Source organism: Copadichromis virginalis, linkage group LG1 (assembly GCF_057382275.1).
Source record: "Copadichromis virginalis isolate Kocher_CV1m ecotype Utaka linkage group LG1, C_Virginalis_male_GT1.1, whole genome shotgun sequence".
Classification (NCBI taxonomy): Eukaryota; Metazoa; Chordata; class Actinopteri; order Cichliformes; family Cichlidae; genus Copadichromis; species Copadichromis virginalis.
The window spans coordinates 17,411,338-17,522,843 of NC_140618.1; the positions used below are offsets into that span (position 1 = coordinate 17,411,338).

At 38.5% G+C, this 111,506-nt stretch overlaps 2 protein-coding genes across 2 annotated transcripts; both read left to right on the forward strand.

Annotated features, from left to right (window-relative positions):
* The first annotated feature begins 6,027 nt into the window (after positions 1 to 6,027).
* Positions 6,028 to 61,313, forward strand: spon1a (spondin 1a). Its single transcript, XM_085452868.1, has 16 exons — positions 6,028 to 6,604; positions 7,559 to 7,665; positions 11,952 to 12,085; positions 19,297 to 19,370; positions 19,756 to 19,878; positions 23,475 to 23,623; positions 42,460 to 42,524; positions 49,766 to 49,967; positions 52,015 to 52,155; positions 53,087 to 53,162; positions 53,268 to 53,450; positions 54,888 to 55,058; positions 55,170 to 55,337; positions 59,275 to 59,439; positions 60,066 to 60,332; positions 60,417 to 61,313. The coding sequence occupies exons 1-16, from the start codon at positions 6,373 to 6,375 to the stop codon at positions 60,578 to 60,580; spliced, it is 2,421 nt and encodes an 806-aa protein (XP_085308994.1). The 5' UTR covers positions 6,028 to 6,372; the 3' UTR covers positions 60,581 to 61,313.
* Positions 61,314 to 88,392: 27,079 nt separating this feature from the next.
* syt9a (synaptotagmin IXa) lies at positions 88,393 to 109,157 on the forward strand. Its single transcript, XM_085452869.1, has 7 exons — positions 88,393 to 89,221; positions 97,083 to 97,578; positions 98,233 to 98,788; positions 103,657 to 103,777; positions 103,875 to 104,046; positions 104,298 to 104,427; positions 108,503 to 109,157. The coding sequence occupies exons 1-7, from the start codon at positions 89,074 to 89,076 to the stop codon at positions 108,569 to 108,571; spliced, it is 1,692 nt and encodes a 563-aa protein (XP_085308995.1). The 5' UTR covers positions 88,393 to 89,073; the 3' UTR covers positions 108,572 to 109,157.
* Positions 109,158 to 111,506: the final 2,349 nt, after the last annotated feature.

Consider the following 111,506-nt stretch of genomic DNA (forward strand, 5'->3'; position numbering starts at 1 on the left):
ACATACAAGGTCTTGAAAAATCACACCACATCTTATTTAAATGACCTTATAGTACCACACCACCCCATTAGAGCACTTTGCTCTCAGACTGCAGGATTACTTGTGGTTCCTATAGTATTTAAAAGTAGAATGGGAGGCAGAGCATCTTCAGCTTTCAGGCCCCTCTTGTGTGGAACCAGTTTTCAGTTTGAATTGATTTGGGAGGCAGAAAGCCTCTCTACTTTAAAGATGAGGATTAAAACTTTCCTTTTTGATAAAGCATATAGTTAGGGTTGGATTAGGTGACCCTGAATCCTCCCTTAGTTAGACTGCATTTTTCCTTTTTAAAAAGTGGGTCCCCTAAAAAAAAATTGGGAAAATATTGGCCTAGGGGAAGCAGTCAGATGTACCATGCCAGCCTCCCAAGAAGGCTGCCAGATGAGGTGATGTGGCACAGAGTGGCAAAAAGTCAAATGGAGGAAGCTGTGGAGTATGAAAACAGACTGTTTCACTGTCAGAGCTATCTATAATGTGTTGGCCTTTACAACAAATTTACATTGCTCGAGTGGTGAGGATCAAGCCTATCACCATTGTGCCACTCCAGCTACATTCAAACACATCCCCCTGTGTTTTAAGAACAGTTTAATGCTTTTTACTGAACATTGCTCTGAACATCTTGGAGTAAATGAAAAAGGTTCTCTGTAGATTCAGGCTGCCTGAGACTGAGTTTACAATATTGAAATCTGTCCTCATATTGGTCATATTCTGTTTAGGAGGGTTTGGGCCAGATTTAGTAATGTATTGTACCAGTGTAAACTTGATTTTGACATTAATAAAGTGCAAAGAGAACAAAGTGACAAGATTGTGTGTAAGAGGTGGAAATTCAGAGATTTTTGTGACTGACAGTCTTGTAGGTATATACTGGTATTTCTGGGAGTTCATTTCTGAAGGTGCAAAATATAAGAAGAATAATATGTAAAGGAAGCATGTGACATAATTTTCTAAGGTTTGCAGTGTGAAGTTTAGTACTAATTGTAGTGATAGTTAATGTAGAAAAAAAAAGTCTTATTTTTTGTGCTTGATTTTGAAATTAACTGACTGTGCCTGTGTTTAGCTTTTTTAGACCCGATTTGGTAAATCACCTGTAAAAATATCGAAACATTTCTTAAACTGAAAACACTATGTCCAGATGAACACAATGAACTTTTGGGGATTGTCCAAAGACATTTATGCTAGGTCCCCAGTCAACAAGTCTTCAACAGCTCCTGTATATAACTTGTGGCAAACTTTGGCCAAGGTATTCGTGTTTCAGAAGCTGACATGTAATAGTTTCTGACATTTTGTGTGATTTCCTCGAAGCCTTTTAGATATGGCCTGAGTCTCCTTAGCGTTAAAGACAGGATTCAATAAGTAATGCTTCAACAAGCCCCAGCACCTGGCGGTCCCCGTCACCCTCTGGCTGAATGTAATCATTTGTGATAGCCCCTGTACGCTTGCTGGTCTCCCAACAGCACATGTTTCACTCAGGCTTTTAGAGGGACATCAAAATGCATTACCTCCAAAGCTGTAGATGGGGGTCTGAATGCATGAAGCCATGGTGGAAATAAAGACATTAACTCTATCTCCAGACCAAGGTTGCTGAACTGAGCTGAGTGACATTACAGTTGCAGTCGTTATGCATACTACTGTACATCAAGGGGTCATTTCTATGTGAATGCCTCTGCCTCTCAACTCAATGTACACAGTAATAATGTCTGAACTGTATATCTATTACTATAATCAACATTTAATGATACAATTTTGTGACTTTCATATTTGTTTTCCTTCTCTTTTCTAGCATTATTCTGTAGCTACCTCTTTTTCTCCTTCAAATTAAGTGGTAACAACATGGTAAATCTTAGGTTTTCTGCACATACTGCTGTTGCATGGTAAATATGGCCTTAATGACTTTGCAGCAGGGGGTTTGGCTGTTTAATGAGCACACTCTCCTGCTCCACCATGTTCAAATGAGAGCCTAATTTCATTTTCCCTCTTGACCTCTATTCCTCTTAGAAAATAACAAAGCACAGGGGATTTTTTTTTTCAAAGGCGGTAGAGAAAATAAGAGGTGTGTTGAGGAAGAGTATAATGATGAGATTTTGCCCGTGATGATAGACGGCACTTATATCACCACACTCTTCCTTAAATCCGTGAGCAGTATCTTGAATTTTTCACCTACACAAGCAGACATGGAATGAAAAAAAAAAAGAAACTCAAGAAGAATATTTGATACTTTTTGGGGAAATGTGAAAAGTAAAGCTATTACAAGCAGCTAGTGGACTTATCTTATTGCAATAACTCGAAACTATTGAATTAAATTGAATTAAAGGGTGTTTAAGACTATAAACCGATGAAAGTGTTTACTGATGCCATAGTGGAAATGAGTGGTAGACTTGTTTTCCTATGGACTTGAAAAATGACAAATGCCTTACATATTGCCCAAGTAAAAAAATTTCTTGTATGTCAAAAAAAAAAAAGGAAAAAAATAGATAAGCCAAAATGGCAGCTTTAAATGACAGCCAGAAAAGATAGGATCTGTTTTTTTCAGACCAGCTGTTAGAAAACTGTCCTAAGATTTGATGCCTTAGATGTGGCAGTTGATGAAACCACTTCACAAGCAACCAGCAGACCATGGCGTCACTTTAGAGGAAACCACGCAGTGGGTGTCTAGACCAACAGCAACACTCTTGTGTGCTGATAACACCACATCCACACGCCACATGTGTTCTGTTCAACAGATCGAATGATTTTAACTTGAAGTCATGAATCCTTAAAAACTATCCCCTTTCTTCTTTGCCCATATTAGGCCTTTCCAATAAATCATGTGCACAACTGTGATCAGTCAAAATTATTTGTTTTTTTACATTTCTCTTCACATAGTTCTGTCCATCCAACATGTAGACTAGACAAATGTTCTGTTATTTCATTTACTTTTGTGCCATCCAACTGAACACAAATTTAGTAATACAAGAAAAAGTAATGACATCTGTTCTTGTCCAAAAATTGTTACCAAGAACAAAGGCCGTTTTCAACATTTCTATATTTTGCATCACTAGTTGCACACCGACATACCTGTTAGTAACTTGCTAGTAGCACATTCACAGTTTCCTGCTGTTGCTTTTGAATGACTGGCTCTCTTGAAGCTTTTTGTGGCTAAGTGTCCCACTCAAGGGCAACTAAAGAATAACTGCTGAAGGTCTGACAGTTCATTACTCATTCAATTTCATCACTCGGCTTCTATTAACTCGTGTGGTTATTTAAGGCATAACATCCCTGGTCTGATTAAAAGCTACATGTACTTTATAAAACAAAAACACAAAGAGATTTGCTTTAGAGACTAGAAAAGCCAGACTGCAAACCAAAATAAAAGTCACCTATATAGAAATCCATATTCAACAAGTCCAGACTCTTTGTTGACTCAGTGGAAGAGTGGCTGTCAATACCCCATTCTTAAGGAAAGCAAGCAGGGAGAAAAGGCAGAGATATTACACAAGAAGTAAATATCTGTGAAAAGGGGTTATACAGAGTAATGAATCCAAAAAATTGTGTTTACAGCCATCTGTAAAACACAGTAGAGGCTTAGTCATGGCTTGGGGTGATTCACCGTGTCTTTGGGGATCTTGTCAAACTTGATAGAATCATAAACATAGTAAAGTATCTCATGTGATATCATGCAATACCATCTATAAAGCATCTGATTGGTAACTGCTTTATTTTTCAGCATGACAGTGATCCCAAACATACTGCAGAAAAAGTACTGAACAGAAAAACACACAATAGAACACTGTCAGTCATGGGCTGGTCTCCCCAAAGCCCGCATCTAAATATTACTGAAGCATCATAGGATCATATAGGATAGGATTATCTTGACAGAGAGCAGAATAAAAGCCAGCCAACATCCAAAGAAGAGCTTTGAATGTCCTTCAAGAATTCCGACAAACTATTTCTGAAGACTACTTAAATATAATAAAAGAACCCTTGCCTAAGAGAGTTCAAGATATGTTGAAGAACAAAGGTGGTCATACAAAATATTGTTTTTCAAGCTCACTGGAATTGTAAAAACAATGTCTTTGCCTTATATACTATATTTTTATGTATGTTTGCAGATGTTTACCTATTTTCAATATTCTTAGCAAAATATAAAGAAATTAGGGGCGACTCAAGACCTTTGCAAACTACTGTACAGTTGTGTGCCAAGTGCAAAGATTTGAATTGCATGAACAGATGGGATGTAATGATTGTGCAAATCGTGTTCTCATCCACATTAAATTTTGTAAAAGGCAGTGAATAACCTTGGCTCTGAAAGTAAGGAAGAGATTCTGCTCAGCAGGGCAACGAGACAAAATGCTTTCATCACACCTGCTGGTTTACTGTTCTGCTATCTAAACTCTGTTCCTTTCCTTCCCCATCATCCATCCATCAACACAGCAGTAAATGCACAGAGCATAGCCACTCTCCATTTGTCAGTGCCTATCAGAAACGGTTGCATGCCCATTACATGCCTGCTGACCCCTCTGAAGTCTAAAATAAACTCTGGGGTGTTGCAAGAAAAATGTCACAAATGATAAAATATAGCCTATACCACCCGAGAAAGATTAAGAAGCAAAGAAACAGAGGGATTACATCAAGTCTTCACTTTTTATCATCCAGTGGTGTCATTGTCATGTTTTTATTTCAAAGCCTGAGAACTGCCTGAAACAGATATGCTTTGGATGAAAAAAAGGCACAGGAGCAAAAAGGGCAGAAAAGAAGGTGAAGAAGATAACAAGAGACGGAGGCAGTAAGTTATCAGAAGAAAATATTTTATTTCTCAGCCTGTTATTGAGACACATGAGGTCAAAATACAACAAACCAGAAGATGGATTAAAAAATTATAAGCTATGTGTCTATGTTTTTCAGACTAGCACTCATTTCAGTGTTTCTTTTTTTCTGTTTTTCTTCAGGAAATGGCAGAGAAAACCCAGAACTAAAGCAGTGAAGCGCTTCTGCGGTTGAGGATTTGTTTTCGGAGGTATTAAATGCTTAACCAATAAATCAATAGAAGAATACCTGTAAATGATTACCATAGCAGTTCTGCACTGACTTTAAGCTTATTCATTTGAACTAAAAGTGTAAAAAGTGAGCAGGAGTATGGATATAGCAAGTAAAAATAAAAGAATACAGACAAAAGAAACAGCTGAGTTTCAATCAGAATTAACAAATCAGTCTGGTATTCAATACAAACCTGTAGTCCAATGTACTTTATCCTAAGAATTGCAAGAAAACTGGATATGTAGAGCACTACAATTTTGTGTAGGAACATTTTGCTGTTGTGTAATTAATTAAAAATATTGTTGTGGTGGGTTTGAGCAAAACACTAAATGACTGTAGTCTGTACCAAATGGTGGCCAAACTAAATGACCAACTGCCATCTCAACAGACAGCTCCATGGGTTTTACATATTTATGTATCTATGTAGTAAGTATAGGGTCACTCTGTCCTGCTATCAAAAATTAATCGTTGTCTATGTGGAGCTAACAGGTTAGGGCACTACAGCTGGGTTGCTTCTGCTTGGTGAATGTTTTTCAGATGTTACTGGGGGATCAATAGAGAGAAGTGCTGAAAAGATCTATATCTATTCTTGTTTTGCTTATAATGACAGTGTGGGGTTTTGTCCCAAGCATTAAAAAAGGCAAACGTACAAACATTATAATTTTTTATCATTTAACTTTTGTGTTGCAAGAAAATCGAGAGCAATGCAATTACAGAGAAGCTATTTGTGACTAAAGTTTTTCTTTCTTTCTTTCCAAATTAGTCACCTTGACAACCGTGAAGCATGCTTTGTTATTTCCTTTGTCTGTGTCACGGTGCACATGTCTTTCTTAAGACACTTAAGTGATGCCACACGCACACACGCAGTCGTCGCACGAGAGTTCAGTCCAACTATGTTAAATGCGTTTCCTCTGCGTAAACGTTCAATGACAAGAATTAGTTTTTTTTTTGGTTTTTTTTTCTCTTGTTTTGCGTTCATCACTCACTCGGTTTGTAAATAGCTGTGCCCCTGGAGACAGCTACACAGCGCTCATTCTGCGCTTGGCTTTCCCCCCGGACCCCTGCTACCCTGTTCACTTTAACCAGCTTCACGCGGTGTGCAGTTCTTGTAGAGCGAGCGCAGAGCACATCCCAGTCAGTCTTCACTTCTCCTCTCTCCCGTTCACTCCGGGATGGAGCTGTCCTCCTAGCGCAGCAGAAGTGTACTTCAGCAGTTGGCAACTTGGTTTGACGTTAAGGAGAAGCTGAAGCAAACGTCAGTTCTTCTTCTGACAAGATTTCTTTCACCTCCGCGCATTAACTTGGCTGTCGCAAATCTGCAAAATGACAGCAACCGGACTACATCCACGCTTTGTGCTCCTGCTTTGCTTCATCTCCACCGCGGCGTGCAATACGTTTGCATTCACCGAGGAGCCTTCTGACAGAGGCGGGAGGGCGGACGGGTATTGTAGTCGGGTATTACGGGCTCAGAGCAATAGGAAAGAGGGCAACAGCGAGTTTCGGCTCCGGGTAGAAGGAGACCCGGAGAGCTATCACCCAGGGAGCACATACAGAGGTTGGTGTTAGCGATATACGCGTAGTACGCTGCTTTCCATTGTGCCTGTGCATTGCCTCTAAGCCACAGTCAGCAGACTATGCAAACTTAAGATAAGTTTCTGCACAATCTACTTTTGATGCGGGGCGAGCGCTAAGATGATTACGCACAATCGCAATAAGCAGACGTGTATTTTAACTACTAAAAGATTAACGAGAGATCATTTTAAATCTGATTTGAACATCTGTGAGCAAATAGAGTGCCTAAAATAGTTTTGTATGATCAAAAATTTAAGAAGGCTTTTTTCTGAGAAAGCTAAATCCCTCTATGAACTCTTGCGTGCTTTTGGTGTTGTGTTCCATACTTAACAAGTTTCTTGAAAGCCAGCCCCGGATTTCTCTCTCTCTCTCTTTTCCTAAAAGGAAAGTTTTTGGGTGCAGTAAATGGGCATGTGCCATCTGTCCTGTGATTTCTAGTCTCCTGCCCTTCTGGTTCCGACAATGTGTTGTGCTGCAGTTGGATCATTGCTGCCTGCTTTAATTCCAACTACTTTTTGTTTAGCAATCAAAATGACAACTGCATTATTTTAAATGTTTGAATGATTTAGCTTCAGTTTAAATCAGTATTTGTTAATATCTAAAGACACCAATTAAGTTGCCGAGTACAGCAACTACAGTTTTCTGCAGTAACTCAACGTTCTTTAATGTTGTGACTGATTGTAAAAATGGGCAGAAATTCCATCCTAAACATAATCTGGCTAATTTGACAATCTGAGAAAGGCAATGTGCAAATTACATTAACTTTAGCTTGTCCTTTATATATTTGAGCTTAAAATATATAGTATTATTTATACATACAACACTACTCAAGCAGGTATTTTAACCCACTTTAATCAGGTATTTGGAAGAAGAACTGTAGTTAAGCTGCTCCCTGTCAGGTGATGTTGTCTTCTAATATTTTTTTGTTTCCATGTAGTGACTGTGACTGCAGCCAGCCCCTCCTACTTCAGAGGGTTCACCCTTATTGCCATGAAGGATGGTGCAGAAGGTGACAAAGACGAGGACTATGCTGGGAATTTTCAGGTATGGTAACAGCCAACACATATGGCTGTGTGTTATGGATTAGAAATTTCTCACTGATTAATAACCCATCCCCTTATTTGTCTAACATGTTTATTTTTTAAATTGGGACACAGCAAATTTTAAATTAATACTAGCCAGCATATTTCGCCACGCCTGCACTCTTCATACCATCCTTCATCTAGCATAACAACTGTGCATGACATGAGTGGAGAGACAGATATTTTCCTTAGACAGCCCTCCTGTCTTCACATGTGTCAAAGTGTGATTATTCTCACCTCACCTCCTCTAAAAGGCTTGATATAGCATGTGAAAGGAGCCTACTCTCAGCACATCTTCCCTTGAGCTATGCTTTGCTTTGACTGCTGGAAGGTGTGTGTAGAGTTTGAGAAGCCATCTATTCAAAAAGTAGGCATGTATGTATGTACTGTACAACAAAGTAGATGAGAGGGTAATTAACCTTTTATACAAGAAGGTCCAGCTGGAGTACTGTAGGGAGGAGGAAGAGAACAGAGAGGGGCCAAGAGTGTGAAAGACAGAAAGAGAAGGCAAGGCAACTGGTGCTGCTATGCACATGTGATAATGGCCAAATAATTGTAATGCAGCGTGATCAGACAAGTGGTAGGGAAAAGACATGATAGTTAATGAAATTTCATGTGTATTTCCAATAATTTGTATGCAGTCTGTGTTACTACTATACAAAGGAACTACACTATAAGGTGATAAAATTTATCCATCCATCCATTCTATTCTGTTTATCCTTATCAGGTTTGTGTGTGTGTGTGTGTGTATGTTTGTGTGTGTGTGTGTACAGTTAGGATGGCAGTTTAAAAAATGTCTAGGATTTAAAGATTGCATAAGATGACACAAAGGATTTGGAAAGAACTCAGCAAGAAAATAACTGATTTTAGCTTCATAAATATTTCATAAAAATCCTAGATTATAGTTAATAAGGCGTATAATAAAGCCATTATATCACATTAATATACTATAATAATAAAGAAAAACCCATTTCAGTCTTAGTCATAGCCAAATCCATATTCCTGTTGAGAACTTTTAACAGCATGTCTGGCTTTCTCCTGTTTAGCCTCCTGCAAATGTGTTCATTTTAACTGTTTCTTACATAAAAATCCACTATTTTACTAAACCTTTACGGTTCAAAGAGAGGTTCACACAGCAGTGCACAGGCTGCTCTGATCACAGTTACTGCAATGCTGTGGCACTCTTTGTGAACCTAAGCCTTGATTATGACAGGACATAAAGACAGGAACACATTGTTTTTGTCCTGTCTGCACCTCACAACTCATTACCCAGCATCAACACCACCAAGGTTCTTTTTTCTCTCGTATTTGTTGTTGCAGTTGATTTCATGACGTTTTTCTTTAATGCCAGCCTCGAGTGCGTCCCTCAGACATATGCCGGAGTGTGGCTTGGAGTGACGGGGCGCTAAACGTCAGGAGTTAATATAGGAGAGACTGCATCATTTAAATGACACTCACATCCCTCAGCACATGAATGGGTGCTGAGTGGACAGAGAATAATAGATAAAATGGATAGATGTTTGATCATTGCCTTTTAGATGTTCGCTTTAGAAGTAAAAAGAGCAGATGTGTCAGTACTGTGACCTGCTGCTTTTGATTGGACTCCTGCCGGGTTTTTTAGAAGTTTAAGGTCTCTTTCACGGCTGCAGATGATCACCTGTCTTTCCAAGCAGTCTGTGACAGAGCAGTAAAAATAAACTGCTGTCTAAAGAGATATGTCTCTATCATCACCTGCTCAGTCAGTCTTTCATACTTTATGTCTCTTATGTCAGAAACCTATATACACATACGCGCGCACAGACACACTATTGCTCCTTTGTGAAAGAGCTCTGGGTGGACCAGCCCCAAGGAATTGAAGGAAAAGAAAGAAAAAAAGGAAGCTGCAACAGAGGCTTTAGGCTTTATTTAACATACAGCTCATTTGAAATCTGCTGGTGTGCCCCATCTCAGCCGTCTTAGGACAGCTCCCGACTTGATGAAAAGCACTTTTATTGAGCTCTCTGGGGAGGTCAGCTGCCACTGTGTGTCTGTGTGTGTTTTTTTGGCAAGAGTGTACACCAGCAGGGAATGCTGGCGATGTCTGATGAGACATTACTTCTCAGCAGGGTGAGATAATAGGACAAGAAAAGGCAAATTGTCATGTGGCTGTGTGGCTATATGTGGGCTGGAATTGTCAGGATGTGTTTTGAAATTTCTGTGGCGGTTGTGCCATTTGCAGCTACTTTTCTGCAGCCCCTATGTTATTTTAGATTGTTGCTGAATGATGTTTGGCTCTGACCAGGGCATAGCATAGAACCAAGCACTTTCTTTGACACAAAACTCTTGCATAAACTCAGAAAACGCAACTCGAGTCTTCCAGTGGAATGTCCCGTTTTGTTAGTTTTCCTAACAGCCATTGTCAAGCTATTGGCAGAAGATCTGAAAACGAGGGAGTAAAAAAACAGGATCATAGGTTGTCTTGCAGCAAATTAGTCGCTTCTTTTTGCAGATGGTGTTCAATGCAGTCCCATGTGACTTCTCTGCTTTTAACATGTGGTGTAGTCCATTCAGGGCAGCCCAGAATGCCTGTTAGAAACCATGGGAACATGGAGGGGAGGGGGTGTGTAATCTTTCAGATCACGATCGGCTGCATACACATGGATGGCATGCACACACACAAAGCTCCCGGACTCCCCTTCTGACTCTCCGTCTAACTCTTAACACACTCTCTCACACACAATTTCAAAGGGAACTCATTCATAACGTGGAATGACAAAGGAAATTCTCCGCTGACAGCTTTATGGAGTGAGAAAGTTCCCTGCCTTTACTGCCCGGATGTCACTTCCTATCAAACAGATCCTTGGTCTCAGCGGTTGTGCTCTCTCATGCAGCCAACTCAACTAATTTTCTGTCCCACAGTTAAAATCATTCAGGTGCTTAATATCTCAGGTGTGGAGCTGAGTAAAGAGGGGAGCACGGATTTGGACTCTTCAGCCTAATTCAAGTCTGGGGACTTTTTTTAAATGACCTGAAGACATCAGAAGCGAAAGCTAAAGTGACTGCATCCCGCCTGTGCCCCACGTCATGCAGTGCCTCTGCTTCGGCCAAGAAACCTCACCTGGTGTGCATAGCTTTTATGAGCTCGGTTGGCTTACCCACAGGGATGTTCACACTGTGCTTTGATGCCAGAAAAAATTCTAGAATCAAGGTTGAGACTTGCAGTGGCCAACATTTGCCTGCTAGTCGTACAGCCAGGCGAGCCAACATGAGCTTGGCTGACATGATAGATAGTGACCCCCCTCTATTCAGGGAGGAGAAGCCCCCCCGGTGGTGGAGCCTTCAATAGCTTATTACTTTAACCAAAACTGCTGATTCGTTTCAACTGTCACAAGCATCTCTCCGCTCAGTAAAATAGATTGTTCTACTGCTTCTGTTTACCAGAAAATATATAAATATGCAGCACAGTCGGTAGGTTTGGCATCCTGATGCCACTTTATTATAAACAGCACCTGCTCACAACATCTTCTATAAATAGCTCTTGCATAGTTTGTAGCCACGATTTGTCCTGTTGTAAGAGAACAAAAATTGTTTAGGCACATCAGACATGTATATCAAGCCATTAAGCTCCCACATTACCACCCTTGGGAGATAGCTTTGAGCATGTCTATGTTTTTTAAGTGTTCCTTTTCTCTTTAATCCAAACACGTCAGCCTTAGAGCATTTTTCCATGATATCTGTAGCTTTTCCTTAAATATCTTTTAATATCTTCTCTGTGGAAGAAGGTTTTGCTCCTTTTTTGTGTTTTGACGCTATCATGGAACCCACAAAGGCTATCTATGTATCTATCTAAAAATGCAGTCCCCAAGATTAAAAACCTATTTTTAAGAGAGTCTTGGGCCAACATCTAGCACAGGTTTAAACCACGGACCCTCAACAACAGTAACCACTCAGCCAACATGCTGTTAAACTCATTACAGTAACTATTAAAGCTGGAAATGTGTTCTCTAATAACTAAAGCATGTTTAAAGACCAGATAACTGATGGTGTAAGACTAACGCGATTCACTGAATTGACTCATGTTTACAAAAAAAGTGTGTTTAATCTCAGTTCAGCTGTTAATTATGTTTGTGAGATCATGATACGACAAAATGTATCTGTGCGATCCAGCATCAAGAGAAGAAAATTACCTGCAAGTGTTTCCAATTCTTGTCTGATGCATTTATACTCATTACTGATCTCTTTGTGTGTTTGTGTGTCGATGCTTTACAGATAATTGATGAAGAGGAAACACAGTTTATGACCAACTGCCCCCCTGCAGTGACAGAGAGCACTCCTCGCAGAAGGACCAGTATCCAGGTGTTTTGGACTGCACCCCCTAGTGGCTCCGGTTGTGTTTTTCTCAAGTATGTATACAGCAACGGCTGGTCAGCCTGCTTAGCAGAGTCAAGCCCTCAGCTCAAACAATGAAAACAATATTCAAATTTAGTCTACATATCCAGCCTTCTGTCAAAAATACGGGTAATTGCAGGTTATCCTCCAGATGTATTACTCATGTGAAACTGATTCATGTAAGCTGAAGCTAGGCTGATCACGTTTAGGCTGCAAAGCAGAATTGGTCCCAACTACAGTTTAAATATGTACCCGGAACAAGAAACTCACCGTTGAGGCAGGCAGACATAATGCTTCGTTATTGTATTGTCACAAGGAACTTTGCAATAATTAAAAAAATGCAGAGCAGCACCTTTATAAACAGCACAGTGTGTGCTTTCTCTCCTGTGTGTACACACTTACACTCACACCCCCACAACACCGCAACCATCGCAAACAGAATCCAAATCTGACACTCTGTAACTGTCTGTACTTACTGTGCTTTGCCTGACTTAATATAGCTTTATAAATATCTTCAGATATTTAAATAAGATATTTTTTACCAACACTCTTGCTCTCTCTTAATTTCAAGTCCACATCTAATGAATTAATATTTATACAAGTATACTAAGTGAAATGTAGCCTCAAGTCTCAAGTAAGCAGCTTTTCGATTTTATATAGATTATTTAGAACTAGGATTTTTAAAAGAGATTGATTTAGTGCAATGACTTTAGTTTAATTTTTTAACTAAATCCTTTCATTTGGCTTGATAAACTAAATATTACCTTCAGTAGTTTTATACCTGATATGCACCACTCATTTCTTGCTGTTGTAAGTGCTCTGGGCTTACTTGAACACAGAAGACTAGTCATGTTAAGCTGAGGACACATCATGACAGAAATCCATTTATTAATCCTGTACTTCACTGCGGGGAAATAATGAGAGTGCATGAAGTGGAAAGGCACTGAGGGTCTGTGCGGTTCACGAAGGCTTCTGATAAATGCATTATTTAACAGTTTGTATGTTCTTTCTCTGGTGTGTGATCTACATCTATCATTGTTTATTTACAAGGGAGATAATGGTTGAATTGTATTTGGTACTTAATAGATAAAGGAAACAGTTTAAAGTGTGACAGAGTGCACAGCCTTGAAAGAGATACTTAAAAGTGCAGAGATGTCGCTGCACTATCAGCACATAGACAATGCGGAAAGGAGAGAGTAAGAAGCTTACTGTTCAGAACACATGTCTGTGAAAATCATAATTACAGGCTGGCAGTGGGTATTTGTCTCTGCTCTTCACCCTGACTGCAGTAATGATGACAAGGTTTTTGCATATGCCACTCTGCTCGAATGCAGCGACTGTCCTAGTACAGTCTTATTGATATAAAAAGTGAAACTCTGTAAAAATTTTATGTGAAAGTCCCTGCACAAAAACCTCTTAGAGGGAGATACATTGCTGTTCACTGGTGGTTATTATATTGCACAACTTCCAGTAAAACGTTTGTGCATAAACAGGCACATACGGCATAATCACTGAACAGCAGAAAACAACATAACAATGTGAGATACCTTCCTATCTTAGATTAGCTTAGAGTAGACAAGTTTCATTGCCAATGCAGGTATAGGGTAAATATTTGTTTTTCATTTTCTCCATATCAGGGAAGGTAGCTGCCTTTCAATAATGCTGTTGGTAAAATGTCATCTTTAAAAAAACAAACAAACAAGCAGACAAATAAAAAACATCTGGTCATGAACCTACAAGTGTGTGCACAAGTCTGTCTCATAGAAACTGACTCACATGTACCAGGAAATCCTGCTCCTCGTGAGTGGTTTGCTACAGTATAATTGATGGTCAGTTGCTGTCTTTTAGATGGAAAGTCTGAGCTTGGTGGTTTGGGTTTCTCAAAGGTTGATCCGTGATGATAGGGTTAGGCAAGGATGCTCATTTACCTCCTGAACTCAGAGCATTCATTTAAAAAATCTTACCATTTATTTTTAGCCTTCTCATAAGCTCAAATCAAAACCAAACTTTCCTTTGCTGGGTTTCTGTTGGTGTCTCACTCTTGTTTAACTAAAAATGATAGTATACAGAAGCGATGCAAAGATATATAGGCCTTGCAGAGTGCTATGAGCCTATTAGCAAATATAATGACCGTTATTAATGAAAGTGGCTGCTTAAAATAAGAAGCTGCTATATACGTGTTACAGTGTTCAAGAGAGAAATAATCATTTAATACGTTTTTTATTTATTTATTCCCTTGAGCTTAAGGGAATAATTGCTACTAGCCATCGTAATTCAAACCTAGTTAGACACCAAAAAGGTTTAAAAAAATGTCAGAATCTGAGAAAGAGTTGATTTTCTTCTCAGTCCTCTATTATTACTTTGGTGTATTATTATTCCTTGATTGGAAATAGAACATAAGAGACTACAAAGGGCTCGATAAATATAAAACTGTAAAAACCCATACCCATAAGTATCTAGTGACACAAAGTACTCTAGTCACAGTGGTATTATCAGACTGTAGTTCCACACAACCTGATTGGGTTCCACGGAAGCTATAACTAAATTCACTCCATATGTTGCTGTCACCACTGAATTTGCTACTATCTTGTCTCTTTCCATTTGTTGGTGCGAGATGTTTTATTTGTAATTTCCCTCTGGCATGCTATATGGATAGTAGTGTGGTATGTTTTGATGAGCTGTCTGAGTATATCAGTGATCTGGTGAATGTCACAACCACATGCAGCTGTCAGAGTGTGTTTAGCTCCATCAGTTAGATGACGCAGCAGATAAAGGATGCTTTGAGAACACTGGAAGCAGTCCTACAGAAATTAAATGTAAATACATTTGTCTTGGAGTGGATTTATGTTTAGGCATCTTGTGAGTTCTTCTTGCAACTGAGAATATGGATCTTCATTAATTTCATCTTTTTGTTGTAGCAGGAGCTGGTTGTAGCCCTAAAACAGTAGTCTCTGCTGCCCCCCCCCCCCTTTTTTTTTTTTTACCTTTGCTTCTCTCTTTCTCACTGTCTTTCCTTTTTCTTTTTGTTAATCTCTCAGACTTACACTACCCGGAGACAGACACTCGTACACACACACACATTCAAATCAGTGCACTTTTGTGGTGATTGGGATCGGCGGTGGTGTGGATCCAGCAAAGTAAGATAGAATTTAAATTGGATGTTAAATAAGCATTACTCTGCCTGATTGTCTAGCCAGTCCAGGAAAGTGGGTGAGCAGTGAGGCAGAGTTTGCTCGTCTGTCTCTTGGAGATATGTGGAATTGGGGTGAGATTGAATTAAAGTGTGAACAATTAGAGAAGTGCTGGTGGTGTCACTTACCTTGAATCAGTTCATCTGTGTTATATGAGAGGCTATTTTGGCAGTAAAATCATACCTTCTTTCAAATACCATTTTAATCTTACATCAAGCAGGGATGTGAGGGAAGTGAGTACTCTCATGTGTAATATGATCTTATTGTCAGAGGTTCCCAAATTTCTAACTTCTCAGTATTTGCCAAATTTTTAAGTTAGCAAACAGAATATTTTGATTAGAAATAAAAAAAGAAAGTACAAACTCAGTGCAACAAGAGTTAAGGGACCTGTGATCGCTGACGCAAGCTAGAAGACCTTTGATCATCGGAACAGAATCACAGACATGATTTCTAATGAACCTAACTACTGGAAACGAGAAAGGACAGGGGGAAAGATCGATGGCTAACTAAATAAAGGTTTTGGAAAACATTTCCAGCAATAATCTGGAGATATAGATTGAACCACTGTAACATTATTTGAAGTTGCAGGATGTCCTCAAAGACGTGCTTCAGAGTTAGTAAAAAGGTAATCAGCGGAAATTTAGGTTTCTGTGACAACCTGGACAATGTGAAGGAGACTGCATCCAGTCAGCCCCTGTGGATTATGTCCAAGAAAAAAAATCCTTTTTCTCTTCTCTTGTTCTCTTCAGCACAGCACTGAAAGATTGGTGGAATTTGGTCAGGATTACTACTGTGAATGCATAGCCCTGATGGCTGGATGAAAGCGCTAAGCCAGTGTGGGTTTGTGGATGCAAGAGTGTTGAGGACACAACATTTATAGAGAGCACAATGCATGTCTGTGGAAATAACAAAACACTGGCTGACAAGATGCCTCCCAGCCCCTAGAAGCCTGGCAAAAGAGGAATATCCCAGCATGATAACAATATGAAGCTTCTTCTTATTCTTTTGGCTGCTTCCTTTAGGGGTTGCCACAGCTGGTTGCCTGCCTCCATCTCCCCCTATCCCTTCTGTCACACAAACACACTTCATGTCCTCTTTCACTACATCCATGGATATTTTCTTTGGTCTTCTTTTTTTTCTTCTGCCTAGAAGCTTCATCTTCAACAACCTTTGCCAGTATATTCACTATCCTTACACATATCTCTACCAAACCATCTCAGCCTTGCCTCTAACCTTTTCTCCAAACATTTCAACCTTAGCTGTTCCTCTGATTTCGATTTCTTATTTCCCTGCCACCTCCAGTTCTGCTTCATGGCTTTCTGTTACTACCACCATCTCCAAACATCATCACATCATCGCAGGTGTCAGTATAATCACGTAAATCTTCACTTTCACTCTTGCTGCTATCCTTTGGTCACAGATTACCCCTGATACTCATTCCCACCTACTCCACCCTGCCTGCAATGCTTTAGTTCACATCTCTTAGCCACTGTCTGTTGCTTAGGATGGTTTGATCCTATCTACCTTCAGTACCTCTACTCCTTGCAGCTTCATGGTTATACCTTTCTCGCTCTCTTTCACACAAATTCTGTCTTGCATCTACTGACTTTCATCCCACTTCTTTCCAGAACATGTACCCAACTCCAGGCGCTCTAGATGCCTCCTGCTCTTTACTCTAACTATAGATCACAGTGTCATCTGAGAATACCATAGTTCATTGCTGCTTGACCTCACCTGTCAGCTTGTCCATTACCACTGCAAACAAGAAGGGGCCTAGAGCAGATCCCTGATGTAATCTATCCCCATCTTTAATTTATCTGACGCGCCAACCACTCCTACCTTGCTGTTTTCATATATGTCTGGCACCACCCTTGTATACTTGCTTGCTGAGTTACTTGACTTCACTGTCGAACACCTTGTCCGGCGCTCAGACTGTTCCTGCAGCTGTGGCTTCCGCTGGGCCACTATCCAGGCTAGCGACTCAACTGGCAGGGCTGGTCGTGGTTCTGCCGTGCCACGGCTCAGGTTTCAGCACCACTGTGACAGAAATAAAGGACCCACACACACAGCCTTACACGTTGTCAGGTGTTTTATGTCTAACTGATCCTGACACACTTTGCTGCAGCTTTTCAGCTGCCTTCTCCGGCTTCACACACCACACAGCTCCATTCAGGTCCTGGCAATCTACTTAGGAAAGGCATAACCAGGTAATGAAGAACAGCTGTGGGGGTCAGCCTACCCTCACACCACACCCTGAACCCACTGCTTCACCCCTCCTGTGCAGCTGAGCCACAAACCACACCCTGCCACAATAGGCTTTATGTCAGCGAGATTAGATGGCATACAGCATGTGGAATCATCTAATTGCGTGATGTCAAAAATGAGAATTTTCTGCCTAATTGACATTTCACGTGGTGGAGAATGGTAGCCTGTTGGAAGCCTTAATTCAAAAGTATTTCAACTACAGTCAGGCTTCTATGGCTCACCAACTCTTGAAATAAAAGACTGGATCTACTCAGTGGCACTGTTCATAATATGTTGAAAAGCTAAATGGGGGGGGGGGGGGGGATCCCAAAATTCACCATGTTTTGTTAACATTAAGGAGCAGATACACTTTTTTTAATCAATAACAGCTGTAAGCCTTCCAGACACTGAAGTGGATTTTTTGTTTGTTTGTTTTTTTTTGGCAGGTAGTTAAAATGGGTGGAATTGGTGGAAAGGTATTTTTTGTTACTTGCAAACGGTCTTATCCTTCAAACTATACAGTATTCTCAGTCACTTACAGAATGTCATTATTGTACACACAGAGATAACTGGATGTGTTAAAGTCCCAGCATTTATCAAATTCTTGATCTTCCACCTAATCTGCAGGATTACCTGCATTGAACATCTTGGTTTTAAATGGATATTCACAGTGATCATCTCTTTGTTTCTCCAGTTTTGTAGAAAACTAATATTTGGCTATTTAACAATATAAATATAGACTTTGGAATTTATTGTATATTGCTGTTATCCACTGATATAGACTTTGCATTTGCCATTGAAGTGGTCATTCATGCTTTTTTTAAATTTATGTGAGAGGTGCATGTGGACATATCAGCAGTGAGATGTGCAGCTCTGTGTAAAAACACAATAAATATATAAGATTTCACACCCTGTAGGCTAATGCACATTTCCTGTTGTTTTTGGGATTAGCTCAGCTCAATAGAGGATGCTGCTGCTCAGCGTAGCATAGCATCCAAACTGTCCAGCTGGAAGGGGCCCACCTGGATCAGATGTTACCCCTGGACTTGCATCCAGTATCTCATTGTTGGGGTTTATCCCCGTGGAAACCTTCCTGCAACCATGGCTGGTGTAAATGGCTGGTGTTTGTGAGGAAGTTAGGTCCCCGTTGGCTTGTTTTCTGTTGTTGCTTCTCAAGTCTGTTGGCATCTGAAAAGGTCTCTTTGTGGCTAATTTACATGTCAAGGCCCCACATAGACATATGCTTCTTCACTACTGAATGAAATAAGCCTCTGAAACAGCTCAATCTAGAAAAACCTCCCCATTGCAGACCTCACATTTGGTGGGTATTACTTTTGGCCTGTCATTCATTCTTTATTGACATAGTGCATAGCCAGCTGTACTGTACCAGGCATTTTGGTGAACTACCTTAGGAACTTTTGTCGAACTTTAACCTTTATTACTGAGGCACACTTTTTGGTTTATTGTAGTTTAATGCATTAAATAACTTGAAAAACATTCTTTTAATTTCCTGAGTTCTAATATCTGCTTTCAGGAAGATACTGAAAAACAGAGAAATAGGTCTATGAATAACTCTACAACTATTTGCTCTGCCATGACAAACAGCTCAGACTAGTATTGTTATTAAAAAAATACATAAATAAATAACATTTCCTCATTTTGTCCTGTCTTGGTATTTTCTTTTTGTAATTTGCACTCTTACTTTTTCCTCACTTTACACTTGCACGTTGTGTTCCCCTCAACAAACTTTGCTTCTCACAGTTCCCCTCTTTTCTTGTTAATCTATTTAGGGCTAGCATTGTGCAGAAAAGGATAATCTATTTCCAGGATGAAGGCTTACTCACCAAGAAACTGTGTGAGAAAGGTAGGTTCCTTATAACGCTTTGGATAAAAAGTATTACTATCAAAATGATGCTTTATTTTTGCTCCCCATTGACAACCTTTTATTTTTTTCTATCGTTTTACTCAATTTTTTCGTTCGCAATTTTTACATTTCATTTTGTCATGCACTGATGCGAATGATTGTGAGTACGACGCCCCGGGGGTTGCATGGCAATGGATGCCACACTGAGTGGCGAATCAAAAGAACAGTGCTGTACACCTTTTCTCCCTGTTCTTCCTTTTGGCTCACCGCTTTCTTAACCATCACTCTCTTATATGACAGGCACCCATCTCTTCTGCTCCTTATTCTAATCAGTAATCTTACTCTGTGTGATCTTTTTTTTTTTTCTCCCATCACTTCTGTACAGAATCCCTGTATGGAGATACTACTGATAAACCATTGCTTGACTGTTGTGCCTGTGGAACGGCAAAGTACAGAGTCACCTTCTATGGGAACTGGTCAGAGAAGATTCACCCCAAAGACTATCCCCGTAAGCACAATTTTTCAGTTCTTCATGTCATCTCATGTCTTATACATACTGCATGAATTAAGGAATTGTCACTAAAGAAACTAAACCTGTAGTAATGTGATTTTGCTAACACGCATTGTGGGCATAGCCATAATTTTAATTTAAATTAGCATTGATTCTTCTGTGGTTATAAATTCTTACTATGAACATTTAATTCTGCTTTGATAACATCAAACGTAAAACCACAGTGCCTTCTTACAAAACAGGTGTTTGTCTTCTGATTTGTTGAAAGACTGTTCTAAAATAATGGATTGGAACTAAGAGTCACATAAAAGGTTGGATATCAGTGGGAAAATAGACTGTATGAAAAAATTATGTACGGACGTAGGACATAGCCAGTTCTGGCTACCTACTACCTTGAGCACCATGAAGGCAACTGTCGTTGTGATTTGATGCCAAATAAATTAAACAGAATTTATCCGAATTGCTAATAAACTACTAGGATTTAATTAAACAAAAGTGAAGTAAGAAAGAAATTGTTATGGAGGATTGAACAACATGCAGAAAGCATTCTGGAAGTTTGAGAATTGTAACACTGGAGTAGGGATTGACTTCTTTTTGGTGCCTGCCTCAGTAGGCAGTTTTTGGTACTTCTGCAAACCACCAAAATATACACAATTTAGTGCTTGTTGTGGTTTACCCAGGGAAAGGATGGCTGCATGATTCACTGTGACAGTGGTTGTTTAACTGTGGAGCAACCAGATGACCAGGGTAAAAAAATATGGAATGAATCTAAGGCTACGTCCACACGTACCCGGGTGTTTTTGAAAACGCAAATTTTTCTATGCGTTTGCACCTTTCGACCACACGTAAACGCCGTTTTTGGTCACTGAAAAGATTTTTAAAAACTCCAGCCAGGGTGGATATTTTTGAAAACTCTGTTTTTGCATTTACGTGTGGACGAGAAAAACAGACAAAACGCAGCGTCAGAGGTGTGCGCATTTTTTGACTCACACTGTGCGCCACGTTATTGTTTCGGTGCAATGAATTTCTACAATACTGTTACTGTTAATTGTACTCTCTGCAGTGTTTAAATGCTTACATATACACACAGTTACTGTCCCTCCACACGTACGACTCGGTTCTGCTTCTATGCCCCAGCTTTGTTTACTTTTTCCCACCGAGGCTTCTAGACTTCTGATTGGCCAACATTTCTGCACAGTTAGGAATATATCGCCACCTGTTGCTTTGGCATGTTCCTAGCAGAGTTTTCCTTCATTTCTGCCTTTACGTGTGGACGGGATTATTTTTTAAAACGAAAACGGAAAATCTTTGTTTTCAAAAATACCCGTGTACGTGTGGACGTAGCCTAAGTTGAATAGGAGTTGTGTATGGGAAAAGGATAAACAAGAATTTGTTGATACTCTTATTGGGAAAAATGTGTTTCCCTGACCAGTTAGTGAGTGGTTGCAAGTGGTTGCTTCCAAAGTTTGCATAGAAGATGCACATTGCCTGTAAACAGTTGCCAACTTCATTTAAATGCTTTCTAGCTTTTAATGTAGGACATGCCAAAAACAATGTGAAAACCACTGCATACCCCTTAATGGCAACACCATTCCCTGGTCATTTGGCTGTATAACAAACACACTAAAAAAATGTTCAGGAATGGTTTGTGTAAGATAATGAAGCATTTAAGATAAAACTTAAATAACTAGCCCAAATAAACACCCTAAACTTATAAAGAATAGCTAACTCACTCTCACATTTGACCAAAACAGCAACTCTACAGATGATTTAGCTCTGTGGTTTAGGCGCTGGTTATAGGCCTGAGTAATGATGTGAGTATTGAGCTATTTTACTGTGGTTGGGTGCACTGCATATAACCTTGAGACTCACAATCAGGATGTGAATGGACTTTAAGATTACACTGGCTCTCTTGTTTAAATCAGGCTCTTGCCATTCAGATCAATATGCCGATTAGAGTGGAATAAGATAAACCCTGAGATCGAAAAGCGAGCTAATTCACTGTTTTATAGAAGGAGTAGCTATATGAGAGTCACTGTCACACAAATTTATGAAGACACACACAAACACACACACATACACGCACACACCTCACAGATAGATCAATTGTTAAAAGGATAGGGCAAGCTGTGTGGCTTCTATTTCTTTCCCTTGCTACAGATTGATTCGTCCTTGCACAAAGTTATTTCCTTGGTAAGTAGTTGAAATATCTCTGCACATATTGTACTACACAATATTATTCACTGACTACACCACAGAAAGGATATAGTATGATTTTGCTCTTCTGTAGTAGAAATACATTTTTTGCTACTCGAGATCTGCTTTTGAGCCACATTTCACTCTCCTATTCTTAACTATGTTTCCTTTAACTGGAGAAGCCATACACTGCTGTTCTGACTGAATTTTAGTGTAAAACAGGCCAACAGGAGATTTTTTTAACTACGTGACATGATAACCTTGACAGTTCTATTTTCTTTTTCCCCCTTTGTCCCCATTATATGTCATACAGACAAGTGCAGCTATTTAGTTCAAGTGATGGCAGTTCCCTTGGACACAGAGCGTAGACACCTGCCCTAGAAAGATTGATAGAATTAATATATAAGATATTAAGATAAAAGAATAAAAAAGAACAGCATTCCTCCATCAAACTTAAACAAAATATATTAAACAATTATGTCTTTCATTTTTTATCTTGTTTGTCTTCTTTTCCCTTGGACTAAATATTAATTTTCTTTGTAAGATTTCACAAGCCTGTGCATTCACAGCGACAAAAATTGTTTCTTTTTACATTAGATAAAGTAAAGTTTTTCAACACCACAACTACACTGTCCTAAATTCATCTTCTATGAATCCAAACATCCAGACTAATTTAACTGCCTTATAGTATGTCCCAGATAAATATACGACTTGCCACTTGACTGCTATTGAACTATTTTCCATCATATGTGGGTGAGAATATCATGTTTAAAATGAACAAAAACTTTACAAAAACCTCTGGCATTAACTCATTTTTTTTGCAGCATTGTATTTTCATTTGCAATTTAACTTTGAAAAAAATAATAATTATATATATATATATATATATATATATATATATATATATATATATATATAGTATGTATAATAAGGGTATAATAAGGCTTTTAGTCACAAGCTCATGGTGCTTTATAGGTTTAACCAGGGGTATACAAACATTATTATACTTTCTGATTGGTAGAGCAGAGTGTCCTTTCAATACTGGTTCATAATAAGATCCTAGTAGGCAAGGTGATAATAAGATAGGATGGGGGATAATATAAGAATGTGAAAACATGAAACACCAAGAGCTTGAGTTAGATTATTGTGATCCCACAGTAAGATAGTAAGGACAAAAAATGACCTGTAGTCACGAGGAGCCTATCGATCCTAGATAAACTACAGTATTCTATATATTGTTATGCTTTACATAATAGTGGAGGTTGAGGTGTGATGTCTACTGCTGCATTCTTGGTTTGATTGCCGGTGTGGGATCAGTAATGGAATGATGCAGAGGGCATTTTAGGAAAAAGGGTGAGATGGCCAATTAAAATAAGTTTTATTGTTTGGCTTTACAGGTCGTGCCAATCATTGGTCAGCAATAATTGGTGCCTCCCACTCTAAGAACTATGTCCTGTGGGAATATGGGGGCTTTGCCAGTGAAGGTGTCAAACAAGTGGCTGAGCTGGGTTCACCAGTTAAAATGGAGGAGGAGATCAGGCAGAAGGTAAGATACTCCAGTTGAGATGACTGTATTATACATGTGGTAAAAAGCATTTAAATTTGTATTAATAAGATATGCAGTCGGGATATTTACCAAGTAAATGGGTCGATTGTGGCTCAAGAGTTGGGAGTTCGTCTTGTAATCGGAAGGTTGCCGGTTCGAGCCCCGGCTCAGACAGTCTCGGTCGTTGTGTCCTTGGGCAAGACACTTCACCTACCGCCTACTGGTGTTGGCCAGAGGGGCCGATGGCGCAATATGGCAGCCTCGCTTCTGTCAGTCTGCCCCAGGGCAGCTGTGGCTACAACTGTAGCTTGCCTTCACCAGTGTATGAATGTGAGAGTGAATGAATAGTGTTATTGTAAAGTGCTTTGATGGGTCCCGAAAAACGCTATATAAATGCAATCCATTATTATTATTATAAGTAAATGAACTTATTTCTAAGAATGTTTTTCCTTGACGAAAACTGGTAAAAAAAAAAAAGGGGGGGGGAGGAAAAATGAATTGTGCAACACCACAGGAACCTTAGTGGATGTTCCAGGGAAGGCACACCTGAGTGCGGTATACGATGAATTGCTTTGACATTGTTGTCCAGATCATTTAGTGCTTTCAGGCATCTTTGCTATTCTTAGCCTGCCTCTACTACCACATTTAACCAGTACACAGCATCAGGAGCAGTACCGCTGCTGGGAACCGGTTTAGACGTTAGAAGCTTAGAAGATATTTTCCCAGGTGTTTCATGAAATTTGGATCAATTATACCTCTAAAAAGTGCAGCCGCATCAGTTAATCTTTGATCACAACATGGGGTTTGAGACAACTCAGGAAGTGCTTTGAAGGCAAAAGGAGGAACCTGTTGTTTTTCATCAAGACAGTTAATTAGTAGCTGATTTCAGTTAGGTTGGACTATGTCTCTCTATGTGTATCCGAAGGATGTTTCTTTTATTTTAACTTTATAACTGTCTTTTACAGCATCTGATTTTCTTTCCAATGAAGTCTGAACTTTTTATACAGTCTTTGTACTTGTCATGTTCTTCCTGCTTCCTTGGACTATAATCTCTGGTACTTCCACAAATAGCATGTTATAACTTTTTTTTTCTACCTCCGCGTTGCTGTCTCTCTGTCTCAAAATTACCCATGCAGGCGTCTCACCAGGCATATGGTCCCGTTGAGCGCTTCCTGCTAGCTAATTTTGAAGACCTGGTGTTGCAGCAGATAATGAGGGCATAGTTTGAGTAAGGGGGTCTCCATGTCATTTCTACCTTCCCACAGCTATTGCAACACACTCTATTATTCTTTTCTCTCTGCCTGGATCATTAGACAAGTTTCTTCCATGGTTAGAGGTGAAAGTGAAATTGGGTTTGGATTTGACTGACAAATAGAAAATGTTTTCTAGAAAATACAAATTTGATTTAATTTAAACTGGCTTTCCTCGTATTATGTCTGGAGAACATGAAACAGAAATTCTTCACAAATGTAATCAAACTGTGAAAGAGAACCCCCTTTTCTTTAGATGATTTACATTGCTGGACTGGACGCTATATTTTTTTCAGCAAACAATAATATGTGGCAGAGCACGCAAAAACCTGGCGAACAACATTTTAATTTTTTTTTTTTGCTTTGTAATGTTTCTTTAGGTTTTGAAACTTAAAGATTAACATTTGCAAATGTAAATGATTAAACTTCTGATTTAAAAAAAACAAAACCAAGCAAAAAATCCCCCCTCCAACAGACTTAGAAGAATCCAGTGATAAATCACAATCCACGCATTATTGCCAATGGCTATACATGGAACAGTTGCCAACATCACTAAAGGGGGAGACTTTCTCTCGTGCCTTGCCTGGTCAACCCTCCCTTAGCAGTTTGGCTGTCTGACCCTGGGTTTCCCACTCGCAGCCGAGAAGTTTTTTTGCATTTTATTCAGCAAGCTACATTTTTGGGACACGGTTTTGAGAGATTTTGCAGACAGTGAAGTTAAGATAACAAACACTGGGAATATTGCAAAGTCTAGTTGTTCTTGATGGTGTCTTGCTTGGTTGTTTTTGTGAGCACCCAGGACTGCAGCGAATGATTGTACTGTAGTAAATGAGGTACTTTTTCTCACCAATAACAATCATATCATCACCGAGTGTGGCTTGGCTTGTGCAGTTTATTTTATCTCAAGAAGGTATTGAGAGCTACCCCTTGTTTACAATTATGTTGCCAAACAGCTGCATAATGACTCAGTAGTAAAGTGGAATTGGCACATGATTGCAGGATGATGGTTACACTGGCAATCAGTATAAACCTGATTGGTCTCATACTAGTGAGATGCATGCTGTTATTCATTGCCCGACATGATGGAAAAGTAGTGAATAATCAACCTTTTTCAGTCATCTGTACATGGCTTAATTAGCATCATTTACAGAATTGTGTAGGTAGACATGATGGTTCTGTAAATAGGTCATTTTCCCTCACGAGGCTCATGCGTTATTCCCGTTTGTTGAAAACGGGTTTAGTCTGATGAACAGAAACTAAAAAACATGTTTTGTGCAATCACCTCACATGTCCACCGTATCCAGTCTTCTACAAATAATAAAACACAGAAAGTCAGTCGATGCCTTTTAAGTACGGAGGCTCGGTGAAGGAGACTCCCTCTTTTGAGCAGTGTAACGCGGCTTGGTAAACGCTGACGCAAACAGAAAGCTGATTCGCTTTTGTGTCAGGTGAGGCGTCAAGGGGGAGCAGCTAGCGATGAATGCAAAATTGATATTCATAGTCAGGCTTCACTCCAGCCAAGGGATGCACTGATCTGAGTGTTCATAGAAAGTTTCATTTGCAGAGCCAAGCAGTTATGCAGACCACGCGAACACACACACACACACACACACACACACACACACACACACACACACACACACACACACACACACACACAGAAAACCCCCCAAAAAACATTTCTACAGACAGTCTTTTTTTATCTTGCCTCTGTCAGTTCAGACTATGATGACTTTATTTTATATTCAACTTTGCCACCCTTTCAGACCTACAACAAGGGTTGGCTCTACAATGTGTCTTGCTGCTCCTGCTCCTCAGATAGGTGGCGAAAAATATTTGACATCTCATATCCTCTGGGATTAGCTACATCTTTAAAATTGGAATTTCAGTATAGTACACCTCTACCGATAACGGCACCAATGTTTAGTATTGGATTTTCTTTTTAGAAGAAGAATGATAAAATATATTGATGTGACATGCACAGGTGGCTATATTTACCTTATCCATCTCCACTAGCTTTCTGCTTGTCTTGCATAATTAACAAGCAGTTCCATATAAAACTGTCTTTAAAAAGTCTGCCAGAGACTTTTTAAATGAACCCTTCAGCCTCATATCATCTATGTAGCTTGTGCCATACAACTAAACGAATTAAACTAAAATGACAAAGGTTACTGTAATTACTCATTTAAGGATTTATATATTGAAATAATTGCCATAAACTTACATTTTTCAGTGGTTTAAAAGGTCTTTTGGTCCAATGTCAAATAAAAGGACACATGTCTTAAGACATATGTAAAGTAGCTTTAGTAGGTGAGATGCAGATTGTAAAGCAGGACCGAACACTTTTTTTCTTTTATAAAAAAAGGCTTTCGGACAGTAAACAGATGTGCATACTGTTCCATATGTCATATACAAATGCGATTATCAGAGGACTTGGCAGCACCGGGATGCAGCCAGAGTTCATTGTTGTTGTCCCTCCTTTCATGTTTGAGGTGATTTGTATATGCATTCAATCATTATAGACGCGCAGTGTGTCACTAATGAGAAGTTTAATGAGACTCTCTCCAGGACAAGCGGCCAGGGCCAAGGCCTTAGACGGATTATGAAATCTTCTATTTCCTTTCACAGCATGGGGTGTTTTTCATTATTGCACAGTACAGACGCTTACGGAATTCTCTATTATCGTGAGCTCTGCAGCTGTGTCATAGAGTGGCGATAACACCACTCGGGCTAGAGCCAGAAAGAGACATTACAGATTAATGACAGGAAATGCAGATCTGTATAAACAGATGCACCTGTTGCCCTTAAAATATTGCCTTTTTTTTTTTTTGCACTTTTATTTTTTTTAATTTTGTTTGTAAAAGTGACTGAGATCCCCTCTAAATTCCATTTTGAATGTCAGAGCTTAATGTATGAAATTTCTCAGCTGGATTCATTCAGTTGGTAAAGCTGTTATCCTGATTGCTGCTTGCATTTTATTACTGTCAAATTGTCTTGCTGATGGAAGCTAAAGGTAGGATTAGAGCTGACTAGGAGAACAACAGGTATTATGGGAAAAAAAATGTTAGCTTGTTTTTAATTTTAATGTTTTCCTCCTTCTGATCCCCCTTTGTGTGCTCCTAACAAGAATTCAAATGATAATTCTTCAGTTAAGTTGTTGTCAGAACAGTAAGGTCTGCCATCTGTAAGCGGGAGGCCTGTAGTTAGGAGCGTGGGAAGAGAATAATAGATATGCAGGTTCCTTTGGGTCCTTGACTCAGTCTGAATGAGCAGGTGTGTATGTGTGTTTCTGCTTGTATACAGAGAATTACCTCAAAACCACTCTTCAGTGCATTGAAATCTTTATTCCCTGTGGTTTTTGCTATACTTTAATTACCTGTCTTGGTAGTATTGACCAAACACAAACCCCACTGGTTAAAAAAACAAAAAAAAAACAAAGCAAAAAAAAAGAAAAAAAAAGAAGAACGACCGAAAAGAAAAACAAAAAAACAAAAACAAAATCAAGCACTGATTTGAAGTACCATTTTTAGAATTTATTAATGAAAGGTATCATAAGAATTGGTTCTGGTGACATTCCTACTTTTCATCTAGTCTTTGATGAGAAGAATAAAGTAATGTTCTGTTATCTTCGATTTCTATTAGTGTTTTTTCTTTATGAGGAATCGATGCAGTTTTGTTGTTTTCATTTTTCGTTTTATATAGCTGGATTTTGTTTTCTTTAACCAACAACTCCACTAATGCAATAATTTGCACAGGAACAGCTACAGAAACCTGAAAAGTATCTGGACAAATGTGTGCACGGCTGAGCGTGAAATACACATCAGGAGCACATCATGAAACCAGAATTACAAAAGCATACAAATTTGTATTCACATTTTCATCATGAGTGGATGCATTTATTTTTTTTACTTATTTTCTTATACTGAAGGTTTTCTGATGTAATTAAAGAGTCATGTAATTGAGTATTAGTGTTTTACTGGGTGTAAAAGGAAAACCTGCAAACACTTACATTACTTAAAAAATATTTGACCACCTGTATAGATGCATCAATGAAATTTTATTTATTTTTATTGTGTGTTCCATGACATCGTGTACTTCACAATTGCTGAAAACACACACTCTTTGTTTTAATGACTGTTGACATGATTGCATGTGTGGAAATGTGTTTATGAGATTCATACAGTAGGCACTCTCCTTGTATATTTTATGAAGTCAATGACACAGAAAGACAAGTGGCTTACTAAAAGGGGTCAAGTTGTGCAGGTGCTGGGGGTTTTAAATTCTGTTTGAATTCACGGTGGTTCAGATTTTTACACTCGAGTGCTTCTGAGCTAAATCTTTCTCAACCATGTTATAATATAATGAAGCACTGAAAGGGGAAACTCACTGTCTTAAAGGAGGCCATGTCCTAGACTGTTGCCAGATGAGGATCTTCCAATTTTTTGGTTGGATAAACAATTTCATACATGTCTAAATAGCTATGTATTATCTTAAGTACTGTTGTATTAATATATTAGTACACTACAATTGCCACAAGTTGCATGCTTGTTTTTCCCCCTCCCGTTTTGTGGCTTTAATGATTGTACTAAACTCCAGTATACCGTTTTTGTACTTCTTGTGTGTCTGTGCTTGCATGCTGGTGCACGAGTTCAGGTTTGCCACAACGGGATAGCAATTAGCTCTAAAGGGGCCTCCAACAGAGTGAAGTCTTGACCCTAACTCTGTATCCAGCCTTGCCAAGCCGTGTTGGACGGTGCCAAACCTCAGTGGGTGAAAGAGCATGCAGAAATTCCTAACACTTCACTACCCACTACCACAGTACCAACCCCCTTGGCTTTTTCTTCACATTTTGTCTTCTGGGTAGTATATATATATATATATATATATATATATATATATATATATATATATATATATATATATATATATATATATATGAACAAAAACAAACAAACGAATAAAAAAACCCTCGACTTTAGGAATGAATTATTCTTTAATTTCAGCTGGCATTTTTTTCTTGGCCTGTCAAGCCCAGCAGAGATATTCCTGTTTGAGAAAACAAAGCTCTCAAAAATCTTAATGCGGGCTTTGGCTCCCAGAACTGTTATTATGATTCCCACAATCGAACAGTACAGCCAGAGGCAGGCACATTTTAAAATTTGGTGGGGTAAAAGTAAGCCAGTGTGCTTTGTGTATGTGTCTCTCTGTGTGCATTTGACTGCACACAGAAATGCATTTTTATATTAACAGGTTATAACAGCGAGACGTATTCATACAGATATGTTTTTATATGTCCTCCATGTGTGTGTGTGTGTGTGTGTGTGTGTGTGTGTGTGTGTGTGTGTGTGTGTGTGTGTGTGTGTGTGTGTGTGTGTGTGTGTGTGTGTGTGTGTGGCCCTAATGTTGAGTTAACTGGCATTGGGTGTAACTGGCTGACTCACATTTCAGGGCTGCCTACAGAAGGATAAGAGGTGGATTATTCTGGAATCTCACACATCTTGGCCAGAGGCAGCTTTGATAAAGCCATCCCAATACCAAGTCCCATAGAGAGGACTAGGCAGAGCTGTAGTCCCTCATGTGAATGTTTCAAGGCATTCAAAGACTGCTTATTTTCCCTGTGTGTCTTGTTTGGATGTGCCAGAACTTTCCTGTGAATGTTTGTCAGTTCCTCGGAGTGCGAGATGACACAGTTTAGGGAAGTTAAAATTAAAATTTATGCTAAACATTGAGATGCTTTGACTTAGTGCTCAGTTTGTTGTCTCTAAGGGTTAGCTTTCTCCCTTTTATCAGGGAGAAACATAATCAAAGCTATTAATACCTCCCTTGTGTTTCATGTGTTTATCTGTTTATATGCATGTGTGCTTTTGAGCTTGTTTGTTTGTGAAGTCAACTTCAGATTTCCTAGTTGACGTGGCACTGCCTGTGTGTGAGTAGTCTGCTGTTAAGTGTCCAGACTGCTACATCTTGCAGATCTAGAACAAAGTATAAGGAATTGGCAAAGCGGCATAGAGGGATTGGGAAATGGTTTGAGAAAGTATGTTTAAATTAAGCATGCACTCAGTAACAGAATAGTGTACATGGTTAATGAGACATATGCATGGGACTATATGCCTTTCACATGCTCACACACATGCTTACTCAACTGCAAAAGGCTGTATTACTCAGTGTAGTTTTCCTTCCCATCTGTTGGGAACTGAAGCTATTCTAATTTACTGTACATGGTAACATTTGATGTAACAAATTAAACAAAAAATACTGGTAAAAATAGTTTTTTTTGCTGGTTAATCATGGTAACATATTGTGAAGTTACAGTACAACCTGCATGCAGTATTTTCCATTACAAAGTCTGAACTTACCTTTGAATTATAGAATGGAAGCGTCATGAGATGAAGGCCAACTAAATAAATAAATCATCTTTAGAAATTTGTGTAATCGTTTATTCATGAGGTGCCGCGATAAATCTGTTTTCAGTAATAGCTCTTACCTGTTATGTTGTCCCCGTGAAAATGAGACCATGGGTCTGAGGCCCACTATTCACCTCAATCTCCATATCATTTGGCAGATTGGGGACTACGGGTATGTCTTCACAGGCATGGGTTAAACAGATCAAACAGAGAAATACTGACTGACAGCTAAGGACCTAGCAAACCATTAAGACACTACCATGAAGCCTCTGTTGCAGAGTACGTTGTGATTGTACGCCACTAAATTCATCCATAGAAAGATTTAGCTGGCGAGGTTATTGCATTATTACATTGCTGGTAAAACAAACAGCTGCTGTGGGCATTGGTGAAATATAATGAAAGGAAAAACTGTGTCTAAACATGAAGAGGCACAGAGAGTCACAGTTACATTCTAGCTGATGTGTGGCAGCAGCCATTCAGCTGCTATCAGCTAATTTCAGAACACATGAGATAAATCCACGCATTTTTAGGCAACAAATGAACCTGTAAGCTGCATTATTTGTTTTCAAATCTTAAAAAAAAACCCACTAAAAATGTGGGACGTTTACAAATTACACCTCCAACGGATGCTTCTGTCCTGCAACATTCAGTGATAGAAGCTGCGTTCGGTAATAATAGAGCACACTGCGTGAGTATATTTATAATGGTTTAGTACCAGGTTTCGAGATAAAAACCGTGTGAGAGGGAAAAGAGGAATAGATAGCTTTATCTTTCATCATCACTATCATTAGTCTACAGTTGCTTCGTATGAAAGTCAGGGAGACAGCCATGATTTATTGTCTAGAAACACTGTTTTTGTACCACTAGAGCTTTTTTTTTAAAAAAATCCTGGGTTTATTGTTTATTCATTTACTTTTAATGCAGTGTCTTTCATTTATAATGTATTATTTCCTCAAATGCATTAAAAAGCTCATTACTCTCTGTGTGTGTGCGTGGGTGTGTGTGTGTGTGTGTCTGTGTGTGTGTTTCACACGAACAAAACACTCTTATGATTCTTCACTGCCTTTAGAGAGAACTAACAAACACATGATATTAATTTTATCTGCTTGGGTCAGCTTCTTCTTGCATTGAAGATTTTAGAGGCAGTAAAACTGTCTGGTCATTGTATCAGAACTGGTAAATGTTTAATTTCATGTATGTGTGTTAAAGCTGCCTTATAATAACTTTCTTGCATGTAAAGATTAACGGGGACAGTGGTGTCCGCATAGATAGTTGTGTTCTTTGTTTGTGCACTGCAGCTGAGCTCAGTTGCCGCACATGTTGTAAAATAGCTATGCACTGTTATACAATATATGCAGCACAGAGATATAGCTCTGACAGTTTTTGTTGTTTTGCATACTGTGTATTTATGCTAAGTTATGTTTTGCCTTTAGCATGTGTGTCCCCCTTGCTTAGTTAATGTCTCTTGTGAGTTCCAGACTGAATTATGCATTCTGATTCATAGCTGTTTGTAGAGTCAGTAATGATTTAAAGGTATCTAATTTTGTATGGATGGCGATGCATGGCTGGATTATATCTGGTTTTAATATTACTAACATTTGGTAGTTTTATGATTATCACATACTCTGCAGTGCAGTACATCTAACCACAGTGGCCACTGACCTCCTTAGAGAGCACGAATTCTGAAAGTAAGAATGAAAGTTAGTAAAATGGAAGAAAAAGCATAGAGAGCAGAGACACCCTAAACTGGGTCATCAAAGGCAGTTACCTCAATTCATCTCTAATAATATACCCTAGCCCTGGGCCCAGGTTTGCTGGAGTAGCCTGTATGATGGCTCAGGTTGCTTGATGAATGAGTGTGCCAGGCAGCACTATAGCCTTCCAGACTGTGCTGCAAGGCTCAGAGATTGCCACTGAGGACAACCATGGTCAGCAAATCAATTCATAGCTCTCTAGAGAAGTAGTGAGTGCTTGCAAACCCATCTGCCTTTAGCATGGATGATTCACTTGTCACCACATTTTCCCCATAGCCTGTGGGATGTTCTCCTGTCCTGTTTTGAGCAAGATTGGTGTGACTGAAGTGACTTCACCTATGCAATATCTGAGCTGCAGCCTATTCTGCAGGGCAGGATATGGGAATGTCAGTGGAGATTTAATTAACACCTAAAGGCTGCGTAAGCCTTTACGCTATGCGCTGATAACAGCCAGCTTGCATCCCATTGGAATTTCAAAGCAATTTTTTTATGTCTATTAATAGTTTGGAGTACGTGCTGGGACAGACAGATCAGAGATTCCTGAGCAGAACTTTGATTACAACATCAGACATGCTCGTATCTCACCCGGGGAAAAGACTGCTTTAGACCAAGTGGGGCTTTGGCTCAGAGGCAGAAAACAGCTCTTAATTCTACATAATTGTACTGTCCTAGGGAATAGTTTGGCCATTTTAAATACAGAAGGGATATTCTGGCATCTCTTCATTAAGAATAATCCTTCTGACCCACATCTTATTACCAAGAGCATTATGCAATAATCAAACAATGTTGGAAGTTCTGTATAATAATAATAATAATAATAATAATAATAATTCATTGAAAGTATATTGAAGTACATCTGAAATTGCAGGCGTGTAGACAAATTATAAGTTAACACAATAGTTATTTAGAGTCTTCAATGTCAGGTCAGGTTAGCGGTGGCAAAGCATATGAATGACTAATCTGCATAATTCTGCACACACAGGAAATATGTTTTTTTCTTATGGTAATAATATTGAGGTGACAAAATAACTGAGGTATTTGCATGGTAATTAGCACTAATGATGTTTTTAGCATGGTGATTATATGAGCGTCTGCTGAGGCTGAGCTTCCTGAGGGATCTGAAAAGAAGCTTTATTGTCACAGCTTTGTCTTCCTGCTATTGCATTGAGTGAGAAATTGGTTCCCTCCCTTGTGTTAGCATAGCCACTAGGAAGTGGCATTAGCCATTAGTACAACACCAACTCCAAAAATGTGAGTAAAATGATTTGCAGATCTCATAAAACCATGTTTTATTCATAATTAAGCATATAAAAAATATCAGATGTTTAAAATGAGAAAATGTGACAGTTAATTTTTTTTAAAAAAGAATTTGATGAATTTGATTGCATCAGGATTCCAGCTGCTCAACAGTCCTCTGTCGTCCTTGTCATATTTTTCATTTCATGATGTACCAAATGTTTTCAGCTGGTCAAAGGTCTCAATAACAGGCAGTTCAGCACCCAGGCAGTCTTGCTGTTAAAACAGAGGAAGTATAAGGTTGAGCATAGTCTCCCTGAAATATGGAAGGTGAGAGCATGTGTTTTAAAACCTATATATACCTTCCACCACCGATAGTGCTTTTACAGATGTGCAACCTGCCAATTCAATAGGCACTAATGTAGCCCCATACTATCAGAGGTGAAGGCTATCTCTGAACTGAGTGTTCCTCACCTCTTTGATCCACCTGTTACACAGTGGCCATGTTTTCTAAAAGAATTTCAAGTTTTGTTTGTCTGACTAAAGAACAGTTTCAAACATTGCCTTAGTCCACTTTAAATGTTCACTGTTTCTGGATCATGTTCCCATGTTCACTTGTTTGCATGATACAGCTTTAACCTGCAATTGCCGATGGCACGGTGAACTGTGTTCCCGTCTTGATTGCGTGATTTAAAATCTATGGATATGTACAGAGGCAAAATTACAAAAGTGGTGTTATTGTCCAAGAAATTTTGTATCTTATGGTACAGACATACAAAAACATGCAGAGAAAGTAACAGAACAATTGCTCTGGTCTTGTTTCTGGTGCAGATTTTGCCAACACAATGGACTATTTCATTTCATTTTTGTGACCAGATCATGAAAAAAAAATAGTGAATCAGTATGTCCTAGGGGCACTGGTCATCATACAATACCATATAATCCACCTTTCTTTGAAGGTTTACTTCCAGCTAGACAGAAACCCCCCAAAAAGATCCAGAACTCAGTGGAGGAATTACATATCGCAGCTAGCCTGGCAATGCCTTTGGCTACCCTGGGAGGAAATGGAAAACATTGCTGTAGGCAGGGAGATGTTGAATACTCTGCTTAGCCTGCAGCTAACACTGACTTTTGATAAGCAGAAGAAATGGGATGTATGGCATACAAATAAAAATGTCACAGTGCAGTTAAAAGATTTGTAGTATAAAGCAGTTAGGCAATAAGTGTACACAAAAGAACAGTCTGAATAGTTTATTCTGTCACTGATTATTGACCTTTCAGCTGGTGGATACTTGTAGGAATAAATTATGTGACAGCTCTTAAAAGCTGGTAATGGCAGCTTCAGGGTTGAACGGTGTATTTCTGTTAGATAATCAGCAAATCAATGATTTGCTTTCACCATGAAAGCTATGTGATGTATTACAATGTTTATGCCTTATCCCTGGCATTTGAGTATTCTGTTAATTTATGTGAATCTGCATCAGTGACAGGGAAATCAAGTTTTCATTACAGACTATTTCCCTAAAATGTGAAAACTTGAGGACTGAAAGAATTCTGCCAATAAGTTGCTTTATCAGGTGTTCAGATAAAAAAAAAAATCAGTTATGTGAGTGTATTTGAAGACCCCAAACACAACTCAAATTCTAAAGCTATTTATAAATGCTTTAATTAACTACGTACTATTAACTATCCAAACTTAGTATGGTAGCTGAGTAGATTTAGTAGTAAACTTAGTAGAATGAATGAATGTTCCCTATAGTAGGTGTTTATTTGTGTAGTCATGACTGTAAAGCCTTCTTAACCTAAATGAAGTAAACAGTCTTTCTCTAACTGTGACAAATACATTCTTGTATACGTAACTAAACCAAATACAAATATGTACATTGCCTTATGTGTTTCCAGTTGTTGGAGATGTTTTCTGATTTGGTCTCTTCACCATAATCCACATATTAAGTTGTCATTCCGTTTATATATCTAACATTAAATAACTATTTCTGTTTTACCATCCATGTACAACACAGCTGTGTGTGAAGGTTAACTTAATGTGAAACAAATGTGAAGTCATTTTGAAATTAACCTGAGCATATTTTTGTGTTGTATATTCAGTAAAAAAGGAACAAACAAAAAACCCCAAAACAAACAATAACAACATCATAATATCCTAAAGTTGCGTAACTTTTTTTTTTCTCAGATTTAGTCTTTTATGTGTTTTTGTTACTCTCTGTAAATGTTGAGTGTTTGAGTTACATTATCATCACTATCATGACTGAAAAAGCGATGCAGATTTAGGACAGGTTTGCGATTGTTCATTTTGCTGCATTAAAGCGTGTAAACAAATGTATGTTTGCCATTCCAGCCACATTCATATGAAACCATTACAAATGTCAGTAGGGCATGCAGCCAATATTAAACCATATTAACACTGTGACTCTGTTGCTAACCATTTCTTATTTGCAGTGATGCCAGTTTAAATGCCGTTTCTTGCCTAACAGGGAATTACAAATGCTAAATCAAGCAGCACACATGAATGTTCACTGCGCTTGTCAGGGCTGGATGGAAATTATTCATGCAATATGAATCTTTTCCCTCCAAGATGAGAGAGTATGTCATCTGCACTGCATGATGTGTCTTCTCTAATGGATACAAATACTACTCTGTTATGAAAAGGACTTCAGAGGTTTTTTTTTTTTTTTTTTTTTTTTTACAGTATTACAGTATTTGAATGCAAACAATATTTAAAATAACATGTTTATGCTAGCGTAGAATGCAACAGCTGCAGGTCTGTTTGAGTGTCTTTCTCCTTCTCTTCCTTTCTTTGTGTGTCAATGTTATATATTTGAAATATTAAACAGTAATATCTGTTAATTATATTAGTAAACAAAACAAATATGACAATACTATAAATAATCTATTGGTGTTGATTGTGTGTTAGCAGATGCTTTCTCTTTTCCCGACTCACCATAATGACTCTTTTAGCATCTTCATCTGAAACCCTCCATGTTTTCATGTTCATGGTGCCTGAATGACATACTTCTTTATGAGCTCTTATTCTTAATTAGAACTTTTATTGCTTTTTGGGGGGCAATAAACCATATTTAAGCTTTAAAATTAGGCCACTCAAATTTGTGTATGGTGCCAATTTGTAAGGCACCTAATAATTTGTATTACCCATATAAAACCATGTGAAGAACTGCCCCGTGTCTGCTGCCTTGTGTGACTGTTGGAGAAGGAGCAGTGTGACCTTAAAGGTGAAAAATTTTACAGGAGAAAATTACTGAGAGTCAGATCAGAGAATCAAAGATTGTACACAACTAGTAAATTCATCTTTGTGAATAAAAACATTGCCTAACCTGAAGAACAGCTGAAGAAAAGCCACCCTGCACAGTTGTCTTGGTAATGAAGTTAAAGGAAAGATCCGATGGTTGCCCTTTTGTCCAATAGGGAACCATGCACAACTTGGATATTACCTCACTGAGGCAGCACTTAAAGACTATACCTTGAGCTCGCTGTGAGCCAATTTCATGGCTGATCTCCTCAGTGTGAGGGAGTGCGACAGGTCAGTTCTATCCCAGCAGGAAAGGCTTGACCCAGTGGCTTTCGACGACTCTGTCAATGGGATCCATTCCAGTGATGATTCTTTTTAACAGGGTCAAGAGAAAAATCCAATGCAAATGAAAGATTTATTATTTATTCATGCATGTCCTTGCTATTGCACATTTTTGATTTCCCGAAATAATTACAATGTTTTTGACCAAAAGACTGCACGTTCACCTCAAGTATGACCTCTATCCGGGTTTAATCGAGGAATAATTCATGAGATTTTGAATACAGTTGTGTTTTTAATTTGACTGAATTTTTGTTAGTAGGTTGTGAAACAATAAACAAAATACCAAACTATTACATTTTCAAGCCTACTCTCACATTCTGTCACTTTTCTGTCAGAAAAAACAGTTTTTATATCAGAAGAGTCTGATCATCAGCAGTAATAAGTCAATCTGCTACACTCATGCGTAACCGTAACATAATTAGAAAAAAAGACACTCTAGACTTGATAAACATGAGCAAAAAAATCATTATCTGAACTATTTTCAAATGCTTAAGACCATGAAAGAAATGTTTACATTTATATAAGAAATATAAAACACTTCTTTTTCCTTTTTCATATTTCCAAATCCCATTTGACAAAGTCACATGATTAGGTAATTATTTGTATTAATTATATATGATATAATCAATATTTATTAAATTAATATTTAATTTAATAAAAAGAACTAAAGATAAAATTAATTAAATGGTTACTGACAGTAATTACTAGCTCTACATTGACAAATGTGCCCTTGTTTCGTATTGAAATGTTTGTTTATTGTATAGAATATTTTAATTTTTAATGTCACTTTGTACTTGGGTTTGTTTGTCCTGTTGGACAGAAGCATCTGACTGCTATCGCAACATGATGAGTCATTAATGGAATTAACTATATTGTATGACATGATGTGTTAGTGTAATGGGGTTCATTTATATAGATTTCACTGATTCTGATTCTAATAAGAAAAAAAATCATATTTCCTAAATGAACAGCTGAAGACATTTCTATACAGACAAGCCTTTAATTAATTTGTTGTTTTATGTTGTCGTTTTATTGTGTTACATTATGTTTTTTTTAATTTCTGGTTTCATTGTGAAGCACTTTGTGATTTTTATCTGTGAAAGGTGCTGTATAAATACATTTACTTACTCAATAGCAAAGATTGATGAAAAATGAAATTCTGCATGTTTGTCCGGATGGACATTTTTATAACTTGAGGAAACACTCGAATTGGACATGTGACATGTGAGAGCAGGAAAGAGCTGTGGATTTATTAGTAACTGCTTTTTTTCTGTTCTAAAGCATATAAATTGAAAAGACACTTTCTGAGTCCATTCTAATGACTTCCTGAGAAGTTGTTCCTCAGCTGCCACCCTGTGAAATGCAAAAGATTTATAGGTTTGCTTTTGCTCAGTATTTAATTAGTTGAGGGAAATGACAGGTTCTCTGAAAAGCTAACTGCTGTATGTGTTTGCAGGGGAAGCAAAGAACAAGTTACATTGGTAATAGGGCTCAGCTTTAGACTTCCCTGTCATTACTGGATTTATAGTCAATTTAGGCAGTAGGAGGTCTACTTACACCGAATCTTTGAAATTCTATCCCTCTATGGCTGCCTCTGACATACACATGAGGAAAAGCAAAAAATTTGAAATAATTCTTCCATTGAGAACCCTTTAATTAGTGGTGTAGGCTGACCAATAACATTCAGTATTCTAAGCAGGAAAACTGCAACATAAAACATTAAAACAACTTATATTTATATATTATAAAGAAACAAACAAAGTAACAGAAAAAAGATGACAGTAATGAAATCAAAGCATCTCTTAATAAATTCTATGAAGAGCCATCTGGGAAGCAGAAACATGATGGCATGATATTCTATGTCTTTCGAGGCACTGCCATAAAGTGATGCTGCAGTAACCAGTTGCTTAGGCGATAAAGATTTTCTTATAGCAGCACGACAATCTATGGTAGATGCACTCGATAAGAAAACATAGAAAAAAAATATCTGTGCAACGTTATACATGTTAATTAAAAAATTAATTCAGACTCTTGGAATTTTGTGCCAAGATAATGATCTGTTGCAGATTTTTTTCATTAGGCCAATAAATGTGTGTTCTCTGTTCTGCTCGATAAAGCTAGCAACAAAGTTGTATGGAGTGTTTGTTTTCATGGGTGCTTCTAATACATTAAAATATTTATACACAACAGAAGATGGATGATCTCTCTGTAATTCAGAAGTAATAATTTTGCAATTACAAAATAAAACATTTTTATTTCCTTTTTTAGAGTAAAATATAGACACATAAACCTCTTTGATAGTCAAACAGTTCTTTAAGCTACAGTAGCTTGGCTCAGATGTTAGCAGTTCTCCTTTACCTTTCTTTTTTTTTCTTTCCTTTCCGATTTTGCATTGACAGATGGTTCCTTTCTTCTTGAACGGGAATAAAAACATTGTTTTTCCTTTTTTTTCTTTTTTACAAAAAGAGCAATTCATATCAATTTCAAACATAGTCAATAAGGGTCTAAGGTTGTTTTGCTAGGAGTTGTGCTGTAGGTGCTTTAGACTATTTGCTTGTGTGATGCTCTTGCTTTACATATTTTTCATGTGACTAACATTAAAACTCAAACATTATTCATGTATTTTTTTAACAGTTGCAAAGAAACTGTATATTGTGGATATTGTGAGCTTTCACTTATTGCCAACTTAGAAACTGTAAGAAACTGTCTGTGTTTGTCTATGTGTGTATTAACAACTGCAACTCTTCACCATGTTGTGTAACTTCTGAGTGAGAAAACTGGAACATTTTAGCATAAAATAAAATTCACTAGAAGATAAGGTCAGTGGTGATGTCAATTATAGGTAAATTAAAAATTAATAGTACCGAGGGCAGGGGCAGATGTGCCTGAGGCTGCTTCATAGCTTGCGGACAAGATACTGACATGTCTCCTATTAATTATGACACTTATCCATTCCATTAAAATGTCTAGAGAGCTACTAAGTGATGGGTATCTGGCAATTACTGAGTAATGATGGGAAATATTAGATGACATCCTCTTTACTGCTCCTGAAAAGACTTTCAACAGACGGCCACTATCTAAGATACGGCCGGGGGAATACCACTGAGATTCTACTCTGTCCTTTTTTTTTACTCTTTGCAGAAATTTATTAACCCTGATACTTTATATTTACTAGTTTATTTTCAAGTGCTCTTATATTTTCCCAACCACAGGTACACATTGTGCCCATTTAAAGTCTAATGGTTTAGATTTTGGCATCAATTACATCTAATCATCTCCTGTCATTCTCTTTTAAAGAAGGTCCTTTCACAATAAAAGAAAAAAAGATGCTCATATTAGGAAAGGTGCAGCATGTTACCTTTTACATGCAGCTCTCCACTGTGACATTTCATTAACACTTTGATATGAAAAAAAAAAACATCCCTTTTCACTTTTTTTTTATTCAGTGCAGTATATGGCTCAATTACAAACAAATAAGTGGAAGGCTAAGTTGACTAAGGTGGTTCAAAAGAACTTTTCCCAAGAATCATGCCCTCTGAGTACATGTTACCATTCAAGTGTAGTTATTGTAAAAATATATGGTTCTATTGTTTCTGGGTTTGCAGGTAAAGAAGCTGAAACGTATCCTTCCAGCTTCCAAAAAGGTTAGAATGTCAGAAAAGGGTTCATTTTTGCCTTGTGCAGTTGTGATCCTTGTTACTGTGGTAGTCTTGAATATTGCTTGTTGTGTTATTGGCTTTTCTATTGGTCGTAGAGCAATATTTGCTAGCTCTTTTCTCATTAGTTTACAAACTGGTAAACAAACTCTTGTTCTAACCTACTGCCAGGAAAGTTAGATGGCCAAAACATTTCTCCTCAGTCACCTTTGCAGGTCGAGATAAAAACAAATACACCAAAGTTGTAGTAATGTGAGATGCTGCATTATTATCTGACATTTCTTTTAAATACAAAAACACCTGAGAAAATAAAAATGTTTCCTTTTGCATAAATACAAACCAAAACCTTTTTTAATATGTGAACTAACCTACGAATTCAAAAGTGATAACTCGACGTCATATTCATATTCACACTTCGCTTTAAATTTGCAAGTGTGGCGTTAACTTATGTTTTAAAACTGACTGACTGAGGATTTTACGCATCACAGATGGAATTAAGATTGGATACCATATTTTTGACATAGAGAATATATTTTAGAAGAAAACCGAACACAAAGAGATGACAACAAAATGCATGTATGTGTAATTTCTTGTTGTTGTCATTGAGAGTGGAGAGTTCCAACTGGAACAGAGCCAATAGCAGTTCTTGTAACTGCCAGATTAAAAGCTCTACAAACTGTCTTATCAAATATGATGCTTTTACAATTTCCATAAAATTCAATTACTAATAATTTCATTACATTTTATATAGTTTTATATAGGATAGATTCTATCTATGGATACGTTGCTTTCAGCTATTTAACCACACACATCACATGTATCCAAGTCATAGAGTGTGGAAAGTCTTTCACTGGTCTTTTTGAAGTGAGATGTTAGATAAATTCAGCAGACTAACACTAAATCTTTGTGCATTTATCTTTCTCCTGTAGGGTGATGAAGTCCTGACCGTCATCAAAATGAAAGCACAGTGGCCCGCCTGGCAGCCGCTTAACGTGTAAGTGATATGTCTTTAATTATGATGATGCCTATTTGTGGTTTTGGAAGGTTTATAAGAAATGTAACAGCACATTATTTTATGCTTTATACCAGGACGTTTCAGTTATCGTAATATAAATAAATAAATTAGGTAATTATCATGTCATGCATTCAAATATTTCTGAGGTTGTGAAATAAAACTCTTTTAGACAATAATACATAAAAAACATTTTTCACTTATAAATCGATAAACAAAATTCATAAATTGCCTGAAAACCCTAATTGATTGTATAAAATGAATAATACAAATAGTTAAACTTGCTTTTTAATACTGTTTAGGACTTAGATGTGTAAAGATGCATAAAGGCTTGTGAGCAAAAATAAACTGTCAAGGCCCGCGGTACTCATTTGTATCTTGGATCTGCAGTGTATCAATGACAGACCAAAAACAAATAAATCATAAATTTATCAAACCCAATCCTGGCAATGTGATAATGTGATATGGGGCTATAATGTGTCAGAGCTGCTACACAGGAACAAGTTTAATCTAAATTGACTAGGATCACTTCTGGAATTTGATGATTTTTGTTTGAAATCAATATATCTCAGATATAGTATTTTATTTTATTTTATTCTATTCTGTACAGTTGTGTACTGTATTTATTCTTATTGTATTCTAATTTTTGCCTCATAACTTTTGCACTGTCCACTTCCTGCTGTGACAAAACAAATTTCCCACGTGTGGGACTAATAAAGGTTATCTTATCTTATCTTATCTTATCTTATCTTATCTTATCTTATCTTATCTTATCTTATATACTAGTGTATCTCAAAAAAAAATTAGTTTTGATGATTATGGCTTATAGGTCATGAAAATAGAAATGCAGTATTTCAGATTATTAAAATTTTTAATTTTAAGTTACAGTGAATTATTTTTCAAACATTATGAATATGGTCTAATCAGTCTATTCTAGTACACACAGTCATCAACACCCTCCGCAAGGAGCTACAGACGGTCATTACTGAAAAAGGACTGGCTGGCAGAGTGCTTTATCGTAGTCTTGAGCCTCATTTCTTCATATTTTGCTTCCAAGGAGAAAGACTTTCTTGTAAGGCAACAACCAGGCTGGACCCAAGTTGCAGGCTGTGCAAACATGCCCCAGAGACTCTCGAGCACATAGCTGTAATATAAAAAAATTCAATATGGGACACTATACAGTGAGAGGCACAACCAAGTTACTGGGATATCATAGAGGAATATTCATGCCACATGGAAGTTCCCAGCTCCTGATGGGAGATACTGCCAAAGGTGGTTAAGAACCCCAAAGCTAAGGTCCTGTGGGACTTCAAGGTCCTGTGGGACTTCAAGGTCCAGACAGTCAAGCAGCTGCTGGCCAACAAATCAGACATTCAGATGGTTGACAAGGAGCAGAAGACCACAGTTATGATTGATGTGGCAATCCCCTGGGACAGCAACATCAGAAAGAAAGAGCACAGAAAAAAACGGAGAAGTACCGAAGGCTGAAGGGATAACTTGAACAGATGTGGAATGGTGAAGTCCAAAGTGGTCCCAGTGGTAATAGGAGCGTTATGTGCTACAACCCCCAAGCTGAAAGAGTAGGTCCAGCAGCTTCTAGATACAACATCAGAGGTCTCTGTCCAGAAGAGTGCAGTCTTAGAAACCGCTAACATATTGCACAGAACTCTCAACCTCCCAGGCGTGGACCTGAGGTTAAGGAACAAACACATACTCACTATCTCTAATTGATGAAATTTCAAAATCTTAATCATCTTAGGTTCTTTAAATGCATCATTGATTGCAGTGCAGTACTGATTTCCTACCAATATTTCAGGGATTTGTTGAGCCATTTCAAGCAAGAAGCCTTATCAGTAGAGTTTGTTCAGTACTGTGAAAAAATGACTCAGTTTTTCACCCAAGTTCACTAACACTAATTGGTAGTGCACTAGAGGCAGTGGAGCTGTTTTGTAAGGCATTGGGGAATGTGCAAATTGAGTCTATATTTGAACTTTAAAGTAAAAAGTCACGTTTATATTTTGTTTTTTTTAAATCTTACAAATATTTTAACTGCATTAAGACATAAAGAAATGGGATTACCTTGAAGTAAAAAGATGGGAGGCAAGAAAAAGAGTCTATATTATTATCAGTTACAACTGCTTTTGCTTTGTCATCTGGCTTGAATGATACAGTGAGTTTTTGAAAGAGTTTGCATGACTAAATCATCGTGTGAAGTTTTTAAGATGAAGTTATCATTTTAAAGTCGATCATCAGAGCTCGCTGATCAGGGAAAACCACCAGCGACACTAACTTACTGTTTGCTTATTTATTTACCCCTATATTCATATGAGTCATTTGCTTTCTCATTCATGTCAACAACAAGAACCTGTTTTAATCCGTTAGTATAGAAAAATGTCCTGTGTGTTGTTGTGTGTGTGTTGTTTCTTCAACCACAGAGCTAGAATAAGGGCAATGGGATTAATATCTGAATGGAAGAACACAGCCAGAAATAGAAGCAATGATATCCACAAGGGCTAATTAGCCTACCCTGCTCTGTATATGCAACCAATTAACTGTTTCACACAGTGATTATGAACAGCACATGCGAGAGTGTGTTGGATCAATTATGTTGGTTGGAAGAGGAAAAAGGAAAGGACATTTTATGTAAATAATTACAGAGAATTGCCCTCACCATGGTCACTGTGCGTCAAAAGAGTTAAGTACACATTTCAGTCATGAAATTAGAAAATGCACCATGTAGTTTTTAAAAGAGTCTTATTAGGTTCGCATATGAAATTACATACAGTGTATGGATATTTATGGAAGCAAAACATAAGGTTTGCTGGTACCTTTGTGTGTTAAAGGTACCAGCAAACCAGAGCAAATGTCTAAGGTGGTGTGTCTCAATGTTTGTGCTTCTTTAGGTGTATGAATGACTTTTCTGTGCAAAGTCTAAGTACAACCCCTAGACTAAACACAGAATAGAGATGGGCCTTTATCCCGAAGTTAAAGTGTCCATAATAATATGCTTTTATTATAGATTCCTGCCAAAATAGGTTTATGTGCTTTAATGCTAAAAAACAAATTGTCTTAAACTGAGCATTACTGAAACACCTCTTTTCAATCTGTCTAAGAAATGCTAGACCGATTGTCTAAGAATCGCTTCCCCAGATGTTCAGTTTGCTCTTTTGACTAGCTAGCATGATGAAAGTTCAGTTCTCTGAGTATTCCCCAAAGTTGCCATGTCTAACAAAGCTATTTTGTCAGCTGGATACGCCAGATCCTCTTCTGAAAATACCCAGCTAAGAGTATTTGAAAGCAGGTGCAGGATTTTTTTGACTGAGATGCTTTGTCTCCAATATTTGGAAGTAATGTGTTGCATTACTTTGATAGCAATATTGTTGTAGTACAGACATGAATACTCAGAGACCAATATTTGTGCATCCCATCTCCATTGGGATGGTTGATGAGGTGTTGATGTAGTGTTTCTCAACACCTCTTCACTTTGATTGGACGTTTTGGATGACACATGACAACCACAAGAAGCACTGTTTTTTACCCAAAGTTCAAAATTTTCAACTCTTGACTGAGTAAATAAATAAATAAACCAACAAACTACTCAGCGCTCAAAGTGAAGAAGCAGCTCTGTGCCTCAGTATGCTGCAGGTGTTTCTTCGAGTCAACACTCTGTTTACAAACATCTGAAAAATTATCTTTCTTAGGTTTCTCATTCTTATCTCCATAGTCCTTACACTGTCATATCATTTTGCAGTCAGTACAGACTGGTACTTTTCTTGTTTAAAAGACAATATTTTAAACCTGAACTCTCACCTAGTACAAATAACGCTGGCAATTGTATTAAAAGTAACTGATCCTGAAATAGTCCAGGTAAATGTCATGATCTATCTCAGCTTCCTGACTGTGAGAGTCTGAGGCAGTCTTAGTTACTGTCTCTCTATAAAATATTACAGAAATAGCGCTGTTGGTTTCAGTAATAAGAAATTTAACATGTAATTAAAAGAACTATCATTTCAATATTGTTTTCCACTGAAGAAGAAAACTCTTATTTTCCTAAATATTGCAAAGCCTACTGTAACACCAGCATCAGTATGGATAGAGGTTTTGTGTTAAGATGCGCTAAAACAAACAGATCGTTTTTCTTCGAAAATGCAATAAATCAGTTTTAGTGCACAAAGTGTTGCTTCTTACAATCTCAGTTTGAGCCTTTTCTAAAGGTTAGAAGAAGGTTACAACTTTATTTTCACAAACTACTAAAGACCACTTCTCAAACATAACTTCATTGACAGCGTTTGCTTATAAACTGAAACACACACATTTTCAGTCCCAAATAGATGTCAGTAAACCATTTCAACACCAGTTTTCCAGTAGATTTTGTTGTGGGCGTTAACATAATAGATATTCCTGAAGGCTTCACACAGATTCTGACGAGTCTACGCTTTATTCTCTGACTCACTCCTAAATCACATTTTTCACTACAATGTTGCGCTTTCAGTTTCTAACTAAACATCTTTTTATTAGTTTCACTGTTTCTATCTTTGGTCTGTAAAAGATAAATAAATAAATGGCAGCTTGACAGCTCCATGACACTCACACTGGCTTCTTATTGCCTCCCCGCTCCCGCTAACCAGGACTATGGTGTTATTCTGTGAGTTTTATGTGAATAGCAGCTAAAAGCTTTAAGTACTTTATTATACAGTCCTGTGCAATGACTTGCTTCTAATTTTTAAAGTGCTCTTGAGCAATAGTTTTCCAGGCTTTCTGAAGGTCTTTCAGAATTTTACTTTGGACACTGGCTGCTTTTTCGCTCATATTCATTCCATTACCTGGCCATTTTAAAAGGATTTTTAGGTCATGCATACGAAAGGGGACATAACTCAAGCGATGAACCAGTGTTGTGTCTCACAACAGACAAGCTGTCAAAAAGCCCATTTTAAATTGGCACTTTAGGCACTTTATTCCGAGCAGCCTGTCACAAAAACACATCATTTGTTCCCATTTCTTGAATTGGATCGACAATAAATGCCAGTGATAAAACAATTTGACAGGCATAAAATAGTATTATACCAAAGAGCTTATAGCCAGAAACCTTGGCATATCTCAGTATGGTGTACAGTGTGCCCTTAAAAAAATTAGGAAACCAAACAAGTGGAGGATGAAAAAAAAAAGTGGGAGGCATAAAATAAAATAATAATAACATAAAAAACAATTTGCAACAAAACAGCATCTGAAAGTCATGTCCCTAAGAAAACAGGAAAAAGCCCAACAAGACCTGAGAGATGGAGCTCACCCTTCAGCTGAACTATAAATGATCACATTGAAATAGTGACTGTTAAGAAATCATTCGTAAGGAAGGGAAACGGAGAGAAAAAACTGAAAATCAGTAGCAACAAGTCTCGTGAAGTGATAAAAATTCTAAAATTTCCTTTCATCAATATGTACCGAGGGGGTCAGGAAAGAAGTACAACAGTACAGCAATCTGTAAAACACAGGTGAAGCTCTCATTGTTTTAGGCTGCATTTCAGCCAGTGGTGTTGGGGATCTTGTCAAAATTTTATAAACCCAGAAAAATATGATCAAATTTTAATTCACCATGGATAAAAAAATAAAAAAAAAAACATCGGTAATGGATTGGCCTCTTTAGAGTTTGAGCCTAAACATTATGGAAGCAGTGTGAGAGCATCAGCCCATTTTATGTTGTGTGCACAAAACATGCACGTGATATGAAACAATAGCTTTATGTCGTATAATAGAATATAAAACAATTGCTAGCAATGCAATAAGAAGCAGTGGAAATCGATCAAAAGTAACTTTGTCAAGAAAAAACTTTGTTTTTCATTTGTTTGATTTGCATGCAGGAAACATTTCCTTTTATCTTAAGTAAGTAGTCTATGTCTCCTTTACCAAGCATAACGAACGCACCGATTAACCGCCCACACAAGTCATTTTTGAAACTGTCATATTCACGGGAGTGACTGAATATATCCCTGTACCAACATTTTGACACCTACTAAAATTTATATCAACTCTCTTCTCCAAAAACACGCCTGCGCATATTTATAAACCAAAACATTTTGGAATTAGTAAAACATTTCACTGGGGTTATCTAGGGTGATTAATCCCCTGCCTTATTTGCAACCAGCCGTGTTCTGTCTCTTCTTTTCTGTCAATTACACCTGACTTTTTTGTGGAACCCAGGTGGCACTCTGAGATAAAGCGGAGACTTGCAGTACTCTCTGAACGGAGACCCGGGGGAGTTGAGTCAAGTTGTGTGTTCTCAGGGGATAACAGTTATTTCAGCTCCTCAGAGGCATCATTAGCAGAATGTGCAAGTGCAGGACAGAGTTGGCTGAAGTCATAGGTTTATGTAGCCATGATGACAGGTGAAGAGGAATCACTGGCTAATTGTATCTCTTAGAAGAAGCTTCTTGCTCCTAAATATTCTTCTGTTATCTGGAAAAATTCTTGCAATTAGTTTTGCTGTTAATCATTGGTCAAGTAAGATGGTGCAAGTGTGTGAGTCTCCAGTGTTAGAACAGAGTAAATGTAGTGTGGAGATAGATGTGGTCTGACAATCTGAATCTATAAAAAATGTCAAAGAAATTTTTATCAGTTACTATGACTTTTAAGCTGTATATTTATCTTCTTATATGCTGCCTGTAAAATTCCACAATATTCCAATATTAGATAAGCTTTCCTTCTAGCTGAGCATAATATTGAGAGTGTTGTTTTTCTTATTTCTGCTTCAATTTATATTAACCTTTGTGAAACTATAATAATCTTGGACCAAGTTGCATGGCAAAATCCAATGTGCCAGGAACCAGAAGTACAAAATATTTATTTTCACATCACAGCTTGAATGTGCACACAACATTAAAGACACCTGATTCGGTTCAGCTAACTCTGGATATCTCTTTTGTGATTGATGGACTGATTAAACATTCCACAACCTCAGAAATCTCAGTAACCTGCAAACTGTTTCATTCATTTCTGGGACACTTGAGGGCAAAATTGAAAATGCATGGCCCCACAAACACATGAGGATACAGCAAATGCATTACTGGATTACGTTTTGTCCAGAACAGGTGCAGCTTACCCTAAGGTGTTATGAAGGACACATCCATTGTGTGCCACAGCCTTTGGAGATTCCCACTTGCCAGTTGGGCTCTCCCTTACTCACAAAGTGGTTTGATGCACTCAGAACTCATACTCACGCTCTTCCTCAGGCGGGCTGCCCCCTCAGCAGAATTTTCAGTAGACCGGACACGTCACCTCATGTCCTTCCTGACGATGTTGGGGCCCAGTCCAGACTGGAATGTAGGTCTGTCTGCTGAGGACTTGTGTACAAAGGAGTGTGGTTGGGTCCAAAAGGTGGTCCAGGACCTAATCCCCTGGGATGCAGGCACTGATAGTGGGGTGTCATATGAGGTGGGTACAAATTTTATAAAATTAAATGTAATATGTTATTAATTTACCCTCAAACAATGGCACAGTAAAGTGTTTTTTTTTCTGTTTTTGCTCTAAGCGTGCTTGTGCTATGTAAAATGTTTTTAAATTTGTTGTGACATCAGCCGTTCCTAAAGTGAAACATGAGGAACTACCATTAATCTAATATATGGTGAGGAAAGCACTTATACCAGTGTTTCTATGTTTGTTAAAATGTAAGATTGTACAATTTACTACTGAGATGTTACTAAACATTGTATGTGAATATCAAAACTTGTTAACATAATAGCTTATTAATTTAATTAGTTAAGTTGTCTTAATGCATGCTCAATAAGCAGTTAAGGTTTGACTTAACTAATTTTAACTAAAACCTTCTGAAAATGATGCAACAACAACATTAGTGTCCCCCACTCAAATAAGGTTACAACCCCACATTCCCTGGGCAATCGCAGCCTTTTGCAAGCTGTTGTTCGCTCTGCCTTTTACCCCCTGGATAACCTTCCTCGCTCTCATCACCAGCTGAGACTTCCCTTCACACTCACATTTTGACCTTGTCATTATACCAACCTCTTCATCTGCCTGTCTGCCCACATTCACAATCACTCCCTCTCTCACATCAAACCGCCAGGCTGCAACAATTCAAGTGTCATCGCCCATCCAATTCTCCTCTAAAAGCCTTGAGCAATGTCCCTCCTTCAGCCCTCACTCTCAGGTGCTGCATGCTCAATATCTCCTGTCAGCACCAAGAGATTAGGCTTACAGTTCGACCAAATTTTGTGACTAAACATGTATGAAACTTTTGGCTGATGTATTAGAGCTCATACAGTTCACCCACTGAACTGTAGCCTCTTGTTTATTTTGGCCAGCCTATCGGTTAATTTAACCTTTTCTCTTCCTCTGTTTTTTACTGTACAAATATACAAAATTGTATTCAGCAGTGGATTTTAAAATATGTGAATTTACCACTTGTGAGAGGAACACCTTGTTCCTCTCACAAGTGGACCTAGAAGAACCGAAAGAAGTATGTAGGCTAAGAAATATAAAAGGCAATTGTGGCAATGAGCCTCAACAATTGTTCTTCTTTAATGCTGGTTGAGGGAAGTCTGAATCCACAGTTTTTGGCTTCTGTTTGACATGCATTTTAACATAATGTAATGACTGCAGATCTCTGCCTCAAATAAATGTCAGTAAATTGCATGTGAATAACACACAAAAAAAGTTCCTTCTTGGAACTGTATGTATTGGAGCAATGTTAACACAAATGTTCATTTTGTCTTTAGGATCTAAGTAATGCAGTGCACTCTTACGTTTACTCTATCCAAATGCAACATTTTCAGCGCAATGAAAAGGCTCCACTGTTCTAATCTCCATTATTTAAATATTGCCAAAATAAAATAAAATAAGTATTGAGATATAAAACTATTTGTTGTTGAGAATAAAGAATGACCATATCAGTAGTGCAAAAGCTTTTTAAGAAGTCTGTTGTTGCTATTCTGGAAGGATGAGACGTTGCGTCTTTGTTACAAAGTTGTTAAACGCACAGGTCTGTAACAGAGTATCAAGTCTCAACCATTGTACTTTTACAGTAACGGTTGATTAATGACCACTCTTCACCTTTTTGCTTATCCTTACCTCTCTGACAAACAAAAACAGCTCTGCTCTTTCTCTATTTTTCTTTTGGGTGGCCTCAGTGGGGGTTGAAGGATGAGCTGGTCTTCTGCCTCCAGACTGCCTCTGGCGGTGGTGCTTCTATCAGCCCCCTGCTGGCAGACCTTTACTGTTGACTGAGAGTAGCTCCCATAAAAACTACACTGCTCGTCCACAGCTGCTCTCTGACTTTGAAACTTGTCCTTTGTTCAACTTGCATTTTGTGTAACTTTTGTGACTTTGCGCTCACTGTCCTTAACGTGAAAATGTATTTTTCAAAGAAGTCTTGTCAGAGTGTTATTTTTAAAATCCTAAAGCTCCACTTTCTTGTGGCTCATGTATTTTTTCCCCCTTTTTCCTTCTTTGTCTGTGCTTCTTTTAGTCTCCTAACAAGCCTAGTGTGCCCCAGGAAAAAATTCGTCCCTTAACCAGTCTGGATCATCCACAAAGCCCTTTTTATGATCCTGAGGGGGGTGCTATTACCCCTGTGGCGAGGGTGATGGTGGAACGCATTGCCAGAAAGGTTTGTCTGTTTTCCTAACAGTCAAGTCTTGGTTGTGTCTTTGATGGAATAGTGATATAATGCACCCAATTTCATTATGACAGACATACACCGACCTCTAAAGGTAAACATTTAGTCATTATACAGTGTTTACAGTTGATCATTCTTTTTTTTTACCACACTTTGTATTTTAGTTGTGAAAAGTGTTTCAGTGCAATCAGTTTGGTGATCTGAAGAAAGCTCCATTACAGCACACTAAAACTCATCAATCCAGTGATTCCTTTATGAAGGGGAGAGATAGGGGTTTCCTCCCCAAACATGAAGAAAAAAGCTTAGGGAGCATTTTTTATTCACTTCCTGCATTCTGTTAGGGCAGTACGGTGAAAAAAATGTGTATATTTAAACCACTTATGAACAAATTAGTGGTTTATTTAAAAAATTTTAATTTTTTGTCATATAATGATATCAGTAGTAGCAATATGTGCAGCACTAGTATTGTGATGTTCAGTACAGCTTGTGAAGAAGTGCAGCAAAAACATTTAGTTAATTAAACCATTTAATGCAGGTATTTAAATTAGTTTTCTACAAGATATTAAGCTTTTTCAATTATGAGGAGTGATGAAACATTATCGCTGCAAGAGGGCTCAAAGGTTAGCAGTCCTTCAGTGGCATCTAGAGGCAGCTGTGGGTATTTTTTATGCATGATTCTGTGTTGACATCCACAAATTATGAAATGCATTCCTGTACTCTATAGTCATTATCTATATTGTGTGCCTACCACAACTAGGATCATTTTAAATGTATGGTGACCTTTTGCTTACCTGTGTGCTTCTGCTAGCCCTAGGAGGTGAATAGAAGGACTGAACAAGAATAAACAGAAACCCAGAGCAACAAACCACTTCCACAGCGGTGGACTATTGTAGCAATATAAATGTCTGTCTTGTGTTCACAGGGTGAACAGTGCAACATTGTCCCAGACAATGTGGATGACATTGTAGCAGATATTGCCCAGGAGGAGAAAGAGGAAGGTCTGCATCCTGTTCCATTTTCTCTTTTTCACACACCCAAGATTAAAAGCACACTTAACAATGGTAGGCTATTATAGAACGCCTATTCCCCTTTCTATCCTGCAGATGATACTCCTGAGACATGTATCTACTCAAACTGGTCTCCATGGTCTGCCTGCAGCTCGGCCACTTGTGAAAAGGGCAAACGAATGAGGCAGAGGATGCTGAAGGCACAGTTGGACCTCAGTGTTCCCTGCCCACACACTCAGGATTTTGAGCCTTGCATGGGGCCTGGATGTAGTGATGAGGGTGGGTATTTATCTAAAAACAAAAACTAATCGCACTGGGTTGGCCAGAAAAAAATAGAAGACTGCTTTGAAGATGGAGAAACAGTATAATTAATTAAGATTCCTCCACAGATTCCCCATCCACTGAGCACCTTTATGAGCATTTTTAATATCTGTGATAATTATCGTACCCATTAATGTCTTGAAAAAGTTATGGCATGTTTTGAAATGCTTCTTTTGTTTGTTATTCATAAAATACCCGAGGTAGCACTCTACAGCAGCAGGAACGTTAGAGTAGAAAGACAGGCGAAGAGAACACTTTGTTTCGAAGAGGCCATTAAGCATATTTATTTATAAGAGACATTTGGCTGTAAATTGTACTCTGTGTTCCGGAGCACTGCCTCAGGGCTGGGTTAGACTTGTTTTATGTTTTCAGACTTCACCTAGCCATTAGTTTGTCATTTATTACACTTGGAGAAAGGTGTTGGTGCTCTGTATTTTGAGATGACTCGTGACACGTATGAATAAATAATGTGAGGAATTCAGCTGTCCATTAAGACTGCGCCCACATTTAAAACAGGCATGATGCCTACATTCAAGCCATTTTTTATTTTCCTGTTCTCTGTTAAATCCTTCACTTTTAACAACAAATGACTACGAACAAAAAAAAAACGGTAAAAAGGCCAATTTTGTTATTTATATGTGGCACGGGCATTATCAGTGAGTCTGCACTAACATCATTCTTACTTTTTTGTATTTGTGTTTCTGGTACAATCAAACTTATGATGATAAAAAGAAAGTAAGAATGATTAGAGCATTCGTATTAATAATAATAGTAATATCACTTAACATCGTGAACGATACAATAGTGTTATTCCACTTTGAAATTTATTTTTAATAATTACCATAAATTTGAAAGCAACTTTTTTTCCATAGTCATATTGGCTTTGTCAAAGTTGCTAATGAGATCAAGATCTGTAGATATTATATAAAGAAACTCAGCTATTCCCTTATGAGCAACCACTTGGCAACAGGGGGGAGAAAAAAAATCCCTTTTAACTATAACAGACCTCCAGGAGAACCAGACTCAGGGATACAGGCCATCTGCCTCAACAGACAGCAGAGAGATAAAAGATTAACAGTATGGAACAACAAACAATATTATAGTTAACATAGGAATTATATATGAAAACAGAAATACAGAAAAGCAAATCACAACTGCGTCATTCAGGGAGATTTGATTATAAGCCAAATCATTCTGTGTAAATAATTTGCAAGGGCACCACACTTATACTGTCCAAGAATATTTAACACAATTAACATTTTATATGCAGTTTCATTAAATACAATGCAATTTGTGATTATGTACAGTCAAAATTCATAATTCTTTCTGTTGCCAAAATCATCCAGCCTTTGTTGGACTCATTGGCTGCTTCATCTTTCTCCTTTGACTCTCAAGATGCTTCCACTTGTATGATGTCAGAGTGGATAACCTGGTCTCCATGCAGTGTGTCCTGCGGTGCAGGGACACGTTCCAGGGAGCGTTATGTTAAACAGTTCCCCGATGATGGCTCAATCTGCACTTTGCCCACAGAGGAGACTGAAAACTGTGTGGTAAATGAGGAATGCTGTGAGTTTTTGCTTTCATTTTCCGTTTATCAAACTTTCATATCAACACATTACTTCTCAACTGTAAGTAACACTGAATTTTCTGTACCGTGCACTTTCCTCTTGGTCTTAGCTCCCAGTAGTTGCCTAGTTACAGAATGGGGTGAATGGGATGTCTGCAGTGCCACTTGTGGTCTTGGCATGAAGAGGAGAGAGCGAATGGTGAAGATGCCACCTGCAGATGGCTCCATTTGTGGGACAGAGGTTCTAGAAGTGGAGAAGTGTATGATGCCAGAATGTCGTGAGTAGCATCATTTTCAGTCCACAACTATCCTAAAACCTCCTACGGTGAAAATCTGGTGAAAATTGCCCCATTAACACTATCTACACCAATCACAATATATTTCAGCAGTCAGTGTTTTCACATTATGTAAAGTGTTAAAACTATTTTTTGATATAACCAAATGGATTTCCTGTAGTTATTGCCTGAACTTCTGTCATTTGAAATTATTTTTTTCCCCTTGTTCCCTCATGACAAACTTTCTAGTGCCTTCATTCCAAGTTTCAATTATACGTTTTGATTGCATTTAAAATAAAACATTTGTTACAACTTTCCAAAAAAGTCAGGATGCTGTATAAAAATGTAAATAACATCTGAATACAATAATGATACAATAATTAATACACTGTATTTACTTGCTGCAATATTTTTAAGTGTCAAATGTTAAAACTAAGAAATTTGAACATTTTTTGTAAAATAAATACATAGATTATACAGTGCGTAACAAGTTCTTTAGACCATCACCCAATGGTTTATGCCATAGCTGTGCTAAATTAACAGTATTCGTACTTTTTATGTCTCTGTAATAGCTACTCCACCAGGTGTTTAACTACAAAGTATTTAATAAAAATAAAGCAGAAAAAAATAGTAAAACATTATTATATTTTTTGTAACCTTTGTTGATATCAGCTTGAGCATATCATCACCTGTGTTGAATTATATAATTAAATCATTCAGAGGATCCAACGAGATATCAGAATAAAATGTACACGGCTAAAAATGAAAACAGCTATGACATTAAGAACTTTGGCAGCACGACATTTAAAAGACAATTCTGTAGTGCAAATCACTATATCACAGCATGGAGTCAAGTATACTTGTCAAGATGCTGGTTTAGTTCATTACAGATAAGGTCAAAACCCATAAAAAATGGTGCTAAACTGGGCTGTCTACAGTCCAGGCCGTCCACTTTTACAAAAAAATAGCCTATGGCAGATAGAGAGAGAGTGAGGAAGAACAGAACAGGATTACAGCTATGAGTTTCCTTACTTCCCAAATTCAATACAGTGTTATTAAAAGAAGTGGTAATACAACACAGTGCTGGAATAAAATTCAAACATATATATATATATATATATATATATATATATATATATATATATATATACACACACACAGTGGGGCAAAAAAGTATTTAGTCAGCCACCGATTGTGCAAGTTCCCCCACCTAAAATGATGACAGAGGTCAGTAATTTGCACCAGAGGTACACTTCAACTGTGAGAGACAGAATGTGAAAAAAAATCCATGAATCCACATGGTAGGATTTGTAAAGAATTTATTCGTAAATCAGGGTGGAAAATAAGTATTTGGTCAATAACAAAAATACAACTCAATACTTTGTAACATAACCTTTGTTGGCAATAACAGAGGTCAAACGTTTACTATAGGTCTTTACCAGGTTTGCACACACAGTAGCTGGTATTTTGGCCCATTCCTCCATGCAGATCTTCTCGAGAGCAGTGATGTTTTGGGGCTGTCGCCGAGCAACACGGACTTTCAACTCCCGCCACAGATTTTCTATGGGGTTGAGGTCTGGAGACTGGCTAGGCCACTCCAGGACTTTCAAATGCTTCTTACGGAGCCACTCCTTTGTTGCCCGGGCGGTGTGTTTTGGATCATTGTCATGTTGGAAGACCCAGCCTCATTTCATCTTCAAAGTTCTCACTGATGGAAGGAGGTTTTGGCTCAAAATCTCACGATACATGGCCCCATTCATTCTGTCCTTAACACGGATCAGTCGTCCTGTCCCCTTGGCAGAAAAACAGCCCCATAGCATGATGTTTCCACCCCCATGCTTCACAGTAGGTATGGTGTTCTTGGGATGCAACTCAGTATTCTTCTTCCTCCAAACACGACGAGTTGAGTTTATACCAAAAAGTTCTACTTCGGTTTCATCTGACCACATGACATTCTCCCAATCCTCTGCTGTATCATCCATGTGCTCTCTGGCAAACTTCAGACGGGCCTGGACATGCACTGGCTTCAGCAGCGGAACACGTCTGGCACTGCAGGATTTGATTCCCTGCCGTTGTAGTGTGTTACTGATGGTGACCTTTGTCACTTTGGTCCCAGCTCTCTGCAGGTCATTCACCAGGTCCCCCCGTGTGGTTCTGGGATCTTTGCTCACCGTTCTCATGATCATTTTGACCCCACGGGATGAGATCTTGCGTGGAGCCCCAGATCGAGGGAGATTATCAGTGGTCTTGTACGTCTTCCATTTTCTGATGATTGCTCCCACAGTTGATTTTTTCACACCAAGCTGCTTGCCTATTGTAGATTCACTCTTCCCAGTCTGGTGCAGGTCTACAATACTTTTCCTGGTGTCCTTCGAAAGCTCTTTGGTCTTGGCCATGGCGGAGTTTGGAGTCTGACTGTTTGAGGCTGTGGACAGGTGTCTTTTATACAGATGATGAGTTCAAACAGGTGCCATTCATACAGGTAACGAGTGGGGGACAGAAAAGCTTCTTACAGAAGACGTTACAGGTCTGTGAGAGCCAGAGATTTTCCTTGTTTGAGGTGACCAAATACTTATTTTCCACCCTGATTTACGAATAAATTCTTTACAAATCCTACCATGTGAATTCATGGATTTTTTTTTCACATTCTGTCTCTCACAGTTGAAGTGTACCTCTGGTGCAAATTACTGACCTCTGTCATCATTTTAAGTGGGGGAACTTGCACAATCGGTGGCTGACTAAATACTTTTTTGCCCCACTGTATATATATAAACACCCAGCACGCCCATGCGGGCGGTTTATCCTTCAAGCTCGGGTCCTCTACCAGAGGCCTGGGAGCTTGAGGGTCCTGCGCAGTATCTTAGCTGTTCCCAGGACTGCGCTCTTCTGGACAGAGATCTCCGATGTTGTTCCCGGGATCTGCTGGAGCCACTCGCCTAGCTTGGGAGTCACCGCACCTAGTGCTCCGATTACCACGGGGACCACCGTTACCTTCACCCTCCACATCCTCTCGAGCTCTTCTCTGAGCCCTTGGTATTTCTCCAGCTTCTCGTGTTCCTTCTTCCTGATATTGCTGTCATTCGGAACCGCTACATCGATCACTACGGCCGTCTTCTTCTGTTTGTCTACCACCACTATGTCCGGTTGGTTAGCCACCACCATTTTGTCCGTCTGTATCTGGAAGTCCCACAGGATCTTAGCTCGGTCATTCTCCACCACCCTTGGGGGCATCTCCCATTTTGACCTCGGGACTTCCAGGTTGTACTCGGCACAGATGTTCCTGTACACTATGCCGGCCACTTGGTTATGGCGTTCCATGTATGCCTTGCCTGCTAGCATCTTGCACCCTGCTGTTATGTGCTGGATTGTCTCTGGGGCATCTTTACACAGCCTGCACCTGGGGTCTTGCCTGGTGTGATAGACCCCAGCCTCTATGGATCTTGTGCTCAGAGCTTGTTCTTGTGCTGCCATGATTAGTGCCTCTGTGCTGTCTTTCAGTCCAGCTTTGTCCAGCCACTGGTAGGATTTCTGGATATCAGCCACCTCCTCTATCTGCCGGTGGTACATACCGTGCAGGGGCCTGTCCTTCCATGATGGTTCCTCGTCTCCTCCTCTTTCTTGGGTTTCTTCATCATCATCAACCCAAGATATATATATATATATATATATATATGTGTGTGTGTGTGTGTGTGTGTGTGTGTGTGTGTGTGTGTGTGTGTGTGTGTGTGTTTGAATAAGACAAATTTCTCAGTCTTAACATTTCATAAGTTGACTTGGTATTATTTCACTTTGTACTATTCTGCATTGCTTTATTATTATTATTTTTTGATTTACACTTTACACAATGCACCAATTCATTTGGAAACCAGGTTGTAGAATATGTTTGATATTGCATTCATCTAAGCAAATGAGAAAAAGTATGTGTTTTTCTTTGGCTTAGATACAATTCCCTGCTTACTGACTCCGTGGTCTGACTGGAGTGATTGCAGTGTAACTTGTGGGAAGGGTTTGAGGACACGGCAGCGTATGCTCAAGTCGCCTGTGGAACTGGGAGAGTGTACAGAAGAATTAGAACAGGTTGAGAAGTGCATGCTACCAGAGTGTCGTAAGTAATGAAATTAACCAAGCACTGAACATGTTCATCTCTAATTTATTAATTTATGTCATTTATCATCTAATACTTGTTATGAAAACTTGAGTCTTCATGTGAACATTTACATTCATAAGGGGACTTCTGTCACAGTAAGAAAGGGCAGATAAACAGAGTTGGTCTTTATCTTGTGTATTCTAAGTTTCTTGTTTATTCTCATTGCGTTGATGTATATTGATATAGATGTGACTAGCAACATGCCTAACCCTTCCTGAACCTGTCTGAACATGAAAAAAGCAAAAAGTCTGCTTGTCACACTTTTGAGAGTTCTTGAGATCTGTTTCAACAAATGAAATAAGATTAGACTGAACTTCCTGCATGAATGGACCACTGAAATGTCTGTTTTGTTATATGGTAATTATCATGGATTCTCTTACATAATGACTCAGAGTATTGGATTTTGTCAAGGCATATCTTGAATCTTCACAGGGATAGAACGTTTTCTCCAAGACAGTGATCCAAATGTTAACTAAAATTTGATGCAGAAATTAAAACTAATGTCCTTCATTACTTTTGTGTCATCGTGTGATTTATTGTACGGTTACTCATTATTAAGGCTTTTTTTTCATATTTCTTCTTAGCCATAGACTGTGTCATGACAGAGTGGAGCGAGTGGTCAGAGTGTAATAAGTCCTGTGGGAAAGGTCATACAATCCGAACACGCATGGTGATGCTTGAGCCTCAGTTTGGCGGAGATCCTTGTCCCGAAGCGATCCAGCGGAAAAAGTGCAAAATCAGGAAGTGCAACCGAGGACAAGGCAACAGTGATGAGAAGAAACGTCGCAAGGAACAGCGTGAAAAGAGGAGGAGCAAACAGGGCAGAGCTGAAGGCAACTCCGAGCATCCAGGTTGGTATCCACCATCCTTTTTGCTGATTCAGGACTACAACACTTACAATGTACCTCTTTTTTTCTCATTTTTCTTACTCTTAGGGTGTAGAATGAGACCATGGTCAAGTTGGACAGAATGTACAAAGATTTGCGGCGGAGGAATTCAAGAACGCCTCATGACAGTAAAGCAGAAAATTAAGACTGCCCAGCTGTCCAGCTGCAAGGACAGGAAGGAGATCAGAGCTTGTAATGTTCACCCCTGCTAGGAAGGAGTAGGGGAGCAGTGGGTGGTGGGGATGGGAGGATGGGTGGACTGGGAAGAGTACAGGGCACACTGTTGCACAATGATCCAATGCACTCTGTTTAGGGCTGAAATGACACATTCTTGAATCCGTATAGGTTAAATCCAGACATCAGGTCAGCTGTCGTTAACAGAAGAAAAAAAGTCAAACATTTCTCTGTAAGTCTGGATTTAAACTTTAAAGCTGATTCTTTTGTGCTTTCAAACTAGCTCTGACATGACTCTTTTGCAACATTACTGTAAACTTGTTGTGGTATATTATATCTTGAAAAATATAATTATGAACTATAAATTGTTTTCATAAAAAGAAGAACTGTTATATCTTGTGGTATCCTTAAGTAGTACAGTATATTCCAGACTTTAAAGCACAGGTGCCCAGCCATTCCAGTGTTTTATATGCCTTCAGTTGTTCAGTTGTTTCTAGGGAACAAAAAGCCCAGTTGACTTTATACCCGGCTATGTCGTTGTACATGTAGATGCACCACAGCTGACATCTATATGGTTTGGAGCATTATTAGAAAATGTATTATTTTTTTGCAGTGGAATTTTTTGATAAGAATGTGTCCCAAGATTCTTACCAAAGTCTTGTGTAGATGTTTTCTAGATGTATTTCCCTCATTTTGTTTATCTCTGTTCCTCTAACATATTAATATTTTGGAATAATATCACCTTTACAATAAAAGTAAATGTGACAGCTTGTCAAATTGATCTGTGTTTTTATTCTGGGGATTAACAAGCACAGTAACATGGACGGTTATATACCCTTGTGCTACCACTAGATGGGGACAACAAGCCTAAAACCTTTAGGTCATTTCTGAGGCTGGTGCTTTATCTGCCTGTTGTGCCTCGCTCGCTCTATAGAATAGCCACAAGGGGGCAATGTAATGAAGATAATTTCATACTAAGAGATGGATATTTTATTCATTTCTGAATGTTGATTTGGTTTGCAAATAATACTTGAAATTTCCTGAAACTGATTGGGATAATTTGCTGCTTATTATCATTCATAGAGCAGCAAACGGTACGACCTCTATTCAAAAGCCTCCTATCAACAAAATCGTTTTACAGGAGTGTTCTGATAGACAGAAACTGGGGAGCATTCAGGAGCATTTGTTAGCTACACAGAGGGTCTGCTCTCACTTTAAAAGATCATAGCAGTTGGAGAGCGCTGAGTTTTTATGGACGTGCTTGCTGAGATCTTAAAAGAATCTGCCCCCCTATCATGTAATAGGTGGGGGGAGGGGATGGTGTTAGGCCTTCCTCACTGTGTGGAACTCTGGGGACAAGGGTGAAAAATTCAATACACACACATCATAATGTCATTCCTGTTTCCATGCCAACACAACCACACATGGGGGAAGTCTACACACTGCACAGGCGATGGAAACATGGTGGGGGAATTATTACAGGCGTGACTGAGATGTTAAAACAATAAATGCTTTGGAAGCTATAATGAGAAGTGCATGGGATTTTAAAAAGATGCATTTGCAAGGAATGTGTGTTTATATTTGTTTGTAATCTGAACCCCTAGAAACCCTTGTAGACATTATCTACTTTCTAGTTCTAGTGGAGAGCCAGCTGCTGATTTTTTTTAAGCCCACCTTAAACTCTTATAACAGACTGAAAATTATCTCAAAGATGCAAGTGAACTTTACACGTCTCTGATATTGTAATGAGTGTCCTCTGTCTATGGACAAATTTATAAATATTTATATTGACGGGACAGTGCCCACTACTAAAATAATATCTTAACTCTCAGCCCTCTTCCTCATTTTGTATGCTTCTGATTCCAACTGAGAAAAGAAATTAGGTCCAGCTGTTGTTGGGATAGACACACATATCTGCCATGTGGGTTAGGCTGACATCATCTTAAGTGATACAAGCTTTTTTAGCCTCAAATATTCATGTATGTTAGCCTGCTGCAAAAACAGTCCTACTTTTAGAAGTTCTGCATGCATGGAATGGCATGGAATTTTTTGCATGGCGTGCAAAAATGACACAGTATAAATTCCATTGTAGTTAAGTTATTTAAGTTTTGGTGTCATAAATTACCCAGAAAAGCACTCTTTTTACCACTAAACATCAGTTTCTCCATTTTTAAAAATGGTGTTCCCTACAAATCTTCCATAAATTCTTAAGATACCTGTAAGAAGCACAGATACTTTGATAAAGAAATAATTCAGTTTTGGATGTGAATATACGTCTGGTCATAGAACTGAAACGCTTCTACAGCCATGTTAATGCGCTGTCAAACCGTTCTTAGGCAAGGTTATTTCTTTGAGGTGAGTGCTAACTGTAACATGTTAATATAAAGCCCAGGCTAACGTCTGTGTAACATGTTGTATTTAGCACACACAGCATGTTGGCAGGACATTATCTGTTAACACTAAGCAGGATCTACTGCTGAGGCTTCTGGAAGCATTTATTTCCTCATAATAATGGTATTGGAACTGTAGTGAGAAGAACTGTTGAGGATTACCAAAGTCATAATTATCTATATAATATTTATAGACATTTATCCAGGCTTCTGAAATAATGGCCCATCCTAGTTTAGAGAACCCCACATTACATTAAGCAGCTAGTTAGAAACCAGTATAATATGATCTTCTAATATTTCTGACTGGTTTCTGAACATTTTTGTTGGTATAGAAAAAAAGCTCTTGGCTATTAAATTTTTCTAAAAAAGGTACAAGGTTTGAGTTCCTTTTATATTGTCCTCTTAAGCAATTCCTCAGTCTGGAGAGGAAGACAGAGGAAATACAGGATTTCATAAACTAATAAGCCTCAGAGGGAAAATCAATAAGGTTGTGAGCCCTGCAAAGGATGGTTTCCTCAAATTTATAGACTAGGACAACAATCAGTGTCCTGCGCTGTGAAAGCTCAGTTTATATTAGAAAATGTTTAGCATATTTAATTAAATCAACAGTTATAGTGCGTGAGTGAGGCAGTGAGGCAGAGCTTTGTGAAGTCTGAAGCCTCAGGCTGCAGCTATTTCCTCAAGGGTATGAATGCATATTTATTTCAAAGCATAAATGGCAGTTCTGCTTATTGTTCTGCTTTTCTCCCGCTATAATTTGCAGTCACACCTTTGTAATGTTGGTAGCAACTAGAAGGGCCTTTTACACTAATATCAAAATTTGATTTCACTGTCATGTTAATTTCCTGTTGCTGGGGAAACATGTTTTTCTGGGCTTCACAACCTAAAATTTAGTGGCACCCCAAAACAAGACTATAAAAGCTTCAAATTGTCTCTGTTGTTGTGTTTTTGTTTTATTTTTAGCTTTGAAGAGTGATAACACATGAATACCAGGGCAGTAAAATAATGTTGCACATACTAAATAGGTATTATAATGCCTATTACATAGTAATAGTAGGCCTTTTTTGAAAAAATTTATTTTGCTTGACATAATCTCTGTTAGCCTGAGGTGAACTGCATGACTTCCCTTTTTCTTGGGTTATTAGGAATCCTGTACTTAGTGAGTATTGCCCATTACAAATCGCTATGTGTATACATATAATGAGCTGAAACTACAAAGCTTGTTTTTGTGTTGATGAATAAAAAGTGTCGGCAAGTTGGCCTTTTTAAAAATATTTTTAAGAAATTCAACCCTATGACCTTAAATTAGATATGTGAGTAAAACAACCCAAAAGCATTGGACTGCTACAATTCAGAATCTTGGAGCGTAGGAGGAACACTTAAATTATCATATGTTCTTTAAAGGGACAAGTTACTCATTTCTTAACACTTTTCATGCCATTAAAGTGATATTTCACCAGCAATGAGAAAGACAACTGCAAACTATAAGCAAAATTCTATCTGTCACTAAAGAATTTATATAAGTTCAGCATGTTGACTGGAAATGGGTAGCTGTTTAGTAAATAGTTTAACATTTACAGTACTACGCATCCATCACTTCTTTATATTTTGCCAAGAAAATGGTAAATATGTGGAGTGATTTGCTGAAATGTCCAAAAGCACTTTTGCACATTTCAGACAGACTGCATATTTCCAGATGAATGGTGCATAAAAACTTCAAGGCCCTTTTCTGTATTCACAATTTCATCAGATTTGACAAGATCCCCCAAACCTCTAGCCGAAATGCTCCTCCAAACCATGAGAGATCTTTCATCATGTTTTACAGATGACTGCAGACACCAGAAATGTTAAATTTGGATTCATTGCTGATATGGCATGTTTTTGGATAATGCTTGAGAATTTTACTTTCAAGCATTTGGACCTCACTCCCAAACTCATTTTTAAGGTTTTAAATTTATTTACTTGACCAAAGAGTTTGCATTATTAAAATAGGAATGCCGAATTTAGGCTGGAAATACAAGACTGCCATCGTTCTGCCATCGTTTTTATTACTGCCACTTTTGTCTTTCAAAATAAAAGTATCAAACATTTAACCCTGGAGAAGCCATGGGGTCAGAGCCGACCCCATTGGTTTTCTAGGGAAACCATGGGGTCAAATTTGACCCCATGGTTTCTCCAGGGTTAAACCTTAAATGAAAAATTAACCAAACCAACAACATGCTTGTTACTACATTATTACCCCCGGGTTCTGATCTGTTATTAACCAGTTACATAAATTTTAATATAAAATATCACTGAGCTTTGGATATTATTTTGGAAATTAAGCTTTGATAACTTGCTATTACCTTCTCGTTTCCACCCTACCCCGCTAACAGCACATTAATACTTGGCTGAAATAGAAAGTGCTACCCTTTTTCCTTTGTTGTTTGTGAGTTAGTTCTTTAATCCACAATAGTTTATAATTAAACACCCCTCGTGTTTTACCCTCACAACTGCTTTTGAATAGAAAATACGTTGTTATTTGTCGATGTGTCTATATGTGGGTGTGTACACAATATGTTTCTTTGGCTACATCCTGAGAGAGCTTAAACCTCCTTCTCTCAGCATGGCTGTTGATTCCTTCACTCCAAACCGATTGGCCTGGGTCACAGTGAATCAGAAGACAACAGAGAGAAAGCCAGAATCACACATCCATCTGTTCTCACGTCTTTGCTTATCGTTGTCAGACAACTTATTAGAACATCAGGTAAATGGATAAAACGGAAGAAAAAAAAGTGAGCAAAAAGTGCTGCAAATGCAAGAGTTTGCTCCTATTGGAAACATACCCTTAGGATTTGCATTTGTCTGTATCTCGGTTAGTTTGATGGCTGAAAACAGTTTTGATAGTCACGGCTAAATGGGGTAATTGTCTCAGGAAAGAAATCCCAAATCTAGATCGCCACCAAAACTGAATCAATTATTCAACCGCCTGAGGATTGTCTGTCTAACGAATTTCATGGAAATCTGTACGTTTTTTTTTCTTTTTTAGTAGCATTGCAGACTATCAGACACAATAAATGACCCCCTTCTGCAGAGTTAATTATTTTAGTGGGTGCTTGTTATGGATATAAAAGGATTTTGTGAAGCTGTAAAGTTGACTGTAGGCAAATTTAGTCAACTATCTCTGGCAGTTCTCACTCAGTGTTGTTAACAAGACTTGGCAAAAGCTTTGAGATATTGATGTTTTTATATAAAGCCTAGTTTCTCCACTCTATAGTTTGGCAATATTCCCATAAGGACTGCATAAATAGAAAGTGTGTTAAACATGACAGATTTTTTTAAAGGTAACACAAAGGTTATTTTGTGTGGTGACAAATCTTTCTTCCCCAAACAACTCTGTCATTTTCATTGAGTAAAGCGCTTAACTCATTCACTGCCAGCCATTGGCAGTGAATGAGTTAAACCCATTGACTCATTCACTGCAATTGACGGCTATAGACGTCAATGGCAGTGAATGAGTTAACATTCCAATGGGAACAACTTTTTGCTGATTTATTGATCACAATAGGTGACCCTCGGGACACCTCCAAAATAACCAAATGCTAAAATGTTAAAATTCAGGGTTTCCCCTTTATCTATGGAGGAAAAGCCTAGAGGGCTATACAAATGAGGCTTTATAGTAGTTGTATATGCATATAACAAAAATAACAACGAAAATCAAATATTTTCTATTTTTCTCACAGTGGACATGGATTATTTTTCATTACTATCAAATCATTCTTCAGACTCTTGTATATAAATGTTATGTGTACTTTTTGATACATGTAATGTACTTAGATAATCTCTGTAAGCACGTGGCAAGTTGTCCTACTTAGCATAGCGATGGTGATGAGTGAAAAACTATTGTGACCTGTATCCACCACACACTGGAAAAACCACAGTATGAAATTCATCTGTTTCTTTCTGCATGTAATATTTCTTTCCATGTAATATTTATTATTACCACTCTAATTGTTAGCGCTGATGATCTGAAGCAGTTTTTAGTGGGTCAGCACCCATTAGACTGTTTAAATCTGTCTGGGTTTAGCATGCCTAGTTTTTTGTTTAGTAAAGCTACTGAAAAATCAGTCTAAGCATTAGTAGTGCCTGGTGTGCAATCTACATATGAGATGTGCACCAATGCATATGTACCAATATGTCAACATAGTTGCATAACTATTTCAAGTCAATTGGCTTGTGTTACTGGCATCAAGTTAAAAAAAACAAATAAAAACATTTCCCAGTTTAACATTTAAAACATTTGATGGTCCACCAAATATTTGATGGACTGTGAAAACACAATGTTAACACTTGTTGACATTGTGTGTGTGTTTTTTTTTACCTTGCTTAAATGTTATTAATTTTAAAAGAACTCTACATAAATGTTGTTGAAGGATTTCTGTTATATTAAAAAATATATCTAAAAATGCAAAGGCCTCTTGCGCTTCCAATTTATACAACCCCCCCCCCCCCCCCCCCCCCCGCCCAAAACAAAACACATCAACAGTTTTGCTCAGCAACACATCAAAATGGAGAAAAACATGTGTATGTAGAATAGAATAGAATAGAATTCAACTTTATTGTCATTGCACATGCACAGGTACAGTGCAACGAAATGCAGTTTGCATCCATCCAGAAGTGCTTTAGTGATATAGATACAGTGGGGCAAAAAAGTATTTAGTCAGCCACCGATTGTGCAAGTTCCCCCACTTAAAATGATGACAGAGGTCAGTAATTTGCACCAGAGGTACACTTCAACTGTGAGAGACAGAATGTGAAAAAAAAATCCATGAATTCACATGGTAGGATTTGTAAAGAATTTATTCGTAAATTAGGGTGGAAAATAAGTATTTGGTCACCTCAAACAAGGAAAATCTCTGGCTCTCACAGACCTGTAACGTCTTCTGTAAGAAGCTTTTCTGTCCCCCACTTGTTACCTGTATGAATGGCACCTGTTTGAACTCATCATCTGTATAAAAGACACCTGTCCACAGCCTCAAACAGTCAGACTCCAAACTCCGCCATGGCCAAGACCAAAGAGCTTTCGAAGGACACCAGGAAAAGTATTGTAGACCTGAACCAGACTGGGAAGAGTGAATCTACAATAGGCAAGCAGCTGGGTGTGAAAAAATCAACTGTGGGAGCAATCATCAGAAAATGGAAGACATACAAGACCACTGATAATCTCCCTCGATCTGGGGCTCCACGCAAGATCTCATCCCGTGGGGTCAAAATGATCATGAGAACGGTGAGCAAAGATCCCAGAACCACACGGGGGGACCTGGTGAATGACCTGCAGAGAGCTGGGACCAAAGTAACAAAGGTCACCATCAGTAACACACTACAACGGCAGGGAATCAAATCCCGCAGTGCCAGACGTGTTCCGCTGCTGAAGCCAGTGCATGTCCAGGCCCGTCTGAAGTTTGCCAGAGAGCACATGGATGATACAGCAGAGGATTGGGAGAATGTCATGTGGTCAGATGAAACCAAAGTAGAACTTTTTGGTATAAACTCAACTCGTCGTGTTTGGAGGAAGAAGAATACTGAGTTGCATCCCAAGAACACCATACCTACTGTGAAGCATGGGGGTGGAAACATCATGCTATGGGGCTGTTTTTCTGCCAAGGGGACAGGACGACTGATCCGTGTTAAGGACAGAATGAATGGGGCCATGTATCGTGAGATTGTGAGCCAAAACCTCCTTCCATCAGTGAGAACTTTGAAGATGAAACGAGGCTGGGTCTTCCAACATGACAATGATCCAAAACACACCGCCCGGGCAACAAAGGAGTGGCTCCGTAAGAAGCATTTGAAAGTCCTGGAGTGGCCTAGCCAGTCTCCAGACCTCAACCCCATAGAAAATCTGTGGTGGGAGTTGAAAGTCCGTGTTGCTCGGCGACAGCCCCAAAACATCACTGCTCTCGAGAAGATCTGCATGGAGGAATGGGCCAAAATACCAGCTACTGTGTGTGCAAACCTGGTAAAGACCTATAGTAAACGTTTGACCTCTGTTATTGCCAACAAAGGTTATGTTACAAAGTATTGAGTTGTATTTTTGTTATTGACCAAATACTTATTTTCCACCCTGATTTACGAATAAATTCTTTACAAATCCTACCATGTGGATTCATGGATTTGTTTTTCACATTCTGTCTCTCACAGTTGAAGTGTACCTCTGGTGCAAATTACTGACCTCTGTCATCGTTTTAAGTGGGGGAACTTGCACAATCGATGGCTGACTAAATACTTTTTTGCCCCACTGTATATTAGCAATAATATAGATATGTGAGTATACTACAGAAATGGGTCTATTATGGTATGTTATAATGTACACGGTATGAAGTATGTTGTGAATATTCTATAACTATAAGTATGTACAGGCTGTAGTGAGTACAAGCTATGTACAGGCTATGAACAGGATATAAATATGAAAAACTATACAGAATATGAAATAAATAACTTTACAGAATCTGAGATATACAGCTATACAGAAATGGGAACTATGCAAGTTGTAAACAGTTGTAGGATTAAAGATTATCGAATGTACAGAATGATTATTTACACAGAGCTATACAGTAGTGCAGTTAAGATAAGTGAGGGTGTAGATAGTTTCTACAGAGGCTATATAAAGTGCTAGTGGTTGTGAGTGGTGGTTCAGTCCATGTTATTATTGTGTGTTTGAGGGTACAGTTGTAGAGATGGAGACCACTTTACAACTAGAAGTCTTTCAGCATACACTCTGTGTCTTGTATTATGCTGCTTTACAACATCAACTCATCTCCCAGAGTGCATTTCTGCCTAGAGGGTGTAAAGGGACATGGCCTTAGAACAAATGCCTCAGTGTAAACATAAAGGCTCCAACAAGCATATATGAACTGTTCTTTAAGTCTCTGTGGATTCATGTGAGACTGGCAGTTAAAAACGTGGCTTCTGGCACATTGTCATGTGGATGATTGCAAAAAGAGATTGTACACCTAGTAGTTGTTTATGGCATGGAGTAGTTTATCAAAGAACCTTTTTAAAAAAAAAAAACATGAAACAGATATACATACTACTAGTACAGATGGTACAGCATGCATAAATTTAAACACACCATAATATCTACCTTAATTGAAGCCACTAAATCATCTGATAGACCTTGTAGGTCAGCCTCAAAATCTTTGGTTGCCACAACATTTGTGCTGAACTGGCTGTGCTCATTTAGTTAAAGGAGGAGCAAAGGTAGATCAATGAGTACAGCTCAGTAAAGGAATGACCTGTTTATGCAAGCTAATGGCTCCCAGAGCAGTGTCAGTGCATGTAATAGGTCCCAGTAATGTCTTCCTTGTACCATTTAATTTCTCTCTCTCTCTTCTTCCACCTCTCCCAAAGGAAATCTTTATCACAGGCAATATAACTCTGGCTTCTTCAGTCGCTTCAGACAACTTTACTTTGACATTATAGGCCAGCATGATGACCTAATATGTATTAATATGTATACTAGCATAGACAATCTACAGGAAATGTATATATTCAGTATTACCCTAGGTCTTTACAGAAATATGATAAAAATAGACATTTTTTTTCCTGTTTTAACACAGAAGTCAAATAAGAAAAATTTAAAATTAAGTTAAATGAAATTATATTTTATTCACATAGCATGAAATCACAACAACAGTTACCTCAATGAGCGTTATATTGTAAGGTAAAGACTCTACAATAATAAAGAGAGAACCCCATAAAAATCAAAAGTCCCCGAAGCACTTGGCGACAGTGGGAAGGAAAAACTTCCTTTTAACAGGAAGAGACCTCTGGCAGAACCAGGCTCAGGGAGCCATCTGCCACAACCGGTAGGGAGCGAAAGGAGAAAGACACACTATGGAAGAGAGCCAGAGATTAATAATAACTGATGATTAAGAGTTGTGTATAAACACATAGTGTGTGAAAAAAGTGAGTGAGTGAAAAGAAACACTCGCGGGAATCCCACAGCAGTCTAGGCCTAAGCGAGGCAGGATAACTAAGCGAGGATTTAGTCACCTGGGCCGTGTTTCAGGAAGCCGGTTTAGTGGAAAAACTGAGTAAGTATACCCTGAGTTAACGAAAACTCTGGGTTTTCGGTTTCACAAAGCGAGTTCAGCTGAAGCCTGAGTGAGTCACTATGACGACACACGCCGTGAAGCTAACCTGCCCCCTAGCAGGTTTACTACAACTAACCCTGACGTTCTCCGCCTCTTTGTCGGAAACCTGACAGCAGGAAGTGTCAGACATGGCGTGTCCCTTCCTTGAAGAGCCAGTAGATCTTGAAGCCCAAATTCTCCGCAGAGCACTCCGCCGGGAGAGAGTGATCAGAGCGCGTATGGACATCTTATCATTACCTGATGATTTCCTGTGCGAACGTTACCGTTTCTCAGCACAATCAATAAGTTATTTGGATAACATCCTCAGGCCATATATTGCGCATGTGACACATCGCGGACATGCGCTCAGTCCATTACATATTCTTTGTACCGCACTCCGTTTCTTTGCAAACGGGAGCTTTCTGTACAATATCGGTGACGCTGAGCACGTTTCCAAGGCTACCGTCTGTTGGGCAGTCAGGAATGTTACAGTAGCACTGAAACGTCTCCTGCACTCGTTTGTGGTGTTCCCCGGTCACAGACCCACAAGATTCATCAAAGAGGGATTCCACAAAATTGCAGGTATCAGGATGAACAAAACTCAATGCATGATGTGGTGATACGTGAACTACCACTCAAATGGTTCATAAATTTCCAGGGTTCCCAGGCGTGATTGGCTGTATAGATGGCACCCACATCCCAATCATTGCACCCTCAGCAAATGAAGGAGACTATGTGAACAGGAAGTCCGTCCACAGCATCAATGTACAGGTACATAATTCCCTGTAGCATTTCACACCAACAAGTGATGGCATCATGGTAATGGATGCTAATATGTGTTCTCTGCACTGGGTAGATCATATGTGATGCTGCCAACATCATCACAAATGTGGAAGCCAAGTGGCCAGGCTCTGTACATGACTCACGAATCTTCCGGGAATGTACACTGAGCACCAAATTTGGACATGGTGGGTCGAAGTAACTGTGAAATATACAGAGACCAATTGCCACAGGGACGTTTGCACTGACATGTATTCTTCTGTCCTAGGAGAGTTCACTGGCCACCTGCTTGGTGATAGGGGGTACCCATGTCTACCCTATTTGCTCACCCCTTACCCTGACCCTGAACCGGGCCCACAGCAGCGTTATAATCTGGCCCATTGCAGGACACGGGCCAGAGTTGAAATGACCATCGGAATGCTCAAGGCCCGGTTCCAGTGCCTTCGTGGACTCAGGGTCACCCCAGAAAGGGCATGTGACATCATTGTGGCATGTGTGATCCTACACAACATTGCCACGATTAGAGGTGAACAGTGTCCAGCTGAACCAGACAACAGCAGTGATCCACACGATGAACATCCTGACCCACCCACGAACGTACAGGATGGAAGAGCAGTCAGAGACACCATATGCCACAACCATTTCCTGTGACCCGTCAACCCAACATGTTACAAGACAAATACACAGATACTGTGGTCAACTGCCTTTATTGGTCACCCTGTATGTCCTGTACACAAAGAATAAATGCGTATATTAGTATGTTGTACAAACACTGACATGATTCGTCCATCTATGATCACTCCACCCACCCTTAACTGTTGTTCCAGCAGTACAATCTCCAGCTTCGACTTTTGTATCTGCAGCTGGAGGTGCACCATTTCCATGTCGCACTTTCTTATCTTCCTGGCCAGATATGTCTTATACAGCTGCTTCACAGGGAGCTATTGCAACAAGGGACATAGCATTGGCATCCATAGTACATGCCTACTTAGGTTGGTTGTAAATCAGTGCTGAACAACCCACTGTGGAAAGGTTCGTTGTAGGAGTGGCTGGACCCTCTTCCTCTTCATTTCCAGCATCACTCTGCCGGGGACATAGTAAGTCCATGGTGTCATCATAGTACCACATTGTCGTCAGTTGTTATATTTTCCACTGTACACTGTATACCTCATAGTGTGGCTCTGTTGCGGCCTCCTCTGTAGCAGCTGTCACTGTTTCGTCATCATGTGCCTGTGGTGGAGACATTTAACAACATTGCTGTTCTACTGTTGACACATGTAGTCTGTGGAGTATTACGAGTACTCACAACTGCATGTCGGTCTGGCTCAACAGGGGGCTACACCAGATGCAGTACACCATCACCGTCAACTGGAAGAATATGGGGTTCATACAGGTCACTCATGACTTATGTGGGCGCAAATGGCAATTACCAGACATACCAATCACCATACACCTCATTGTCAGTATGCTCTCAGAGACAACCGACACTGAGAGAAGGCAAAATCAGTAGGTGTCAGGGTGGAAACGCTTTTATGAGCTTTATGTTGCACTGAGGTATATGTTCATATGTTACACTTATTGGGAAAGGTACGGAATGTACTACTCGCTCTGTCTCTGGGAACAGGGAGCTCACCCTGTGGGAGGTTAACACACACACACGCATGTATGCAAAATTAAAGGACACTGCTATGCTCATAATAAAGACGTACCACTGCAGCTCGGTGTGTGTGAGTCTCTCCCTGGGCCCTCACCCGTGCAGCACGTTAACAGTTTCCAAGTGTCTCAGTGTTGTTTATTCACCTAACTGTTTGATGACTGTCATTCTCTGTCAGTAGGACAGTAACTTCACTACGACATAGTTCATTTTGGTCAAGGTGACTGTGCAGAATGGATGTATGCACGCCATGTATTGTTTTGGATTTACCCCTTATGTAGGCACTTGTGTCTTGTGGGGTTGTTGCCACAGAGGATGTCCCCGCAGAGATGCCTTCAGCCACAGGGCGCCCACTGTTTTGGCTGAGGGCCAACTGCTCAGCCTCTGTGAGTGGTGGTGGTGGAGGACCCCCACCTGTTTTTCGGGCCTCCGCTTTTTTTCTGTTGGCTGTGACGGCACACATTTGGGCATACAGAGTAGGCAAATGTGTACTTGTGATGTGCTCAGATAATTTCAATATGTGCTTACAGGTGGTATATTACTGTAGCCTCTAACTGCAATTGATTTACATAGGACACACAGACCAAGCACTATGGCTCATAATACAATTACACCTTACCTGTTTGGACTATGTTTTTATACTTCATTTTTACTTGCTGCCAGGAACGTTTGGGGCCTGTTGGGTTGCACCTGCGCTCACATCACATCACAAAATAAAATGTATAACATAATAAATAGAATGACATATGATAAAAATAACGTGTTATATGGGTGGAAATCCCTAGATCAATGTTTAAATTAACACTGACGCATTGACTCTGTCGGCTATGTTTTGCCATGCATGCTCCCTTTCCTTTGCAGCTGCGGCTGTGTTACTTTTTTTCTGCATGATGTGCATGCTGTCGGCATATGCTGCCATCAGAATTTCCGCCTCGAGCGCTGTGAAATACGTCGACCGCGCCTTCTTTCCCTCCGTCTCCATGGTGACTCGCTTAATCTGTGCTCCACTGATCGGGGCTTTATGTATCCTCGTGCGCGTGCTTAACTTGGGGTTGTAGCAACTCCGCGTTGATTGAACTAATTGTTATCAGCCTTTCTGAAACGGAATATTCCGAGTTGGACAGTTCGGGGTTACTCAACCGTGAGTGTCGTTTTTCACTCTGAGTTTTCTAAACGGGCTTCCTGAAACAGGGCCCTGATCCAGCCCTGACTATATGCTTTGTCGAGAAGGATAGTTTTAAGCCTAATCTTAAATGCAGAGGGTATTTGTTTCCCAAATGTAAACTTGGAGCTGGTTCCACAGAAGGTCTGAAAGAAAAAAGGAAGCTTGATTAGACCTTACTGTCACTCCTAAAATGATGTTAGAATATTAATCGGTTTCAGGGAGTAATAATTTAATAATATGTGTTAAATGTTCCAGAAGTCAATCCTTGAAGAAGTGCATTTATCTTAAGTGTCTCGAAAATTACAATACTTTGTAGAGGACAGTAACTGCAATTATGTGATGGACAGGTGACCTGCTCAGGGCGTAATCTGCCTCTCACTCAGTGACAGAGGGATAGGCACCAGCACCACCGAAGCCCTAAATCGGATAAGGGGTACTACATGTTATTGTTGCAGATATTCTTTGAGTGCAAAACAAAACCATACATAATGTTATTGGTGTCTATAGGATAACCATAGTCAAAGAAAACCAACCAGGTGTTTCAGGCCTATTAGCACACAAACATTTTTTTAAAATTTTACGTTCTCTGAAAATATTTCATGATGAAAATAAAAGATAGCAGATGTAAATGAAGCACAAGAGGAACCTAATGGAACTTCAGATGATGATGTCACATCCAGAAGATTTCATCAGACTTAGAGAAATAAATTATTTAGATACAGAGCATCTCCTGAGCATGCTAGAAGTAACTGTGTAGGAGTTTCTTTCTGTTGTCTTATGAGAAAATCTTTGGTGATTTTTTTGTTTGTTTGTTTGTTTGTTTTGTAGATTAAACAAATCGTAAGTGCTTTCTCCACAACAAAAATACCTGCATAAATCAAAAATTGCAGACAGAAACATTCCATGTTAAAGTCTGCAGTAATAAAAGAGAAAGAATAGAGTAAAATAATACTGTAGCTGATGTAGTTAATTGTGAATTAATACAGCTGAGCAGTCCTGATATGCTGCCACACGTCAAAATAATATGTTGTTGCAGGTTTTGTTAAGAGACAAAGTTGTGTGTATTGTCATGGTTATTTGCATCTTAACAGGTTCCACCACCCTTGTGACTAACACTGTTATCATGTGATAACATTGTGGTTCACAGCCATACCCCAAACACATAATTTCTTAATTAGTTTCTTCAGTGTTGCTAAGCAATTTCAACTGTACCAGCAGATACAGGAGCCAGAAAGAAACCGTTTTAATCAACACTTACTCCATCATGCTCAGGTTAGGTTCAGAGAGACACCAGTTTTTCTACATCATCAACGTGTGATGTCAAGAGGTTGCAACTATTTTCTGCGTATTAATGTAAAATGTGTTTAAATATTTAGATTGCAAGTTAATGAGGGTTTTTACAAGTTTGTAGTGATACTGGTCACAAATACATTAGGTTGGCTGTTTCCACCTGTGGTGGATGGAACAAATTTCATCTCTCCTAGGTTCCATCAGATTTTCCCTCTTATGTGATTTCTCATGTAAGAAGCAGGTAGTCAGTCTCAGCTGGGGCCATCCTCAGATGTTCTGCCCCAGTGCCACCCTGATTCGATGATTGGTGAGCAGAATAGTGATCAATCCCTGCACCTAAAAATGGAAACGGACAACCATAACCACAGATATAAGAGCTATAGAGGTACTCGTTGCTCTGTTACCATGGCAACACTGGGTGGGGGTGGGGTGGGCATCATCATCAGCTCTCTGAGATTGGCTGTTGGTGCTATGGTGCAATGGTTCAGCTCAGTTGGTTGTTCTGCCCTCTGACTGGCACGGATAATGGTTCATTCTACCTTGATCTGGTGGACAAATGGGAAAGGCTGTATAATTGACACATTAAAGCCTAATCACATGAAGCATGAAAAGAATAATTCCTGATTCAGTTATGTAAAAGCCATGTCAGACTTTGCCATTAAGGAAGCATCCTTTGTCTGTGCATCTCTGTGTGAGTGCGCGCATGTGTGTGTGTGAATCACATATGGTCACATGTTTCTCACCATTTAGTCTCAAATACAAATTAGGCATAAATACATTCATTAGAACTTTATAAATAAAAGAAAAAATAATATAAACTTTATATATTGTGCTTGAAGTAAATTTTCCTTTATCATACAAAAATTACACTTCTGTAATTCTGTAAACTATGATAGTTGTTCCTACAACTCACAGACAGACATGCAGTATACACATCACAAAACCTAGCTGATGAATTATTACTGACATGGTAACACTGTCACCAAAACAAGTGAATTCCCTACCATATGCACGCACTAACGCAAACACATGAATGCTTCCACACACACACACACACACACACACACACACACACACACACACACACACACACACACACACAACACTGTGAACCTTCGTGTTGTCTTGCTCCCCTGGGTCTACTTACAAAGCTCTTTCCCAGCAGTGCAGTAAGACTGTTGATGCTCTGGGAAAGTGTCAGAATAACAGAAGAGATAGTTACTACATTGCTCAGACTGCCCTCAGGGTAAGGATATCTCTCAAACAAAATCAATAGTAGCCTGCAACAAATAAAACTCATCAGCGTTATTATATGTGAGTCACACGTGTGGTTTCATGCTCACTAATGAGAAGGTCCAGGCATCGTCTGACTGTTTGTAAAGACTCAACTCCTTTGCGCTAATTTATATGTTGGCTTCTTCACATATAATAGATGTTTTATTGTGCATTTTGGACAAAAAGACAACTGTAAACAATACAAAATCTGGTTCCTCAAGAAACAACAACTCAAAGGGCTTTTTTTTTTTCAACAAACTGTGTCAGCTTCTCAACTATATCATTTTTCTTTCTCTTTTCCCCCTCTCTTGCTAAGATGCACTACAGCCAAATCAACTGGGCAGCCTACACATTTTACCTATAGGAGCTGCTCAGCCATGGAAACTCGTGACATGAAGTTCCTGGCGCACAGTTTTTGTGCTGATTTTAATGCCTAGGAGATTTTAGAGCTCTGCAGTTACTGAGTCAGCAGAGCGTTGGTGACTTTTGCACACTGTGTGCGTCAGCACTCAGCAACCCTGCTCTGGAACTTTATGCGGTCTGCCACTTCATAGCAGAACTGCTGTGGTTCCTAAATGCTTCCATTGACCGTGGAATATTTATGAGGAAACAAATTGCACAAATTGACTTGTTGCAGTGGTTACAATGCCACACTCAAATTCAGTGAGCTCTTTAGAGTGACCCATTCTTTCACAAATCTTTAAAAACTCTATGCACCTCAGCTAGTGGTTGTGAAAACACCTGGATTCTAAGACTAAGTGGTGTGGCTCAGTCGTCTTCTTTTTCTTTTGGCAGGTCCGTTTAGAGGTCACCACAACAGATTATCTTCTTTGATTTCACACTATCCCTAGCGTCTTCTTCTATCACATCAACCCTCTGCATGCCCTGCTTCACTACCTCCATGAAAATTTCTGTGGTCTTCATTTTTATCTGCTGCCTGGCAGCTTGATATTCAGCTTCCCTTGACCTATATATATCCACTATCCATCCTCTGCACATGTCCAACCCATCTCAGTCTTGCCTTTCTAACTTTGTCTCCAAACTGCTCAACCTGAGCTGTCCCTCATATATACCACTTCATCCAGGGTACCCTAGAATTCCTCTTTCAGTTCTAATTGACATCCAACTTGTGGGAAATAAGCCCTGGCAATATTCAACACCACCTCTTCAGTTTTAGCGACAAACACGTGACCCTATCTGACTCTCTCTTCACTTTCATAATACTCCCTAAATATAAAATCCTCACTGTCATGCTGCTTCCTAACACACCTTACCCCTCTCCTCTTCCGTTTCCTTTGGGAAAGAGTGGCAAAGTTTCCAACCTGTTGGCCCATGACCTTCTTGATTCAACACTACTCATTTATCGGGGCTTGGGACTGGCAATAGAAGCATGCTGCCTTAGTGTGGCTCAATACTTTTGTCCATATAGTATACTGGAGTTCACTAAATATTTTCTGACTACTAGCAATTTTACATTTTCTAAGTAATTCAGACTGTAATGTTTCCTAGTGCCCATGGCAAATTGTAATGCAAAACATCTAAACATTCAAAAACGGTGCCATCGCTTTCATATGTAAATTTAAATTTATTGTGTGCAAATAACAGACTTTTTATGACTGTGAAGAATAATCCATATAAATAATTTATTTGTTACATAAAGTGCTAATATAAATGCAAAAGAAGATGGATATTTGATGTAATCATGCACTTAACAGGTTCTCAGGTGCCGATTTTATAATGCATTGGCGTGCAGCATACAGTGGTTGCAATAGCAGTAATGAATTTCAGACTTAGGACAATCTAAAAAAAAAGTGCACGCTGACAGGCATCAAGTCCATGTTTGTTTGTTTGTTTGTTTGTTTTTTATTTCTAAAAATCACATAGACATTGAGAAAAACTTGCCCAAACAGGTCTGCACGTGTGCTGGTTCCTAGCTGCTAATACCTGTTTAATATGCATTTAACCAGAAAGCACATGTGCGTGCATGCTTGTGTGCATGTGTCCATGAGTGCTTCTCTGTTTATCTTTCTCTCCCTCAACTAAATTCTTTTTATAGGAGCATCCTCCCACGGGCCTCAGCAGGTTTAGCAGGTGTTAACCTCTCTCTGGGAGGCTCCCTCTTGAGGCAACACACCATCTAGCAGAGCAACACATCTCATTCCCAGAGTAGCCTGCAGTCTGCCAGTCATGCGGGCAGAGATGATGGACAGGCAGATGACTCTCCATCAGCTTCAAAATAATATAAGGCTCCCTGCTCCCTGTGGAGAAAATAACATGTTAACTTTATTAAAGTTCACGTGGTAGGTAGTTAATTTCAAGTCCCAAGATTTCTGATTTTGATTCTTATATGGCGACTTCTATAGAAGATTGACCCCAGATTTGTGATCATTTTCTGGGTCACCAAATCAAACATCGGCTCTGAGCACGACCTTTTTTCAGGTAGAGGGTTGATTCGTGCTCATGTTCTCTCATTCTCTTCTTCTCTCTCTTTTCGTTTTACTGTTAAATAACTGTTAAATGTTACTGTTAAATAATAATAATTTATTGTTGTATTTAATATATATTGTACACTGTACACTGTACAATGTACACTTTTATGATACTAAAGTTAGAGCACATTTATCTTGTGTCATGACACTGGTTATGTGAGAAAAGATCTAACCCCAGGTTAAATAATAAAGATAATTAAATGCTACACATTGTATGTGTAATGTGCGTGTACTATTGGGCCTGGGGTAGTGAGCTTTCGTAAGACCAGAATTATACATATAACCACTGTTTTGGGATTGTTGGACACCCGCTTTTCAATTTTCAGGAAGTAGTTTAAAAGTTGATCCATTGTCATATGCTATTGTCTGATGTGTTTAGAAATGCCATGCATGTCACATTTTAAGCGCATCTCGTGGCACTCTTGTGTTACTTTAGTGCAATAAAACACATACCACAATGCAGCTGTGGTGAATCGGTGAGGTCTATAATTATGGTCACGCTGGATGTTAGAGAAAAGGTCAGACTTAAACCAAGGGATGTTACACTGTTCCTGGGACTTTTTCTTTCTTTCTTTATGTGTTCTGTGTTGATACAGTCAGGCATTTATATGTCTAAAATAGCAGCTCTGTTTTCTCCTGAAGACACAACTGTCAATAAAACACACAGACTGATATAGAGAAGCATGTAAATTTTATTAAAACAAAACGTAGTAGACCACCTTATTGAGGTTTATAATGTAAACATATATAGTTTTAACTAATGAGTATCAGCCCACAGTTACATTACAAGATACAAATCTAAGAGTTCATAGACTTTGTACATTACTATCAGTTAATGGAATTCAAAAATCAAGATAGAGAAGATAGAGAGAGAGAATATCTAATTTCATATTCTATCTAATCCATTTCTCTCGGGTAACAGAGAATAGCATGTGCCTCTGTGGCTATTTTTAGCTTCATTCACACACTGTTTTGCATTCAAGCATGCAGAGAGGTTTGTGGCATTAAAGCTGAACTTTTCAAAGCTAGTGCTTTCATGGCTGAACATAACTGTCTAATTAACAAATGTTTTCCACTACTTTTTCTAAACCTATACAACCTCTTATCCACAGATCAGTTGAGTAGGGGGAAAAAACTTCTTTAGGGTCACCACTATAGATCATCTGCTGTTCACTACATTCATGAATCTTCTGTGTGGTCTTCCTGTTCTCCTCCAGCCTGTCAACTCTGTATTCAATATACCTTTTTCAGTATATCATTTATCCCTCTTGTGGACATGTCCAGAGCATCTCAGTCTGGACTCTTAACTTGTTCTCTTCACCACTCAACCTGAACTGTCCTTCTAATACACTCATTTTTAATCCTGTCCATCCACATGACTCCAGATCTTAGCATCTTCAACTCTGCCACCTTCAGCTGTGCCTCCTGTAAAAAGGCAATTTATTTCATGCTCGAGAGCCCATAGATCTGACAGTTTTATCCATAATAGCAAATAGGCATGGGATTAGTGCAAACTGATTCAGCTGTGTGGTGTACTATCAGCTATGATAACTGTACCTGTATACATTACTATTGTCACACTGTTCTGGCTGCATTATTAGTGTACATCTGTAAATCATAATGAGGGAATATGATATAAAAATTAAAATAAAATAGACCATTGGCTTTGGTGTACATTTCAAATTAAAAGTGATCTTTATATATATATTACTAAATCCATTATTATTTGTTAATTAAACACATTGTAACTTGGAAATATATGTGTACAAATGCCTCAATTTATTTACCCCAGGTGGCTTCGTCCCCCAGGAATCCCTTACTTTTGATGTTTTCACTGGCATGATGTGGCACCTCACAGTGTGTTCTGCCTTTGGCATGGTTTTCCCACTTAATTCTAAGAGAGAACTTTATGGTTTTGTGCCTTTGAATATGCAAGTAAGTGGGATAATTCACAGCTAACGGTAGCTTACTCACTGGAAGAAGCTGAGCTCAGCTTCATGTTTCTTTTTTCTTTCTCTGCAGGAGAGCAAAGCCCTAAACTACAGTAAGAGAGGAACAGAGACTTTTAGTCTTAGCTCAGCAACAAAGGGATAGTAAGCTGATACCTGGGGCTAAGTGCAAGAGTGATCATATTGAATAATAGCAGACAGTGAGTGGTTATGTTGTTAAGGATGCAGTAAAACTATTATTGTTACAGTATATCATAGTAAAACAGCCAGTCATATAAAGCCCTGATCTCCAACATTTTCACACCCTTTTACAAATCTCCAAGCTTATTGGTCATGCTGTACATTTTTATGCTGAGAAGGAATTTAACAGTTTAATTCTTGCTTTACATTATGGAAGCGTTTTTGTGTGTTTGTTAATTAGGTCAAAAGCTGTCAAACAGATTTATTACAGTCACTATAGAGAAGTATAAGTAAAGGTATAGTGCTCCAAGAGTGCAAACCCCCACCGAAGAAGCTCACTCTTTTCTTTTAATTTAAGTGGATAGAGATAGTGTTGTTTCAATGTTTAGTAAAAAATGTCAAAAAAATCAAAATCAATCAAAAAAAATTTCATCACACATTTATTTGCCCCCCCCCCCCCCCCCAAAAAAACAAACAAAAACAAAAACAAAAAAACAAAAAAACAAAAAACAAAAAGAAAACCCCCGAGTTATTTCTGGATATGGTATTAAAATTGTTATGTATTAGTATGTTTATGACCTGTTACCATACTGTACATAACAAAGTCCTAATAAGTTAATGTGACATTTAGAATCCCCATATATCATTCACATTCAATTTAGTTTAACTTTCAGGTTTTTTTTGTCACGTTTCAATTAACACAGGGTCAACAAGAATGAAAAAAGAGATAAATAATAAGTAATATATAACATAAAGTAAGTACATAAGTAATAAAAAACATGGGGATGGGGATGGTATGACAGCTGCAAGTAGCAGTCAAGTGTCAGGTGTTGCATTTGGGTAATCTGAAGGCTTGACTAAAAACTGCTCTATAATCTCGCGATCTGTGCAGCCACATCCCTGTGCCATCTGCCGTAAAAAGGAGATAGCTGGTGTGGTGGATGGCTGTGATCAGTCATAGTATTTTGGGCCTTGCAGGAGCTGCTGGAGGTAGAAGTCCTTAATGGCAGGAAGGCTGTTGCCAGTAATGTTCTCTGCTACCTCCATCAGTCTCTGTAGTGATTTCTGGTTGTTGGCAGAACAACTCTCATACCAAACTCTGATGCAGCCCATCAGCAGGCTCTCATTTGTGCTCCTGTTGAAGGTTAAGGAGATGTTGGCGTGCATGCCAAACCTCCTAAGCCTCCTTAGGAAATGACGCTGATGAGACTTTCTGATCACAATGTTCGTATGAGGACTCCAGGAGAGATCCTAAGTAATGATATGTGCCTTTATGTTTTGAGTAAAAAACAATGGCAGTAAGAAAACTAGTTTTAAATAACTTTCCATACTGTTATTATCCCTTTGACCTTTAGCTATTGACCTTAAAGGAGAGGTCAGAAGTCAGATGTCACATGATTTATATTGAATATATACAACACACTTGAAAGAATCATAGTTCCTAAGTTATAAGACCTTTTGGCAATTTTTAATCAATAAATTATTAAGTTGACCTTGGTGGTACCTCGGAGTTCACATCACGCAGGACCTGTCATGGTCCTGTCACATCAACACCGTGGTGAAAAAGGCCCGTCAGCGTCTCTACCACCTCAGATGCTTGAGAGACTTCCAACTGCCCTCCAAGGTGCTCAGGAACTTTTACTCGTGCACCATAGAGAGCATCCTGGCGGGAAACATCTTAACCTGGTTCGGGAACAGCACCATGCAGGACAGACGAGCTCTACAGAGGGTTGTGCGGTCAGTTGAGCGCACCATCCGCTCCGAGCTCCCTGACCTGCACTCAATCTACAGCAGGCGGTGCTGGACCAAGGCCAGGAAGATCGTGAAGGACCTCAGCCATCCCAACAACAGACTGTTCTCTCTGTTGAGGTCAGGAAAGCGATTCCGCTCCCTGAAGACCAACACAGAGAGACTGAGGAGGAGCTTCTTCCCGCAGGCGATACGGTCTCTCAATCACACCACCACGCAGTACTGACCCACACATATGGTTCTTACACACACACTGGACTTTCTGGACATTGTTTTCACTTCATCACTTAATCACTTTAAGCATATTTGCACTGCACAAGACATAATGTGGATTGCACAACACTGGACATTATATTTCTTTATTTCCAGTTAATACTTGTACAGCTGCTGTTATTGTATATATATTTATTTATATTTATTCATACATTCTTATATAGTTCTATATTGTGTATTTTGTTGCACAGTTATTTTATTTTCAACTTTAATTTATATATTTTATCTTATTCTTTCCCAGTTAAATTTACCCTTCATTCTAATTTGTGTTGTACAGTTATTTCATTTTTAACCTTAATTTATATTTTATTCCTTCCTAGTTAAATTTACCCTTTTTAATTTTTCATATTTATTTCCCATCTTATTCATAGCCTTTTCCTTTTTTTGTTTTCTTTAGGTCACGAGCAGTTGTCCAAGCATTTCACTACATATCGTACTGTGTATGACTGTGTACGTGACAAATAAAATTTGAATTTGAATTTGAATTTGGATGTAAGCCAGATTTTAATGAATTGTTAACACGACCCCATTCTACACCTCTACAAAGTTTTCTCAGAATTTATTCAACATTTTTCAAGCTATCATGTTTACACACATAATGAGATGTGACACACATGCCCACACGCATTCACGCAAAAGCTACCAAAAACAAAACCTCCTTTTCTGAGGTAACAACTTCTTGGTTTATACACCTCCTGATCAACAGCAACTGTTAACCCACACGGAAAGTACTTTATATCAAACAGTCTTCTTTTTAATTCTTGAAGTTCTCATTGCAGTAATTGAAAATCAGTAATCAGTGATTTCATCAGTGATGAAGTCGCCGGTTCACTAACAAAGAGAATGGCTTGAAGCATTAATATGAGCTGAGCTGAATTAATGTTCCACTTTTTACGGAACAAGGCTTAACTGCAGACACACCAACAGTAATATGGAACAAAAATCCTTGTGAGGTTATAATGGTCCAGTTTTACCTTGTTTGATGGAAAAGCTATTGTCCATCAAATTGTACAAAGGATAATTACAAAAGATGAGGATATAAAAGCCAGTTTTGTTGCTTATTTCTATGATAAAGTTCTAAGTTTTGAAAATTGAGATTCCCATCCAATTTTAAGACTGCTTTTACAATTTGTTAGAATTAAAAAATCAAAAATATGCTACTCCACATAGACTGAATATGTTTTCTTTTTCTTGTGTCATCTGCAAATCTGTGTTGTTGACTGTATCTTACCTGCCCACATGTATTCTCTCCCCTGTGACCTTTTACTTACCTGCATCGAGTCCCTCAAAGCCTCATTATGTTTCCTGTAACTGCATGTACCTCGCTTGAGTGTTCTGGCCTTTCTAATTAGCTTTCATGTTTCATCTGCTTATATGATTGCATGCTGTCCATATAACTACAGATACAGTTGAGTGATGTGTAGCTGATACTACCCAAGACATTATAAGGAAGAGAAATAACACATATTGTCAAAAAAAAGACATATCTCATTATTTTTTTAGCATTTTTGTCTTTGCTGATGCAAACCTATGTATGTATTCCTGATTTGCCTTTGTGTATTTTTTTCTCTCCTTAACAGCTTTTCCTTCTCATTTCTTCCCTCACACACTCACACCCAGCATTATTCTGTTATTCAAATACACAGCATGATTTAACTCTTAACCACGCTGTCTCTCTCACACAGAAACCAAAATATCTTGAATTGGCTTTGCCTTTGAGCCTTTGCCTTTTCGGTTTTTTTTCTTCTTGAGACCAGTTGCTCAAACCCTTAAGGCCTCACTGTTAGCTGTACAGAAAAATAGAGATGGAGCAATTGAGATGAGAAAAAATTCCAGCCCATCCTCCTCCTCCTCTCTGCACAGCTCCTCTAAGAAAACACTTTGTTTGTTTCAAAGGCTGCTGAGAAGCTTGGGCAGCAGATGTGAGATTTTGTGGAAAATGACAAGTAATGAATCTCTTCCACAGTTTTCTAGTCACATAGTATATGATGTTCTGCTGCCTCTTATGCGGCTGATTAATCCATGTGCCATGGATGCTTCCTGTTCTCCCTCTTAAGTCTCAATCCAATGACTCAATCATTGGATTGAGTCATAATGGTAATTCAGAAAAGACCATTTTATACCTTCTTGGAACCATCATCCTCTTCTTGCTGATAAAGAGCAATTTTGCAGTTGTACTGGTTGAGCCAACTACAGGGATTTACCATGGCAAAATAAGAAATGTGGTGCTTGCAAAGGTGAACTAGTTTACAACAAAAGAAAAGAGCAAGTAGACAAGCAGAAAACAACATTGGGGGAGGTCTGAGAAAAACAGAGAATTAATGGATGGCATGGAGGGGAGAGACAAACGAAATAAGCTGAGGGAAGAAATGGGTGAAGTGTGCCTTCTTTCTTTTACAGTTGCCATGGACACCAAGAAAGCTGAGTTACTGCTGTGTGAACCTTTTACAATGAAAAACACATATGCACAATAAAAGGCCATCATAATTGTCATCACCTATGTCTCTCCACTCCTAAAACTCCCACCTTCTTGAGTTAAAGAAGAAAAAGAAAGGATTTCACATAAATGCCTGTTATCACAAGGCATTTGGGGCAGGTCAAGTGAATTCAGCATACATCTGCTGAGTTGGGTCCTCAATTCAAATGAGGTAAAACTAACGACACAAACACCACAAAAAAATCACTGAGAGGGAAAAAAGGGATGAGCGCAGCACATCATTTGCAAGACAGCAGTGCAACAGGATAAATGCACTCGTTAAAAAGTTGTGTTTATCTTTGATGAGAGCTGACTGCTGGGCTCTTTATTCTTGGTGGAACAAGCAAGAAAATCATCAACACAGCAAGCCCATTTATCTGTCATTACTCTCACCCTGTCATCCTTTTCCTTCAGAATTTCTTTTTCCTTTGTCCCTTTTAAAATTATAGCTATCAGCGTGTTTGAGATCTCGACGCTGTAATATATAAATAAAAAACTATGTATATAAGAAAACACTATTTCCTAACTACTATCCCCTCACCTCCACACTCCCATTTAGGAGTTCTCCCCATACATCATTTCATATCATAGAGGAGATTACTTTTCATTAAATGTCATTAGCATATATGTTTTCTGTGGCTTTGTGTCAGGTTCATTACTTTATCTACTCAAGTGTAATGATGTGAATTGTATAACCACAAGGATTATATTCCATAATAAGTCAGCTTGTCTTTTGTAGAAATAAACTCAGCAAAGGTGAAACTAACACCATATCACAAAAGAGTGTAGTTAATGAAATACATGAGTGACAGCACATCACAGGTTATCCTAAGAGAACTACACTCCAAACTTATAAAAGTGTCAGTTGTTTAATAATTTTTGTTGTTTGTTTTACATTTTGCTTATCCTATGCAAGCTGACAGCTAGGAGAGAAACACTGTTGTGAAACAGATGTTCTTTTTTGGTTTGTGGATAATCAATATTGACATTAGCTGTCCCATGAGAAATATATTATGTTTTGCTGTTGATTGTAATTTAAAATTAAGCAACACGGACAGGATTAAAAATAATATCAAATAAAGACAGGGCGATACATAAACACATCCTACTTGAATGTGTGGGCACCCATACTGTTCCTGTCTTATAGTCTGTGGTAGGCTCTCTGTGGTAATGGGTTTTAGAGTTTCTTTTCCACTATTTGTTTTTTTTTGTTTTCTGAATACGAGAAGTACGTAGTTTTCACTTTGGAGTTTCAAACATTTTTTTTTCTAAAACTTTATGTAGTGCTTGGGCTCCTGACAAATCCCCAACGGTCACAACAACACAGCTTCCGTTCAACTCACTGTTACGTGCAAAAAGAAAAAAAATCTTGCTTCTAGCCTGAGCAGTACCCCAAAGAGTTGTATGTGAGGATCAAACAGCTGGAACGGACATTAAACGGTTTTTACCCAAGCTCCCTAATCATTGTACTATACGATCCATCCCATGTGTTAATAGCTCTGGCAGCTGTCCAGAGAATTCGCAGGAATGAGTGAGCATAATGCATCCTGCCTCCTGCATGCTGCTCGACCACTGAACAAAACCGCACTATGTGTTTCCAGTACTTACACCTGACCTGGAGAATCTACTGAGCGACGTGTGAGAAACTTCAGAAAATGCCTAGACCGGATCGGGGAGTTCGACGAGTGCAGAAATGGGCAATAGATATAAGGTGGAAAAACCTTTATTTATTTATTTTACAGAATCTGTCACAGCCAACTGAAATCGCCATGAAATCCATAAATCGGGTAATTCGAACTTACATTAACAGCTGTTTCACGTTATTCAGAGGTTGCAATAACTAGTCGTAAAAATGAGGGCCAATAACCCAGCTTTTAAAGTGGTCATTCAAGTTGGCATGGCAACGAAACTGCTTGGTCCCCTGTATTTCCGAATTCTACGTCCAGTCTTTGACAAAACAAATCGTAGATGTCATTGTAGCAGTTATCTTGACAAAGATAAGATGGCACCAGGGGGAAAAGGTATTTAAAATTACCTGCAGCAGGAACTCCAAGTGAATGGTGCGTTTCTTGAGTTGATTTACCAAACTTGTAGGCTTTTTAAAACATTTAAAATGTAAAAGGGTAAAGTGATTTCACAAAGTGGAGGGGAAAAAAGCAAAAAAAACCATGTCATTCTCTGATTGGCCATGTGCGGGCACGTAAAACCACACCAGCCTCATCGGAGCAAAGAATAGAGGCATGCTATCGGTATTAGTGCTGGCGAATCCAGCTATTTCTCACTGTAGTGAAGTGCTGCTCAACTTTCCCGGCGATCGATACTGTTCGAAACCTTAAAGATAACGGATTACGGCCAACAGGACCGCCTTGTGCAAAGACACTCCGTGCACACATTTTCAGCACGTTGGACAGCGCACGGCGCCGCAGAGGCGGTGCGCGGATTCAACCGGTGGCTTTCAACGAGCAGAGTGAGGACCAGAGTGGACCGTTTGACTAAATGCTGTACAAAAACTCTTTTTACGTCACATGTCTGATAGGATTTTTCTGCTTTCTGCACTTGGACTAGTGTTTTTCTCGTTCTTCCTAATACACGGTGTCTTTGTCGATTCCATCGTGTGGGAAGGCGTGCCGAGAGTGGCTGACTCTTGAAGCTGTGTGCTGAGTAGCGTGGAATAGGTGACTGTCAGGCGGGAGGAGTGGTGTGGTGGTGCCTAAGAAACCTTCCCTTTATAAGGATGCTGGTGGGAAATGCCTGGAGACAGAGATGACGAGATTTGTCAAAAGGCGCTCGAACTCTTGTCAGATCTTTGTTCTAAGGGGGAAGTGCAGAATGAAAACTGTCGGGATTTTATCTACTATTTCCGAGATCTCGCCAGACCACGCTACACGGATTCAGGTGAGGCATCATTTGCAAGCTTGATTCAATGGTTGCACTAAATTCAATGTAAGTGAAGTCGCATATGACTTCTTTCACTGAACATCGCACGCATAAAGCACACTATAGGTGGTCCAAGCTTGGCTCGACTACTTCACGACGAAGATTAGTCTATAATATCAAAGAAAAATTAGACTTGTACATTATTTTTTCACATTAGTTAGCTCACCGATCCGGTTAAACTATGCATTTTTCGAGGAAGTCCATTTTTTCTTCCATTTTTTTTCCCATTTCTATCACACGAGGTTGGCGTGACATCGTGTAGGCTAGTCTGTGAACACTCATCAGATATGTTTCACTGGATGAGTTGCCCTGCATCGTGTATTTACTGACATGTCACAAACATTGAGTCATACTACTTTGAAACTTTGCCTCTTTTTTTTTTTAATTCTTACCTAAAAGCATTTGCTTTTTATAATTAGATTTAGAATTAGCCACTCTCGCTTCATAATTATCAACACTTAGGGTAAACACATTCGCCTAAATGGCATGCATAAATTAGTGTCAGTGTGCATGTGTGCGGAGGAGAGAAGGAGCGAGCGAGAAAGCGTTATTTGGAGGCGCGAGAAAGCGTAATTCCTGCACATTTCCACTGCATTCATTCTGCTTCCATAGTTTGCATCAATGATTATTCATCACGTGACAGGACTTTGTGAATTGTCAGTCTCCTCCAACCCCCAAGCTCTCCCTTCTGTTCCTTTCCACTTTACTTCAACTATCCCCCAAAGTCCCAGCTCTCTTCTTGCTTCCTCATTCATCATATAGGCCGATCTTCTCTTGTCTTTTACACTGACACTTTCAAAAGTGAAATTATGTGGGTAGCCCGTGGGGCTAGCTATCAAGAGGGCTTACGGGTTTAATTTCTGTTCCAGCTGGCATATATCACTCAGCGTGATGGAAGAAAGCCATAAGAGAATAACAAAGGAAATAAGTACAAGGCAGAGGACAGCTACTCTTTCAGCTAGAGTTGAAGCTGTGGGTGTACCGGTCATATATATATATATATCTTTTTGGTTTTTTTTACAAATATGCTAAACATAAAACATCATTTTGACTTCAGATTTGATTTAAATCAATTACGTAAACATATTTACAACTATTTTCTCAAAAGATCATAAAATATCAAGGATCAATGAAATAAAAACTGGAACATGAAAGAAAAATAAAGATGTGTAACATGTCTTTTAATGGATTAGTCACCCACTTGGAAAGATACCTTTCTTGACACTCTTACAGAGAGTATGTTGAGAAGTTTAATATCAATCCCAATGACTGTGGTCAATCAATCAATGCCTGTCTTGCTGAAGCCAAATGCCAATTAGCTTAGCTTTAGCAGGAACAGAAAAATGTGTCTTCCACTGTTCAGAGCACATATCACAGCTTCTAATTTTTACACTTTAAAACTAGCATGATTATTTAACAGACTGTGGCAATTAATCAGCTTTAGAGATACGGTAGGAGGATTAAGTTACCTTGGAACAGAGTCAGGTTTCAGAGTTTATGAGGGAAGCTTTATATTTAACAGATATGTATACGAGTGGATTTAGTCTTTTCATCTGTCAATAAGCAAGTAAAAAAAACAAAAAAACAAAAACATATTTGCAGAAATGCAAATGCAATCGAATGCATCATCCTTTACAACATTGGGGACAACAAGTTGGAACCACCTACTGTACATGTGTAACATATTACATTTCCAATAGTTTTTACTTACAGAGAGGTATTCTTAGGGAAAATAACATCCCAGAAGTAGACATTACATATATTGCCTTTTCAGCACTTGCTTGCCTCCTACACTTTTGCACCTTTGAAGGTCCTGTGCACTAAAATTGGTCCACCCTCTTTGTTCCAATGTAGTCTTTAAATCCCTCCAGATGTCTATAGCTTCTTCTCCACCAGGCAGCATTTGGGCGGCCTGCCAAACCGACTGTGGGCTCAGCATCCTCAGATGGCAAGTCCCTCAATTTCTCCACATTATTCTCTCAAATCACACATACTCTGGTATTCACAGAATTTCACAGTGCAGAAAGGACAGTTGGTCTGTGTTCCTGTGCAAGGTCTTATGACAGCTCCCACACACAGAGCCAGTCCTAATTGCAGGACTGTGGGATTTGGAGGATGGGTTACCTTACCAACAGCATATAGTGAAAAGTGCAAAAACCTTTATTGCCAAATAAGTACACTTTTGGCTGTTTGGACTAAAACAGTCATGCAATTGATGTGTAGTCTCATTAACTTTTATCTAATACTCTTACCATGACAAAAAGTCAGCCTCAGACTCTTAATTACAAGTGTGATCTTTACATTAGATGTGTCAGGTGTGATTCAGCTCATCACGAGTCCTCTCATATTTTTAAAAGCAGCTCTTCTTTGTAGTATCAGTCAGACCAAACACTCAAGACAGACTGAAATCAGCTCTAAATCTGTGCCCAGCTCTGTAAGTGGGAGCAGAAGTTTATATGCAAAAATTCTAAAGTTCATGATTATTAATCTCACTCATTAAAAACAAAAGAAGAAACAAAGTGGATCTTGACAGGTACGGTGTTCTGTTGCTATAGCGTGCAACTAAAAAGAAACAAAATGAGAGGATTGAATGTGATGAGTTCAGGAAATAGTTTGCTTCAACTAAACGTAACATGATATCTGTCAGCTACAATTCGGATTAGTGTACAGCTTTAACATTTCTAATATAAGCTACTTTCATCCAAAATAAAATAATGCATTCAGTCCAACTGTGTAACAGCAAATGCTACATCTAATCAAATGCCTTGTGTTGCAATGAAATTTAAACTTATTGTAGAGCCATTAATGATAAATAAATTATAAATTGTGCATTAGTTGTACATTTGTTGCTTGTGTCTAAGCAGATTATCTGTTCGGGTATTCATGAGGAGAAAGTCTCCTTGATGTGATACACATCATGATTATTACCCTTTTGTTAAATGTATCAACATACCAATCACTTGATTTCCTGGAGCTTTTATAGGCTAATAAAATAACATGCTCTGCTTAACAGTAATAGGTTAATCAGGAAAACAATCATTGCTTTTTCTAAAAACTTCACTCATTGTTATGACTAATGTACTTAATACAGATTACACCAATATTACACTTTTGAGTTTTTTTCTTTTGAAAATTTTATTCCAGTCTTCACAAGCCTGATTTGTCTTCGCATACATGAAGGGACAAAGGATATGTCTGCTATAATACTATGGGCAAATAATAGCCTGTTGCATAGTCAGCACATAAACTGGGAATAATCTGTATCGCTGCCCTCGCATAGCCAAAAATAGATACAGTCAGGTGGATACAGCAGACTGGTTCTATTCAAAACACTGTGCAAGAGCTTGGGCTTTTCAATAAGCAAAATTACCTCAAAGATGAAAGACCGTTACATTAAATTAATAGAAATCATGTGTTAAAGAGAGATGATGGGGAACTGGTTAGAAGAGGGATTTGGGAGTCAGTTTAGCTGGTATCAAAGCTTAGAGGAAGCAGCAGACAGTGGCAGAGCAGGAAAGCTCAGGTGGACACCCTGGGGACTTAAAGGGTAGAAACAAGAGACCTCTGCTGGTGGGCCAGAACAGAAGAGGTCAGGCAGATGGACTGAGCAATGGAGACTGACGTTGCAGAAGAGTTCAGATGGTTCTGGCTGTCGGCTAAGGTGCTAGACAGGATGGTTGCTGGAAACCAGAGTCATCTTTAGTTAAGGGAAACCAGAAGAATCCTTAGTCCTGGCCAATGAGAGGATGGCATTTGGAAAGGGGTGCAAGACAGGTGACTGCGGTGCTGGGAGCTCAGTGAAGCGTGGCAGTGTAGAAAACCATATGGAATAAAAATACGAAAACTGCATCTAATTACCCATTATCTCTATTGGTTAAATCAAACATACAGCACATATTTTATAAGGTCATGTGTATAAGGACATGATATACTTATATAAGTGGCCACTTCCATTTTTAACATATGATATAATGCTTTGCCAATTCTTATGTAATTCTTATAATCACAGGCCATGAGATGGTTGTGAAAGCAGACACTTAAATTAGTCGATAATAGTATGAGATGCAGCATTAATAGCAGGTTTTCTGCAACTAATAGGGAAAAAAGGGACTTCAAAACTATATGTCTTGTAAGACATGCATAACCTGAATGATTGTGATCAAGATTTTCGAATTCTTATTTAATGTGATTTTTGAAACTATGGTGACAGGGGTGCATAGCTGGTCAAAATCGTCACATACAAGAGATGAAGAAATAACTGAATGATGAGTCTCGGTAGCCCTGATAATACAAAATATAAGAGTAAAAGGGAAAAAAAGACTGATGACCATTAATGATGCACTGGAGACGGTTGTTAACAATGCAGTGGTAAAGCACCATGTCAGTATGTGTAGTATTTTTTCAGTACTTATTCAGTGCATTTGGCCACGTTATGAACAGCATTTATTTCTTCTGTTATCTTGATGATGAACAATTAAAGTAATTACCACTTAATCATTTTTTGCCTCACAGAAGCTCAAGGATGGATAAGAGCTTAGGGAATGAGGGAATTCAGCATATAGAAAGTGTAAGCCTTTGATATTTCCATAATTACACATGCATAACAGCTTTAAAATCTATACAATCCCAGATGCGTACTCCATCCTTATTTTATTTTGACCTTGTCATTGCCCCTGGGATTGGTTAGTTTTGAAGGTTTGGATTCTTGTTAAATATTAAATAATGCTGGTTTCTTTTCTGCTTTCACTGCTGCTGTTTTTAAATGTTTGTGTTTTTGGTTCCTACTTTGGGTTTAATATACTTGTGATTTATTTCAGTTATGAGATATTATTGCCTTTTTAGTTTCTGTCTGGAGCTGATTATCATTTTTGTTTCCTCACTGTTTTCTTGTGTCCGTGTTGAGTAGGTGTTCTGGATTGTTTCCTGTTTTACTTTGATAGTTTTCATTGGTTGTTTTAATTTGGGTTTTTTTGGTTGTCTTTTTTTAAAATTTGTGTCTAATTCTCAGCCAGTCCAGCATCTGGATCCTCGTCACCGCTTCCTTCATGACAGACCCATCCCAACTTAATATCTACTACTAAGACATTAGCCGACATAAGGAGTTTATAAGATTGTTCTGGTCTGCTTCAGTGACATTACATCATCAAATAACGGTGCATAAAAACACACTGTTCAAATTCAGATATCAAACAGTAACTCAAAAACATGACATGGGATTTTCAAAGCAAAATTGTGTGCATATCTGTAACACCAATTAGGATGCAAACCATCTCAAGCCTGTTTTAACAACTTTAAACTTTAATTAAAGCCTCAATTAATTTTTATGAAAATTACACATGCTGTGTTTGAACTTGTGACATTTAAAGTTCCCTACAGAGCCACATTTCTTCAGTTTGGTATCTCAGAGACTCCAGCTGTAAAACATGGTTAAATGTAACCTTTTTTCATATCTTCCATGGTCTTGATTGACATTAACAGCACTTTTTAAAAAGGCACAACATTATTACATGTTTTTAAATATCAGTAGAATTAACAAATTTCTGGGGTTAATACATCTAATATATGTGAATACATACATACCCTTACCTCAATTTGAGGCAAATGGTTAATACTCCATGGGGTCCTTATGATCCAAAACAAGACTTCAGTTAATTTTATTTGCTTATAACAACAGTTGTCTTATGGTGCTTTATATTGTATGGGGTAGAAGACCTTAACAATATTAGAGAGAAGGAAACAAGCAAGCACTTGGTGAAGGTGGAGAGAAAGAACCTCCCTTTACTGTAACAGCCAGAAAGAGGCTCGGGGACATTTGCAGCTTCTGGAAAGAGGGAAAGTAGAACAGTGAAAACAGAAAAGTAAAGATCATTTAAGAAAAGACAGGTAATAGTAATGTAACTTAGTATATTATCACTGTTTGGATGAAAATTCCTTTTACTTGCAATAAAGTTGCAAAGTTCATGTAATTATTTCAGAGTCATTGCAGCAGTTTCTATTTTTTTTTTTTAGTGCTTTTGCTTCTTGAGAGCAGAGATGATTCAGATGCCCTTGATGACTCTGTTGCTTCACACCTCATCTCCCTTTCCATGGTGACTTGCACACCCTGGGCTGGTGTAAACAAATGCAATGCACTGAAGAATTATTCAGTGTCATGCTTTGAAACTATGAACTTGATAGATGAAGACCTGGATTGATATGCTGGTAAAACTTTTTATACTCCCACGGCCATTACTCCTGGTGTTGCCCACAAGTACTGCTTATATATAATCACACAGTTTATGATGCACATGTGTGAACAGCAACCGAGTAGTAACTTTAATTTTGCAAAGCTGTTATCTTTAGAGTGACATCTTCAGTTTGTTTATACGTGTTTTGTGGATCCACAGATTTAACAGGAGAGCTAGAGTAGCTGTTAGGAGCCCTTTAAACTCCTACATGTACCAGTGTAGAGCAGCTTCATGAGTGATCTTGTCCTTGAATTTTGGGATTCGATAGTATTTCTCTTATAAACTCATCTGTTTTCAGAATGTTTTTTTTTCTGTTTTGTATAAATTGCGACTTTCACGCCTTCCCTCCCCATTTGTCAAATTGTTTTTTTTAACCACAGACCATATATAACAGCCTGTAAATGTTTTTCTTGCAAGCTGTTTTTTATACCCTCTCATTTATTTACATGATAATATGCATTAATCACACAGGCAGCATGAAGCGCCTTGGGTTTAGCACTTTATCAAACTACTGGGAACATTTTAAATTCTTGCAATTAATGTACCTCACTGACAGTTTCACATTATAAATTATACTCATGGAAGAGAGTTAGTTCTGCTTTCTTGTGGCTGTAGCTCAGGTGGCAGAGCAGGTCAGCCACTAATCAGAAGGTCGGTGGTTTGATCCCAGGCCAAATATCCTTGGGCAAGATACTAACCCCATGTTTGCCAACTGGTGGTGGTCAGAGGGCCCGGCAGCCTCGCCTCTGTCAGTGCGCCCCAGGGCAGCTGTGGCTACAATGTAGCTTGCCATTGTAAATGGGTGAATGACTGAATGTAGTGTAAAGCGCTTTGGGGTCCTTGGGGACTGAGTAAAGCGCTATACAAATGCAGGCCATTTACCATTTCTTTTCAAAGTTCTTCATTGGTTATTCCTATGGAAGCCAGGAGAGCTCACCAGACTCAAATAAACATCTGCAAACAGACAAATCCAAGCAAGTTCAAAAAAGTAATCTTCATCTGTATGACAATAGCTGCTTTGCAAATACACACAAGAAAAACCACAAAGCAAAAGTCAAATGCCATGTGCATGCTTGAAAAGAATTTCTGAATTGTCATGTTAAAACAAAAATATTTTAACTTATTTTCCGAAAACAACAACAAACCAAGAACTGTGGTCATCTGTGGTTGTAATGCTGCATTTCTATATTTGGTTTTGTTGTATTTGCACCTCTTTTGTGGAAAAATCATTTTTAAAGTTTCATTTTTTCACCATAATTATCAGCAAAGGAAATGAAATCGAAACATGGGGGGCACACTACCCTTAGAGTGCAGATATGAGCCTCCATTGGATAGTTAAATACTGCTACTACTACTGTACATAATTTTGATTTTATTGAGCATTCTTTATGAGAATCTGTTAGAAAAGAAAAAAATAAATCCAACAGGACCTATAGCTGTGTACCTGACATGTCCATCATGCAGTATTTTTAAAACATTTACTGAGTAACTTAATCATGAAATGGTTATATATGATGGTGATATCAAAAATCAGAGTGCAACAAAGCAAAGAGAAGACTTATTCACTGTCAGATCTTGTTCTCTCTTTCCAGACATATCTGTGAGTCTGCTGTCATTGGTAGTGACTGCCTGTGGCTTGGCCCTCTTTGGGGTCTCCCTCTTTGTTTCATGGAAGCTCTGCTGGATACCATGGAGGGAGCGTGGGCTTTCCCCCACCACCAAGGAAGCCCATGGGCACCTCAACCCGACTATGAGCCCTCTGCCATCACAGTCTGCACCCAGGCAGCCAGTTTACACAGCTGTGGACCCCCCGATGCACAACCGCCGTGAATCATCACATTGTTCCATGGCCAGAGAGCCTACTCCCGTGGCATCTGTTGTTTCAGTGGAGGCTCCGGTGACTCCTGTATCACCACCACCTGTGGTCATGGCCACACCAGAGGCAGCTATGAAGATCAGCCACACATCTCCAGATATACCACTGGATGCCCAGAGTAAAAGCAGGGAAAATGGAGTTCACACTAACCCCCGAATGCAGAGACAAACCACTGAACCCCCACCTTCTGGATGCTCAATGTCTGAAATAGGGTCAGTATGAGGTATTTGTTGATTTATGTGCTCCCATAAGATATGCTGGCCTTATTTTCTAAAAATCCCCTAACAATTATGATCTCTGTTAAAAACGCTAACATTCAAACTACTAATTGTTTCTGCTACTTTTCCCAATAGAACAAGAGAGATGAAAGACAAAATGACTTGGACTTGACTTTAGTTATGACTCCTGCCAACATGTTTCACATTTTTACTTTCTATTTGTGCATCAACTATAATATATTTAAGGATTTTGGTAAAGGAAAACAACTTACACCTTATTTATGATTAGGGTTAGGTAGTTCAGAGGCTTGGTTGAAATGTGGATTTTGTTAAGTGTAGGTGTCTGAAACATGACTAAATGTCATGTGCAGATGTGAGTATAAAAAACAGACACATTATAAGGCAATAATGAAACCAAAACAACAATTTCTGTCTGCTAGACTATAAAATGTATAATACAGCACACTATGTGTACACTATGTTCTTGAAGTGAAAAGCAGCATTGGCACTAGATATAAATTATGATATGCAGAACAATTCATTATGCAGGTTGCTTCAAAAAATATGCAGCTGATGTTTTAACATTCCTTCTTTTCATTGTGTTAATGTTGTATGATTTTGTTTTCTGTTGATTTCCTCTGTGCACAGTCAAGGGTCCATTCGTAGACACATGAACCTCTCTAACCCAGACTTCAACGTGGCCCAGTTCCAAAGGCAGGACTCCCTCACCGGAATGGGCCTGGGCCTGGGCCGCCTCAAACCCGAGCTCTACAAACAGCGCTCCCTTGAGGGGGACGAAGGAAGTCGAAGAGACGGAGGTTGTGGGCGCCTCCATTTTATCCTCAAATATGACTGTGATCTAGAACAGTTAATAGTTAAGATCCACAAAGCAGAGGACCTCCCGGCCAAGGACTTCTCCGGTACCTCTGACCCTTATGTTAAGATCTACCTGTTGCCCGATCGAAAGACCAAGCACCAGACAAAGGTGCACCGCAAGACACTCAACCCTGTGTTTGATGAGGTCTTCCTGTTTCCTGTGGCATACTCTGAGCTTCCTACACGAAAGCTACACTTCAGTGTCTATGACTTCGACCGCTTTTCACGGCATGACATTATTGGTCAAGTGGTGGTGGACAACTTCCTGGATCTGGCAGATTTCCCCAGGGAGACAAAACTCTGTCGAGACATCCAGTATGTCTCCTCGGTGAGTTTGAACGTTCACTCAAAACTATGTCATATTTACTTAGAGCTGCCAGGTTATATTTAACTTTTCCCCCACAAAGGCTGTGTGTGACAGCTGTGTGGAGAGTTCGAAATTTGTCCCTCTGTCTCCCACTGGCAGTACAAAGTACTGAATTTTTTTCCTTTTATCACTTGTCAGGTCTGAAAAAACAGGACAAAAATTAGTTAAGGTGATCAGGCCTGTGTTTGAAAACTGATGTTTTCTTTTACTTTGCTGTCTCTCTCTGCTGTCGAGATGAAAAGACTTTAAAAAAGCATCTGTTTAATAACAGATGTAGTGACCCCGAGCGCAAAATTTTACTACACAAGACATCTATGGCATCAGTGTTGATATTATATGCTTTTTAAAATTGCCTTTACATGCCCGGAGAATGATTAGCAATAGATTTTTCATTAAATATGGTTTTTGGAAGGAATACTAATTTAAAAAATATGCATTTAGAATAGTGTTTAATACTATACCTTCCTTTTTCTTTAACAATCCTTGATGCTGCACATATTACAAATAGATGACACAAGTGAAGGACTGAGGCATTTTATTAGCAATTACTTTTACTGCATCTGCTCCCACCTATCTAAATTCAGTTTGCTCTGCTGGAACGACCTGTTTACCATGAGTAAATTAAATCCTTTGAGACTTTTTAAGGTCAACAGGATTACAGGCCTCTTGCCATGTTACCTTACTGACTGCGTGCTAGTAAATCTCATTTTGTTAGGACCAGTTTCTGTTAGACCTATAAAGTGAGCATACAGTTGCACAGAGAGTGTCTGTCAGTGTATGTACGTCCTTATAAGACCAAATGTGTGTGAGAGAGAAAGAAACGGAGAACAGGAGAAAAAAATATTTAAAAAAAAAACTGAGAAAACTGGTTTGGGAACAAGACATACGCACCATTTTTCTTTCTTTCTTTCTTACATTATTAGCTATTTAAGATCTTTATAATGTTTTTCACTGTTCCTGCTCATCTCCTTTAGAGGTGAAAGATCTCAGACACCACAATACAGCACTGGTATTTATATGTTGGCCTGTTTTATTTACAGGCATTTCATTTATTGAGCTTGAACAGCTGTAACATGCAACTGATCCCTATATTCTGTTTGCAGTTGATTGCAGGAAACAGTTTAGGCAACAGAACTCAATAAAACAAGATCAATAAAGCACAGCTGTGTAAAGGAAAACTATTGGTTGAATTTAGATGAGATCAATTCCCAGTCACTATGTTAGTTATGATTTTACTTGTGTAAGGGCATAAATCTTAGTTAAAACATTGCAACATTGCTTAATAAGCAATAAGACAGTCCAACAGGAACAGCCGTGGTGAGTCAGTCTGGAAACTGTAATAAATGTTTACTGTGGAACATAGTTAACCTTCTCAGCAAAAAGATTTTAATAAGATGTGGAGTGTCTTTGCAACTGGGCTTACTTTAGCAGTGCTGCAGCTTTCTGAAATCTTTCAGAAAGCACAGTGTTGCTATAACCGAATGTACTGCGCTTTTCGTTAAAACAATATTTTGACCACTGCCGACATTTAAGAATGAACTGTTTTACAGACTCATCTCATCTCAGTCAATTCTTCTCATCTTAAGAATTGACTTTTGAGCAAAACATGCAGCCAGTTCAACAGCAGACAAAAAAAAGCATGGGAGTATTTGACTGAGCAGCTGTATGTCTATGTTGTGCATATGTCTGTCTCTTGTTTATCTAATAAGCGAATCATCATCTGCCTCTGTTGGCGTCCAGGCTTGTCTGCTACATCGCTACGTCTTTTGCAAATGTCTGCACTGCAGCCATATCATTTTTAATAAGGAGAGCACATTAGTTAGCAGAGTTTGTGTGCCTGATGCACTGGCCATTAGTAATGGAAAACAAATTGTTATGCTTTCATCTCTAGTATAAGCAGCTCCATCACTGAATTTAGATTTTCATTTCACAATTATACTTTCATTCAGATTAAGAACAGTAATACAGATGGGAGAGAATCAATTAAATATTAAATCTAACACCACGCACTTGTTGTGGTTGTTTTTATTTGTTTGTTTTTAATGCTCATTCTTTGTTAGAACTTCATTACATGCAACTTAAGATTGCATTATCACACATATTTATTGTTTATTCACAACAGCAATATGTAATTAAGTGAGTATTACTGCATATATACTTATAATCTCTGGTATTATTTCAAAAAAGTGATTAAATGTATTTTATAATGTTCACTTTTCTGTATGGCTAGCATGCTTTTATATTCTTCTCATCAAAGCTGCCACATTTATCCATGCATTTTATTGTCTATGGTAAAGGCACAGTAATCAGTTTTCTTTTGCCTTTTGATCTCGTCTGTTTCACCTCATCGAAATTTAGATATGTGGTGTTATTTTGTGCTTTTTATTGCTGTGTCAGTTTAAATTATGACAACGCAGAGCTCAAATTTGTGGCATAGTCCACGCCTGTCTAATTTGCAGGCTACTGATAGCAGCTAAGGTTTTAGTGCATAAAGTCTCACATACAGTGTGCCAAAGACCATTAACGGCTTCCTACTCATGGCCTCTAAAAATACTGACAGAATCTGTCTCTTCTTTCTGTCTTTACTCTGTCTCTCTCTCTTTATCTATCTCTGCCTGCCTTTTTTTCCCTCAACATGTCTCGGTCTTTCTTCATCACACGCACAAATGCATAAACAGACACGGACACACCTGTTTTAACCCAGCTGTGACGAAGTCATCAGCTGTGTCCAACTTTTAGTACGCAAACAAATTGTTTAAAGTAAAACAAAAAAGAAGTAGCTTACTCAGAAAAAGTAATTAGATGTGAATGCATATTATACGCATTCTGAATGTAGTGCTAATGGGTTCTATAGAGTGCTCAGAATGGCTGAGATATTCACAGACAGTAAAATAACAGCTTTTGAGGCAGAAGATACTGGAAAACATAAAAGTGAGAAATGAAGAGGGGGGAGGAGATGCCGAGAAAACAGCATGACGATACACGAGCATGCCAGATAGAGCCTTCGGGGGAAAATGCTCACAAAAAGTATTGGGATTGTTTTGATCCATCAACATATGGATGTTTACTGGATCAGTGCACCTTTGCCCTGTTTAACTGATTGCTAATCAATGTTGCCTGGTTGGAACAGAATGGTGTGTGACGTCTGGTTGATGGGAACCAGTGATTAACAGAATCTGGAATTCTCACATTTTCACACTGTTCAGTTTTTGTCAGTTTCACAGCACTCAGCTAATGCACACAAACAGAAAAAAAGGAAAAAAAACCCCACAGAGTACACACAGACTCTTACACTTGTACAAATGCTTGTTCTCAGAGATTGACACAGATGCCCCACACATATATCCTCATAAATGAGCTAATTATCTTTGGACACCAGTACATAGACATGATATTCTGTAACCAGTGCACAGAGCTTATTTGATAGAAAATAAAGAATTATCATTAAGTCTTGATTTCCAGTGGGACAGGCCATATTGATGTGTCATTGCCAGATTTTAGCTTGTTTAGCTCTGCAATAGAAGCAGATTGTAGATTAATGAAGAACATGTGTTATTTTTACTGGATTTAAGAATGACAGTCTCAGTATGAACAAAAGCTGTATAATACATTTGATGGTTTGAGCTTTTAAATACAGAATATACTTGTGGCATACCAGCCTGATTATCAGAAACGCTGAGCATGACATTCAACCTGCAGATGTTACATGCTATTTGATGCCTAAGAAGTTTTGCGGAGCACGTAAAACACAGTGCTAATCTGTTTCCCACCTGTATCACAATTATTAGACCATGAAGCATGTAAAACAGATAGTTCTGGGATGTGGGATGCATTTTCTGGAGGGTTTTTTGAGTTAATTCATCCTTCACATTTAAAAGCCTTGATGAGTAATTGATCATGATTGCAGCAAAATATACAAGTGCAATTCATGGGTGATCTCTCTCTCTCAGAAAAAAACAAAAAACAACACAGAAATACACACTCACAAAATGCCAAATCAGTTTCTCTAGCTTAACCAAAAAAAATAATAATAATAACTCAATAGTGTCCAAGTGTGTGTGACATTCCTAAGACATGCTATAGAAATTGTTGCCAATTGTATGGATGTCCCTCTTGATAGATTTCTGCATCTCCCTTTTCACAGATACTTCTAAAACTAGCACTTAACATATATTATACTTTGGATACCAAATTAGTTATTTTGAATATCTTAATTTAAAAGGCATCTTAGCATACATAAGAGTTGTTTTGAGTTGTTTTTTTCATTGACCTGCTGCTGCAAAAAACATTCCTACTTGGTCTTTGTTACTTTTAGTATGAGAGTTTCATAACAATATGGGGCAAATCTCAGTCTTAGATTTCTCAGTGCAGTTGAGTAATATGATGTCATTATCACAATTACTGGAGCAGCAAAGTCAGTTGATCCTAAGTTTTCAGTGTTGTTGTTTTTGCACTTCAGTTGAATTTACTGAGCTTACCTTTGTAAATGATCAGATGATGATGATGAGTTGATGACACGTGCTTTGAAATACCAGCACAATCTCACCAACATAGCAGCAGATCAGCAAGAGATTCTACTGTAGGTGTCTTTACCACACATATTTGTGTGCTTTCCTGGTTCACACTTCTTTTGTGGAGTTATTTTAAGCACTAGCGATAAGTGAGCAGCAGCTGAACTGAAGCCTCTGTGCCGGGTGAAATATGGGAGGCTTTAATTGGAGCAATATGACAGAAAATATTATTTGTAGAAAAGTTGTACACTGTAAATAAATGACCAGAATAATACACAATCAAACTCATTTTAGAGTAAATATTTTTGTGTCTTTTAGGATAATGTGGACCTTGGGGATCTGATGTTTTCACTTTGTTACTTGCCTACTGCGGGCAGACTGACCATTACCATGATAAAGGCTCGCAACCTCAAGGCCATGGATATCACTGGTGCATCTGGTAATTAAAATCTGATACTGACTGTAACTGCAGCACCCCACTGGTATCCCAAATGTAAATCAAGTTAATTTTTCTTGTTTGTGTCATTTTTTTATAGATCCATATGTGAAAGTTTCACTGATGTGTGACGGTCGCAGATTGAAGAAGAGGAAGACATCAACAAAGAGGAACACTCTGAATCCAGTCTATAATGAGGCCATTGTGTTTGATGTCCCTCCAGAAAACATAGAGCAGATCAGCCTTTTGATTGCTGTGATGGATTATGACCGGTTCGAGAGTTTCTATAGAGTAGTTTCTACATCTTTTGCATGGGTCAATGTTTAATTTATACTTGCTGCATGGCAAAAGCGGATAAAATATATTCCAAGAACATTTGCAAATATTTCCTCAAACTCTTTGTCTCTGTAACATATTGTCTTGGGTGGTTTTCACACACAATATGTAAGACATTATTATTTTTGGAAAGCATGGGAGGACTTATAATATTTTTTCTTTCTCCCTTATCCTCCTGGGTCTACAGAGTAGGCCATAATGAGGTCATTGGTGTGTGTCGAGTCGGCAATGATGCTGACAGCCTCGGTCGAGATCACTGGAGTGAAATGCTTACATATCCCCGAAAACCTGTCGCCCACTGGCATCCTCTCGTTGAGGTGAGATGGCATGTGTTGACACACACACACACACACACATATTAGGGGTGCAACGATACACAAAATTTACGGTTCAGTTTGGTTTGATACTTTGGTGTCACGGTTCGATATTTTTTTGAGAAAAAAAATGTTCATGCCTTTTTAATTTGTCATTTATTAAAATTATAAATATATATTTTAACTCAAAAGTACAGTTTTTAAATTTAATGTTGCTGAAACAACAAAATAATAAAAATAAATAAATCTATCTGATCGAGGAATCACTCATCTTTGGAAAAGAGAGTTTTTTACAGAGAAATGTCTCTTTCCAAAATAAAAGCTATACTATACGCTTCTTCTGGGCTGTATTCTCAGCAGCATATTAAACATATCAGGTGCCCATAAAGAGAATCATGTGCTAACGGCTGTCTAAATGACTCGGGTAAAGTTTGTAGCATGTGTGCTTGTTGTTTTTGTCTGCTTCCACTTGTCTTTGCACTAGGATAATGTCGGCGTAAACATGCAGTCATATTCATTGTGTTCCCACTAGTGCTGTCAGCCTTAATCTCGTTAAAATGACATTAACGCCATAACGCGGCAAATCTCCGTTAACAAGTTACCGCGGATTGCCCCGTACCAGAGCGTTCTCACTCCCGAGGCGTAACATGTCGACGTTTTGTCACGTCCCGCGGCATTCCTGAGGAACGCGAAAGGAGACCTTCGGCGTTCTTATGGTACGCGGCGGGTTATGGCTGGAATCCAGTGCAATGACGCTCCCGCGGTAGTAGACGTTCCAGCCCTGTATTCCAGCCCTAAACCTAACCTTATCCCTAGCCCTGACCATAACCTTATTCCTGACCTTAACCAGGACTTTAATGATGTTAAATAGCGTGTTTCTAAGCGATTTGAAGAAAAAGAGCGAACATGTGTAGGTTCAGTCCAGACGGTTCTCATATTTCCTCTTTTTCCGAGGTCGTCATTTAGGAACGTGGTGGGTAGCCGAAAACGTAATATGGTGACGATTTGTCACCTAGCGTAAAATGTTACGCTTTGGGAGTGAGAACGGGTTGCCCGTACATGGGGCTGGGTGGCGTCAACACGTTAACGAGCTAACTGCGCTAACACACTAGTTCCCACCAATTGAACATTGTGTGGCACATCTGACATACTGTTTTACTTTTGTCCATGACGCGCTTACCATCAGGGTCATACTTCACATGAAGACCAAGATAGTTCCAAACGCCAGATCTGAATGAGGGTGGGGGAGGTTCAATTTCAGGTAGCGTTGAGGCAGTTGCCATGTTGCAATGAGCTTAGCTTCTGCCTTGCTAGCTTGCGCTGCACTCAGTGGATCTGTGCTCGACAGTGCAGCCTAGGCGGAGAAGTCCACTGAGCGCTCAACACAGACAGCATCGTCAGAAGAAAAGTTGATAAAATAGATAAAAAATTTTGTATTGTTCGATACATATGCCTACCGAAAGCACTGCATCGAACGGTGCCCCTAATGTATGTATGTATGTATGTATGTATGTATGTATGTATGTATGTATGTATGTATGTATGTATGTATGTATGTATGTATGTATGTATGTATGTATGTATGTATAGATGGATAGATGGATAGATAGATAGATAAAATTCCCCTCTCTCCCCTGAGGGGGGTCTATGCTTCACGCTCGGGTCCTGTACCAGAGGCCCGGGAGCTTGAGGGTCCTGCGCAGTATCTTAGCTGTTCCTAGGACTGCCCTCTTCTGGACAGAGATCCTACTTGGGACTCACTGCACCTAGTGTTCCGATTACCACTGGGACCACTGTTACCTTCACCCTCTTCTCTGAGCCCTTGATACTTCTCCATCTTGCACCCTGCTGTTATGTGCTGGATTGTTTGAGGGGCATCTTTACACAGCCTGCACCTGGGGTCTTGCCTGGTGTGGTAGACCCCAGCCTCTATGGATCTTGTGCTTAAAGACTGTTCCTGTGCTGCCATGATTACTGCCTCTGTGCTGTCTTTCAGTGCAGCTTTGTCTGGCCATTGGTAGGATTTCTGGATGTCAGCCACTTCATCTATGTGCCAGTGGTACATACCATTCAGGGGCCTGTCCTTCATTGATGCTTCCTCCTCTTTCTTGGGTTTCTGGTGCTTGAGGTATTCAGGTCGGTTGGGCCATCTTCCTGAAGTTTAAGCAGTATAAAATATTTATAACATAAACATAATGATAAAAAAAACATTTATCATTAATTGAGGTTAGAGTTGACAGATGAAAGAAAAAGAAAGTGCAAGTGGGTAGGAAGCTTATCACTGTCCAGTTATTAAGGCACACTGAGCTCATTACTATTCACTGATACTGAAGTGTGTTGTTAGAATGTGGCTGTGAAAAGATTTTTGGTCAGTGGTAAAGGGAATATGGTTGTAAGCTATAACAAAGCAAAAAAAAGAGAGGATGTCTGCCATTTCATGGAAATCACTTTATTGCCAGAATTGACAAGAAGCCTAGAAAGCTCAAAAACATTATATATCTGATTTAATCATTTTCAGTGAAAAAGAAAGTGGCTCTCTCCAAAAAGTCCACAGATGGTGATGCTATTTTATGTGAAATTGCATCACATAAATATAACCTGTTCCACCAGAGATCAAATTGGCTGCCAAAGTTTCCATAGCAATGTAGCGCCTTCTGTAAAATCGTTTATTTAATAATAATAATTAATAATTAACAGACGTGACCATTTTAACCCATGGAAGTTAAGTGTATTTACACAGTGTAATAGTGACTAGAATTTACTATACATTTTAGGTATTCCTCTACATCTACAGAATTATTGGGATGACCTATGAATTTTCAAGTTCCAATAGCAGCCTAAGTTTAGTCACAGGCTTTTCAGTGACATTAGTCATCATCTGTGGATGCACTCAACATACAAGTCCTTTACTTGGAAAGTCTCCAAGCCTCTTGAAAATGTGCAGGAGCCATTGTGGGGAAGTAGGTTCAATTTTGACAAAAATATCTCCAGGCTTTATATTTTTCCTTCTTCGTTTCACTTTTGCCTCTTCTGCAGCAAAGGTAAGTATTCATGTACCCATCACTTTCTGCACACTGAACCTTCTCTCTATGGATACACATTATTTCTTGAATAGCCCAGTGGTAAGACCTGTTTACCTTTCATAAACTGAATATGATGTAGTTGTTGAGGTTATCTGACAATATTTTCTCAGATAGTAATACTGCTTTGACAAAACTGTGTTTTACAGGTTACAAATACATACCTGAACTGAGAATCTTTGGCCAACCTCCATGCAAATGATACTCTGTGCCCTCTCCACAGGAGATAGACATTGTAGCTGAGATCAAAGGGTTATAAAAAGTTAATAAACAGCATTTAAATGTCTGATTTGCAGCATTCCCTTAGTTGGTAACAGCAAGGGGAGTAAGATTGGTTTTCCCAAGGGATGAAACTCCCCAAGTGCCAATAAGCAGATTTCTGAAATATGGTGTCTGGCAAAAATTCTATTTTTTGCTTTCGATGTAACATTTATTGCTCTTAGTTAATGATCGGTCTTCAGTTTGTTCATTTACAATGATGGTCAACCTAATGAGTATCTTTGCCAAATTCACTGAATGCTAAAGAAACCATAGTTATCCTGCCCAATTTTGAGTCAGTTTATTCTCATGCTACTCACAAAACAGTACTGTACTTTTATGCTGTGAGGTTTCAAATGCAGGTCTGTTCATGTGTTTCTATGCCAAATGAACCACTTTATCTATAAAGCTTTTATCCTTTCACTTGGACTTGGCAAGAAAAAGGTGCCATAGAAAAAACGTCTATGCTAATAAAATTTAGTGAATGCATAAATAAACTGACCTCCCAAAAATCAAAAAAATGAAATGGCAGACATACAGTGTTTGTTTCACTGCCCAATTCATCGCTCTGTAGGTGGTGAGTACATTTGTTCCAAGATAAAAAGGTAGGATTGGCTCTAGATTTATTTGATATCATCGTACATCTGTTTATATGACTAATAGAGATGGAGGTTTTTTTTGTTTGTTTGTTTCTTTTACACTAACTATCATTGCAATCTTTCTGCTTTATTCTCTTGCAGTACCAGGGGACCACAGGTAGTAGCCAGGGAGGATCCTGTAATTCTCTGAAGACACCTCCTTCTCCGTAGCCATGAGCAACAATTCAAATAAGCCGAAGGCTGTGCTATATGTACCTTTGGGCAGATGTGATACAGAATTTTGCTCATATATGGTCCTAGCATAAAAAAATAAACACATGCATTAATACCTATGGAAAAGAAAGACACAAACTGTCTTGAGCTCTGCTCTTTTGGATCAGTTGCATGTTGAATGACTGCAAAGATGGATGTTTTTTTTCTATGATGTTCCATAAGAAAAAGAACCAGCACAGGCAGATATTTTAGGTCTGAGCTGTTCCTGAGTTTATAAACTCATTGCTCTTTTTTTAATAGTCTTGTTACTTGTTTTAATGAGATGAGTCTCTGTAATTGCACAATGTACTTACAACCAGTTGAACTGCCATACTGTTCTCTTTTTTTTGGTTGTGAATTGGTGCATGAGGTCATGTTTTGATGGGATATCTTCTACTTGTTTGTTGGTTTTTGTTTCTATTTTTTGAATAGGATGTATTGTTCTGTCAGTTGATGTGCAGTGACAGTTCATTTTTAGGCAAAATACCTGTAAGTAAAAGTATGTTAAATGTTACGAATAAAAATTATTCCATAGAAAAATGTTCATCAGTTTCAATTCAGTTAATTTGAATGTGAATTAGAATTTCATAATATGCTAGATTTCTATCACTTTAGCAACTATAGTACACAACACTAGCTCTTCAAGATAAAGTAAGTAAGTAAGTAAAGAGCAAAACTGTGTTAAACAGTATACAGTAAAATATATTATCTGTAGAATATCTTTTTTATTACTGTTTAAGATTAGTGTTTTAGAGCACTAAATATAAGACAAAAAGCTAATGCAAACACATTAAAGTTTTGCATATTATTTTATTTCTAAGGTTTTACATGTCAGGACATAATAAAAATTTATCTAGTCCTCATCGGGTCTTAATAGTAGATAAAGGCAACCAAACAATCAATTAGATTGTTTATTATCATTCATCATTTATAAAAAAAAAAAAATGAAGCCAAAATGAAGATGCAGCACATAAAAAACATAGTTCACTCCATGAATTAGAAGCATATGGAACCACATTTAACAGCAATAACTTGTAGTAAGTAATCATTTTCTATATTTTCAGATTTTTTATGTTCGGCTTAATTAATGTTTTAATGTTGGCCATGTTTTGGTTTTCAGAGTGATGACCTGACATTTGCTGTATAATGCTATCGTATACATAGGAGTTCATGGTCAAGTTAATGACAGAAGGTTCCAAAGATACGGTGGCCATACTAGCCAACCTTGAGACCTCAGAATTAGGGAGACATTCGAGGGGGGGGGGGATACATGTACATGTACATAAACATATACAAAAAACTAGAATTTTACAGTGTTTATCTATTAGTAGCTAGGCTAACACACTTACCTCTCATATAAAGCTACCATGCTAATGGAGTGATGTAGCTCTTAAGATCACTACTGATTTCACCCATGATGATGACTAGAAAGCTGTCAAAACTATATAGAGGTGCACCTGACTTCTACTTTTTTTCTTAATTCCTATGGAAGCACAAAGCATGTATTTAGTTTTTCACACACTGCTTCTGCATTTTGTCTTATTTCTTATTAAATAAATAATGACATGTTTTGTAGTTAATCTTTGCCAGATTTCTAGCTACTATGAATCTACTGAAATCTACTGAAAATATTTTTTTCACAAAGCACATCTGATGTTGTTCCCTTTGTAGTGAAAAGCTGATTTAATTTTACAATATTCACCGGATGTGTTGTCACAATTTAGTACCATAACTTATCGGTGAGAAGTAAACAACAGTAAACTGCATCCAGGAAGTTGCCTGACTCACTCGGTGAGCTGGAACTTGAAAATCAAAGGAAACATAATTACCAGTTTCCAGACAGTCCCCTTAAGCTCCTTTCTCATTTCATTTGCTTAAATAGCTTATGACTGGCACTGTATCCAAAGTGCTTCAGTTATTTTCTTTACTTCACGCACTGGTAAAAGGTTAGCTCTGCCAGTCAACAGAAATTACAAGAAATATTTCTAAGAGCAAATAAACAATCTTTTATTGTCTTTTATTATTATGTATCCTTATTATTACATGCACTGAATATATTCTTCAGGCTGTATAGAGCAAAACACAGTTTTAATAGAGAAATCAAAGTGGTAGGCATAATCCTCAAAGCATTTTTAATTTCAAAACAGCCAGAAGGAAAGGACATTAATATTTTATCAAAATATTACAGCCACATGAGAAAGAAAAAAAAAAAAAAGGGGGGGGGGGGGTGATTTTTGGTAAGTAGGTTGGTAGGTAGATGTGAGAGTGAGAGAGTGAGCATGTTTTTCTTTTTTCTCCTTTAATGAAATTCCTCTTTAAGGCCATCTTTGAAATTGTGTGTCACCCGAAGGAGGTGAAGATGACAGTGTTTTTGTGTATTTACTATTAGCTGACAATCATGAGTGGTTTTTTGAAAAGAGTTTCTCAAACTATTCCCTTAGGAGAAGCAGTAATAAAATACTACAAAACATGCAAAACTGTATTCATGGAAAATTGTGCATCGAGTATTAATAATAATAATGTTTCCCATCCGGATTAAATGGATGGTTTGTAGCGCCCCTGAGAACAGTATCTCAAAAACAAAAATAGACAGTCATACATCACAGACCAAGACAGGCCATCAAAGACTTGCGTGTGGCATGGTAAACTGTCAATAACCATATCAACAGGGCAGATTCAAAATATTTCAACAAGATATTTTTCATAAATGTTAATCCAAAGGTTCTGGCTGCACCTGGTCAACTGAAGCTGTCATATTAGACATATATTGTTATAGTTTCTTTTTCAAGATGCGAGGACAGCAAATTAAAAACAAAATTCAAAATTAAACTTCAGCTGATTTTTGGCTTATTTAAATATACATTTAAATTACTGCAGTTCGACTCTTCAAAGC

What these genes read in the sequence shown, in the direction of transcription:
- spon1a (XM_085452868.1), top strand. Translation starts at nt 6,373, where the DNA reads ATGACAGCAACCGGACTACATCCACGCTTTGTGCTCCTGCTTTGCTTC. An exon ending in CAAGAAACTGTGTGAGAAAG is followed by an intron (nt 19,371 to 19,755) that starts GTAGGTTCCTTA and finishes ACTTCTGTACAG; the next exon opens with AATCCCTGTATGGAGATACT. An exon ending in TCACCCCAAAGACTATCCCC is followed by an intron (nt 19,879 to 23,474) that starts GTAAGCACAATT and finishes TTGGCTTTACAG; the next exon opens with GTCGTGCCAATCATTGGTCA.
- syt9a (XM_085452869.1), top strand. Translation starts at nt 89,074, where the DNA reads ATGCCTGGAGACAGAGATGACGAGATTTGTCAAAAGGCGCTCGAACTC. An exon ending in GGATATCACTGGTGCATCTG is followed by an intron (nt 103,778 to 103,874) that starts GTAATTAAAATC and finishes ATTTTTTTATAG; the next exon opens with ATCCATATGTGAAAGTTTCA. An exon ending in ACTGGCATCCTCTCGTTGAG is followed by an intron (nt 104,428 to 108,502) that starts GTGAGATGGCAT and finishes ATTCTCTTGCAG; the next exon opens with TACCAGGGGACCACAGGTAG.